Source organism: Oncorhynchus tshawytscha, linkage group LG12 (genome assembly GCF_018296145.1).
Source record: "Oncorhynchus tshawytscha isolate Ot180627B linkage group LG12, Otsh_v2.0, whole genome shotgun sequence".
NCBI classification, from domain to species: domain Eukaryota; kingdom Metazoa; phylum Chordata; class Actinopteri; order Salmoniformes; family Salmonidae; genus Oncorhynchus; species Oncorhynchus tshawytscha.
Genome location: NC_056440.1, coordinates 47,440,973 through 47,555,587, shown reverse-complemented (window position 1 = coordinate 47,555,587; position 114,615 = coordinate 47,440,973). Strand labels below are relative to the sequence as shown.

The 114,615-nt window shown below is 41.8% G+C and overlaps 2 protein-coding genes across 15 annotated transcripts; one reads left to right on the top strand and one right to left on the bottom strand.

Moving 5' to 3' along the window:
• Positions 1-20,652: 20,652 nt before the first annotated feature.
• LOC112263422 (ataxin-2-like) lies at positions 20,653-53,772 on the top strand. 13 transcript variants are annotated; one of them, XM_042330720.1, is made up of 26 exons: positions 25,304-25,506; positions 26,347-26,380; positions 26,514-26,531; positions 26,659-26,718; positions 31,505-31,576; positions 32,727-32,877; positions 34,085-34,099; positions 34,811-34,944; positions 35,087-35,178; positions 35,354-35,560; positions 37,222-37,388; positions 40,490-40,693; positions 42,181-42,360; positions 42,565-42,738; positions 42,957-43,064; positions 43,185-43,255; positions 46,752-47,059; positions 47,289-47,355; positions 47,505-47,651; positions 48,511-48,528; positions 49,108-49,180; positions 51,157-51,350; positions 51,492-51,618; positions 51,887-52,278; positions 52,390-52,549; positions 53,179-53,772. In XM_042330720.1, the coding sequence occupies exons 4-26, from the start codon at positions 26,686-26,688 to the stop codon at positions 53,196-53,198; spliced, it is 3,114 nt and encodes a 1,037-aa protein (XP_042186654.1). In that variant the 5' UTR covers positions 25,304-25,506; positions 26,347-26,380; positions 26,514-26,531; positions 26,659-26,685; the 3' UTR covers positions 53,199-53,772. The 13 variants fall into 13 exon arrangements, with proteins under 13 accessions (XP_042186645.1, XP_042186644.1, XP_042186646.1 ...); XM_042330711.1 differs by lacking the exons at positions 25,304-25,506; positions 26,514-26,531 and adding an exon at positions 20,653-21,143 and having other exon boundaries at positions 49,108-49,174; XM_042330710.1 differs by lacking the exons at positions 25,304-25,506; positions 26,514-26,531 and adding an exon at positions 20,653-21,143.
• A 1,772-nt stretch (positions 53,773-55,544) lies between these two features.
• LOC112263423 (SH2B adapter protein 3) lies at positions 55,545-108,436 on the bottom strand. 2 transcript variants are annotated; one of them, XM_024439609.2, is made up of 8 exons: positions 108,329-108,436; positions 90,987-91,964; positions 64,191-64,292; positions 63,859-63,950; positions 58,329-58,420; positions 57,618-57,832; positions 57,308-57,473; positions 55,545-57,041 (listed from the first exon to the last, which is right to left on the bottom strand). In XM_024439609.2, exons 2-8 carry the CDS (start codon positions 91,935-91,937, stop codon positions 56,701-56,703), a joined length of 1,959 nt encoding a protein of 652 aa, XP_024295377.1. In that variant the 5' UTR covers positions 91,938-91,964; positions 108,329-108,436; the 3' UTR covers positions 55,545-56,700. The 2 variants fall into 2 exon arrangements, with proteins under 2 accessions (XP_024295377.1, XP_024295378.1); XM_024439610.2 differs by having other exon boundaries at positions 108,186-108,401.
• Between the last annotated feature and the right edge of the window lie 6,179 nt (positions 108,437-114,615).

Here is a 114,615-nt window from a genome sequence, read left to right as displayed (position 1 = left end):
ACAGTGTGTTGGCAGTAGCCACTCAATGTTAGTGGTGGCTGTTTAACAGTCTGATGGCCTTGAGATAGAAGCTGTTTTTCAGTCTCTCGGTCCCAGCTTTGATGCACCTGTACTGACCTCGCCTTCTGGATGGCAGCGGGGTGAACAGGCAGTGGCTCGGGTGGTTGATGTCCTTGATGATCTTTATGGCCTTCCTGTAGCATCGGGTGGTGTAGGTGTCCTGGAGGGCAGGTAGTTTGCCCCCGGTGATGCGTTGTGCAGACCTCACTACCCTCTGGAGAGCCTTACGGTTGAGGGCGGTGCAGTTGCCATACCAGGCGGTGATACAGCCCGCCAGGATGCTCTCGATTGTGCATCTGTAGAAGTTTGTGAGTGCTTTTGGTGACAAGCCGAATTTCTTCAGCCTCCTGAGGTTGAAGAGGCGCTGCTGCGCCTTCCTCACGATGCTGTCTGTGTGAGTGGACCAATTCAGTTTGTCTGTGATGTGTATGCCGAGGAACTTAAAACTTGCTACCCTCTCCACTACTGTTCCATCGATGTGGATGGGGGGTGTTCCCTCTGCTGTTTCCTGAAGTCCACAATCATCTCCTTAGTTTTGTTGACGTTGAGTGTGAGGTTATTTTCCTGACACCACACTCCGAGGGCCCTCACCTCCTCCCTGTAGGCCGTCTCGTCGTTGTTGGTAATCAAGCCTACCACTGTTGTGTCGTCCGCAAACTTGATGATTGAGTTGGAGGCGTGCATGGCCACGCAGTCGTGGGTGAACAGGGAGTACAGGAGAGGGCTCAGAACGCACCCTTGTGGGGCCCCAGTGTTGAGGATCAGCGGGGAGGAGATGTTGTTGCCTACCCTCACCACCTGGGGGCGGCCGTCAGGAAGTCCAGTACCCAGTTGCACAGGGCGGGGTCGAGACCCAGGGTCTCGAGCTTGATGACGAGCTTGGAGGGTACTATGGTGTTGAATGCCGAGCTGTAGTCGATGAACAGCATTCTCACATAGGTATTCCTCTTGTCCAGATGGGTTAGGGCAGTGTGCAGTGTGGTTGAGATTGCATCGTCTGTGGACCTATTTGGGCGGTAAGCAAATTGGAGTGGGTCAAGGGTGTCAGGTAGGGTGGAGGTGATATGGTCCTTGACTAGTCTCTCAAAGCACTTCATGATGACGGATGTGAGTGCTACGGGGCGGTAGTCGTTTAGCTCAGTTACCTTAGCTTTCTTGGGAACAGGAACAATGGTGGCCCTCTTGAAGCATGTGGGAACAGCAGACTGGTATAGGGATTGATTGAATATGTCCGTAAACACACCGGCCAGCTGGTCTGCGCATGCTCTGAGGGCGCGGCTGGGGATGCCGTCTGGGCCTGCAGCCTTGCGAGGGTTAACACGTTTAAATGTCTTACTCACTTCGGCTGCAGTGAAGGAGAGACTGCATGTTTCCGTTGCAGGCCGTGTCAGTGGCACTGTATTGTCCTCAAAGCGGGCAAAAAGTTATTTAGTCTGCCTGGGAGCAAGACATCCTGGTCCGTGACTGGGCTGGGTTTCTTCCTGTAGTCCGTGATTGACTGTAGACCCTGCCACATACCTCTTGTGTCTGAGCCGTTGAATTGAGATTCTACTTTGTCTCTGTACTGGCGCTTAGCTTGTTTGATAGCCTTGCGGAGGGAATAGCTGCACTGTTTGTATTCAGTCATGTTACCAGACACCTTGCCCTGATTAAAAGCAGTGGTTCGTGCCTTCAGTTTCACACGAATGCTGCCATCAATCCACGGTTTCTGGTTAGGGAATGTTTTAATCGTTGCTATGGGAATGACATCTTCAACGCACGTTCTAATGAACTCGCACACCGTATCAGCGTATTCGTCAATGTTGTTGTCTGACGCAATACGAAACATCTCCCAGTCCACGTGATGGAAGCAGTCTTGCAGTGTGGAGTCAGCTTGGTCGGACCAGCGTTGGACAGACCTCAGCGTGGGAGCTTCTTGTTTTAGTTTCTGTCTGTAGGCAGGGATCAACAAAATGGAGTCGTGGTCAGCTTTTCCGAAAGGGGGCGGGGCAGGGCCTTATATGCGTCGCGGAAGTTAGAGTAACAATGATCCAGGGTCTTTCCACCCCTGGTTGCGCAATCGATATGCTGATAAAATTTAGGGAGTCTTGTTTTCAGATTAGCCTTGTTAACATCCCCAGCTACAATGAATGCAGCCTCCGGATAAATCGTTTCCAGTTTGCAGAGAGTTAAATAAAGTTCGTTCAGAGCCATCGATGTGTCTGCTTGGGGGATATATACGGCTGTGATTATAATCGAAGAGAATTCTCTTGGTAGATAATGCGGTCTACATTTGATTGTGAGGAATTCTAAATCAGGTGAACAGAAGGATTTGAGTTCCTGTATGTTTCTTTCATCACACCATGTCACGTTGGCCATAAGACATACGCCCCCGCCCGTCTTCTTACCAGAAAGATGTTTGTTTCTGTCAGCGCGATGCGTGGAGAAACCCGCTGGCTGCACCGCTTCGGATTGCGTCTCTCCAGTTAGCCATGTTTCCGTGAAGCAAAGAACGTTACAGTCTCTGATGTCCCTCTGGAATGCTACCCTTGCTCGGATTTCATCAACCTTGTTGTCAAGAGACTGGACATTGGCAAGAAGAATGCTAGGGAGTGGTGCACGATGTGCCCGTCTCCGGAGTCTGACCAGAAGACCGCTTCGTTTCCCTCTTTTTCTGAGTCTTTTTTTTTTTTTTTTTTGGTCGCTGCATGTGATCCACTCGGTTACACTGGTTGTAAGGCAGAACACAGGATCCGCATCGCGAAAAACATATTCTTGGTCGTACTGATGGTGAGTTGACGCTGATCTTATATTCAGTAGTTCTTCTCGGCTGTATGTAAAGAAACCTAAGATGACCTGGGGTACTAGTGTAAGAAATAACACGTAAAAAAACAAAAAACTGCATAGTTTCCTAGGAACGCGAAGCGAGGCGGCCATCTCTGTCGGCGCCGGAAGTTAACTGGAACAACCATCTCAGTAGCGGGTGCAATAAATCCAACCCCTTACAGATTGGATTAGTTTAAAATGTAAGTTCTTTATCATAGTATAATATAAGATCAATTAATCAATCAATGTGCATGAGGAAACATAGATATTAAAACAAAGTATTCAACACAAATCTACCTACAACAAAGCATGCTGAGAGATATGATAAGCTCCCTAAAAAGGCAGGAACCTAGGAAGAAACCCAGAGAGGAACCAGGGTCCTCTTCTGAGGTGGCCAGTCCTCTTCTGGCTGTACCTGGTGGAGATTATAAGAGTACATGGCCATTAACGCTATATCATAGACAGAACAATCAGCCAGATATTTCCCCAGATATATAAATGTGAAGCATCCGGTTGGCGTTTTCACTCACTACCAAATATGGTGATGAGAGGAAGCCCAGAGGCTGGCAGTGGGAGAAGATGGAGCGAGTGTCACGCCCTGACCATAGAGAGCCTTTTTATTCTCTATTTTGGTTAGGTTGGGGTGGGGTGTGACTAGGGTGGGTGATCTAGTGCATGTATTTCTATGTTGGCTTGGTATGGTTCCCAATCAGAGGCAGCTGTTTATTGTTGTCTCTGATTGGGGATCATATTTAGGCAGCCATTTCACCACTGTGTTTTGTGGGATCTTGTTTTTGTGTTAGTGCCTGTGGGCACTGCATTTGCGTCACGTTACGCTTTATTGTTTGTGTGTTTCATTTAATAAACATGTGGAACTCTACGTACGCTGCGCCTTGGTCCAACATTCATTATAACGATCGTGAAAGCGAGATGGATTTTGGCCGACATTCTGCAATTTTTCTCCCTGATGAAACATTTGATTTCAATAGAGCTTTCTGTTTCCAATACTAGAATCTGTAACAAAAAGAGTAACTATGTTTTGAAGACGATACCCTTGTCAAGACCCGGTTATGAACTCGGGTCTCCGGTGTGAGAACCAGTCACTTAGCAAACTGAGCCACTAATAGTCTGCAGAACCCAGAAGATGAGGCAGACACAGCAGTACTTTAGACTGTGTTTTAATAAAGTAAAAAGGAAAGTTCTTCAGGCAAAAATATAAATCCACAAGGTCTCAAGTACCAAAGAAAAGGCCTCAAACGATAATCAAAAATAAATAAACGGGAACAAAAACAGAGTACCACAAGAGAGTCCAACTGGAGCAACAAACGTTCACAGCATCGCTGGGTGCTGACATTCAAACACAGAGCAAAGAACTGAGGAAAACTAAGGGTTTAAATACATTCAAGGGAAACGAGGCATAGGTGCAAATAATAACTGGGAACAAGCGAAAACAAAAGGGTCAAAAAGCACAATGGGGGCATGTAGTGGTAAAAACCAGAACAACCCTGGCCAAATCCTGACAACCCTTTGCCAAAGTTTTTTTTAAATTGCGTTGTTTATAAGAAGTGCAAGGGCGAATTTAGTTATTGGACATGCACACTTCACAGTGTAGGCATTCCGTAATGCCAATAGGATCTTGCTAGATCGTGCTTGGCTCTGCCCACCTCCTTGCTTGTTCTGCCCACTATGATTAATTTGCTCCCATTGGAAACGACAGGCTCTGGTCTATCTTGGGTTAGTTATGAAAATCTTTGGCTAGATCGTTCTTCAAGATGTTCAAAGGTTCATAGACGACCAGCAGGGTCAAATAATAAGCACAATGGTTATAGAAGGAGCAACAGGTCAGCAGTGTGAGAGTGTGAGTGAAACAGCAGGTCTGGATAAGGTAGCACATCCGTTGAAGTGAATTCAGTCAAGTAACAATAACACCATGCGATTGAATAGATTTTTAAAATTAAATATTCTGTTCTGTTCAGTTGTGCTGAAATATAGGTAAGGTGACAGACATTCCTAACACTTATCTGAATGAAAGGCATGGAAAGTCACATCTATTTCTAATGACTAAATGCACTATGAAAAGGATGATGGGAAAGTAAACACTAGTGTTAAATTAACCCCCTAGAGTTGATGTCCATGAGGAAATCTAATTAGCATAATAAAAACATCCCCCCCAAAAATCTGTTTATTTAAGATAGAGATATGTTTTTCTTTGCATGGGCTGCATCTAAATGCACTCCATCCGCCCATAGCAGTGAAGCCAAATTGTATGTTTCTTCAAGTGTTTCACTCAAATCAAATGTATATTTCACATGCTACGTAAACAACAGGTGTAGGCTAACAGTGAAATGCTTACTTAGGGGCCATTCTCAACAATGTAGAGAAAGAGAAAATAGAGAAAGAGAAAGTAATAAAACTTAATTAAAGCAACAATAAATACAAAGCTCAGTTAGGCCGGGTGGCCAACTCTAGGAAGAGTCTTAGTGGTTCCAAGCTTCTTCCATTTAAGAATGATGGAAACCACTGTGTTCTTGGGGACCTTCAACTCTGCAGAACTTTTTTGGGACCCTTTCCCAGATCTGTGCCTTGACACAATCCTGTCTCTGCGCTCTACAGGCAATTCCTTCAATGTCATGGCTTGTTTTTTTTTTTGCACTGACATGCATGGTCAACTGTGGGACCTTATACAGACCGGTATGTGCCTTTCCAAATCATGTCCAATCAATTGAATTTACCACAGGTGGACTCCAATCAAGTTGTAGAAACATCTCAAAGATGATCAATGGGAACAGGATGCACTTGAATTCAATTTTGAGTCTCATAGCAAAGGGTTGAATACTTATGTAAATAAGTTATTTCTATTTTTTATTTTTAATAAATTAGCAAAAATGTCTTAACCTGTTTTTGCTTTGTCATTATGGGGTATTGTGTCACGTTCTGACCCTAGTTCTTGTGTTATTTGTTTGTTTTAGTTGGTCAGGACATGAGTTGGGTGGGCATTCTATGTTTTGTGTTTCTAGGTTGGTTTTCTGTGTTCGGCCTAGTATGGTTCTCAATCAGAGGCAGGTGTCGTTAGTTGTCTCTGATTGAGAATCATACTTAGGTAGCCTGGGTTTCACTGTTGTTTTGTGGGTGATTGTTTCCGTGTCAGTTCGCCACACGGTACTGTTTCGGTTTTGTTCACGTTTATTGTTTTGTATTTATGTTCATGTTGAGGTTTCATATTAAAAACCATGGACACTTACCACGCCGCATCTTGATCCGATCCTTGCTACACCTCTTCAGAGGAAGATTTTATCAATTTATTTTATCAATTTTAGAAAGAGGATGTAACGTAACTAAATGTGAAATAGTACTTGAGTAAAAGTAAAGATAATGTAACAAAAAATGACTCCGGTAAAAGTGAAAGTCACCCAGTAAAATACTACTTCAGTAAAAGTATTTAGTTTTAAATATACTTCAGTATCAAAAGTAAATGTAATTGCTAAGAAATACTTAAGAAGGACCTGATAGTTCGTGTTGAGAACCATATTTGAATGGTTTCACCAGCCATAATAGCCATAAATGCCTTGGGGTTTACAGTGTATAGTTACAGCACATGATCTCCTGCTGGTCGTTATTGGTAACTGTTTAATGAGAACGGAAAAAAAGGTTTTAAGACATTTTTGCTAATTTATTAAAAATAAAAAACAGAAATACCTTATTTACATAAGTATTCAACCCTTTGCTATGAGACTCAAAATTGAGTTCAAGTGCCTCCTGTTTCCATTGATCATCTTTGAGATGTCCAACTTGATTGGAGTCCACCTGTGGTAAATTCAATTGATTGGACATGATTTGGAATGGCACATACCTGTATAAGGTCCCACAGTTGTATGCCAGAGCAAAAACCAAGCCACGTGGTCGAAAGAATTGTCTGTAGCGCTCCGAAATAGGATTGTGTTGAGGCACAGATCTGGGGAAGGGTCCCAAAACATTTATGCAGTATTGAAGTTCCCCAAGATCACAGGGGCCTCTATCATTCTTAAATGGAAGATGTTTGGAACCACCAAGACTCTTCCTAGAGCTGGTTTCCCGGGATGAGATGACCCAATGGTCACTCTGACAGAGCTCCAGAGTTCCTCTGTGGAGATGGGAGAACCTTCCAGAAAGACAACCATCTCTGCAGCACCCCACCAATCAGGCCATTGTGGTAGAGTGGCCAGACGGAAGCCACTCCTCAGTAAAAGGCACATGACAGCCCACTTGGAGTTTGCCAAAAGTCAGCTAAAGACTCAGACCATGAGAAACACGATTCTCTGGTCTGATGAAACCAAGATTGAACTCTTTGGCCTGAATGCCAAGCATCACGTTTGGAGGAAACCTGACACCATCCCTACGGTGAAGCATGGTGGTGGCGGCCACATCATGCTGTGGGGATGTTTTTCAGAGGCAGGGACTGGAAGACTAGTCAGGACAGAGGCAAAGATGAAAGGTGCAAAGTACAGAGAGATCCTTTATGAAAACCTTCTCCAGAGCGACCAGGAACTCAAACTAGGGTGAAGGTTCACCTTCCAACAGGACAACAACCCTAAGCACACAGCCAATACAATACAGGAGCCTCTGAATGTCCTTGAGTGGCCCAGCCAGAGCCTGGACTTGAACCCGATCGAACATCTCTGGAGAGACCTGAAAATAGCTGTGCAGCAACACTCCCAAACCAACCTGACAGAGTTTGAGAGGATCTGCAGAGAAGAATGAGAGAAACTCCCCAAATACAGGTGTTCCAAGCTTGTAGCGTCATACCCAAGAAGACCTGATGCTGTAATCACTGCAAAAGTTGCTTCAACAAAGTACTGAATAAAGGGTCTGAATACTTATGTAAATGTGATATTTCCAGTTTTTATTTGTAATAAATTAGCAAAAGTGTATAAAAAAGTTTTTGCTTCATCATTATGGGATATTGTGTGTAGATTCAATCAATTTTAGAATAAGGCTGTAACGTAGCAAAATGTGGAAAAAGTCAAGGGGTCTGAATACTTTCCGAAGGCGAGTAGAATTGCGTTGGTAGCAAGAATTTTGTATGATTTCAATAGAAAGTGATTTGTTGAATCAATCAATGTTTGTTTATCAGTTCATAAACCACGTGACATGGCATCAGAACGTCAAAGATGTTTTCCCTGCTTTTTTGTAACCTGTATGGCGCAGCGGCAAGCATTTTTGTCCTTAAGTGTAACTGGTACACTTAAAAAAAAAATTATGCCAATTTTATGCCAAAACTAACGTAAGTAATTTTGAGCCTACCCCCAAAAAAGGGTGAGATATGTACAGTTGAAGTCAGAAGTTTATACACACTTAGGTTGGAGTCATTAAAACTTGTTTTTCAACCACTCAACACATTTCTTGTTAACAAACTACAGTTTTGGCATGTCAGTTAGGATATCTACTTTGTGTATGACACAAGTCATATTTCCAACAATTGTTTACAGACAGATTACTTCACTTATAAAATTCCAGAAAATTATGTCATGGCTTTAGAAGCTTCTGATAGGCTAATTGACATAATTTGAGTCAATTGGAGGTGTACCTGTGGATGTATTTCAAGGCCTACCTTCAAACTCAGTGCCTCTTTGCTCGACTTCATGGGAAAATCTAAAGAAATCAGCCTAGACCTCAGAAAAAAAATTGCAGACTGCCACAAATCGTATACCCTGTATATACCATACCATGTACTATACCCTGTACAAAACACTGTATATACTATATATGTATACTGCATATACTCATCCTTGGGAGAAATTTCCAAACACCTGAAGGTACCACGTTCATCTGTACAAACAATAGTAGGCAAGTATAAACACCATGGGACCACGCAGCCATCATACCGCTCAGGAAGGAGACGCTTTCTGTCTCCTAGAGATTAACTTACTTTGGTGCGAAAAGTGCAAATCAATTCCAGAACAACAGCAAAGAACCTTGTGAAGATGCTGGAGGAAACAAGTACAACAGTATCTATATCCACAGTAAAATGAGTCCTATATCTACATAACCTAAAAGGCTCCTCAGCAAGGAAGAAGCCACTGCTCCAAAACCGCCATAAAAAAGCCAGACTACGGTTTGCAACTTCACATGGGGACAAAGATCGTACTTTTTTGAGAAATGTCCTCTGGTCTGATGAAATAAAACTAAAACTGTTTGGCCATAATGACCATCGTTATGTTTGGAGGACAAGGGGGAGGCTTGCAAGCCGAATAACACCATCCCAACCGTGAAGCACAGGGGTGGAAGCATCATGTTGTGGGGGTGCTTTGCTGCAGGAGGGACTAGTGCATTTCACAAAATAGATGGCGTCATGAGGAAGGAAAATGATGTGAATATATTGAAGCAACATCTCAAGACAACAGTCAGGAAGTTAAAGCTTGCTCGCAAATGGGTCTTCCAAATGGACAATGACCCCAAGCATACTTCCAACGTTGTGGCAATAATGGCTTAAGGACAATAAAGTCAAGGTATTGGAGTGGCCATCACAAAACCCTTACCTCAATCCTGTAGAAAATTTGTGGGCAGACCAGAAAAAGCATGTGTGAGCAAGGAGGCCTACAAACCTGACTCAGTTACACCAGCTCTGTCAGGAGAAATGGGCCAAAATTCACCCAACTTATTGTGGGAAGCTTGTAGAAGGCTATCCAAAACATTTGACCCTAGTTACACAATTTAAAGTCAATGCTACTGTTGGTTAGTTTCCTTGTTCCTTGTCAATATCTTTAATTAAATAAAAATAAAAAACTTTATTAATGCAATTGCAGACAGAAGTTGACACCAGGAACATAGCACGCATGTTTCCGAGTAAGTTCTGCAAAAAAAGGTCCCAAGTTATTTTATTAAACCCGATATCCAACCCTTGTGATGTCACTGCATACGTCATTACCTTCTACTCTCCAGACCAAGCCCATGCATACACAGCTATATAAACATGCAAGAGATATACAATAGCTCCAGTGTTTTCTAAGGCCTAGGCAATACATGTCCACTCCCAAAAGTTGATTTATTGTGGAATGTCTGACTAGTCTCTTATCCCCTACACTCCCCTGCAGAGTTCTGTCTCAGTCACACATTTCTCAGAGGGGTCCATTTATAAGAGGCAGAGAGACCAGAAAACAACTGTGGAACAATACAAAACCTCTATAATGAAAACATATATATTATTAATCTGTAGTCTAGGAGCCTATAAATGTAAGGAGGGTGGGGTCTTATAACCCCTCCCCTTCAATTAATACAACATAAGCATAATCAATTATTATAATACATCAAACATTTTGTACAGCCCCTATCATCACCCCTAGGTGAACTCCTGACACTACCAAATACTAATTGCGTTTATGTAAACTTCTGACCCACTGGGAATGTGACGAAAGAAATAAAAGATTAAATAAATCATTCACTCAAATTATTCTTACATTTCACATTCTTAAAATAAAGAAGTGATCCTAACTGACCTAATACAGGGAATGTTTACTAAGATTAAATGTCAGGAATTGTGAAAAACTGAGTTTAAATATATTTGGCTAAGGTGTATGTAAACTTCCAACTTCAACTGGAAGTCACTCACCGTGGAAGTAGAAGAAAGCTTCCTCTGGTAACGGGGGTCTCCATGGAGATGTTGAGCCCTGATCTGACACAGACCAGAAACAGCTTTGGATCCAGAGGTTCCAGCGCCATCATCCTTGGGGGCTTCCAATTCAAGATGGGATCCGGAGGTACCTGCATCTTCGTCCTTGGTTCTGTCTCCCTCTCCGGTGGTTTCTACCTCGGGTTCAGATCCTCGGAGCTCCCACCCTCATCAGACCATGAGGCTGCCTGAGAGACCGGCCCATTCAATATCACCAGCTGTCATCATAGGCAGCTCTATGGTGAGAAACATCTCAGTTCCCAAGGCAAAAACCCTGTGCTACGCAGGAGCACGAGTACAGGACATCACAAGCCTGCTTCCGACTGTTCTATGACAGATGCCAGGAGCTGACACTGTCGTAATACATGTGGGGGGGTCAAACGACATCAGGAGGGCTAACTTGAAACATTTCAAAATTGGTTTTAAAGAACTGATTTCAGCAGTAAAAGACTACAAACAACGGTCAATCATTATAGGTCCAGTACCATCGTTGGGCCGCAGTTGTGAAAGATTAATCAGACTGCTGGCATTACACATCTGGCTAAAGGACTACTGTAGCTCAACTAGAGTCACTTTTGTAGATCATTTTGACACCTTCTGGAAAGAGAAGATACTCTACAGGAATGACGGAGTCCATCCAAATCATCTTGGCTCCTGGACTCTGTCCACACATTTCAAGGCTGCATTGAAACAATGACTGTTCAATGATCTAAGACCAGCTCAGTTAATCCCTACAACTGTGACAATGAGTCATCATAATGTTGCATCAAATGTACATGATCCTAGGGGCATTGGCAAACACAATGTAAATAACTAAATTTATGTACCCCTAATTGCACCAAATACTTCTGTTTATCATACAGTTATTGTATGCAGTAATCATGAGCCTATGATCCAGAGTTACACTGTTAGCACTGAGGCGGTGTGCCCTAGTAGGAAGATCACTTTGTGCAGCTCACCCTGCACTATCAGCTCCAATATAAATAACATGAGTAAGTCTACTTCTGATAATCTCCCCAGCAAAGCATTAAAAACAACCAAGCATCCCATAAAAGTTTTAAAATAGCACATATGCAGCCTGCGAAACAAGGTCCATGAAGTCAATAACTTGCTTGTGTCACGTGTGCTCCCTCTTCGGCCTCTAGGTCACCAGGCTGCTCATTATGGCACACACCTGTCACCATCGTTATGCCCACCTGCGCATCTTCTGACTCACCTGGACTCCATCACTTCCTTGATTACCTGCCCTATATATGTCACTCCTTTTGGTTACTTTCCCTTCCTCATTGTTTCTGCTCCAGTGTCATGTCTGTGCGTTGTTTGTGTTTCTTGTTTTGTATTTAGTTGAGTTTATTAATAAAACACACACTCCCTGAACTTGCTTCCAGACTCTCAACGCACTCGTTACAGCTTGTAACAGATGACATTCATATTCTGATTCTCTGAAACTCAATTAGATAATACCTTTGATGATACAGTGGTAGCACTACATGGTTATAACATCTACCAAAAAGACAGAAATGCCAACAGGGGCGTTGTTGCGGTCTATATCCAGAACCACAGGTTCATCTGCCTCACCTAAAGCCCATTCTTGTGGGAAGCTGCTATAGACCACCAAGTGCTAACAGTCAGTATCTGGATAATATGTGTGAAATGCTTGATCATGTATGTGATATAGACAGAGAATTATATTTTCTGTGTGATTTAAATATTGACTGTCTATCATCAAGGTGCGCACTCAAGAAAAAAACAATGCCTGCAACCTGGTTCAGGTTGTCAGTCAACCTACCAAGTTAGTTACAAACAGCACAGGAATTAAATCATCAACATGTATTGATCACATCTTTACTAATACTGCAGAATTTTGCTTTAAAGCAGGATCCACATCCACAGGATGTAGTGATCACAATATAATAGCCATATCTAGGAAAACCAAAGTTCCAAAGACTGGGCCTAATATAGTGTATAAGAGGTCATACAAAAATAAGTTTTGTAGTGATTCATATGTTGATGATGTGAAGAATATTTGCTGGTCTATGGTGTGTAATGAGGAGCAACCAGACGCTGCACTTGACACCTTTATGAAATTGCTTTTTCCAGTTACTAATAAGCACACAACAATGAAGAAAATGACTGTAGAAACTGTTAAATCCCCTTGGATTGATGAGGAATTGAAAAATTTTATGGTTGAGAGATTAAATAAATTAAATAAAAATAAACTATACTATGAAACAAAGATAAATTATATAAAGAAATGTTGGGGGAAAAAGCCATCATTCATTGAATCAGATGGATCATTCTTCACAAAGCCCACTGATATTGCCAAGTACTTTAATGACTTTTTCATTGGCAAGATAAGTAAACTTAGGGATGACATGCCAGCAACAAACGTTGACACTACACATCCAAGTATATTGGACCAAATTATGAAAGACAAGAATTGTACTTTTGAATTCCGTAAAGTCAGTGTGGAAGAGGTGAAAAAATGATTGTCTATCAACAATGACAAGCCACCAGGGTCTGACAATCTGGATGGAAAATTTTTGAGGATAATAGCAGATGATGTTGCCACTCCTATTTGCCATGTCTTCAATTTAAGTCTACTAGAAAGTGTGTTATCTCAGGCCTGGAGGGAAGCTAAAGTCATTCCCCTACCCAAGAATAGTAAAGCCCCCTTTACTGGCTCAAATAGCCGACCAACCAGCCTGTTACCAACCCTTATAAACTTCTGGAAAAAATGGTGTTTGACCAGATGCAATGCTATTTCACAGTAAACAAATTGACAACAGACTTTCAGTAAGCTTATAGGGAAGGACACTTAACAAGCACATCACTCACACAAATGACTGATGATTGGCTGAGAGAAATTGATGATAAAATTATTGTGGGTGCTGTCTTGTTAGACTTCAGTGCAGCTTTGACATTGTCGATCATAGTCTGCTGCTGGAAAAACATCTGTTTTATGGCTTTACACCCCTTGCTATAATGTGGATAAAGAATTACTTGTCTAACAGAACACAGATGGTGTTCTTTAATGGAAGCCTCTCAAACATAATCCAGGTAGAATCAGGAATTCCCAAAGGTAGCTGTTTCGGCCCCTTGTTTTTTTTTCAATTTTTTTACTAACGATATGCCACTAACTTTGAGTAAAGCTAGAGTGTCTATGTATGCGGATGACTCAACACTATACATGTTAGCTACTAAAGTGACTGAAATGACTGCAACACTTAATTGAAATTAGTTTCAGAGTGGATGGCAAGGAATAAGTTAGCCCTAAGTATTTCTAAAACTAAAAGCAGTGTATTTGGAACGAAACATTTACTAAACCCTAGACCTCAACTAAATCTTGTAACAAATAATATGGAAATTGAGCAAGTTGAGATGACTAAACTGCTTGGAGTATCCCTGGATTGTAAATAGTCCAGGCATTGTAAACTGTCATGGTCAAAACATACTGACACAATAGTAGCTAAGATGGGGAGAAGTATGTCCATAACAAAGTGCTGCTCTGCCTTCCTAAAAACACTATCAACAAGGCAGGTCCTAGTTTTGTCGCTATATTACATAAGGGTTGCGATACATAACTTTAACCCGTTATACAAGAAATTCCCCAAAATGGAAATAGTCCAGGCATGTATATATATCTCCAATGTATCATCCATGTAAAAAGGATGGTGCCCCATTAATTTTTTAAGTAGACTGTCATTAGTCCAAATACAAGATGCTGAGCAACACCTCCGGCAATCTAGGGACGGGCTTACATTGGGCCAACGAAAACAAGAGAAATGTAAAGCTAACATTAGAATATATTTCAACGGTATTGTTATATTACTCTGACATTAAGTAATGATAGAGATGATTTGTGTTTATGTAGCACTCACCTCAAACACAAAGCACTTGTGTTATAACTGCCCGCTATAAATCCATTGTGTAGTACCCACCTGCAGTGTTGCTGCTAACTGGCCTCCTATTCCACAGGAGGCAGTGTTCTGCTCTGGCAGAGCTTCGTCTCCTCCAGAGAGCACAAACTCTAGAGAGGTAACGGAGTGGACCCTCACCCCTGCAAGGTAACTCCCACCACCTCTCCCTCAAACGCTCACCTTTATTTTCAATGAGTCCCACCATAACGCTGGTATGTCTGAGCTACAGACTTCTGTACCATTGGCTTTGTCTATGTCTTCTGCATCTGTAGATACCAATCAGTAGTCTGTTTGATTAATGGGAGCTGAGCTAGACCTGCGTTTGTGAGACAAGGGTGGATGGATCCTGAAAGGGCCCGGGGCTTAAAAAAACAAACATCTGTAGTCCGAATGGTTTGAGCTAAAACTATTAAAAGCTATCTATGAAAAGCTGGACATGCACATGTAACATGTTTTGATCTATGACGCCCACAAACTACACAAGAGTAGTTCGAAGGCAAGGGGTTCTTCTACATAGATAATAGGAATTCCCAGGACGTAAATGAAAAGCCCATTTTTGCTTGGGTCTCGGGACTGATAGGTTTAATGAGTAGAACGTGACAGTTGTGATGGAGACGGTGTTCCTCTGCTTCCCTCTCATCCTCTCTGTGACTCACTGTTTGAACAGGTAACAGCCAGGGTATCAAATCGACCTAAGCTGATTAAAGGAGATATTTCATTTATTATGTCTGAGCATTCACTTATCTGTTCTGCTTGTGTCAGAAAGACCTTTTAATTCGGGAATGAGCTGCAGCTGTGGCTTAAGCCTGAGTCAGTGTGTCACCATGCATTTACAGTACACTGTACAGTACTGCAGAGTGAGATTGGATGTAATACAGTAGAGTCTTGGCAGGAGTCTACTGGATGAGCTGGAATGGACTTCATGAATATTGGCATTGGTTCATTATGTTGTCAAGAGGATTATCATACAGTCTGTCATCATGGTTTTGGATTAGCTGTATGTGTTACACAAATATGAATTTTGTTCCAGCAATTAGAAGTTTGAAGGGAAAACGTTCTATGTCATTGGAATTCAGAAAGAGGTACATTTTCAACAGGAGATTTTCTCAAACATAATTCCCAGCTCTCTGTTGAGACTGTGTTGTCCTATCTGTAGCAACCCTGTTGTTGGGTTTCTGTAAGTATAGTTCATGCTTCATTACCTGCAGTGTTCTGTGTTAATCAAATTGTTCCTCTGACTCACCTCAGGGTCATTCCATAGGACTTGTGTTGTGGCAGTGTTGTGCCTCAACCGATGGCACAAGCCACTTTCTGACCACTTCCACCATGGGCAAACATGCATTTAAGGTTTTGTTTAAATCAAAAGGGTTGCAGTCAGAAAGTGATTGAAATCATATGGAACAAACGCTCAAGCTAATTTTCTATTACACTGTCAGTCTTTCCTTTGACTAGTATAATATTAGTCACTTCCTGTGTCTCAATGTTCTACTCTGTGTGTATGTGTATGTATGTGTGGGTCCGTGCGTGCATGTGTATCCATGTCCGTGCAGTCGTCTGTTTCTGTATCAATGCTATGGGAGACATGAGTATGAGAGTAATTGTGCTGCACTGTTTGGGATTTCTCTCACGGGTAGGATGCACTGTAACACTATAGTGGGTGTGTAACGTCTAGCCCCGCACCCCTTACATCTCTCATCCAGGTAGCCTAGTGGTTAGAGCGTTGGGCCAGTAACCAAAAGGTTGCTAGATCAAATCCCTGAGCTGACAAGGTAAAGAACTGTTGTTTGTCCCCTGAATAAGGCAGTTAACCCACTGTTCCTAGACTGTCATTGAAAATAAGAATTTGATCTTATTTTATGCCCTGAAAAATCTATTCAGTTCCTCCACATTGAAATGGATGGGGGCCAACTTGAAAATAGGCTGTTGTGACAGATTTTACATTAAATCTATAATGACTCTATGAAACTTTTCCAATGGGTCTCTGTGTTCTGTGGGAAGTTTGGTGTAGATATCATCTTTGGTACGACGTGATAATAAAGCACATCCCAATGCTGCCCATTCTGTCTCATCAATATACCCCAAAATGCACACAGGTATGACCTTTGATCCCCCAAGATGGACCCATGGAGATGTCATTAACATTCCAATTATGTTATACATTATTTCATACCTCAAGTTAATAACATATCAATTGCCTTATTTTGCTATGCTCAGTTATGTTGGTCCAAATAACCAATGCCAGTGATAAACACTTTAGGTAGCTAAATGTGGTTATCAGACCAAAACATAACCCACAGACATGGGCCTTAATGAAAATTGTCATTAGATTTTGCCACGCTAAAATGGGAAAATGTGTGAAATCTGGCCCTCTGGGCCATGGACTCATTTGGGATGCATGTTGTGTCTTTAATCATTGTGTAATCCATATATTTTTTTTGTTTTGTTTGTTTTTTGTTGCCTTTACCTCCCTTATCTCACCTCATTTGCTCACATCGTATATAGACTTGTTTATACTGTATTATTGACTGTATGTTTGTTTTACTCCATGTGTAACTCTGTGTCGTTGTATGTGTCGAACTGCTTTGCTTTATCTTGGCCAGGTCGCATATTGTAAATGAGAACTTGTTCTCAACTTGCCTACCTGGTTAAATAAAGGTGAAATAAAAAAATATATATAAAGAAAATTGGCTCTTTTTGTGTTTTTTTTAATGCTATTTTTATTTTGTTAATCCAGAATGTATTATTATTATTTTTTATTGTGAGTAATAAAACCAAATTCTGTTGTCATTGACATCAGAAAAGGGTCCAACTGACAAACTGCGCTACAGGCTCCCTTTGATGACAAGTAAATGCCATTCTAGAGTTCAACACCACGAATACAGTTGATCTTTTTTAATTTTTATACTTCAACAATTTTGCCTCTGAAGTTACAAGCTATAAGGCCATGTGAAAACAAATCCCTTCCATCGTTTATTCATTATTTTATAGAAACAATATGTTCCTCCAGCTTGAATAGTGATTTCCTACTCATTCTAATGACACTATACATCCACTAGATGGAGTTGTTTTGACTAAAGTACCTACTTTTACAAAACCACATCTGTTTCATTATATTAATGTTTTAATAGTCACTACCCTTTCCAAGACACAAAGCCTGGATGAAAATATTGTTTTTACAAAGGAATTAATAAACTGTTGAGGAAGCTGCAGTGGAGGAAGAACCTGAACCAAAGGCCATTTATTCTGGAACAAAGTAATAAATCAAATCAGACTTTATTTATAGAGCACATTTCAGACATGAATGCAACACAATGCACATACTTCACAGGAAAGAAATATGAAACTAAAAACAGAAATATTTACTACAAAAGAAACATAATAGGATAAAAACAACAAAAAAATAACAATTTCAAACTAAAAGACTAAAAAAAACAACTTAAGGTAAATGCACACCTGTTCAGTGTGCATTTACATGTGATTAGAGCGCTTATTATGGGCATTTTTTACACACGTTCATTACACCTGTTCAGTGTTCATTTACAGGTGATTAGAACGTGTGTTATGGGCATATTTTTACATGCGTTCATTACACCTGTTCAGCTTATTGTTTTTGGATAATTGCCGAGAACAACTTATTTGGTCGCTAACGTCACATTTTATGATTTAAAAAAAATATATATATATGTATTGAAAAAAGGCATATAAAGGCTTCATAATTCATAAAGGTATTTTCTTATTTTAATTAGCTATCCATCATTTTTCATTGTCTGAAGTATCAAGCTCTAAGTCCATGTGTGGAAAAAAATTACACTTTACATCCACCAGATAGGATTGTTTTGAGAAAAATACCTACTTTTCCAAAACCCCGTTTGTTTGATAAATAAATCAAAGCAATAATAGTCGCTACACTTTCCAAACCACAAAGGCTGGATTAAAAGGTTTTATAAACATGTATAAACTGTTGAGGCAGCAGAGGAAGGATGCAACACTTGAGATAAAAACATTTTTTTGTGGATATGGAAATGTCTGGCATCTTTTACTTTGTTTAACTAGGCAAGTCAGTTATGAACAAATTCTTATTTTCAATGACAGTTTAGGAACAGTGGGTTGACTGTCTTGTTCAGGAATAGAACAACAGATTTTTACCTTGTCAGCTCAGGGATTTGATCTTCCAATCTTTCAGTTACTAGTCCAACAGTCTAACCACTAGGCTACTTGCCTCAGATAAAGAAACCAATACTTTACGTGATGCATTTATATTTTTGTTCAGTCTATATACATCCATGTGAAAATGTGCTGCAAACTGAGACTTCACCGCTCAAATTGGTAATCCAATATTTTGAGAATAGCTGGCTAGCCGTCTGTCCGGTACGTAACATGCATATACCTTATGTTATTTCAAGGCTACCTCTGCACCGTTTCTTTTGTCATTTATAGGCTGTGAACCATTACATATACAAATCACAGCATCAGGACCACACAGTCCAGAAACTGGTCAATGGCTGTACCCCCGCACATTGACTCGGTACCGGTGTTGATTCTGTCAGGGGTAGATTTTCGGCACAACACCTGTACTCGCTGTCAGTATATAGCCTCGTTATTATTATTTTCTTTTCTTAACTCTTTATTGAACTGCGCTGTTGGTTAAGGGCTTGTAAGTAAGCATTCCAAGGTAAGGCCCACACTTGTTGTATTCAGCGCATGTGACAAGTTAATAAAATAAAAACCTGATTTAATTATGTCAGTGAGTGGGCATCGGTACGAAGGTTCGCTCTATATCTACAGGCGTCCGTCACTGACAGACAGAAAACGCTGAAGCAACATCCTGGCGGAAAACAGAGAACACTGCAGCACCATCTCAAAGAATCCCCCCCGTTCTTCATTGCTGCGACTTGCTTGCTAGTTGAGATTTCTGCTCTTCACTCCGTTGTCAGATTAGCCTACATTTCACTGATCTTACTAGCAGAAAGCATTTTTGTCTGCAGTTTTCGTTTTGGCTATTTGTTTCAAGTGTATGTGGCGGTTCTAGCTTGTCTGGCGCCCTGGGCGAACACCACCTCTTCAGCGCTCTCCCGCACCCGGGGTCACCCGGTGCCGTCCCCGGCAAAGTGCCGCCCTACTCCCTCCACTATGTTTAATATAACACACATACATTTATAAAGTATTTGACTCTGATGTGTGCCACACAAAGTATTTGAATAGCCACAACATTAAGGAAATTAGAAGGTGGGTTCTGTCAAGGGGAGCTTTTCGGCACAACACCCAAACGGCTGAAGCAAGGCAGCAGAAGTAGTAGCAGATATTTCAACCAATGCACAATCCAGGGGAATGTACAGATACATGCGACACAATAAGTAGTTATAGCTACGTCAGCTGTTGGTGGATAACAACGCGAATGTATGGTTTAATTGATTAAAATCAGCTCAAATGAACGCCATGGATTGTCTTTCTTTTGTCTGAACTGTGTCCTGACAAGAGAGCACTTTTTTTTTCTGCCAGACAAAGTCGCACATCATAAACTCATTGTTATGGATGTTTCCAACTAAACCTTAACTCGAAAACAGCTTAAACAAATGCAAATGCGCCTACTTTGCTGTTATTCTGGCTGAACTTTTTGACATGATTGTAAATTAGCCGTAGTTGGCTAGTTAGCAAGCAAGGGATAAGAACGTTGCCAGTCAGTATGGCAACGGAACAGTTAGAACGAACGACTGGGTCGCGTCTATAGATACAGAACAAAAATAACGAACGACTGCGTCGCGTCTCTTTTTATTTATCGAACCTTTATTTTTTTTAAACTAGGCAAGCCAGTTAAGAACAAATTCTTATTTACAATGACGGCCTACGTCCCTAGATTTGTGTCGGGACTATATATTGTGGAAAGATGAACTAGTGCGAATAAATTGAGAAAAATAACGTTTAATGAAAATATGTCGATCATCATTTGAATATGTTGGTAACCCGTTGTATAAAAGTGATAATGCCCTTGAAGCCAGTGTTAGTTGGATATATTGTCACGGTTTGCCCCGTAACAATATATCCAACAAACACCTGCATCGAGGGCATGATCAGTTTAATCATGACATGCGCAAGCAGATTGCGTACGTTGTGTTTGATTTAACAGGTTGTGCCAGGAAAGTAGGTGTATGACATCTTTTGTTTTTGGGGATATTTTACAACCCCGTACAGTAGGTGGCGACAATACACTGAGCGGAGGTCTGCCAACAAACCTCAAAGAAGAAGAAGCCGGCGTACGTTATACCTGCTCCTTTCGCTGTTAGCAACGAAGAGAGAATCGGAGAAAATCCCGTTTGAGCAAATCGAAAAATAAATTGACCGGAGGTTCAAGTCATTTATTTTTAAAGAGGATAGCTAACTGTTCTATTTTAATAGGCATTACACATACCTTAGCTAGCCTGCTATTTGCTAAATAAGCTAATAGCTAGCAAGGTTCTCTAAGGTTTTGAATCACATGCGCGAGTAGCTAAACTAGCAAGTTGACGTTAGCGGTCATTAAAAAAAGCTATCTAGCTCGCTAACTCAGCCTAACATTATCTTTTCATCATTTGGTTACAGTGTATAGTGTTTTTGAGATATTAGGAACACACCGCAAACGTTGTCGTTTATGGGATAATGTCAATGAAGCAGGCCGGTGGTAATCGCAAACCCGGCGGTGGTGCTGCCGCTGGGGCCGGACGACAGAATTTGGGCAGGTCGGTGATTTATTCAGTCGACATTTTAGTTAGCAAATATAATGCCAACGTTTGAAAATGAACATAAGCTAATTATGCTATTAGTTACAGGAGCTGACATTTCCGCGATAAACGTCAAAACGTGTGTTATGTGAATGCACATTTCAGTGGGGCCTGACTGCTTACTACGTCGTTGGTGGTGGTCAAGTTTTTAGCCAGCCAGCTAGCAAGTTAGGCCTACGAATCATGCTGACACACAATCCAGCAGTATTGCGGTACTTAGTTATTTTGGTAGCTCCATCTGTTTGTTAGTAGCTAACGAGTATTGAGAACATTTAGTAAACTAGCAGTGGTTGCTGGTTTGTGTCCTGTGTCAATTGCTTCACAGAATAACCCTGTGACAAGAGGTTGTATATACAGCAACTAATCAAACGTATATACTACATAACTAACTTCTTCACTAGATTTAGGCTACGTTAGCAGACTACCATTAATTTATGCCATTGTATCAGCATCAAATGGTATTATTGGATAAGTCGGCTATTTCAAGCTACCAATTTGTAAGCCAGGGGTGTAATTCATTACGGAAACCGTTTACCATTTCAGAACCATAAATAAAAGGAGCAAACGAAACTGGGAGGGACCTACCTGATTTTGTCCAATAGAAACTCTTCGAGTTTCCGTTTTGAGTAAATGGTTTGTTGCAAAACGTTTTGCAACAATCAGCAATGTGATAATTATACAGAACAAAAATATTTAAAAAATGCACATGTAGTGTTGGTCCCACGTGTCATGAGCTGAAATAAAGGGTCCCAGAAATGTTACATCTGTACAAAATATTTTCTAAAATTGTGCACACTAATTGGTTTACATCCTTATTAGTGACATTTAATTGCCAAGATAATCCATCCACCTGGCATTATACGCAATAAAAGGCCACTAAAATGTACAGTTTTGTCACAGCACAATGCCACAGATGTCTCAAGTTTGTCCACCAGAGCTGTTAGCAGATTGAATGTTCATTTCTCTACCATAAGCTGCCTCCAACATTGTTTTAGAAAATTTGGCAGTACGTCCAACCTGCCTCACAACTAAAGACCACGTGTAACCAGCCTAGGACCTCCACATCTGGCTTCTTCACTTGTGGGATCGTTTGAGACCAGCCACCTGGTCAGCTGATGGAACAGGACTATTTCTCTCTGTAATTTTTGGGGGGAAAACTCATTCCGATTGGCCTTGCCTGGCACCCAAGTGGTTGGGCCCTTGCCCAATCATGTGAAATCCATAGATTAGGGCATAGTTTTTTAAATTTAAATTGACTGATTACCTTATTTTAACTAACTCAGTAAAATGGTTGCATATTGGGTTTATATTTTTGTTCAGTATATGTTTTCATACTGGGTGTTACAAGAAAGCCCTATACATACGCTGCCATAGATTTGAAAACTAACCTGTTCTTGGTGATGCCGCTTGTTCTCGATTTGGCAAAAAAATTATCTTTGAAATGTCCTTGGTTCAACAAAAACACAAAGATATGAAATCCATGTTTTGTACAGAGTGAGATATGCTTCTTGCATGTGGGTAGATATGTTTTGTTTGCACTGTGTAACGTGCTGTCATCTACAGTGCCTTTGTAAAGTATTCAGACCCCTTGACTTTTTCAACATTTTGTTAGGTTACAGCCTTATTCTAAAATAAATACAAATCCTCAGCAATCTACACACAATACCCCATAATGACAAAGTGAAAACAGGTTTTTAGAAATGTTGGCAAATTTATAAAAACATTTAAACAGATACTTAAATAAGGTTCAGACCCTTTGCTATGAGAATCGAATTTCAGGAGGCCAAATAATTGTCCGTAGAGCTCTGAGACAGGATTGTGTCAAGGCACAGATCTGGGGAAGGGTACCAAACAATGTCTGCAGCATTGAAGGTCCCCAAGAACACAGTGGCCTCCATCATTCTTAAATGGAAGAAGTTGGAACCACCAAGACTCTTTCTAGAGCTGGCCAAACTGAGCAGTCGGGGGAGAAGGGCCTTGGTCAGGGAGGTGACCAAGAACCCGATGGTCACTGACAAAGTTCCTCAGTGGAGATGGGAGAACCTTCCAGAAAGACAACCATCTCTGCAGCACCACCAAATCAGGCCTTTATGGTAGAGTGGCCAGACAGAAGCCACTCCTCAGTAAAAGGCACATGACAGCCTGCTTGGAGTTTGCCAAAAGTCACTTAAAGACTCAGACCATGAGAAACAAGATTCTCTGGTCTGATGAAACCAAGCGTCACATCTGGAGGAAACCTGGCACCATTCCTACGGTGAACCATGGTGGTGGCAACATCATGCTGGGGGATGTTTTTCAGCGGCAGGGACGGGGAGACTAGTCAGGATCAAGGGAAAGATGAATGGATTAAAGTACAGAGAGATCCTTGATGAAAACCTGCTCCAGAGCGCTCAGAACTTCAGACTTGGGCGAAGGTTCACCTTCCAACAGGACAATGACCCTAAGCACTCAGTCAAAACAAGCAGGAGTGGCTTCAGGATAAGTCTCAGAATTTTTAAAATATTTTTTACCTTTATTTTACTAGGCAAGTCAGTTAAGAACAAATTCTTATTTTCAATGACGGCCTAGGAACAGTGGGTTAACTGCCTGTTCAGGGGCAGAACGACAGATTTGTACCTTGATTAGCCCAGCCAGAGCCTGGACTTAAACCTGATCGAACATCGCTGGAGAGACCTGAAAATAGCTGTGCAGCAAAGCTCCCCATCCAACCTGATAGAGCTTGAAAGGATCTGCAGAGAGGAATAGGAGAAACTCCCCAAATACAGGTGTACCATGCTTGTAGCGTCATACCTAAGAAGACTCAAGGTTGCAACTGCTGCCAAAGGTGCTTCAAAGTACTAAGGGTCTAAATACTTATATAAATGTGTTTCAGTTTAAGTAGGCCAGATCTAGCTGCTATCACAGACTGGGCTGGCTTAGATGGTTGCCAACATGTAAACTATATTTCTCCAATGTTTATTGAAAACATAAATACATTTTCACAATGAGAACGTCTCTCATACATTGTTAGCTAGCGATTTTAGCCATATTAGCATTGACATGAAATCAGTCAAAAACAAGATGAATCTAGCTGAAATGAGTCACTTACAATTTACCACGTGGCAGTTTGTCAATGTTGGTAGTTATCTGGCCATCCAGAATAACATAAACTCATGGACTAATGCCCCATTGAAGCTTGCGCATAATTTATGACGTCATCTAACCCATCTATGGAATAGCCAACGTTAAGCAGACAGTAAATTACAATTTTTCATTTATCCACCAGCTTTGGCGCAACATCGCAATACTTCCAGGGACATGTCACGAGAAGCGCACTCAACAGACCAGACGGGTTTGGAAAGTAAATGGGAGAAGTAAAAATTAGTCTCTAGTTCATATTTTCTCTAATTCAAATAGGCAAAACCTAGATTCGAGTAAATGTCTTAAGTAACTGAACCTGTCAGTACAACAACCTTGTGAAAGTGACAAACGCATGTTTTCATTTTTTGTCAAACGAATTTATATTGAAAGAGTGCCTTTCATTTGATGGCCTGCACATGCGCAGCTCAGCACGAAATGACCGCAAGGCCGGTTGATGTGTTTTTGCCTATGGGCTATGCTTGCTAACGTTGCCATGACATCGCTTCTATTGAAGAAGCAGTTTCGTGATGTCTTCATACTGTACTGCAGGAATCATCAACTAGATTCAGCCGCTGGCCGATTTAAAAAAATCTTATTTTTCCTGGAGAGGATAGTCAGGGGGTCCGGAACATGACTACAAATAATATGTAGACTGCAAATGGAACGCCAAAATTTCCAAACAAAAAACAATAATTTCAAACCTTGCTTACATTTGTATACAAGCACATATGTCTCTATTATGCATGGGAATACGTTGGAACAGATTTCCAAAATTCTTATCACTTCGAGTTGATTTGCTGGTGTTTTTACACTCTTATGTCCAATAGAAAACTTGAGGGGCCTAATAAAATGTGGCCCGCCAGTTGGGGGACCCTGCTGTATCGTATTTGATGTGGCCACATCATCTGGAAATGACTAGTTCCTGCAAATATGTTGGGAAATGCAAGTTGTCTGGCAGCTAAAATGGTGAGGGAACTTCACTCTGTGCAAAATGTAGATTTAATATCTTGCTGAGTTTTCACTGGATTTTGTAAAACCAACTGCAACTGGTCACCGAATCGGGAACGAAGAAAGTATCGCCAATAACAGTTGAAAACAGTTGCGAGGCTTTTCATTAGCGAACCTCTAACACGGGTGTCAATCTTGTCCCACGGAGGGCTTACTGTTTGTGGGATTTTGTTTTTAAGACCTTGACAACCAGGTGAGGGGAGTTCCTTTACGAATTAGTGACCTTAATTCATCAAGTACAAGGTTGGAGCAAAAAGCAGTGGACACTCGCCCTCTGTGAAATGAGTTTGACACGTGCTCTAACGGGTATGGAGAATCACAAGTCCCGTTACCAATTATGTAGCAAGGCTATGTCTGGATACCACCACCTTTCTAAGCAATGTTTTTCTTTTACATCTTGTTGCAAGATGGAGGCTTTGGCACCGACAATTGCAGGAAAAAAATTGCCTAGCTACCTTCAATAGCTTGCTACCTTTTTTGTTGAAGCCACAATCACACTTTTTTTTTGAAGCCACAATCACAGCAATAGTGTTGCAAACATTTTGAAGTTGTAATATAAGTGGGTGCGTGCGAGTGAGATAAGGGGGTTTTGGGTCAAAGATAATTTAGAGACCGACGACGGGCTTTTCAACCTTGGCGTTGTCGCTGCTGCTTATGTAAAATTGTGCCCTTGAAAGATGACATTTGTAAGAACTACCGTTAACCCGATGGGCTTGATTTCAGCAGCATTTCAGTCTATTTTGACAGTAAACTATTGGCAGGACCACAGTACGTCCCAGCGATGCTTGTGTTTTTGGTCATGTTTCACTTTGGAGTCCAGACCCATGCATATAATATACAATGAAGCTCTCATCATATGCGGGGGTCTAGTATGAATGTAATTCAAGTCACATATTTCCTAATCCAAAAGGAAATGATTGTGTGTTTGTTGTAAAGTGAAGTAACCACAGCACACCTAGTGAGCAGGCCATATTTCTAGTAAAACTTGCCCTAATGACAAATTATATTGACCATTATTTTTGTCTTTATTCAGGGGACGGCATAGTACCAAAGGTACTTCGGCAGCAGTAAGTTAAGTTTAATAATTTATTACATTTTTCAATCCCATTTATTTGTATTGAGCAGGTGAAGTTGGGAGATAGCCTAGATTGTGAAATTGAACGGTATCTTATTTACTATTGTTTTCTTTCCTAATGAGAGAAATAAAACAGCACAGTGGTACGTACTCAGTTGCTTGGTTTGTCACAGGCTTTGTCCACAATGAGTGCAGATGTTTTCTTTGGAGTTATTTTGTTTTGGGCTCTCCGGTTTGAATTCTATGATACATTTTTTTTTTGTCTTTCAGGTTGTCTTCAACGGTGTATATGCAAACATGAGGATGGTCCATGTCTTGACATCAGTAGTGGTATGTACCCTCCTGTTCTTATTATTCTTAGCTACCCCCCATCACTTTATACATGATCAAGGCTGGCAAAACCAAACTGAGGACATATTTCCATAGACAGAGGTAGCAGAGCAAGCTATATATGGAAGTTGTCCCCACTCCTCAGCGCAGGGGAAATACTGGACATAGTTTTAGTTAATGGTCGCTGGAATCCTGATGACAGCACGCTACAAGAGCTGTCGGGTCACATGGAGTCAAAAATGCATTGTATTGCATATCAAGCAAGCAATAGTCACATGTTTGTCCACCAAATCTGCACTTGCGATAATTACGCCATGTGTGATTACTCATTGTTTTAAAATGATTCTCTGGTACTTTTGTATACTTTTTAGTCAGTAGTTCTGAAAGTAAACGCTCATGAAACAAAAGGGTCCCCGAAAATTGCGTACTACATCACATACAGTTGAAGTCGGAAGTTTACATACACCTTAGCCAAATACATTAACTCAGTTTCACAATTCCTGGCAATTAATCCTAGTAAAACCCCCTGTCTTAGGTCAGTTAGGATCACCACTTTATTTTCAGAATGTACTATTATTCTGACATTTCAGTGATTTCAGCTTTTTTATCTTTCATCACATTCCCAGTGGGTCAGAAGTTTACATACACTCAATTAGTATTTGGTAGCATTGCCTTTAAATTGTTTAACTTGGGTCACACGTTTTGGATAGACTTCCACAAGCTTCCCACAATACGTTTGGTGAATTTTGGCCCATTCCTCCTGAAAGAGCTGGTGTAACTGAGTCAGGTTTTGTATGCCTCCTTGTTTGCACACACCTTTAGTTCTTCCCACAAATGTTCTATAGGATTGAGGTCAGGGCTTTGTGATGGCCACTCTAGAACCTTTACTTTGTTGTCCTTAAGCCATTTTGCCACAACTTTGGAAGTATGCTTGGGGTCATTGTCCATTTGGAAGACCCATTGAGATGCTTGAGATGTCTTGAGATGCTGCTTCAATATATCCACATTATATCATGATGCCATCTATTTTGTGAAATGCACCAGTCCCTCCTGCAGCAAAGCACCCACACAACATGATGCTGCCACCCCGTGCTTCACTGTTGGGATGGTGTCCTTCGGCTTGCAAGCCTCCCCCTTTTCCCTCCAAACATAACGATGGTCATTATGGCCAAAACAGTTCTATTTTTATTTCATCAGACCAGAGGACATTTCTACAAAAAGTACAATCTTTGTCCCCATGTGCAGTTGCAAACCGTAGTCTGGCTTTTTTTATGGCGGTTTTGGAGCAGTGGCTTCTTCCTTGCTGAGCGGCCTTTCAGGTTATGTCGACATAGGACTTGTTTTACTATGGCTATAGATACTTTAGTACCCGTTTCTTCCAGCATCTTCACAAGGTCCTTTGCTGTTGTTCTGGGATTGATTTGTACTTTTCGCACCAAAGTACGTTCATCTCTAGGAGACAGAACGCGTCTCCTTCCTGAGCGGTATGATGGCTGTGTGGTCCCATGGTGTTTATACTTGCGTACTAATGTTTGTACAGATGAATGTGGTACCTTCAGGCGTTTGGAAATTTCTTTCTAGGATGAACCAGACTTGGAGAGTTTTTAAAATTTGATTTGCAAATTATGGTGGAAAATAAGTATTTGGTCAATAACAAAAGTTTCTCAATACTTTGTTATATACCCTTTGTTGGCAATGACAGAGGTCAAACGTTTTCTGTAAGTCTTCACAAGGTTTTCACACACTGTTGCTGGTATTTTGGCCCATTCTTACATGCAGATCTCCTCTAGAGCAGTGATGTTTTGGCGCTGTTGCTTGGCAACACAGACTTTCAACTCCCTCCAAAGATTTTCTATGGGTTTGAGATCTGGAGACTGGCTAGGCCGCTCCAGGACCTTGAAATGCTTCTTACGAAGCCACTCCTTCGTTCCCCGGGCGGTGTGTTTGGGATCATTGTCATGCTGAAAGACCCAGCCACGTTTCATCTTCAATGCCCTTGCTGATGGAAGGAGGTTTTCACTCAAAATCTCACGATACATGGTCCCATTCATTCTTTCCTTTACACGGATCAGTCGTCCTGGTCCCTTTGCAGAAAAACAGCCCTGAAGAAGCATGATGTTTCCACCCCCATGCAGTAGGTATGGTGGTCTTTGGATGCAACTCAGCATTCTTAGTCCTCCAAACACGACAAGTTGAGTTTTTACCAAAAAGTTATATTTTGGTTTCATCTGACCATATGACATTCTCCCAATTTTCTTCTGGATCATCCAAATGCTCTCTAGCAAACTTCAGACGGGCCTGGACATGTACTGGCTTAAGCAGGGGGACACGTCTGGCACTGCAGGATTTGAGTCCCTGGCGGCGTAGTGTGTTACTAATGGTAGGCTTTGTTACTTTGGTCCCAGCTCTCTGCAGGTCATTCACTAGGTCCCCCTGTGTGGTTCTGGGATTTTTTTCTCACCATTCTTGTGATCTTTTTGACCACACGGGGTGAGATCTTGCGTGGAGCCCCAGATCGATCAGTGGTCTTGTATGTCTTCCATTTCCTAATAATTGCTCCCACAGTTGATTTCTTCAAACCAAGCTGCTTACCTATTGCAGATTCAGTCTTCCCAGCCTGGTGCAGGTCTACAATTTTGTTTCTGGTGTCCTTTGACAGCTCTTTGGTCTTGGCCATAGTGGAGTTTGGAGTGTGACTGTTTGAGGTTGTGGACAGGTGTCTTTTATACTGATAAGTTCATACAGGTGCCATTAATACAGGTAACGAGTGGAGGTCAGAGGAGCCTCTTAAAGAAGTTACAGGCCTGTGAGAGCCAGAAATCCTGCTTGTTTGTAGGTGACAATACTAATTTCCACCATAATTTTCAAATAAATTCATATAAAATCCTACATTGTGATTTTCTGGATTTTTTTTCTAATTTTGTCTGTCATATTTGAAGTGTACCTATGATGAAAATAACAGGCCTCACCTTTTTAAGTGGGAGAACTTGTACAATTGGTGGCTGACTAAACTTTTTTGCCCCACTGTATATATAAACCCAGGATTGTTGATGCTATGTTTTGGCCAATGAGGCTTTGAAGCCACCGGTTGGCCATATTGGCTCTCCTCAGAAAAACAATATGGAATTCTACAGTATTTCAAGGACAAAATTAAATGTTTCCCTAAGTATTTTTTTGTGGTAGTGGTGACAGTAACTTCTAAAAAAAATATGTTTGTTGCTCACATAATGTAATTAAAAGTATGCTTTAATGTGTCTAATGTAATAGACATGGGAAAAAAACAAGTGGACATGAGTAAATTCATTTCAATAGCTTCCAAAATATTTTTTACAAGGGTGGGGGTGTGCCAAGATGGAGGTGCGGCGGCTTCAAAATAGTACCCCCCTTCAGTAGGGTAGCCTAGTGGTTAGAGCGTTGGACTAGTAACCGGAAGGTTGCAAGTTCAAATCCCCGAGCGGACAAGGTACAAATCTGTCGTTCTGCCCCTGAATAGGCAGTTAACCCACTGTTCCTAGGCCGTCATTGAAAATAAGAATTTGTTCTTAAGTGACTTGCCTAGTAAAATAAAAAATTGTATATATAAATCATTGGTGGCAACAAATACAGTCAAAGGGTTTTTAATTAGGCTTTTTCCATTCTAATTGTTAAATACTGTTCAATGAAACTTTAACCAAAATTTGGAATATAGTGGACACTGAATATAGTGTTTGACATGACATAAAATGAAAAAGCCAAGGAGGGGCTATTGTGACAGGGTAGGAACCAAAGTGTTGGTCAGTGTTTCCCAGTGGACACTAATGTTACATTAAATGTTTCATATTGTTGCTAAAATATTAATGCTTTGCCTATTCCTCTTCGATTTAGAATGTACAGTTTCACAAACTGATCTAGGCATACACCAGTACTGGTATCGGGATGTATTAGCTAGCTAGCCAGCTAAATAGCGATTAGCATTAGTGGCTAACAATATTTATTTTAGACAATTCGCTAAGAAAAGACAAACTAGCTGTTCACAGACAGTAACAAACAAATATTGTGCTTACAGAACGCTTGTGGATTTATATTAAGACGCAAAGTGGAAAGCAGCATTTTGTCACCATCTGCAGCATTGCATCTTCACTGCATTCATTGACCATGCAGACTCACTGTGTGTGGTTGTTGTGACTCGGTGTGGTAGCAAAGATGGTGGACAAATGAAGATAATTCACTCAGGTTGTTTACCATTGAGAGCAAAAGGTCAGTTCCGGTCTACTTAACGGGTTGGGTCTCCCATAGACACCAATGCAATAGCAGCTGGTCTACTTACTTCATTTACTTTCATTGAACCAGAAAAAAACAGCGAGTGGGATGTCTTGCTTTCTCTTCCATCTCTGGTGGTAGCGCAATAAACAGCTCTCCTTGAGTGACATGCGGCTGGGCTTGGTGTTTGGAAGGAGAGAGGGAAACGGACATTATTGCACAGGACGGAGTGGCATAAGACATTTAACAAACCAAACATTGAAATACCATTATACAAGGTCAAGTAAAAACCCAATCCAGCCCGTGCATCAATACCGGTATATGGTATACTGCCCAGCCCTAGTATGAACTACACATTGGCACATCCAGCCCAAAGCGGGAAGTTTAAAAACATACTTAGTAGTCAAAGTTATGGAGCATGTCTTTAAAATGTGTTGTTCAGACTGCCAATGGAGTTATTCATAATATCATGGCAAAGGTCATAGTTGAGTTAAACAAAACAGTATAACTCATGTGTATGAAAATAAAATGTTTTTCTAATTTTCAGGGATCCAAATGCGAACTGAAGGTTAAAAATGGATTGGTTTATGACGGAGTGTTCAAAACATATGGCCCAGAGGTAAGGAGGAGGATCACATAAAACAATGGCAACTCTTCAACATTCACCACAGTGGAATACATACTGCTCCGTCCTTTTCCCTATTAGGTGTCAATTCATTGTTGTGGCTGGAGCAGTGTTCTATAACCTGAGGTCCAGCATATTCAATATTTCTTGGTAATAAAAAAGGAGGCTTACACACAAAAATAACTGGACCTTAAGCCCTATTCGGATGGGATAAGTTTTACTGGGGGAGCTCAGGTAATGTAATTATGTGCACGAGCACAAATCACCACAACTGTCATTTTTGTCCTGTTCGAATCTGCCATGTCAGTAATTTTTACTTGGCAGGAAGGTTATCACAGCCCTAAACCTACTGTTTTTCAGCAAACTCCAGAGTTCTCTGATAACACGTACAGTATCCTATGCGAATTGTCATACCTGTGTTTTGAGGGATATTTAGAGTTTAACAAGTGCGGCACCCAGTTTGGGTAAGAACATGGGAACAAATTGATGCTTAAAACAAATTGCTATGCACATAGCCTACAGATAAATTATCTGTTTTGTCATTAACATTCCTAGTGCTCTTTTATTCCTAGTTATTTTATTCCTAGTTCTCTTTTAAAAGATGAAGGGTACGATATTGTGCCAATTAATTAATAAATTGCCAAATACATCAGGTAATATCTGCATAGGTTACAGTTCATGGTTCTTATTGATATACATTATTATTTAGACTTTCTGAAAGTCATTAATATCTTCACGCCTAGAAGAGCCTCCAGGCTTCTGTCAAAATGGTCAATTGTGAATGAGGGGGAGGGGGGGCAGAATTACAGGGGTAGTTTGGTTAAAACAAATCCTGTCTGAATCATCCACTGGAGAAACTGATATGCTGGGGTAATTATTACATAACCAACGTTCTATAGTAATTAGTCCCGTGCGAATAGTGCTTTAGCCTACATTAGGTTCAAGTTTAACAGCATTGTCGTTAATTCATTCAGGGTAAATGCATTGCATGGCTCAGTTACGGACAGTGGTCATAATCTCACGTCAAGCACACAAAACCAAAATAAAATGTAAAACATAACCATGCATTTGCTCCAGGAAGTAGGCGAACGCAAGCGTTTACATCCATAAGTGATTTAGCTCTCACCACTCTTTGTCCACCCAGTGTGACCTGGTCCTAGATGCAGCCCACAGGAAGATCCCTAAACCCAGCGAGGGCCCGCGACAGGAAGACATTGTGGAAAGCATCATCTTCAAGGCTTCTGACGTGGTGGTGGTGCACTTCAGAGACGTGGACCTCAATTTTGCCAGTAAAAGTAAGGCCTACTGTCAAGACCTATACACTCCAGGTTGTCACTGTCCCTTAAAGTTGACTGGATGCACAAATAGATGTTTATTTGTTGGCCAATACAAAGATTGTGCTTAGGGTTGTTGTCCTGTTGGAAGGTGAACCTTCACCCCAGTCTGAGGTCCTGAGCTCTCTGGAGTAGGTTTTCAACAAGGATCATCTCGCTCTACTTTGCTCCGGTCATCTTTCCCTTGATCCTGACTAGTCTTCCAGTCCCTGCCTCTGAAAAACATTCCCACAGCATGATGTTGCTTCGACACAATCCTTTCTCTGAGCTCTACGGACAATTCCTTCAATCTCATGCCTTCTTTTTGTTGTTGTTTTTTTTGCTCTGTGTGGGACCTTAAATAGACAGGTGTGTCCCTTTACAAATCATGTCCAATCAATTGAATTTACCAAAGGTGGACTCCAATCAAGTTGTAGAAACATCTCATGGATGATCAATGGAAAAAGCATGCGCCTAAGCTCAATTTTGAGTCTCATAGCAAAGGGCCTGAATATTTCAGTTTTATTTTTAATAAATTAACCAACATTTCTAAAATCCTGTTTTCACTTTGTCATAATGGGGCTATTGTGTGTAGATTGATGAGGAAGAAAATAATTTTACCTTTTTACTTTTTCTAAAATGGATTGTCTGAATACTTTCTGACTACATCATAAATCACCTCTAAACCTGTCAGGGCCCATACACTTCACAGTGAACTATGATACTCTTTCTGGGAGTTAGCATTGTAATCAACTAGTGACATGGCACTGTGTGAAGTAGAGATGGGTTAGATCAGGGCTTCCCCACTTCCAATTCTGAAGCATTCCTGAGTGTCTAGGGATCTGATCTTGAATCAGTGTTCTTGTTCTAGCTGACCCAGTTTCCAGCTGACAAACGGCAAATGCCACATGTTAAGGCTTGCACACGTCTGCCAATCATTGTAGATGCATACAATATCTCCAAAACGTGATGGCCATGTGCCATATTGAACAGCTAACCCGTAACCTTATCAGTAACCTATTTGGTTTGAAAAGGAAAGAAACATAACTAAGTGGTTGGAATGGAAACCTCAACATACGGTGGTGCTTTAGGAAAAATGTTGGGAACCCTAGGGGTAGGCTAGGTTTAGGCTACCTGTCTTCTCTCCACTGACCTTCTCTTCCATGTCTCTCTTTTCAAATGGGTGTAGTCTCTACCGACACAGGTAATATGTCTGTTTTCTGCTCTTGCACTTTTGTTTGTTGACACATTATCATTTTGAAAGGGACTAAGCTGTCATATCTAAAGCGTTGCGGAAATGCAAACTCTGCTAATGGACAATCCTCATATTGAACTTGTTTCAGTCAGACTGTATTTCAATGGAGGACCCCACCCGAGTCTCGTTATTCTCAAAAGAGCTTTATTCTTCGAAGTAAAGCCAGAGGGGTGATTTTAGAAAAACAAAGCGTGATTTGGACGAATCTAATGAATAAATGCAACTGAAACATCAAAGAATTTACACAGGTGTACAACGCAAAGATTTGTGCTGAAATATGGCACTTTTCTCTTCTGATCTCAATTATAAGAGTCTGGCTTGTGCATTCTAACATTTAATTTTGCTTAGTCATTCAATTCTGCCTTATCCCATTTCCAGGCAGGCCATAAGTCAAATATTTCATCCTACATGACTGCAATCTAAGTGCATGCTTTTTGTTGTTGCTTACCCTCATTGATTTCTGTACTCATTCTCCCTAATGTCAACCCTTTGATTTTGCTATCTCTGGGTTGTGACTGGCTAGCCTGACATGGTCACTGCCAAAGCAGAGAGTGCACTTGCGCTGTGCGTGTATGTGGTTCCCCTCCGCTGTTTGGCCCCTCTGTTTGCATGCGTGTCTGTCTACTGTATATAAATGTGAATGTGTGATGTAACATGTAGACAACTTCACGGATACGGCGGTGAGCGGCAGAATCAACGGGGAGCACAAGGAGAAGGACCTGGAGCCGTGGGATGGAGGGGAGCAGCAGCAGCACGTTGTCTCAGGCAGCCTGGAGTCCCTGGACACAGACGTGGTATTGCTTTCCATTTAGTGCTCTGCATGTACCGGGGTGTGTTCATTAGTGCACACCGTAGCAAAACGCTGTTACTCCCTACCCACCATCAGTTTACGCCATCTGACCAAAAACCTCTGCTCTCTTTTTCTTCTCTCTCCAGTCTAATGGATGGGACCCGAATGACATGTTCAAGTACAACGAAGAGCAGTATGGCATCATGTCGACCTACGACAGCAGCCTGTCTAGCTACACGTAAGCAGCACTTGCTTCTCTCATTCCACTCACGCCTCATACAGGCACAGTCAAGTGTATCAAGGAGGAACTCGCCTCATCCACTACCAGTGTGTAGCACCCACCTAGCTTTGTTTGTGTGTTTGGGGACGGGTGTGTGTCTATGGTTTGCCCTGTGCTGTGTTGCCCCATGCAGTGTTGCCCTGGAGCGGGATAACTCAGAGGAGTTCCTGAAGCGGGAGGCACGGGCAGCCCAGCTGGCGCAGGAGATTGAGGCCAGCGCCACCTACAAGGCCCGCGTGGCCCTGGAGAACGACGAGCGCACAGAGGAGGAGAAGTACTCAGCCGTGGTGCGCGGAGAGAAGGGAGAGCGTGGAGAGCGGGAGCCACACACACTCAACAGGTGGGTCTCTCTGAGGGGGGGAGTTCAACATAATTATACTGAACAAAAATATAAACGCAACAATTTTACTGAGTTACAGTTCATATATTTTATTTTATTTCACCTTTATTTAACCAGGTAGGCTAGTTGAGAACAAGTTCTCATTTACAACTGCGACCTGGCCAATTTAAAGCAAAGCAGTGTGACACAGACAACACAGAGTTACAAATGGAATAAACAATAAACAAGCCAATAACACAATAAACAAGTCAATGACCCAGTAGACAAAAAAGAAAGTCCATATACAGTGTTTGCAAAAGGCATGAGGTAGGCAATAAATAGGCCATAGAAGTGAAGAATTACAATTTAGCAGATTAACACTGGAGTGATAAATGAGCAGATGATGATGTGCAAGTAGGATATAAGGAAATAAATAAATTAAGCCCTAATCTATGGATTTCACATGAGTGGGAATACATGTTGGTCACAGATACCTTAAAAAAAGGTAGGTGTATGGATCAGAAACCAGTCCGTGCAGCGCAACACATCTCCTTTGCATAATTGATCAGGCTGATTGTGTAATGTTGTCCCACTCCTCTTCAATGGCTGTGTGAAGTTGCTGGATATTGGCGGGAACTGGAACACGCATGGTACATGTCGATCCAGAGCATCCAAGACATGCTCAATCGGTGACATGTAAGTATGCAAGCCAGAACCTGGACATTTTCAGCTTCCAGGAATTGTGTACAGATCTTTGCGATGGGCCGTGCATTGTCATGCTCAAACATGAGGTAATGACGGCGGATGAATGGCAGGGCAATGGGCCTCAAGGGTCTCGTCACTCTCTGTGCATTCAAATTGCCATCGATAAAATGCAATTGTGTTGTCCGTAGCTTATGCCTGCCCATACCATCGCCACCATAAGAACACTTTATTCACAACGTTGACATCAGTAAACCGCTCGCCCACACAACGCCATACACGTCTGCGGTTGTGAGGCCGGTTGGACGTACTGCCAAATCCTCCAACAAAGTTGTAAGCGGCTTATGGTAGAGAAAGGAACATTCAATTCTCTGCATTGTATACACATTTGTGAACCAAATTTGAGAGAAATAGCTTTTTGTGGATATGGAAAATTTCTGGGACATTTTATTTCAGCTCATGAAATATGAAACCAACACTTTAGGGAAAGGGGGAAACCTAGTTAATTGTACAACTGAATGCATTCAACTGAAATCTGTTTTCCGCATTTAACCCAACCCCTCTGAATCAGAGAGGTGCGGGGGGCTGCCATAATTGACATCCACGTCTTCGGCGCACCGGGAACAGTGGGTTAAATACCTTGCTCGGGCAGAACAACAGATTTTTACCTTGTCAGCTCGATGATTCAATCCAGTAACATTTCAGTTACTGGCCCAACACTCTAACCACTAGGATAAATGCCGGTTGTAAGGGTTTCTACAGCCATGTTCAGACAGTCACTCGTAACTCGTCCCTTTAGTCATGAAGGGTTAGCATACTGGCATACTGCAGTGTCTTCAAGCTCTTGTTCCATTGTGGACATTTCAGAAGAGAGCTTGTAGGTTTATTGCAGGATTCCACCAATTCACAACTATGCTTTGACATTGTGGCAGTTGCATTAGTTTGTAACTTGTCCACCTGGGTCTCTGATCTCTCCATAGAGAAAACAAGTACATTCCCCCGGGCCAGAGGAACAGAGAGGGGATGTCATGGGGAGTGGGTCGTCAGAACTCCCCCAAGTTGGTCCAGAGCAGCAGCGGACCTCCGCGGCCAGGTCTCCATGACTACAGCCCCAGTTCTGGAGCCGACCAGCGGGTTGTCAACGGAGGTAAGGACCCCCTGTACCCTAGAGCACAGAACAATAATGATACCACAATGACTGAGAATGAGATGGCACTATTGTCAAAGCTAGAGGAAGTATGCGTGTCGGGTCAACCTGGGAGAACCACAATTGCATTTTTATTTATTTTTGCCATTTACTAGAAAAGTCAGTTAAGAACAAATTCTTATTTACAATGACGGCCAAACCCGGACGACGCTGGGCCAATTGTGCGCCGCCCTATGGGACTCCCAATTACGGCCGGATGTGATGCAGCCTGGATTCGAACCAGGGACTACAGTGACGCACGCCTCTTGCACTGAGATGCAGTGCCTTAGACCGCTGCACCACTCGGGAGCCATTTCTCTGATTCCTTGTCATCTCGCCTCCTTCTCATTAGATGAGGTCAGAGGGGAGGGACCTCTGACCTTCTCATTCAACTGAAAGGGAGAACCACTGATTTTAACCAGGGCAAGGTGACCCGGAAACATGACCGAATACAAACAGTGTAGCTATTCACTCCGCAAGGCAATCAAACAAGCTAAGCGTCAGTATAGAGACAAAGTAGAGTCACAAGTCAACGGCTCAGACACACGAGGTATTTGGCAGGGTCTACAGTTAATCACGGATTACAAAAAGAAAACCAGCCCTGTTGCGGACCAGGATGTCTTGCTCTCAGACAGACTAAATTACTTTTTTGCCCGCTTTGAGGATAATACAGTGCCACTGACATGGCCCACTACCAAAACCTGCGGACTCTCCTTCACTGCAGCCGACGTGAGTAAAACATTTAAACGTGTTAACCCTCGCAAGGCTGCAGGCCCAGACGGCATCCCCAGCCGCATCCTCAGAGCATGCGCAGACCTGCTGGCTGGTGTGTTTACCAATCCTTATCCCAGTCTGCTTACCGCCCAAATAGGTCCACAGACGACGCAATCGCAACCACACTGCACACTGCCCTAACCCATCTGGACAAGAGGAATACCTATGTAAGAATGCTGTTCATCGACTACAGCTCAGCATTTAACACCATAGTACCCCCCCAAACTCGTCATCAAGCTTGAGACCCTGGGTCTCGACCCTGCCCTGTGCAACTGGGTACTGGCCTTCCTGACGGGCCGCCCCCAGGTGGTGAGGGTAGGTAACAACATCTCCACCCCCCTGATCCTCAACACTGGGGCCCCATAAGGGTGCGTTCTGAGTCCTCTCCTGTACTCCCTGTTCACCCACGACTGCGGGGCCATGCACGCCTCCAACTAAATCATCAAGTTTGCGGACGACACTACAGTGGTAGGCTTGATTACCAACAACGACGAGACGGCCTACAGGGAGGAGGTGAGGGCCCTCGGAGTGTGGTGTCAGGAAAATAACCTCACACTCAACGTCAACAAAACAAAGGAGATGATTGTGGACTTCAGAAAATAGCAGAGGGAGCACCCCCCTATCCACATCGACGGGACAGTAGTGGAGAGGGTAGTAAGTTTTAAGTTCCTCGGCGTACACATCACGGACAAACTGAATTGGTCCACCCACACAGACAGCTTCGTGAAGAAGGCAGTGCCTCTTCAACCTCCAGGAGGCTGAACAAATTTGGCTTGTCACCAAAAGCACTCCCAAACTTCTACAGATGCACAATCGAGAGCATCCTGTCGGGCTGTATCACCGCCTGGTACGGCAACTGCTCCTCCCACAACCATAAGGCTCTCCAGAGGGTAGTGAGGTCTGCACAACGCATCACCGGGGGGCAAACTACACCATCCGATGTCACAAAGGCCATAAAGATCATCAAGGACAACAACCACCCGAGCCACTGCCTATTCACCCCGCTATCATCCAGAAGGTGAGGTCAGTACAGGTGCATCAAAGCAGGGACCGAGAGACTGAAAAACAGCTTTTATCTCAAGGCCATCAGACTGTTAAACGGCCACCACTAACATTGAGTGGCTGCTGCCAACACACTGATTCAACTCCAGCCACTTTAATAATGGAAATTGATGTAAAAATATATCACTAGCTACTTTAAACAATGATACTTAATATAATGTTTACATACCCTACATTACTCATCTCATATGTATATATGTTCTGTACATATTCTTTATCCCTTTACACTTGTGCGTGTATAAGGTAGTAGTTTTGGAATTGTTAGGTTAGATTACTCGTTGGTTATTACTGCATTGTCGGAACTAGAAGCACAAGCATTTCGCTACACTCGCATTAACGTCTGCGTTAATGTGTATGTGACCAATAAAATTTGATTTGATTTGAGAAGGAGGTGAGGAGAGAGAACATGAAGAATCAAGGAAATGCAATTGAGATTCTCACCCTGAGTGGGTTGTTATAGGCATCCTATAGCTAGAGGGCAGTTGTGTGGACATCGCTTTGGCTGTCCCTGCATGGGTCCATCTCAGACTCTTGAATCTACCCAATCGCTAGTTTTCAGCATTCCTTGTTTTCAGTTCACCGGTATGCTTACCAGTCTTCAGAACAGTTTTTCTTGAATATAAATCCTTTCCTTTTCCCGAAATGCAACATTTTAGTTAAGACTTTCACCTGTAGGATTCAGGTTATGCTGACACAGAATAAGCACTGTGCAAAGTGCAAAAAAACACTTGTAATCCTCATTTAATCCTGCAGTGTGATTTGTTTAAAAATGTGAAACCTTTCTTTGACAATGAATATCTCCATGGAACGTGCTTGTTAGTCCAGGCCTATGTTTAATCTGTGTCTGCAAAACTGGCCCATATGGGTTTGGCCTCGCGTTTCAGGGACAAGGGTCATCCTCTTGTCAAAAAGACCTTCATTACATGCATCTCGTCCCACATTAACAATTTGAATGTCAATTGAGTTTCGCTTCCTGAACCTTCTTTTTCTGCACCTGCTTAAGTTTCTTTGACCATTTAAGTTTATACCGTTTTCATCAGAAAATCAGGAGTTCTTTCTTCTTTGCTACGCTGTTTCTATCTCTACCTAAACCATTCTCCGCCTTTCCTTGAATCACCCTCCTTTTCCTCATAGACCTCATCCCTCCTATTTACCACTTCACCCTATTATTTATCATTATTTAATATTTTGTCTTCTTTCTTTGCTTTCTCAATTGTCCCTATTAGGTACCACCTCGTGGCCATCTCCCTCCTTGCGTCCTCCTTTTTGCTACCAGTCAGGGCCCTCCTCTCTCCCAACCAGGGTGGCCACACCCACCCGGCCTCCCTCCAGACCTCCCTCGCGGGCTTCCCGGCCCTCGTCTCACCCCTCCGCTCACGGCGCTCCAGCTCTCGTCTCCACTATGCCCAATAGACGCATGTCCTCGGAAGGTAGCTACCTCCCTCCCAACAGAGTGGCGAACACAGAGCCACATGCACCGCTGGGCTCACTGAACTAAGTTGACACTGGGCTAGCTGTGCTACTCTCGTAGTGTTTCGCTCACTAATCTCCTGACACTGCTTTTGAGTCACAGCTTTGGACTTTGAGATTTTTTGTTGTTGTGTGTTTTTGTCTTCACCCTACCTCTACATGTCCTCCTCACTCGCTGTTTCTCTTTCTCGCTCTCTCCCTCTCCTCAACTCACACAGATTGCATTGTAGTGTAAATTGTGTGTGGTGTTGGTCACTCATGGCAGTCTCTCCAGGGGGCTGGGTCTCTGTGTGTCTCACTCACTGGTAATACTCCCCTGTGTGGCATTGAAACCGCCAGAAACTAGTGAAAGTCTTGCTGTCAGGCAGACTGGTGAGTGCTTATATCCACTGGGTGAATTGATGGCCATTGTATTGTTGAATGTAAATATGGTGTATGTATTCATGATCAGTGTTTCCCCTAGCACTTTTTTCCAGCAGTGGTGACAGTTATTGTTCGGTGGGGGGGGTGTTTGGGCATGGCCAATGGTGCGGTCTCCAACTGAAAAATTTGAGGCCCTCTTGTGTGCAGAGACGTATGTTTTAAAGCAAATTTCATGCAATTCTACACATTCTGTCTGGGGCTGAGAGGAGAAATTGTAGTTTAAAAGCAATTTTCCTGGAATTCTACACATTTTGCCATGGCTTATGCCTTGCTATCTGAGTGACTCAAATATTATAACAAAATCAATGGGGACCTGATTCCACAACATTTTGGGAATTTTAGATTCTCTTTGACTGTCTAGTTTTTATACTGGTGGTTGTTTGTTCTCAAAGATGATTTTATAGAAAATAAATAGGTTTACACTAAAGTTTACACTGAAAACGTTTTACCATCGTGAAAATGTTAGAAAATACATTTAATACTGTGCATTCGGAAAGTATTCAGACCCCTTCCCTTTTGCCCTTTTTTTATAGCCTTATTCTAAAAATAATTGTAAAAAATTCCTCATCAATCTACACACACTACCCCATTAATGACAAAGTGAAAACAGGTTTTTATACAATTTTGCAAATGTGTAAAAAGAAAAAAAAGTATTATTTTTTAATAGTATTTACATAAGTATTCAGACCCTTTGCTATGAGATTACTACAGCGCGATGGGAAAAGGACATCCCAGCCGGCCAAACCCCTAACCCGGATGAAGCTGGACCAATTGTGCACCGCCTCATTGTTCTCCCGGTCACGGCCGGCTGCGACACAGCCCGGGATCGAACCTGTGTCAGTAGTGACGTCTTTAACACTGCTAAGCAGTGCCTTAGACTGCTGCGCCACTTGGGAGGCCCACAGCTAATTTAATTTAACCTTTTCCTTTGGCAGGGGCGTCCCTGCTATCCCTGGTCCAACAGACGGAGCACTACTGGTACTAATGGATGATTGATGTCTCACGACAATCTCTCTCCCTCCAGGCCCTCCCAGGATGTCACCGAAGACACAGCGCACCCCACGCACCCACAGAGTTCCCCCTGGGGGTAGAGTCCCTCCGGGAGTAGACTTCATGCCCCACAATGCTCCAGGAGAGGTGCCTGTGCCCCCTCCAACCCGCAGCACCTCTTCCGGTGGCACCTGGTCTTCCGTGGTCAGCGGAGGTAAGAGACCACTCTGTCTCTCAGGATTGGGATGGGAATGGTACCCCCTGACAAAATAGCTTAGATTGTACCGAAATGTTACTCAAATAGCCACTGCATGGTCATAGTAGGTGCGTGTGTATTGTAGCTGTGAAGGATATGTAGTGCAAGGGATGTAGTTCTATATGACTTTCAGTTAACAGCGTTCGTTACTCTCTCCTAAAGCACACAGGCCTCGCTCCCCTCGGCAGAACAGCATGGGCGGGGCCTCCCCTGGCCCTTCCTCCCTCCCCTTGGCCCAGACTGGGACCACCCCCGTAGAACCTGCTACCACGCAGTCAGCCCCATCACCCACTGCTGCTAGCCCTGCCCGGGATATGGCCGCCACTCCCTCAGAGGGTAAGTCTGTTTTCCACATCCATGCAGATTGTGTTCTTAAACATTTTTATACGTAGAACATTTTGGGAAGAGTTGATACACAATGGTGAAATTGTGACTCCTTTTGCTGTGATTAAGTAGCTCAGGCTAAACCGTCCGAAACAAAGCAGCTTGCTAGGCTGCACTCGACGATAGAACTGAGGATGACTCTTTTCCTCTCTTTCTTCCCTCGATTTTAGCAAAAGAGTCTCGGGTCCAGGAGACGAGACAGAACTCCCCTACGGCCAACAAGGAGAACATGAAGCCCCTGGAGAGCCCCCCTAGTATCAGCAGACCCCTCTCTAAAGGTCTGCAGCGTGGACACAGCTCACTTTTTAGGAAGATTATATTTCAAAGTCTCAAATGAAACTGTAGTGGGGAAATGATCGATGTCTCCTCTCTCTCTTTATTTCTCTCTTTCGCTGCAGGACCCCCCTCCATGGCACCAGACCACAGAAAACAAATAGACAACTTAAAGAAATTTAGTGTTGATTTTAGGGTAAGTTAAGTGTCCTCACTATCAGGCATTTATTGTAGTGTCACTTTCCTTCATTAAGAAGTATTGACAGTAAAATACAGAAGTTGTCACAAAGAATCTTACGGTGTTTCTCAAATATACATACCACTGTCTCCCCTCATGTTCTGAGTGCATTCTCAGCAGACGTTCTCTTGAGAATGTTCTTATGTGGAGAATGCATCAAATATTACATTTATGATAGGGTGTCCAATCAAAAGCATCTATTTTTAGCAATGGGTAAAATAATGTTAATTGTGTAGATAATCCTCTAAGAAAACAAATGGTCCAAACCTCATGTCTCTTTTTATAATCTGTTCAAAAGTTTTTACCCTTGTAGGATGGCAAGAGTTTGGGTGACTAAATCAATGGAGGCCAGAGAATAAGTGGTTAAAAATATCAGCTAGGCTGCATTCTGTGCAAGAATTAATGCTACTGACTACCTGACAGGCTTTCCTGTTGAACTCGTCATCTTCTCCGCAGGACATAAAACAATATAGCGGTAAGATGGATATCAATTTTGAGAGACGATGTAGTATTTTAGTATATGCTTTTCATATTTTAAAATTCCATTTAAAAAAAAATATATTTCTCAGAAAAACAAGCGTATCTCTGTGAGATGTCAACTGAATGCTGAGCATACAACAAGCTTTTTATTTTCAAAGCCTTTTCTATTGAATTCAGCTCGTGTCATGCTAATTTTTATTTTTGTAACCTGTTGAAACAACTTTTTAAAAACGACAACCACACAACATGTAAAATTCTCAAGTTGTTTGCCCGAAACCTGCACAGCTATGGCAACAGAGCTCGGTGCTTATTATCGGATATATTAGGTTACGAAATACGTTTTTTCTGATATACAATAGTTTGGGTCACTTAGAAATGTCCTTGTTTTTGAAAGAAAAGCACATATTTTGTTCATTAAAATAACATCAAATTGATCAGAAATACAGTGTAGACATTGTTAATGTTGTAAATGACTATTGTAGCTGGAAACGGAAGATTTTTGTTATGGAATATCTACATAGGTGTACAGAGGCCCATTATCAGCAACCATCACTCCTGTGTTCCAATGGCACATTGTGTTAGCTAATCAAAGTTTATCATTTTAAAAGGCTAATTGATCGTTAGAAAATCCTTGTGCAATTATGTTAGCACCGCTGAAAACTGTTGCGCTCATTAAAGAAGCAATAAAACTGGCCTTTAGACTAGTTGTGTATCTGGAACATCAGCATTTGTGGGTTCGATTACAGGCTCAAAATTGCCAGAAACAGAACTTTCTTCTGAAACTCTGTCAGTCTATTCTTGTTCTGAGAAATGAAGGCTATTCCATGCGAGAAATTGCCAAGAAACTGAAGATCTCGTACAACGCTGTGTACTACTCCCTTCACAGAACAGCGCAAACTGGCTCTTAATGAAAGACCCCACTGAACGATTCAGAACATGGCTGATCATATTTGTCTTGTTAAAATGTATTTTAGAACATAAGGATGTGAAATTTAATCACCATAGTGCATTTTCAGAGTGGGCAGAGTGGGTGGACAACCTACATTTGAGAGGCACTCGCACTCCTCCCTGCTGTATTACCTCTCGCTGGCTGCACCTCACCATTTACTGAACCTTTTTCCTGCCAGGACAATGGCAATAAAAACTTTACAAGATACAGTGGGGCAAAAAAGTATTGTCAGCCACCAATTGTGCAAGTTCTCCCACTTAAAAAGATGAGAGGCCTGTAATTTTCACCATAGGTACACTTTAACTATGACAGACAAAATTAGAAAAATAATCCAGAAAACCACATTGTAGGATTTTTTTATGAATTTATTTGCATATTATGGAGGAAAATAAGTATTTGGTCACCTACAAACAAGTAAGATTTCTGGCTCTCACAGACCTGTAACTTCTTCTTTAAGAGGCTCCTCTGTCCTCCACTCGTTACCTGTATTAATGGCATCTCTTTGAACTTGTTATCAGTATAAAATACAGCTGTCCACAACCTCAAACAGTCACACTCCAAACTCCACTATGGCCAAGACCAAAGAGCTGTCAAAGGACACCAGAAACAAAATTGTAGACCTGCACCAGGCTGGGAAGACTGAATCTGCAATAGGTAAGCAGCTTGGTTTGAAGAAATCAACTGTGGGAGCAATTATTAGGAAATGGAAGACATACAAGACCACTGATAATCTCCCTCGATCTGGGGCTCCACGCAAGATCTCACCCCGTGTGGTCAAAATGATCACAAGAACGATGAGAAAAAATCCCAGAACCACACGGGGGGACCTAGTGAATGACCTGCAGAGAGCTGGGACCAAAGTAGCAAAGCCTACCATCAGTAACACACTACACCGCCAGGGACTCAAATCCTGCAGTGCCAGACGTGTCCCCCTGCTTAACCCAGTACATGTCCAGGCCCGTCTGAAGTTTGCTAGAGAGCATTTGGATGATCCAGAAGAAGATTGGGAGAATGTCATATGGTCAGATGAAACCAAAATATAACTTTTTGGTAAAAACTCAACTCGTCGTTTTTGGAGGACAAAGAATGCTGAGTTGCATCCAAAGAACACCATACCTACTGTGAAGCATGGGGGTGGAAACATCATGCTTTGGGGCTGTTTTTCTGCAAAGGGACCAGGACGACTGATCCGTGTAAAGGAAAGAATGAATGGGGCCATGTATCGTGAGATTTTGAGTGAAAACCTCCTTCCATCAGCAAGGGCATTGAAGATGAAACGTGGCTGGGTCTTTCAGCATGACAATGATCCCAAACACACCGCCCGGGCAACGAAGGATGGTTTCGTAAGAAGCATTTCAAGGTCCTGGAGTGGCCTAGCCAGTCTCCAGATCTCAAACCCATAGAAAATATTTGGAGGGAGTTGAAAGTCCGTGTTGCCCAGCAACAGCCCCAAAACATCACTGCTCTAGAGGAGATCTGCATGGAGGAATGGGCCAAAATACCAGCAACAGTGTGTGAAAACCTTGTGAAGACTTACAGAAAACGTTTGACCTCTGTCATTACCAACAAAGGGTATATAACAAAGTATTGAGAAACTTTTGCTATTGACCAAATACTTATTTTCCACCATAATTTGCAAATAAATTCATTAAAAATCCTACAATGTGATTTTCTGGAGAAAAAAAATCTCATTTTGTCTGTCATAGTTGAAGTGTACCTATGATGAAAATTACAGGCCTCATCTTTTTAAGTCGGAGAACTTGCACAATTGGTGGCTGACTAAATACTTGTTTGCCCCACTGTATATACACAAAGAAAATGCTTTACTTCATAATTATCTGCTGGCTGTTTGTGAATCGTAATGATATATCTAGCCAGCTAATTGGGGGGGACCCAACCTAAAACTAATATTATGCTGTCAATTCTTCGTGGATAGCTAACTACCAATTCTTCATTGCTAGTCGTATTGACTTACTATCGGCTTGCGATCAAAACGCTCTTTCTCTCTTTCTTTCTCTCGCTCAGTTGCAGTCCAGCTCGAACCCAGATCCACAGTTTGAGCAGATGACCAAGCCTCCACCAGATGCCACGGGAGAGAAGCCCAAGGAGCTTCCCCTGGACAAGGGTTTGGAGGGGTCTGAGGAGGGCAACGTGGCCCACACCGGGAGCAGCAAGGCAGGCAGCCCTGGAGCACCATCCTCCTCTACCCTCTGTCCTGCCCCGGAGCAGAAGAGGGGGCCTGACGTGACCTCGCAGGGTGTCCAGACGTCTGCACCCACCTTCAGCGGAGGGGCCAAGCCTGAGGACAAAGAAGAAAAGGAGCCAGTCAAAGAGTGAGTGTCATGGCCACGTATTTGCTCCCATTATTTCTATTTGAGTTGGTGTTTTAGAATGGGCCTCTTTGAGGGTAAGTATAATAATGGAACGTGGTTCAAATAATGGAACGTGGCTCAAAAAGACAACTGACCAGCGAAAAATGTATCATCCTGGAACTCAAGGGATTGCTCACGTTGAGGGAAAAAATGATTCTGTCTTAACTGTTCTTTTTTTCCCGGTCCGCAGTCAAATCATAAAGTCGACTCTCAATCCTAATGCCCATGAGTTCAAACCCAGGGTGTTCAATACTCAGGTTAGTTGTCTGACTGCCCGAGTAACTATTCTCATCCTGCTTTTTGACTTTGCCACTTGACAGACATTCCTTTTTAAGCTGTAGTGACTTTTATAGAGTTTCCCTGTCGTGTGTGTGTGTGTGTGTGTGTGTGTGTGCGTGGCCTGTAGCACAAACCGGCCACCACTCCAACCCCCCCGCGGCCACAGGGCCAGCCCAGCCCCTCCATCGTGGTGCAGCAGCCCCAACAAGTCTACAGCCAGACGGTCTGCTTCCCCCAGATGTACCCTCTGACCCCAGTCAGCCCTGGAGTTCAGGTGAGACACATGCACACACTCTCCATCCCACCTGCATGCCTCTGCAGCTCAGAAGAGTACTTGTGGAAGCTCAGACATACCCTTGAATGATAATTGGTTCATGATTGGCATGCAGAGTTCCTAAGCAGCAAGGAAGATGTATGAGTGTTCTAAAATATTTAGTTGGCCTCCTTTCCCGTCATATCTCTCACTGTTGTCCTCTCCTCTCTGTTGTATCTCTCTCCTTGCAAGGAATGTATCATGCAACAGGAAGACATGAGGGGTGTATTTGTGTGGTCCAGCTGAATTTGGATATGCAGTTGTGGCATGCACTTGTTAGAGGCCCTCTCCTCTCACTTTGGCCTGTCTGGTCACCGTTTCACCATTGCCCACTTTGACAGGTCTTCACCATTCCACAGCCATAAACTCATCGTGTGTGAAGTCATATACAGTAGCCTATTGCTTGTTTATATTGGTTTGTGACATTTCCAGAGTCTTTAGGTTGGTTCAAGTCGAGGTTGAATTAATGTTTTCTCTGACTTGAATCTCTCATTTTTAAACTTTTGTGTAGCCTTGAAGATGTGTTTTGTTATAGGGTAGTTGGAAGTAATGTAGAACTCTGAGTGAATGTAGTTTGTGAGACAAGTTAATCTGTTGTGAAATATATAATGGTGTGATTGTGATTTCTCTGGAGTCGCTGTCGCTAAGTGATTTATTGTTCAAAAATATATTTTGGTTTTGAATTTGCTATAAGAAATTGTTGGTAATCCAACATCGGTCATTTGAGTTCAGAGAATCATTTCTGGTTAAAGAAAAAAAAACGAGCAACTAAAGAATGGTTCTTTTTTTTTCTTTTCTCCCTTTCCTCTCTCTCCATTAGAAAAGCATTATCTGGAAGGTTCGTGCATTTCTTAAGCTATCTACTTGTTTCTTACCTTTTTTGCCAAAATCCGTATGAGATGTCTTGCTTGCTTGAAAATGTCTCATCAGATGTTGGTTTGCCAATTTGTTATTGCAATTGGCTACAGTTGTTATCAAGAACTTAAACTCATTCTTGTTTTAACAGCTTTCTTAAGTGACATTCTTACTCTTTCTCCCAGGCCTAGAATAATATGACTAGTATTATGCCATTCTTTCTCAGAGTTTACAAACACTGACGCAATGCAGAGCAATTCTCACATCTTTATTTGATAAGCCTGCATTAATGTTTGCAGATAGATATAGAATAAGAAGTGCATGGTCATCCAGGTTAGTAAATGGGCTATGTTGGAACCCATTGGTGGACAGCTCCACTGTATCCATGTGGCCTAAGGTAATTGCCCAGCCAACCTTTCTTCTCACTTCAAGTCCACACGGCATGCTGGGAACAAGGAGTGAGGGTGGATGAGAAGGGAGTCAAAAGTTGAAAGGGTGGGGGGCGGAGAATCAATGGAAGGTTTCAGTTGGCTAAACGTTTGCTTCTGATCTCATCTCTCAGTCTCCAGCCATGTACCATGTCCAGATGCCTCATATGACGGTGAGCCAGTCCAAGCCCTACAGACCAGGTAAAGGTGAGAATGCTCACTGCCAATGCTGTCTGTCCCTGTCTTCACTAATTGCACAGTTCAGCATCTGGGTATGTCCGACACACAAATACGTATGGAGTCGAATGGATGGCGTCAAAAGAGAATAAGATCACGTGTGCAGGTACATTTTTAGTTTAACACCTGGCCTGCATGGGGTCGTAGCGGTGTTAGATATTGCTGTCTAGTCTGCTGGGGAGCAAACTGCTGGGGAGCTGCTCTGATTAACAGTGCTTTTGGAGACCATGTCATAGGGTAAATTCAGTACTGTAGACTAATATTGAATTTAAGAAGGCTGTGCCCCCCCCGCACATACAGTTGAAGTCGGAAGTTTACATACACCTTAGCCAAATGCATTTAAACTCATTTTTTTCACAATTCCTGACATTTAATCCTCGTAAAAATTCCCCGTCTTAGGTCAGTTAGGTCACCACTTTATTTTAAGATTATGAAATATCAGAATAATAGTAGAGTGATTTATTTCAGATTTATTTCACATTCCCAGTGGGTCAGAAGTTTACATACACTCAATTAGTATTTGGTAGCATTGCCTTCTAAATTGTTTAACTTGGGTCAAACATTTCCGGTAGCCTTTCACAAGCTTCCCACAGTGCGTTTGTCCCATTCCTCCTGACATAGCTGGTGTAACTGAGTCAGGTTTGTAGGCCTCCTTGCTCATACATGCTTTTTCAGTTCTGCCCACAAATTCTCTATGGGATTGAGGTTAGGGCTTTGTAATGGCCACTCCAATACCTTGACTTTGTTGTCCTTAAGCCATTTTGCCACAACTTTGGAAGTATGCTTGGGGTCATTGTCCATTTGGAAGAGGCATTTGCGAGCAAGCTGTAACTTCCTAACTGATGTCTTGAGCTGTTGCTTCAATATATCCACATAATATTCCCTCCTCATGAAGCCATCTATTTTGTGAAGTGCACTAGTCCCTCCTGCAGCAAAGCGCCCCCACAACATGATGCTTCCACCCCTGTGCTTCACGGTTGGGATGGTGTTCTTCGGCTTGCAAGCGTCCCCCTTTTTCCTCCTAACATAACAATGGTCGTTATGGCCAAACAGTTCTATTTCTGTTTCATCAGACCAGAGGACATTTCTCCAAAAAGTACGATCCTTGTCCTCATGTGCAGTTGTAAACCATAGTCTGGATTTTTTTTATGGCGGTTTTGGAGCAGTGGCTTCTTCCTTGCTGAGCGGCCTTTCAGGTTATGTGGATATAGGACTAGTTTTACTGTGGCTATAGATAGTTTTGTACCTGTTTCCTCCAGCATCTTCACATCGTCCTTTGCTGTTCTTCTGGGATTGATTTTAACTTTTTGCACCAAAGTACGTTAATCTCTAGTAGACAGAACACGTCTCCTTCCAAAGCAGTATGACGGCTGCGTGGTTCCATGGTGTTTATACTTGCGTACTATTGTTTGTACAGATGAATGTGGTACCTTCAGGCATTTGGAAGTTTCTCCCAAGGATGAACCAGACGTGTGGAGGTCTATAGATGTTTTTTTCTGAGGTCTTGGCTGATTTCTTTTGATTTTCCCATGATGTCGAGCAAAGAGGCACTGAGTTTGAAGGTAGGCCTTGAAATACATCCACAGGTACACCTCCAATTGACTAAAATAATGTGAATTAGCCTATCAGAAGCTTCTAAAGCCACGACATCATGTTCTGGAATTTTCCAAGCTGTTTCAAGGCACAGTCAACTTCGTGTATGTAAACCCCTGACTCACTGGAATTGTGATACAATGAAATAATCTGTCTGTAAACAATTGTTGGAAAAATGACTTGTGTCATGCACAAAGTAGATGTCCTAACCGACTTGCCAAGACTATAGTTTGTTAACAAGACATTTGTGGAATGGTTGAAAAGAGTGTTAATGACTCCAACCTAAGTGTATGTAAACTTTCAACTTCAACTTTCCTGTAATCCTGGATGTTGTGTTCCACTGGCTGCTGCAGTAGCCAACATGCCCCAGCAGAGGTCAGACCAGCACCACCCCCAGGGCACACCCACAATGATGCACCCAGCCCAAGCCGCGGGGCCGCCCATTGTGGCCCAAAGCCCCACCTATTCAGCCCAGTACTTCACCTGCAGCCCACAGCAGTTTACCAGCCAGCAACTGATGCAGCAGATGCCCCACTACCAGTCACAGGTAACAATCTGCCAAAATTACAACTCGACTCACAGCTTTCCACGGTCCATAAAGGTATCACAAAAGATTGGCATATATGCCTTTAAGTCATTAGCAGTGTATTGTGAATAGGGCACAAGCAATGTGTGCAACCCCCCCCAGGCCCAGCATGTGTTCAGCCCAGTGATGCAGAGTCAGGCCAGGATGATGGCCCCTCCCAACCACGGCCAGCCCGGTCAGCTGGTCTCCTCTACCACCCAGTATGGCGAGCAGACTCACACCATGTATGGTAAGCAACGCCCCCCCACTCCCCTCTGTGTGTCACTCTATTGTCACTTTGTTTAGTCTTCTGTCTTTGTGTACTTTATCTTGGCACCCAGAACAAAATTAGCTACATAATTTATGTTCTGGGACTGGAAGTTGAGAGATTTGTAATAGCGTTGCATACTCACCCCAGTTTTTAAAAAAGTGTTTAGATAACTTTCTTGTGGTAAAGCAAACACTCTACATTCAATCTGGTCCATGCCAATAACCCAGTCTTTGTTTTGTGCTTCCAGTGTCACAAGGCCCCATGCCGCAGCAGTACCAGCACCCCCAACCCTCGGCCACGCCCACAGGCCAGGCCCAGCAGGGCGGGCAGCATGGGGGAAACCACCCGGCTCCCAGCCCCGTCCAACAGCACCAGGCTGCAGCCGCCCAGGCCCTGCACATGGGCAACCAGCCCCAGCAGCAGATGTACCAGGCCCTGGCCCCCACCCCGCCCTCCATGACCCCGGGGACCAACCCCCAGTCCCCCCAGGGCAGCTTCCCCTCGGCCCAGCAGGCCGTCTACCTCCACCCCCAGCAGATGCAGCACGGCTACAACCCCTCCCACATGGCCCACATGCAGCAGGTGAGCTCCAACTTCAGAAGCCCTTCACTTCACTCTGAGTACATACTATATGAACAGGTTAGTGGTCCCAGGAACAAAAACACAAAACCTTTTTATGGAGTCAGTAACAGTTGTATGTATCTCTTTCTACTAATGTTCTCTCTCTTTCTCGCTTTCTCTTCCTTCAAGGCCCATATGCAGTCTGGGATGGTTCCCTCCCACCCTGGCCACCCTCAGATGATGCTGATGGCCACCCAGCAGCCAGGCGGCCCCCAACTCCCCCAGAATGCCCTCAACCCCATCCCAGTGTCCTCCACTACACACTTCTCTTACTTGGCACACCCCCAAGGTACATCTCTACATCACCCCATCCCTATATGCCTCGGGGGCGGGACTCTTCTAATCACCTGACAGATGTCTCTGTACTGCTTGTTCAACTAAACACACTTCCAAGTATTAAATTGGGGCAAATATGTTTGATCTAATTTTCCCCAGCCTTATCGTTAATGATACATTTAGCTGAAATTCTTGTAATAAGTGCTATGGACCAAGAGGCTCCTTAACAGCTTCTACCCCCAAGCCATAAGACTGCTGAACAACTGATGAAATGGCCATCCGGACTATTTACATTGACCCCCCCCTTTGTTTGTACACTGCTGCTACTCGCTGTTTATTATCTATGCATAGTCACTTTACAAATTACCTCGACTAAACTGTACCCCCGGTATATTGTCTCGTTATTGTTATGTACATTGTGTTACTTTTTGATTGATTAGAATTTTTTACTTTATTTAGTAAATATTTTAACGCTCTTTCTTGAACTGCATTGTTGGTTAAGGGCTTGTAAGTAAGCATTTCACGGTGAGGTCTACACCTGTTGTATTCGGTGCATGTGACAAATCAAATTTGATTTGATGATAAATATTCTAACCACGACTGGCCAATTTCACTGATTTCCTCCGTTTTGTGTCCCTCCAGTGCAACAGCACCATCAGTAGCAGCTGTGGAGGGTGCTACTGAGAACATGGACCCCTTGTCCAGCCCTCGCTCTCTTCAAGGGTCTTGACACAGATCTCTCGTCATGCTACTACACATATGCTTTCCTCTCCCAGTCATAAAGAATGTTCCACAGGTTGTTGCATTGGGGAGGTTTTATTGATAACAAAAGGATACCCTCTCTCTTCCCCACACACACCTTTTAAGAAACCTGCAGAGGGTCCCTAATGAAACTTGATTCAGCTTGCCAATTGAGAGAAAGATAAAATGATCTGCACCTTGATATGGAAATTCTTTCTACTTAAACAGTGTTACTGTTTAACAGCTGCTGCATTCAAGACTTCAGAACAGGTTTTAACCAAACTAAAACTAATTAAAATCTTCCTGTAATTAATAACAAGTTTGGCCTAAAGGACAAACATTATTAATTATGATGGCTAAAGTGATCCCACTTCTCACCTGACCATTATGTAACTTTTACTTTGTAGATAATATAAATAATTTAAAACATTTGGGGGAAAAATAAACTTTTTAAAAAAACAAACAGCTGTATTGGCAGTCTTTTGTTTTTTTGCGTTCTATGTATAATCAGGTGTTAATTTTGTAATGCCATTCATTGATGTCTAAAAAAAAAATAGGGATAGGTTTGTCAGTGGCCTTGACAGATACGAATTACAATTTAATTTGCAGTAAATATGCATTGTAGTTAAATTGGTCCAAAGTCAGTTGCAAATGGCCAAGCAAGGTTCACACGTAAGAACGGGTATCGGCAAGAATGTGACTTTCTGGTCCCTATCCCGTTGATTTTAGAGGGTGGTATAATGTGACCATCCTTAAAAAATATATATATCATCTGCGAGATTAGAACCTGTGACCTAGCCTAGTACACTGCACCAGCATAGATAAGGCTGCTCAGTACGGTAAGTCATTTAGAATAATTACTCGCCCTCCAACCTACCCTCCTTAAAGGCCTTTATTTGACGCTCACCTGTAAACTCCACCCCCGGACCTGTCACTAAGCTCTGCCCACTGCTTTCATTCAACAAATCAATGTATCCCTGACTACTTCTGGAGGTGTGTCTATACTGGTCTTTAATGTCAGCAGAATGAGATCAGGATGCAGGTTGCCACCAGGTATAAACTACGCTCATGTTTCACACGTCTCTTGGTTCACTCACTTTCACATCCCAGTTCTATTTGAACCCCAGCCCCGAAAGGACTAGACCGGTGAAAGCATTATAGGGCTATGTGCAGGAGCCATACAATGCTGTTTTATACCTATGTCAGAGACTTGTCAAAGTAATATTTGCAGAAAAAATAGCTTTTTCAGTCACAAAAATGCTGTTGTAGGTACATTTTTTTGGGGTTAGCTTTATATTACAAAAGTCAAGTATACAGTTGATATAATTTAGAATGCTTATAACTTAGGGAAATGTAACAATTGATCAAAGATTGACAGATGGAAAGCTTTGGTTTAATGGAATGTTTAGTGCTAATTACATAACATAACAGTATTGAGAAGACACATTAAATCAGTTGAACTTGAACAATGTCAGATGGCTTGACTGACCGGGCAAAATAAATGCATGTCAGCAAATGTTCTAATACATGGGCCTGAGGTACGTTGGGGCCATTTGAGTATAAAACTAACCTGATATGTGCAGACACTCTTCAACACCTGTCTACAGTAGTGGAATGCACTAAGCTTGCCAGAACTCTTGGTGTGATTTGTTTTCCCAATATGATTGAGTGCAAAGACAATGTACAGGTTAAGCTATAATATAAAGCGTTCAATGTGCCATAGGCTAAATTATTGGAAATACCTAATTTATTGCACTAAGTTCAAACACATCACGCCCTGAGGTTCAAAGCAACAGCAGTTTTCAGGCAAGGCACAGTCTTTCTGGCTACAGGTCAAAAGGGACTGATAAGTCAATGATACCGTTGCTTTCCTTACGCATTTGCAGAACAGATTGGGGTTTGGGATTAGTTTCAATTTAAGCACAGGAAACAAACTACTTGTCTGCAATTGTCTAACCTTTGACAAAGTCAGTTTCAATATCGGAAGGTACCTGATTAAAAACTATTGTAAAATTCCTTGATAGATTTTTAGCTAGGTCATGCAATGAAAAAGACATCTCCTTTCATGGCAAGTCAATGTCCTGGTCATTTAAAAAGGAAATAAACATGCCTTTGTGCATTTCTTAAAAACAGAAAGCCCTTCTATGATAAGAAATAAACGTGACCATAAATACTGTAGGACTTCTAGGGGGTAAGCTGTACAACTCAATGATTAAGGTTTCACTGCTAAGTTAGTGTTGGGAAAGAAGATGTCCATACAGGAAAAGTGATGGGTACTGGTATGTTAAAGAAAGTTTAATTAATAAACAAAAATGTACACCAGAACGGTTGCTTACATAAAATGTGTTAAGGGGCCATGCACACGAGGGTTCTTAGTAAAAGCAAGGGAGTGCAGTCTTTTCCTCACATTTTCTTTGGTGACGTTTGTCTCTTTCAAGAGCTCGCTGATTAAGAAACCATAGAAGGAAAACATTTAACTAGCAAAAAACAAATGCCTTCAGAAAGGTCCAGCTTTGTCCTTGAGGCGTAGAGCTGGAGAGAACAATGTTAAGATGAAAGAAGTTAATGCTATGAAGGTAAGGACTTTAATGCTAACAGGAAATTAACATGCTAATATTTTGCCCCATACACATTCAAGTTGTACAATGCTTGTGATACAACAGAGTTTTGCACAATGGTTGTGTAAACATGTTTGGGCAGACAAAGTGTTGTATCACGAACATTGTGTGAAATGTGTTATATAAGAGTTGTGCACAGGGGCTTGAGAGTCGAGGCTGTGGAGGGGAACAGGGATTCTAGAATAGGGTGTGTCCCCTCCCGACCGCTTTCTTTATGGGGTTAACTCCCTTGTTCAGTCCCGTCTCGGGAGGTTTAACGTCAATACATACCCCAACAGTGAGACTGAACCAAACCTACGTGGAAGGCTCCACACAGTTTGTTAGGTTCCTTTTTCAACACCTTCTGTTTTCCAGCGAATTAAAATACACAATGTACAGAATGTGTGCATTTCAAATACACAGGGTATCACTAGAATACACTATAAAATGGGAGTGTGTGTGTGGAGGGGAGGGAGTGTTGCCCAACGCTTCAGGGCCCTTAAACAGACCCCTATTAAAGGGGAGGGAGAGGCAGTGAGGGTGCCCCGCTCCCCTGCCTGAGGGAAGACCTTCCACATCAGCGCCACTCACTCCCATGTAGCAACATCCCTTAAAACAACGACATTCGCTTTATAAAATGAGAATAATCATATAACAATATTAAACACTTTCCTAAAAATACATTCATAATGAACTCTGTCACCCCCACCATGAAACAGACCTCAACTTGGGCATACACGTTCACTCATGAGTCCATCTGGCACTTGCTTGGAGTTTTGCAGTGACCTCTGGGCCGGCTGTGACAGGGAGAAAGGGAGTCGGCCGGTCAGAGGAACATGTACTGGTTGTCGATGGCCCGCTTGCGGCCCCTGTCTGGCTCCAGTTCGTAGTCGGAGTCTCGCTGAGTAAAGGGTGGGTGGGGGTTGGGGTGACGCAGTAGGGGTCTGCGGCCCACCGACTCGCTCCGACGCAGTGGACCCGAGGTGGGGAGGTCTGAGAGGGGAGCGGTGTATAGATGAGGGTGTCCGGGCTGGGGCAGGGGGCCTGGAGAGGGGCCTGCTGAGGGGAGCAGGCTGGGGCAGGTGGCTGGGCTGCAGTGGGCCAGGCTGGGCTCGGAGCTCCAGCAGTTCAGGGAGAAGGGAACCAGAACAGCTGCTGAAATCTGACCTGAGAGAGAGGACACAATGACATAACATTATTTATGCTGACATAAAGGATTTCACTTGTAACATCCTGTGCGGATTCCCATATACTTTATATCCAAGTAGTTGTTTATGGCACATCTATAATAAAATTGTATTTTCTTTGTGTGCAATTATTTTTAAATACATTTATGTAAAGTTAAGTGTTAGCAGTAGCCCTAAGTTCAAAAGTATTGGTGGGGGTGGGTGTTTGTGTCCAGTGTAGGTTAGGGGTCAGTGACGAGGGCTCACCTTGGGAGTTAGCCACCACGAAGCTTGAGAGGGTGACGTCACAGGCAGTGCCACACTCCAGGGGTATGGGGTAGAGGCGAAAGTGACTGAGCATGTCCATGACGGATGGGAAGCGCAGGTGCTGCACCCTACACTGACCCCACTCTGTTAGAGACAGACGCAGGTGCTACAGAAAGAGAGAGGCGGAGGGAGATACATCGACATGAACAACAATGTCAATGAAGCTTTTATTCAGACATCTTCATGATATCAAAAACTAAGAAGGTATTCTTCTAGAACCTATGGTAGATCCAAGGTGCGTGCACCCCACCTTGGCCTTGCTCTGGTAGTTGAAGGTGAGGACGTAGTCTCCGCGGCGAGTCTCACTCTGCCTCACTAGGAACACTCCATGGCCCTCCAGGCCCAAGTTCTGGACCAGGTGGGCCGCCTTGACCCGCGAGATGGGCCCGTGGAACCAGGGGTATGAACACAGGAAGTGGTCAGTCTTATGGAACACCTGCTCCGAGAGGGCAAAGGTCGCAGTTCCTAGTGGGGGGACAACGAGGGAAGTGTAAGAATAGAATGTAACATGGTCATTTAGCAGACCCTTTGATCCACAAATAGCTCATCTTTTGGGGGGTACACCCACTGGATAGTTGCAGTGAAATTTGTTGTTTAACAGGGTCAGCCATAGTAGTATGGTGTAGTATAGTCGTATAGAGCAAATTTGGGTTAATTGCCTTGCTCAAGGGAAAATCGACAAAATACTGATTACCTCGTTGACTCGGGTATTCAAACCACCAACCTTTCTGTTACTGGTCCAACACTAACCCATAGGCTACCTGTCGCCCTGCGGGAATGTTCATAAGATATACATGCAGCCCATGCAGGAATCATACCCACAACTCCTCAAACCGTTACAAGTGACTGGGCCAACCACTACAGCATCATTTCAAACATAAAGATACAATATCATCCTGAGATATTAAATTGTTACACACTTCCAGGTTGGGGTCCGACCCTTCCTGTCCCTGACACCCACCCTGACTCCCTGACTCGGAGTTCCCTCTCCGTTTGGCCATCGCAGCATTGTCCACAGGGTAGGTTAGGAGCTCCAAATCCACGCTGCCAGACCTGTGTAATAAACAATGACTTCAGTTAGCAGCAGCCAATCCAGACTGGGCTAAAATGTTAGCCCATCCTTCTTGACATGACGCTGCCATCAACTGCACAAGGCTGAAATGTACTATGTAAATAAATAATTAGATTTTTCCATTGCGTTAATGATGGCGGACTGATTGATACATCTTTTCAAGATGAGTGACGAGAAGAGAATCGTCTAGCCCAGGGGTGGGCAATTCCAGTCCTCGAGTGCCTGATTGGTGTCACAGTTTTGCCTCAGCCAATAATCACCAAATCATGATCTTCAGTATAGAATGCAATTTGATTAATCACCTGTGTTTGCTAGGGATTTAGCCCATTGGGTATCTCACGACAACCCCATATGCCATGTCTTGAAATATGCAGACAGATGGATTAAAAGTAAGTGTACATTGTATACTGAACAAAAATATAAATGCAATATGTAAAGTGTTGGTTCCATGTTTCATGAGCTGAAATAAAAAGATCCCAGACATTTCTCATACTCACATAAAAAGCTTATTTCTCTCAAATGTTGTGCACAATTGTGGTTACATCTGTGTTAGTGTGCGATTCTCATTTGCCAAGATAATCCATCCACCTGAAAGGTGTGGCATATCAAGAAGTTGATTAACCTACAGGTGCATCTTGTACTGCGCAAAGTAAAAGGCCACTCTAAAATGTGCAGTTTTGTCACACAACACAATGCGACAGATGTCTCAAGTTTTGACGGAGTGTGCAATTGGCATGCTGACTGCAGGAATGTCCACCAGAGTAGTTGCCAGAGAATGTTAATTTCTCTATCATAAGCCGCCGCCAACATTGTTTTAGAGAATTTGGCAGTATGTCCAACCGGCCTCAAAACCACAGACCAAGTGTATGGCATCATGTGGGTAAGCGGTTTGCTGATGTCAACATTGTGAACAGAGTGACACATGGTGGCGGTGGGGTTATGGTATGGGCAGTTATAAGATACGGACAATGAACACAACTGCATTTTAATCGATGGCATTTTGAATGCACAAAAATACTGTGACAAGAACCTGAGGCCCATTGTGAGGCCCATTTTTTTTTTAAAGGGATCTGTTTTCCCAGTCATGTGAAATCCATAGATTAGGGTCTAATTAATTTATTTAAATTGACTGATTTCCTCATATGAACTGCAACTCTGTAAAAATTAAATTGTTGAATGTTGCAGTTACATTTTTGTTCAGCTAACTTTCTAGGTCCGACCATAACCTTTGGACTTCATACCATTCCCATTTATTCTCATTTATCAGGATGCGTACACCTCTACTGTTACTACAGTAGGTGGCAGCATGGGCCTCTCCAATCCAGCTCCTCTTTAAATAATACATTTCTCTCTTTAAAAAAAATTTAACTCTTGCAAGAAAAAGAGATCGTCAGCAGATGTGGTTAAGAGTTCGACAACCATATGCTTTTCCCCCCATCATGGAGCCCATGCATACAGAAGATAGCCCTATTTGATAAAAGACCAAAGTCCATATTATGGTAAGAACAGCTCAAATAAGCAGAAAGAAACAACAGTCCATCATTACTTTAAGACATGAAGAGTTACCTCTGCTGCAGAGGATAAGTTCATTAGAGTTACCAGCCTCAGAAATTGCAGACCAAATAAATGCTTCAGAGTTCAAGTAACAGACGCATCTCAACATCAACTGTTTAGAAGAGTGTGTGAATCAGGCCTTCATGGTCAAATTGCTGCAAAGAAACTACTACTAAAGGACACCAATAATAAGAAGAGACTTGTTTGGGCCAAGAAACACAAGCAATGGACATTAGACCAGTGGAAATGTGTCCTTTGGTCTGGAGTTCAAACCGGAGATTTTTGGTTCTAACTGCAGTGTCTTTGTCAGACGCATGTAGGTGAACGGATGATCTCCGCATGTGTATTTCCCACCGTAAAGCATGGAGGAGGAGCTGCTATGGTGTGGGGGTGCTTTGCTGGTGTCACTGTCTGTGATTTATTTAGAATTCAAGGCACACTTAACCAGCATGGCTACCACAGCATTCTGCAGCGATACACCATCCCATCTGGTTTGTTTTTCAACAGAACGAATTGCAAAAATCGCTGAAGTTGGAGACTTTTTATCTCCCTCACCAACTTCAAACATCTGCTATCTGAGCAGCTAACCGATCGCTGCAGCTGTACATAGTCTATCGGTAAATAGCCCACCCAATTTTACCTACCTCTTCCCCATACTGTTTATATTTATTTACTTTTCTGCTCTTTTGCACACCAATATCTCTACCTGTACATGACCATCTGATCATTTATCACTCCAGTGTTAATCTGCAAAATTGTAATTATTCGCCTACCTCCTCATGCCTTTTGCACACAATGTATATAGACTCTTTTTTTTCCTACTGTGTTATTGACTTGTTAATTGTTTACTCCATGTGTAACTGTGTTGTTGTCTGTTCACACTGCTATGCTTTATCTTGGCCAGGTCGCAGTTGCAAATGAGAACTTGTCCTCAACTAGCCTACCTGGTTAAATAAAGGTGAAATAAAAATAAAAAATATTTAAAAAACAGGACAATGACCCAACACACCTCCAGGCTGTATAAGGGGTATTTGACCAAGGAGAGTGATGGAGTGTTTCATCAGATGACCTGGCCTCCATAACCACCCGACCGCAACCCAATTGAGATGGTTAAGGATCAGTTGGACCGCAGAGTGAACGAAAAGCATCCAACAGTTGCTCAGCATGTGGGAACTCCTTCAAGACTGTTGGAAAATAATTCCAGGTTAAACTGGTTGAGAGAATGCCAAGAGTGTGCAAAGCTGTCATCAAGGCAAAGGGTGGCTACTTTGAAGAATCTCAAATGTAAAATATATTTTGATTTGTTTAACACCTTTTTAGTTACTACGTGATTCCATATGTCTTATTTCATAGTTTTGACGTCTTCACTATTATTCTACAATGTAGAAAATAGTAAAACATAAAGAAAAACCCTGGAATGAGTAGGTGTGCAGACTTTTGACTGGTACTGTACATGCTATATTTAAGCAATGAGGCCCGATGAGGTGTGGTATTTGGGTTGTTCTTATGCCCGGTCCAACGCGGAGTGCCTGGGTACATCCCTTAACCATGGTATATTGGCCATATACCACAAACACCAGAGGTGCCTTATTGCCATTATAAACTGGTTACTAGCGTAATTAGACCAGTAACACGATTTGCTTTGTCATACCCATAGTATAGGGTCTGATGTACCATGGTCTTTCAGCCAATCCAGATTCAGGGCTCGAAGCACCGGGTTTACAATTCCTTTTTTATATTGTCTTTTCATGTCTTTTCAATGACCATGTATCTCATTGGCATTGACTAATTATATTGTTACTTCCTAGATAAGAACAGTTACTTGGAGACAATGGAGTCTAGATTGTATGTGGGGGAGAGAGGGAAATAATATTTTCTCAACTTACGATAAGATGGTCGTGGGCATCATTGTTTGTAGCCTAGTGTGCTTATCACTTTTTTCTGCTTCTTCCTCCTCAGGGCATTGGGCTCTCTTTCAACTGGAAAGGCTTACTGCAGCCTGTTCAGGGCTTCATCAGCACTTGTGAACGCCATCCTCTGTGTTCCCATACCATGTGAAGATAGAGTTCTTCGGTTTCCAGAAGGACATTTTTGTTGTCCTATTCGTCCACGCTCCTCCTGCATATGCATATCTGACGATAGACTCTACTTTCCTTTTGAGTAAATCTACTTCTTTAACAACAGATTGTAAGAGTTTGCTTGTTTTGGGGAGCGTTGAGAGCATTTTAGCTATGTTTTCCTGGATATCCTTTAGCCGTTCGTTGCTCTCATTTGCATCTCCAAGTTGTTCTTAGTCTTTTCCTCTAACGGAAGCCGTGGCTTGTTGGCGTCGCTTAACACAGATTGGTTCGTGGCTGTATATAACTGACCGCTCACTCTCCTCCAGTTGCTTGGGCATATATTGATCTTTTGACTTTAGAGGCTTAATTTAAACGATACTGTCTAACTTCTACATAGAATCACAGTTTTGAGGGTACAAAACGGAGCTACTCACTCCCCATGCATCCTATCAGTATGTGCATTGGCCTCTCCTAAAGATACTGCATTACTCACAACAAAGTAAACATTTATATCACACTAGGTCAATATTAATCCAACAATCTGCTTATTCAATCATATAAACCACAAACGGGAGCTTTGGAGTTGTGGTTACACTAGGGGAGAAGTGAAAGAACGAAAGAAAGAAAGAAAGAAAGAAAGAGGAAGCGGGAGAGAGGGATGGGGGCCATCAAGTCTACAGGAAGCAGCAGGACGGAGGCATACAAAAGCGTCGGGGCTCGGTCAGGAAGGATGTCTTGTTACAGTAAATCTTGAAAATGCTAGTGTTATTGTACGTGATACCTCCACTCCACCCCCAATATCACACACACTGTGACACACACTGTCTGTCTGTGAAAGAGAGTAAGAGTGAGAGAGATAGAGTTTTTCCTCCTCATACATATTCACAGGTCCTCCACCCAGAAGGAGAAAGACGAAGCCTCTATATATTTCTCTAAGACACACACACACACACACACAAACACTAAAAATAGTGGCACACATGAGCAAACTCATGAATGTGCACACTCATACAATCTTGAGTACAATCTTGTGTACTGTGACTAACTGCCTGATTTGGAACAGCATGATAACATACATGTTGAAAGCGCAGCTATGCCATGGATAGAGAGCACGATCCTATCATCCGAAATAGGAAATGACAGCACTATCAGGGTCAATAGCTCACCATTCCCTGCACACATCAACCATTTTACAGGGTGTCCATTTTGATGACAAAAGTGTTACCATACTGTGTCAGTACTGCATAAGAGAAATGCATGAGACTGACATAAGTATTGTACCTCTGACGCATTCATTAGCCTTTGTCAGCCTTCCGACAGCTACAGTAGCTAGCTTGTGATAGTCTAGCAAATACAGCACTGCCTTCTGAGATAGAAGTTTAATGTTTGGCGCCTCAATAAAAGGGGGTCCAACCGTTGGCAAGAAGATTATCATTTTAAATCTGTGTGTGTGTGTGTGTTGAAGGCCTTGGGGCATGGGGGCTGCAGAGCTGAAGCCGTGCTGGACTGAAAACCAGAGTCTGGGGAGGGGAAGCGAGATGGAGAATTCCAGACATCTGCAGAAATGAGAAAGGTCCTGAGATTCCCCCACTGAGACTCAGACCTCCCCCACACTTCCTCTTTCACACGGCTGCGCCTGACACATAGCTCCACACACACACACACACACACACACACAGAGAAACACGCTCACACACACACACGGAATAAAGCTAGATGAAGAAAATACAAAATAGATGGGGAGGGAGAGTAGCATGTTAAATAACTAGTGTACTGATAACATTACAGTGTGCCGTGTCCCTCACCTGTTGATACATTCTTTAATTTCTGTTGTCCAGGAGCTGACTTGCTGGTTATTTTCCGTCTCAAATATGAGACTACCTGGATAGTGATTAACCTGGAGAGGAGACAAAACTAGTGGTAAAGGAGATTGTATGCACACACACACAGAAATATGAACACACCCTCAAGAACAGGAATGGAAAGAAACAGACAATTTGGCAGAGGTGGTGTGTGTGTGTGTGTGTGTGTGTGCGCTTGCTTGCTTGGCGTGTATACACTTTTCTTGTGGCGAGGGACACGACACAAGGCAGGAAGATGGATCAGCATCACTAGCAGGGGAGAGTCTCCGCCTCACCTTTAAAACAAACGTGTGCATGTTGTCGGGCATCTCCAGGCGGTTGCAGCGGCGGATCTCCAGGATGTCTGCACAATGAACTGTCAGTTTGGGACTAGAGCCCTGGAAGATGGACACACCCACAGAGATAGAGAGAGACAGAGAAGACATTGAAACAGCATGTCATGTTCTAGACCCCTCAAACAACACCCTGTTCCAGTAACACACCACATTGACGGAACTCCCTTTAAAACACCACATAAGTCATACCAGTATGTTTGTGCCACATTAAGAGGAGTTTCAAGCTAAAGTTTGCCTCTGCTTTACGTACATCTTCGTTCATCAGGACCATTTTAGTCAGTGTTTGTGGTGAGGAGGTTAAGTTTGTGTTGGTTTGGAGAGTAGAAATATTAGGTTGCATGAATTATATCTATCGCTGTTTTGATGTTTTCCTTTTGCTCTACAGATCTCTCTGACAAGAGCTCCAGAACTGGATGGAGAGGGGTACCAGATGGTGGAGGAACTAGTGGGAAACTCACATTCACTGGGACATGCAGGTTGTGTGTGCGTGCCTCTCCTTCTCAGTTTCAGTGTGTCTAAAGTATGTGTGCCGTATGTGTGCCTGTGTGTATGAGTCTTTGCTCTTGAAAATCCAGCTTGGCTCTTACCCTGGAGCGTCCCTCAGTGGAGGTCTCTGGGCTGAGCACCAGGCCCTGTTCAGACTAGAGAGACCCAGAGAGTGGGCTGGAGGAAGGCTACTGCTCACGAAACACACACTCTCCAGCCCAGCTCAGAAGGAGGAAAGGAGACGAGAGGAGGAGAGTTCACCATTTTCCAAATGGAATCTCGTCGCTTTCTTTCCAGCGCAAATGGGTGGAGGGAAAGAAAGCAGAAGGTGCTCATTGTGTGCTGATGATCGCTAGGCTTTTGTGTGTGTCATGTGTGAGCTGTTCCATGTGATATCAACCCCAGTCACCTCGTTATGAGGAATTCTTATGCTATGTGAAGGCAGGTGTACCTTGGAAAGAGTGAGTGGGTGGGTGGAAACAATATGTACTGGATTTGCATATGGTGTAGTCAGAACGGCATAACCCAAAATGTACATCTCCTCACTCTACAGCCAATTACTAAGCCTAGATCTCCATTATTTTTTGTAGATAATCCCTAAAATCCCTCCTTTACAATAAATCCTAGAAATGGGGATCAAACAGCAGAGCATAACAAAGCACAGTTGGCGCAACACTCAGGTCCTAAGAGGTGTATTCCAGAAGGCTGAGTCAGATGAGTGTGACCCTATGCAAATGTGACAGTGTGTGAGCGGGAGGAATGTCTATTGGATGCATCCCAAATGTCACCCTATCCACTATATAGTGAATTAATTTTAAGACGTGGCCTATGGGCCCTGGTCAAAAGTAGTGCACTACATATGGAATAGTGTGCCATTTGGAATAATCACAGACAGGTTGGGCACATCAAAAGGAGATTCCTTTCCCCCTCGTTTCCTTTCCTCATGAGTCTTAGTATAAATTAATAATACAGAGCCATTGTTCATCCAAACAGCTTTAGGGAGAAATTAAAAGTATTTGACTCATTGAAGGAATCTGAGAAGAAATGATTAACTGACCGACTAACTAGTGTGTACAAAAAAAGCAGACAAATGAGTGCGTGCCCACACACACACAGCTTTTCTTTCTGCCAACTCCATAGACCTACCTTCCACACACACTCCAAAAAGTCCAAAATATTTTGTCTAATTATTTTTAAAAACAGTCCAGTGGGCATGTAACCTGTCCCTTCCACCATGCTGAGTCTGAGGGAGGATGGAGATAATATATACCAAATGCTGAACACACACACACACGCGCTAAACATAGGCAAACACACACACCAGCCATGATAAATTGGCCTACACAAATATCCACGATACAGCACAACGCCGAGCCTTTGTACCGACACTCAAACTAAATGTACCCGAGGTTCAGTGCGCACTCTACAGCTTTGTCAAGTATCAACAATCCAAGTAACCATTAACCCCGAACTGGCAGTTCACACCACATGAACAAAAGTATGTGGACACCTGCTTGTCAAACATCTCATTCCAAAATCATGGGCATTAATATAAAGTTGGTCCTCACTTTGCTCTTATAACAGCATCCATTCTTCTGGGAAGGCTTTCCACTAGATGTTGGAACATTGCTGTTGGGACTCCTCCATTCAGCCATAAGAGCATTAGTGAGGTCGGGCACTGATGTTGGGCGATTAGACCTGGCTCGCAGTCAGCGTTCCAATTCATCCCAAAGGTGTTCGATGGGGTTGAGGTCAGGGCTCTGTGCAGGTCAGTAAGGTTCTTCAACACCAACCAACAAACGATTTCTATATGGACCTAACTTTGTGCATGGGGGCATTGTCATGCTGAAACAGGACCTTTCCCAAACTGTTGCCACAAAGTCAGAAGCATAGAATCTTCTAGAATGCTGTAGCGTTAAGATTTCCCTTCACTGGAACAAAGGGGCCTAGCGCGAACCATGAAAAACAGCTCCAGACCATTATTCCTCCTCCCATTAAACTTTACATTTGGCACTATGCATTGAGACAGGTAGCGATATCCTGGCATCTGCCAAACCCAGGTTTGTCCGTCGGACTGCCAGATGGTGAAGCGTAATTCATCACTCCAGAGAAAACGTTTCCACTGCACCAGAGTCTAGTGGCGGCGAGCTTCACACCACTCCAGCTGACACTTTGCATTGCGCATGGTGATCTTAGGCTTGTGTACGGTTGCTCGGTCATGGAAACCCATTTGAAGAAGCTCCCGACAAACAGTTATTGTGATGATGTTGTTTCCAGAGGCAGTTTGGAACTCGGTAGTGAGTGTTGCAACCGAGGACAGGCAATTTTGTACGCGCTGCACGCATTCAGCGGTCCCATTCTCTGAGCTTGTGTGCTTCGTGGCTGAGCCGTTGTTGCTCCTAGACGTTTCCACTTTACAATAACAGCACTTACAGGGTGCGGCTGAAATAGCCGAATGCACTCATTTGAAGGGGTGTCCAAATACTTATGTATACATAGTGTTTGTTGATTGATAAGAGCAAGAAAGATCAATAGCTATTGACACTGTCAAACAAGTGGAACAGACTGGCAAAAAAAAGGTAGGAATATCCAATCCTCACCATCTCAGATTGCGCTGAAATCTTTTATGTAGTTAGAAACATAAGAGAATTTAAGGTAAATGATTCCACAGGATTCAAAACATAATTCTTCCTAACAATGAGTAAGACCTCAGGAATCCAATAAAATGAATCAAAAGCCATCCACACACGGCTGCCTCACACCCCATGCCAATCCCACCCCGAAAACCAGTGTACTGTATGTCCTGTATGTCTATCAGTTCAGTATACTTTGTCTGACAACAAGTACAGGACTGCAGCTTCTTTTCTTCATCCTTTGTAATGTATTCCCTGTAAATCTGGTTAGGGCTGTTGCTGTGATCATATCACCACACCAGCAGTCATGAATGCAGTAAAATTCCACATGACTTGAGTCACAATCTCCTTTTATGCACTCTGGACATAGTTAGCAAGTTGAGTACTACCAAAGTATCATGCCCTGGTACTCAGGGCTCAATTCTCCCTCTAACTAATCTGACATCAATACAAATTTAATCGAAAATCACATCAAACACGTATCAAAACAGTAGGCCTATCATACCTGTAAAACTCACCTCACTGTGATCATCAATTTGAAGAAATAAGTTCAACAGCAGGTTGAAACAATGTAAAACATGGTTGTTGTGGATGTTGTTTCAAAGCCTAACACAATGAAATGGACAGTGCTTTCTAAGGTGATGATCAATTAAAAACACAAATAAGCATATGCATTAAACTTAAAATAAAAAACAACCTGAATAAAAATGATGATTGTGCAGTTACACAATACATAGCCTACCGCATATTACGCATGGCCAGTGGCGACCCGTCATTCAGGGCACACCTGTTTTGAGCTCCACATTTTTTGCCTGTTTTGCATATTATGTTGGCATTAGTACGTGTCACATTTCAGTTTGCAAACAATGTATAAAAAAATATAATTTGGTTAATAAAGCTGCATATAAACATGGTCTCTTTTTTGTTTCCTTGAGTAAGGAAGCTCCAAAATTAAGGTGTTTCAGCCTATTTCAGTGCTTTCTGTGGTGGTGGGGCAAGCCAGCAGAAAATATGGTGCGGCGTGATTGGCTCAGTGTTCTGTAACTCATGGGGACACTACATCCCTGCCAAGTCTAAGGATAGACCTCAAAAAATTCTAGCCCCTTGGGTTAGAAGTGCCCATCCAAGAAGGCTCAAAGTCATTGGCCACTGAAAAATGACATCACATCACGTTATATGTACAGTAGCTTTGATTGGACTGTTCATGTCAACATCATACTTTCAAAATCTTAGCTAGCAGTCATCGTCATGAATCAAGTTGACAATCTACTGGTAAATCCTTTTTAAATTGCAGATAAAACTTATTGGTGCTCATCGGCCATCAACATTACACAATAAGTTGGAAATTGCAAATTCAACAATAATTTTTAAAATGATAAACATTCAACATTGGCCATGCTGTCAATGAAGCATGATTTGTGCTGCGCTCAAAACAACTGTTAACTTGGAACTGCGAAAACTTGACTTCAGTGAGTTCAAGAAAACTGGAAAGTATGGAATAAACAAACTCTGACTGGGAAAATACATTTTGAACGGTCATCCAACTCGGAATTGTAAATCTGGCTACAACCTGAAGATCAATGACATCATCATGACTCAAACTTGTTTTTCCCCCCCCCAGAGTTCCCAGTTGTTTTGAAAGCGGCATAAATCCAGAGAATGCCAGACTGTCCCACCACGTAGCCCATATAGTTTGTTGATTTCTACGACATTCCAAGGTTGAAATCATTCACAACTAAAATTGCCAAATAACTAAATCTAGCATATAGGACCGGTTTCAAATGATCAATTTTACGTTCAATATGTGCACTTGCTACATAACGGGAAACACATAATTTATATTATATTCCTCTTTAAAATCATTAAAATAAAACAATTGCACAGGATTTATAAGCATACAGCCTATGGCATGGTGCATAGCCAGATTCCATAAGGCTACAGTAGGCCAACTCATATTCTATTCACCTGAAATACAATTTCTTGGCATCATGTTGTTACTTTAGACCCGACTAAAATAAAGGATTTATTGTGATGGTGTACATTAAATTGGTTGTAGATGTTCAAAAAAGCCACATCAGCAGCTTATGTGTGTGGAGGCCTAGTTATGCTAAAGGTGTTTGTTAATTAACGGTCAATTACCTACCGTGAGACCAGTGGACTTTTGCATGACAATAACCTGCTGGGAAGAAAAAAAATCACGACAGCCACAGCCCTAAATCTGGTGATGTTTTGTTTGTTTTGACCACTAGAGAGTGAATTGCTTTCATGGAGGACTGGCTTGACTTGTGAAGATCACCACACAATTGCTTTTCTTCATGAGCAAAAGCTATTGGTTTTCAATCCAAAATTGCAAAGAAAATATTGTGATCCATAATTTAATCAACACAAGAGACCAGCAAAATGTATAAAAGGATGTGGCAGTAGCAGGAACAGCGGCATCTAGTGTGAAAGTTCACAGTAATTCATGGTAAATAAAGCAAGCAACTTCAACAGCTCATTTCTCTCAACAGGGGGAAAAAAGCATCACCAGATTCACAGGGAATACATTACAAAGGATGAAGAAGCAATACTTCAATCCGCAGATCCATAACAAGGCCTTGTCAGACATACTGAACTGAATACTGTGTAGTGGTTGATGGGGTAGGATGTGTGGGTGGCTTTTTACTATTTTATTAGATTCCTTTTGTCTTATGCAAATCATATGTTTGGTACTAAATTTCTTGAATATTATGTTAATCCTATAAATTAAAAGGGCTAATTTGGGTGCAATCATGAAGCTTAATTTCTCAGATATCTAAATTAATGTTCAATAAAACAATTTAGCAGGAATGCTAATATTCTAGGTTTCTAAATACAGAAACAATTTCAGAACAAATCAGAGATGGTAGGGGCATGCTAGCGTAAAGAAAAACTCCAGAACTCTTCAACCTTTAATACAAACAGGAAAGAACACCAGAGAGGCTACATGTGACTGATGTATTAAGAGTACGTGACAGGAAGGCTTTGTGAGGGTGATGACATTAGAAGCCTGTGAGCACTTGAAAACTAATGTCTATGCACAAGGACTACTCTCAACAATTTCCACTGAACAGCATCACTCTGTTACCGTGGAATTGCCCTTACTGTAGCTGTCTACTTTGAAATGCCAGACACCATCTCCTCGATTTGTAAACACGACGCATCGAAACTGTTTGTCCGTTTCCAAGCTTGTTTAGTAAATTTTTGTGTACTTCATAAGGTATGCTCTGAGCCTGTGAAGCCACAAGTGATGAGGAAATAGAACATGGTGTAGGCAGTAAGAGATGTGACACAAATCAAGAGTTTGATGCGAAGCAGAAATTACTGGGTGACAACAGCGAACAGCACACATGCAGAACGGGGGTCTCATGCTACTCAAGTCAGCGCCCATCCCAACCACATTGCACATCTGAGATCAGCTGCGTACCAAAACAGTGGTGGGGTGCCTTTTATTGTTGTTTGAACTGCAGAAAGCCACTCAATATGACGCTGAGAGACAAGTGAGTGCACGCCGGCCTTTCACATCTGTCTTTCAGCTTCAGTCACACACAAACATAACATTTGATATTGTGGTTTGAGGAAATTGCCAATTTAACCCAGACACGTGGCAAAGCAAATACTCACACGATCACATTCACAAACCCAAACATGCGTGAGTTAGACTACATAATAAGCCTATGCCCATATAGGCCTACTTCATCTACACATTCAAACAAACTTAGGCTACACATACTGTATGTACAGGCTTCAACTTACAAGACAACACAAAAAAGTGTTGGTGTCAGCTGTAGACCTTAACATTGTGCACTTAAAGGGATAGTTCACCCAAATTACAAACTGACAAAAACTGCTTACGGGGTAAGGAAACCAATGTACAAGGTACGACAGTAATCCATGCTTTGGTTTAGTTTCCCTGGCGGTGGCTGGCACTGTTTCCAAACGCCAACATTTTAGCACAAATCCCATTCAAGTCATGGGACCAATATTTGAAATCTAAAAAATAAAAAAAATATTCAAATCATCTATAAAGTGACTTTGGTGAGCTTCACAATACATTTGAGATACTTTCTGATGATTTGGACATGCACAGAAAATGCTTATATTGGTCCCATGACTCGTATGGGATTTGTGTTACAAATGCTAAAACATTAGCATTTAGAAACAGTGGCAGCAGGGAAACTAAACTAAAGCACGTATTGCTGTCATCACACTTTGTCCATAGACTAAGATTCTTGTTTGTAATGAAAATCACTATATCAAATAAATGCAATGTAATAGACTAGGAAACCAAAATGTAATTTTGTAATTTGGGTGAACTATCCCTTTAAACAAAGACATATTGGTTGTTCAGACCCACCCCCACAGTCATACTGAACCAGAGAGGAGACACAGGAAGTTTGGGGTCCCCTAGCGCCTCCCAGGGTCCCATTCTCAGGCCGTCTCCATGACAACACCCCCTCACCCAAAATTCCGCTATCCCCTAAGAGGCTCAAGACCGCTGTCACTGTCCACCCAGGGCAGGACTCCAAGCCTGCTTTGCTCTAACATTCCGCTGACTCTGGGGTTGTCGTCATCATCAGAACTGTCTCTAGAGACTTTCCAAATGTTCCCCTCCGCTATTAGTACACACACAATACAAGGGGATTTGATTTTCATATGCCACATTTGATTTAGATTTAATTTGGTTGACAAACTCATTAGGTTAGGTTATTGAGAATTTGGTAGTTCACGTTTAGAATAGGTCCTTTACCACATCCACCCATGGCCTCCGGTACACTAGGCTATGTGCTTGCTAATCAGCTTCAGCATGGATGCTTTGCATTCTTCATGGTGAAGCAGGTTTTCAAACCCTACATCCTCAGAAGTGTCAGAAAAGAGTGCTGTTCTCTGGAGTCTCTAAAGGGAACAGCAGCAAATAGAATGGTGATAAAGCTCTCAATCAGATCTAGCGAGATATGACATCAGCAAGGATGTGGGGACAGCGGGGCCGAGGTAAAACTGAGAAATGACAGGTTTCTAGGAAACATTTCAGAGACACCGACTTTCAATGTGTGCCAGGGAAACAAAGTGACAGAGGTCAACAGAAATGAATAGACCCTAGTTTTCTATTAGAATTTGTGTCAAGTATCTTCAAATTAAATGGTAATAATAGATATTACAGCGCATTAAAGGTTCTACACATAGGATTTTCTAGAATTTTTGCATTGTAATTTCAGAAAATGTCCAGAATATATCTGCCGCTAATAGTGGAATGATAGTGTATCACCGTACTACTTACCCACCAGTGTTGTGATTGGCTATGATATTCGCCTATTGATTTCTCACGCAGGACCGGCATCTGTTGTCAAACTGGGAAACCTGTTGTGACTTTGTGGCTACGTATCTAGTGGAAAACGCTCTGTCATTTCCTGGTTGCTAAAATTCTACACTGCTCGCTCAATTTCAGTATGTGAGAAAACAAGCTCTTTATTATGTAGGAAATCATTGTGCCATCTAAATTGCTATGAAATATTGTTTAATAAGATGAAATACAATTTCTACACCAGTTTCAAACAGCGGTTTTGGTCCACCAGCTTCAAACAGTTGTAAAAACTATATTTTTTGTTGTGTTACTGTGTAGAAAGAAGAACATTTATGAATTCAGTGTATTGCTAGTAGTTTTGAATATTGTCCAGGTCTAGGTTTATATGATCAGGACTATTTTCTAAGAGAACATAAAAAAATTGAACCTGTCTTCTCTTGAGATTAAAGCCTTATTTATAGTTATACTGCAAGATATGAAGTGCCACAATGATGTTTGTTTTTCAAATTATGTATTTTATTGAAACAGAAGTATGAAGTAAATAGCCCACATTATTATGAAAAATAAGTACCTTTTTTGTGATTTTATAACAGAACATTGCATTTGGTTGTTTTTTAAAGTCCACAACAATGCTTAAACCCCATCAGGAGAACACTGGGAGAAAAAAATTTAGCAGTGTTTTTGTAGCACCCTTGATCGTAGAGTTTGCAAAACAAGTACCCACTGGATTGCTGAAAATAATCATAATATTCTGCCAGGTAACCATAGGCTACTTTGTAGTTAACATTTCATTGAGAAGGTTTTTGTGAAAGCCTTTCCATCTACCAGAAGACTGTTTGACTTAGCATCATCGCTACACAAATTGATAGACGCTCGCACCGCACACAGACGGGCATTCTCGTTGTCTCTTCAGAAAGTTGCAGGAAATATCTATCTTGGGCAAATTAAATTATTTTCAATACATTTAGTTGTTCCTAGTGATTATTCACCATCCTCATTAGGTGTTTTCATAATTTATCTACAGATAATCACCAAAAAGTCGAGGCCTAACAGTAGCCTATACAATTTAAGGAGACAAATGAATGGCTTTCTCACCGATGCGATAGTCTACGCTGACTGACGAGAAGTGTCACTCACTTTAGCGTCACGGTCTGGCAAGCCCCAACATCCTAGGAAAGGAAACCTGGGAAATCCTTTGTGGATTTCGACTCATCGTTACCACTTACATTACTTACATGGGGCGAGCAAATTCACGAGGATCATGCTCTCTCCATCAGTGTAAAGAAATTTGACTGCACAGTATAGCTACACAGTATAATGACGAGATACTCATGTCGCTGCCCTAACAATAGGAGTTGTTGTCCCAAAGGTGGGAAGGCAGGTGAGAAATTTAGGTCCAAAATAAGCCCATAGAAACGCTTGGGCTTATTTTGGACAGATTTTGGCGAGAGTGAAACCTTCCTCTCTGCAGTGTTTCCCTGTCATTGCTCGCTTTAATAGATCACCAGAAGATGCATTTCGTTCATTCTAGTGGGAGAGGACTCGACGTACTAGTGAATTTAAACTTTTAAATGAAAAGTAGCCTGAAGTGGTAAATGAAGCCGGCTGAAAATGAGTCTGTAACCGATGGATTTGAAAAACAGTGCGTGTGTGTATATCAAGGTTATTATTAGTAAACAAAAACTTAAAATAAAATCTAAGATTGGAAAAACAATTTAGTAAACTGAAATAAAAACTATAGGCTACTGAAACTGACTGCAAAAATAATTTTAGTTTTTTTATTTTCTATGTGGCAAAAATCAAATGGGTTTAATCAAGCTTTTTTTCAAATGGGCTTTTCTAGCTTCTGAATCTGGCATGTAAAATGCTGCCAGTAGACGGCAATGTTTCAAATAGGCCTATCTTGTGCAATATTATCATTAGCTATCAGAAGCTAACAGGGAATAAGCCTTATATGGGATTATTTTGAGTGATACAGCTATAAATTTTATTTTTACAATTCGGTCAGGATTCACCTCCTGGTATCATATGAACACACAAGACTTGGAACATTTTTAGAATTACAGGAAATGTGCTTTGAAAATGCAAATTTTTCTCTCTGCCAACAAGAATGGTGTTTAGAATCTCATGGGTTGCCAGGTGGGCGTTTGTTACTATGCCGATACATAACAATGCATCCGGACTTTTGTCACATAGGAAATTTGTATTACAGGACCATCTGAAATTGTATATGAGTACCCCTGCTATAGGCCTAGAACACATAAATAGCTCCTAGCCTCCCATGCATAAGGCTACTTTCTGCTGTCAGACTCTGCATGCTCATAGTGCTGACATCGCTGGTCCAAATGGAAGCTAATAGCAGTAGCTCATGGATGTGCATTTCAACAATACTGTGTAACTCCGGTAATGGATTTTGCCTTTGAGTTGTCTCGCTGAAATTGTCTTACTCTTTCAAATGACTGCTTGACTTGTTGTCTTGTTGCTCGGTCCACACAGCAGACATTGTGGGCTAGGTTAGGAATGCTGTGTTGCACGCGTAGAGCTATATTTTTTGTGGCGTCATTACTACATCTACCTACGTTATGTAGGTATGCACGTCAGCTTTGACATCGGTTTTGCACGTCGGCTTTAAACTAGACAGACATCGGGCCGATGCTAATGTTGGCATTTTTAGCTAATCTCGTCCGATTCCGATATGCTTACTGATATATTGTGCATCCCTAATTACCATGGGCTGCTCATTTCTATTTCTCAATGGTACCCGTATCCAGGGTAGATAAAGCACAGTTCTATTGGGCCTCTCGAGTGGCGCAGCGGTCTAAGGCATTTACTACAGACCCGGGTTCATTCCCGGGCTGTGCCACAACCGGTCGTGGCCAGGAAGTCCAACAGGACGGCGCACAATTGGCCCAGCGCCGTCCAGGTTAGGGGAGGGTTTAAAATACAATTTAAAAAAGCACTAAGTATTTCTTTAAAGACGTTGCTGCTAGTGATGCGATTTATAAAATGTTTTATACTTGCTTTTAAAACAGCCTTTGGGTTGTAAAATAACTCTTATTTATTATGTGCAACTTGTTTAAAATCCTTCACTATTTCAGCAGGGTTCTCCACTCGTTAGGTTTAGTGTTCTCCACTACAAGCCCGTCATGTGTGGATATCTTTGCGTGGGGATTAGCAGTTTCCTTGTTCTATAAAGAGACCAGGGTGGGTTTCTTTTTCATACCAGGCTTCAGAGTATTGCTTTGTTTTTGTTTTTAATTCTTCAACTTGTTTTTTTTTCTTTGCTATTTTTGGAAACATTTTTATTGGATCAGTTATTCTTGTAATATGGCATCTATCCTTTCCTCACCTGACTCTACATGACCTAACCTCATGAGGGACAACTGGAGGGACACTTTTGCTAGCTGGAATGTTAAATCTTTAAAATCACATAGTGAAACGTAAAAGGGTTCTTTCTCAATCATATCACCTTAAAAGTAGATATCATCTTTCTTCAGGAGACATCTCTGCACTTTCGACCACTCTCTTTTAAAAGGAGGGTGGATCGGTCAATCATATCATTCCAATTTTCATTCTAAAACTAGAGGAGTAATCATTTTAATTAGTAAAAACATACCATTCGTAATGTCAAGTGTAGAGGCAGACTCAGCAGGCTGTCTCATTATTGTAGTAGGAAGACTGTATAATACACCTGTTATCTTAGCTAACATTTATGCACCAAATTAGGATAACAGTTAATTCGGCACAAATGCATTTTCTCGATTACCAAATATGGACACACACTAATACTAGGTGGTGATATGAATTGTCGCCCAATCTGGATCATAGCTCTCCTAAGGTATCATCTTCATCAAACACAGTATCCACAAATTAGCTATTTCTTAAGACATGGCATATCTGATGCTTAGCGTTTCCACAATCCCATAGCAAGGGAGTATTATTTTTTCTCACCAGTTCATAAAGACCTTTCATGTATAGACTACTTTTTCCAAGACAATAGATTTCTGCCACTTATCACTGAGTGTGATTACCAAGCTATAGTCATTTCGGGTTCATTCTCCCCTTACTATGAAACTACTTCTACTTAACTCACTCCTGCAATCAGAAGAAACCTTGGTTGCTTTTATTTCATCTTAAATTGAGCTATTTCTTAAGCTTAATCAAACCCATGGAATGTCTCCTACAACAGTATGGGAAGCATTGAAGGCTTATCTAAGGGGACAAATTATTTTGTACAGTGTGATTAAGGAAGTGCAATATTCAACGCCTAGGAGAATTTACAAAAAAATCTTGGATTTGGATATGGCATATTCCCACTCTCCATCTGCAGATTTACTAAAACAATGTTTGACAGAGTTGGATCTTCTTTCAACTCGACAAGCTGAAAATCAAATGAGTAAAATCTCAATACAAAACTTATGAACATGGAGAGAAATCAGGGAAAATGCTCGCACACCAGCTGCAAATCAAACCATACCTGAGATAACTGACAAGCTGGGTAACAAATGTATTGATCATTTAGAGGTCAATTCATGCTTTCATAAATTTTACTCATAATTATACACGTCGGAATCAGCTGGTAATGCCACCTTACTCGACACCTTTGAGAACTTAGATATTCCTACAGTTGAACCTAAGATAACTGTTCTTCTAATTCAGCAGCTATCTGTAGAAGAGATTGTGTTGGTAATTAAATCTATGCAGTGTGGTAAATCCCCTGGATCCGACAGATTTCCGAGTGAATGTTTTTTTTTTCTCAGATCAACTCTCCTCTTGCTTTCCGTACTTGAGGAATCGTTCTCCTCAAACTCTTTACCCTCAACAATGAGAAGCATGTATTTCACTTATTCTGAAAAAGGGAAAAAACTATTGAGTGTGGTTCATTTAGGTCAACTTCTTCACTGCATTGTGATGTAAAGATACTTTCTAAGATGATTACCTCCCGTTTTGAGTCAGTACTTACCTCCATTATAGATTTCATTTAAAAAAAAATCATCATTATTTTTTTCAACATCAGACATCTTTACAATACTTCATAATCCCTCTTCATCTGACACTCCGGAGATGTTATCACTTGATGCCTTCAAATACCTTTGATAAAGTGGAGTGGGATTATCGATTATATACTCTCAAACAATTTGGATTCGGTCCCAATTTTATGTCCTGGATCAAAATTCTTTACACTTTATACTCACAGACATAATTTTAACAGTTTTAGAAACTTTAGAGTGGTTTCTACCATACATGCATGTCCTAGCTTCTGGGCCTGAGTAACAGGCAGTTTACTTTGTGCACGCTTTTCATCCGGACGTGAAAATACTGACCCCTACCCAAGAGAGGTTAAACAGTTCTATGGGCAACATGCTGGCATTTACTACTCTTCTAGCTAGACATCTTATACTATTTAAGTGGAAGGATGGTTTCTTCCTACTTTTAACCATTGGAAAAGTAAGCTATGCAACATCTCAAGCTAGAGAAAATACACTACTCCATCCTATCCTTTGTAGAAGACATGAACCCAGCTAATTTCACAACTCCATAAACCAACCCAAATTAGAATGTATCATTTTTAAACTTTTTGAATAATATTATTTTTACTATTTGATAATATTGCTCATTGTATATCATGCCTCATTTAAGTCTGATTTTGGGTTGGTGCTCTGTTAGAGCATGGGAGGGGGTTGGGGTGGGTTTGATTTGGTAGAAAATCAGTGTGTTTTGATTTAATATTCACTCAAATAGCGAATGGAGACCACTTTAGCGCATGTTAATTTTTCACTCATGTTGGGTAGGCTACTCCGGTTATTTCGCTACGTGACATTCCTCCCAACCAACTGGGGAAGGCTATGGAAGAGGTTCTTAACAATCCGCTCAGGTCTCTCCAACCCTGTTCCTGCAGCCACAAGTGTTTGGGCAAGTGAAATCTGTTCGGGAACATCAAAAGTAACATGTTTTCACAACTAAACATATTTCAATTGTTGAAAGCCCCCCTCTCTGCGCACTGGAAAAAGGAAAGGAGAGAGGGGAGAAGATGGAAATGCATGGTGGTAAGATATTCTGTAGCTAAAGCTAATATGTCAGCCTATTAACTATGTTACTATTCTATTCAAAAAGCAAATACAAATTCACTATAATTATAGGCTAACTGTACCAAAAAAATATCAATTTAAAAAAAATGTTTCTGCCATGTGTAATATGCGGTAGGCTGTGCTTTGTATAATGGGACAATCATTTTAATTACGTTTTTTGGGGCTTGGACTTATATAGGCCTATGCATATACAATGCATTCAAACAAAGTACTGAGTAAAGAGTCTGAATACATATGTAAATATGATTTCAGTTTTTTACTTTTAATACATTTGCTAAAATAAAAACTGTTTTTGCTTTGTTATTATGGGATATTGTGTGTAGATTGATGAGGGGAAAAAAACAATTTAATCAATAAAATAAAATAAGGCTGTAACGTAACAAAATCTGGAAAAAGTAAAAGGGGTCTGAATACTTTCCGAATGCACTTTAGCGTATGCATAAGCTCTAATATGCATATGTGTTAGGTTTTGAAACAACATCCAAAATGACCATGTTGAACATCTTTCTTCAAATTGATCAATCACAGTGATATGAGTTTTAACCGTTTTGATGTGATTTTCAACTGCATTTGGATTTATGAAAGAGTGGTTAGAGGGATAATAAAGCCCTGAGTACCAGGCCATTAGAGAACTGATGATCGTTAGAGGTGGGTACTACTAACATGTCCAGAGTGCACAAGAGTAGATTATCGTGACTCAACACGTAGAACATGATGGGAGCTAACATGATGCAGCCCGACTCCCAGTGCAGGCTAGCTTGCTTCACCAGCCATTGTTTACAGATGGCTCGTTGCGGAAGCTTCTGTAGCCTGGCGTCCTTGATCAATGAAATCTAAACTATTCGGTTTCACCAAAATAAAGTTTCCAGTACTACGGAGGCATAATCAGTATCTTTTAGGAAAAATACTTACGATTCTACGTGTTGAATGTGTCCTTCACTGTTAAATAAGCATTTAAAACCCATTTTCTGTCTGTAGAAGTGGGAGATTACCTTGTACCTTACTCTCGCATGACTGGGTGGTCTAGAATGGACTACAAAGGCAACCCACAGGCATAAAATGGGAGACCCTGGATAAAAACATGTTTTAAAATGCTTGTTTGATAGTGAAGGACACATTCAACATGTCAAATCGTTCCTAGAGATATGGGATATGCCTCTTGACTGGAAACTATATTTTGGTGAAAGCGAATAGTTTTGATTTTGTTAATCAAGGACACCAGCCTACGGAAGCTTCCGCAACGAGCCGTCTAAACAATGGCGCAACAGGCTAGCATGTGTAAGTGGAGCAGGCACAGTGCGCGTTATAACAAGGAACAAGGGTTCAGCTGCACTGATATAGACTGTCTGGATCCATGAGACACATTTGACAGAAGTAAAGAAATTAACACAAATTCTAGTACCAGACCATTTATGTTCTAGTATCGAAAAAATACAGACGTTTTGGTATACCGTGCAACACTAGTTCGCTGATGTGTGTGTGTTGTGGGCAACAATGCTCATCGCTCTGTGATGGACCTGTAACCACAGTGCTAGTGCACGTGATCTTGCAGAGTTGCCTGTGGAAAGCCCCTAAGGGGAGCTTTGTCTCTCATCTAGCCTACCTCTGACTCTGCAACCCCTTTCCTCTGCTCACTCAGTCTCTGGTCATTTTCTCTCTTTTAAATCACCTTTCCCCTTTCACTCTGTCTATGCCTCCCCTCTCTTTGGCTGTGTGCCCCTACCCCCCTGTGTGTGTGAGACATGGTACTGTGTGTGGTTTACAGTCTTTAGCCTGTACACAAGATGAGTGGACCCGTGTGATTGACTGATCTGCCTGAATAGCTTTTTACAGAGCCGGGGCCAGTGTACACAGACCAACTGACAGACAGAGCCAGACACACCACCACTAAGCCCCTGAGCCACGAAGGCAGCTTTATCGGTGCTGCACCTCTGGGCCTGTTTTGCCGGGGCCAGTCCCTGTTATTTTAGGAGCCCCGGTCAGAGGCCAAAACTGCAGAGCTGTACATGTTTCATTCGGTGCCCAGCAGTGGACAAAGACAAGGGAGAGCAAATGTCTGGAGTGTACACTCAGTCTCCCACTTTTACCAGTCCTCCTTATCTCTGATTGTTTGCTTCTGTGCTCGCATGTGCACGCACACATGCACAAACTTAAACGTATGCACGTGCATACACAAAATGTTGAAAAAGTCAAGGGATCTGAATACTTTCCGAATGTACTGTATAGACCTATAGTAAGATTATTGGTAAGCGAGCAGCGTTTTGGTCCTGAGGTCAGCGCATGGAGAATGGACTGATTTGACCATTTTGGGAAATGGTTTAGCCTGAAAGTGAGACTAACTAAACAAAACGAAAACCTCCACTCACAGTAAGTGTTAAAATGTAATGTATTTTTTAAAGGAGCAGAGGTCAATCAAATACACACTGTTTTGACATCCAGCATCAGCATTGCCTGTTTACTTGACCGCTGCTGCTTAAAGACATTTAAATACTATTTCAGTGACAGCAGGTTTTCCTAGTTTAAAATCACAAAACATACATTATCAAAATGGCAGCCTGGGTGTTATGTGCAAAATGATCAGGATCATTTTACTGCGCTACAATTCTGATAGAAACATGGCACATTACATTCAGATCTATTTCCACCGGAGGACACTTGCCAGTCTACACTTAGAGGCCACTGACACATTTTAAATGGCGGAAAGCCATACATCTCAATAAGCACATTTAAAAGCAACATTAATTAACCACACATTGCCCTTTGCACACAGTCACTGTCGGTGTGTGAACTGTTTCTCTCTCACATGTGGACATACACATTCATATGAGTAGTGTCAACTCCCATACAATGGCTAGCCATGATTCCTTACTAAGCTTGAACAAAAAATATGTAATTATAGCACATACAATGAAAATGGTGGCATTTTAATGAATTCAGGTCTAGTAGGCATATTACTTAGCAGATAATACACTGGCAATGCCTTTATGCCTGCCTGGAACAAGCAAACTAAATGTATAGATTATTTTTGCCTACATAATTCTACCATTTCAAGGTTGCCAAATTGCTTAGGGTTTTCGAGAAACAGGACCCTGGTAAGAGAAAGACAGTTGGTTTGATATTGAGACCCAAGTGATGAAAACTGAAACTGCAGTGTCTAGTCACCTCTTTGGATGATTATGAACTCTGTACTAGAGCCAGTTTAGTTGGTTTTCATTTGTCTGTGTGCGGTAGGCTAGTAGCAGGTGTTCTGATTTATACATTCCAGAAAATATGGTGTTTGGTTTAGGGATGTTAATGGTTAACAATTAATCAGTTAGCCGCTGAAAATACATTGGACCGGTCATGCTTATCGGTCTATAGGTTAATTTGCATAATTTAGTGGAATTAAATTGGCGCATGTGTATTTTCGTTCGTCGCCGTATCTTAATCACATGGTGCACAGCACACAGAGTCTAGTTTGAGGAGCGGAATGGCCTATCACCTATCAGACAGCGCAAGAGCTGCTCCTCAAAAAGCTGGTACTGGAGTGAAACCTGCTTTTATAAACCCAGTCATTGCGCAACAAATAACAATTCTAAACGCAATTGCGTGTTCAAACTGTTTTGATGGATACGATTAAAAATACATTTTTATTTCGCCATCTCAACACGTAAATAAAAGTGCGCCTCCCATTCGAGTGCATAGGCTATAGTCAACAGTAAACAGGCAATCAGCGCGTCAACATACAATGTGAGCTTGAGGCAGTATACTTGTTTGAAATCTGAACATTTTACTTTACCTCAAATAACGAGGAATATCTTACCTTGCTTGAAATTAGCCGTGCCAAAATCCAACCGTAGAAATGTTGCGGCAATTATTTTATAGACTTCCTCATGCCGTTAACCTCTCTAGGGTACGTGAGACGCTCGTCAACAGCCAGTGAAACCGCAGGGTGCCAAATTCAAAACAACAGAAATCCCATAATTAAAATTCCTCAAACATACCAGTATTTTACACCCTTTTAAAGATACACTTGTTGTGAATGCAGCCACAGGGTCCGATTTCAAAAAGGCTTTACGACGAAAGCACACCAAACGATTATGTTAGGTCAGAACCAAGTCACAGAAAAACACATCCATTTTTCCAGCCAAAGAGAGGAGTCACAAAAAGCAGAAATAGAGATAAAATTAATCACTAACCTTTGATGATCTTCATCAGATGACACTCATAGGACTTCATGTTACACAATACATGTATGTTTTGTTCCGTAAAGTTCATATTTATATCCAAAAATCTGAGTTTACATTGGCGCGTTATGTTCAGTAGTTCCAAAACATTCGGTGATTTTGCAGAGAGCCACATCAATTTACAGAAATAATCATAATAAACATTGCTGAAAGATACAACTGTTATGCATGGAATTTTAGATCCACTTCTCCTTAATGCAACCACTGTGTCAGATTATTTTTTTAACTTCACGGAAAAAGCACATCATGCAATAATCTGAGTACAGCGCTCAGAGACCAAAACAACCCAAACAGATATCCGCCATGTTGTGGAGTCAACATTAGTCAGAAATAGCATTATAAATATTCACTTACCTTTGATGATCTTCATCAGAATGCACTCCCAGGAATCCCAGTTCCACAATAAATGTTTGTTTTGTTTGATAATGTCCATCATATGTCCATCATACCTCCTTTTTGTTCGCGCGTTTAGCCCAGTAATCCAAATTCATGACGCGCTAGGTGCAGACAAAAAGTCAAAAAGTTCCGTTACAGTCCGTAGAAACATGTCAAACGATGTATAGAATCAATCTTTAGGATGTTATTAACATAGATCTTCAATAATGTTCCAACTGGAGAATTCTGGTCTTCAGAAATGCAATGGAACTCAAACTAACTATCGCATGAACGCGCGTGGCTCTCTGGCAGACCTCTGACTCATTCCCTTCTCAATCGCCCCACTTCACAGTAGAACCATCAAACAAGGTTCATTCAAACATTTTTAGAAACTTCAGAGTGTTTTCTATCCAAATCTACAAATTATACACATATTTTAGCTTTTATGGCTGAGTAGCAGGCAGTTTAATTTGGGCATGCTTTTCATCCAAAATTCCCAATGCTGCCCCCTACCCTAGAAGTTAACCAGCATTTCTCCCTTGTTCTATTGGTTTTCATATCAACTTTCTTTCGTTGTCCAAAAGCCAAAAGGCACAATCCTAATCATATTGGCAACCCATCCTGGTTGTTGCTATTAGATTCCCCCTCTAAATTTCTAACTGCAATTTTTGCAATTTCTCTGTCACATATGGAACCGCTCGCATGAGGGGTGCTGTTTAGAAAGGTGTTTTCCCGCAAATTGCATTTTGGCTTGAAAATTGCTTGAAAATGACATTTTATTAGCTACTTCATTAAATCAAATCTGATTTGGCACATGCGCCAAATACAACAGCTGTATGTATACTTTTCTTACCACCCCTTAACCAACAATTCAGTTAAGAAAAATACCCCCCCAAAAAACATAATAATAAAGTCAGTGTGCGGGGCACCAGTTAGTCGAGGTAATTATTAAGGTAATATGTACACTACCGTTCAAAAGTTTGGGGTCACTTAGAAATGTCCTTGTTTTTGAAAGAAAAATAAAATTTGAATGGAAAAAAAAATGCTTAACTAGGCAGAACAAATTCTTATTTACAATGACGGCCTAGGACCTGTGGGTTAATGGCCTTGTTCAAGGGCAGAATGACAGATTTTTACCTTGTTGGTGAATGGAATCTCTGAGCTGACCTTTCGGTTACTGGCACAACGCTCTAACTACTAGGCTACCTGCCACCCCAAAATAACATCACATTGATCAAAAATACAGTGTAGACATTGTTAATGTTGTAAATGACTATTGTAGCTGGAAACGGCTGATTTTTAATGGAATATCTACCTAGGCGTATAGAGGCCCATTATCAGAAACCATCACTCCTGTGTTCCAATGGCACGTTGTGTTAGCTAATCTAAGTTTATAATTGTAAAAATGCTAATTGTTCATTAGAACACCCTTTTGCAATTATGTTATTACAGCTGAAAACTGTTGTACTGATTAAAGAAGCAATAAAACTGGCCTTCTTTAGACTAGTTGTGTATCTGGAACATCAGCATTTGTGGGTTCGATTACAGGCTCAAAATGGCCAGAAACAAAGTACTTTCTTCTGAAACTCGTCAGTCTATTCTTGTTCTGAGAAATGAAGGCTATACCATGTGAGAAACTGTCAAGAAACTGAAGATCTTGTACAACACTGTACTACTCCCTTCACGAAACAGAGCAAACTGGCTCTAATTAGAATAGAAAGATGAGTGGGAGGCCCCGGTGCACAACTGAGCAAGATGACAAGTACATTGGAATGTCTGGTTTGAGAAACAGACGCCTCACAAGTCCTCAACTGGCAGCTTCATTAAATAGTACCAGCAAAAAAGCCATATTTCAGACTGGCCAATAAAAAGAAAAGATTAAGATGGGCAAAAGAACACTGACACTGGACAGAGGAAGAGTGGAAAGAAGTGTTATGGACAGACAGTTAAGTTTGAGGTGTTCGGATCACAAAGAACAACATTTGTGAGACGCAGAAAAAAATGAAGATGCTGGAGGAGTGCTTGACGCCATCTGTCAAGCATGGTCGAGGCAATGGGGTGCTTTGGTGGTGATAAAGTGGAAGATTTGTACAGGGTAAAAGGGATCTTGAAAAAGGAAGGCCATCACTCACAGGCATACCCTGTGGACAGTGCTTAATTGGAGCCAATTTCCTCCTACAACAGGACCCAAAGCACAGCTCCAAACTATGCAATAACTATTTAGGGAAGAAGCAGTCAGCTGGTATTCTGTCTATAATGGAGTGGCCATCGCAGTCACTGGATCTCAACCCTATTGAGCTGTTGTGGGAGCAGCTAGACAGTATGGTACGTAAGAAGTGCTCATCAAGCCAATCCAACAAGCATGGGGTGAAATCTTCAGATTACCTCAACAAATTGACAACTAGAATGACAAAGGTCTGCAAGGCTGTAATTGCTGCAAATGGAGGATACTTTGACAAAAGCAAAGTTTGAAGAACACAATTATAATTTCAATAAAAACATTTATAACCTTGTTAATATCGTGACTATATTTCCTATTCATTTTGCAACTCATTTTATGTATGTTTTCATGGAAAACAAGGACATTTCTAAGTGACCCCAAAGTTTTGAACAGAAGTGTACATGTAGGTAGAGTTATTAAAGTGACTATGCATAGATAATAACAGAGTAGCAGCAGCAGCTTAAAGGGTGGGGGGGGGGGACAATGCAAATAGTCTGGGTAGCCATTTGATTAGATGTTCAGGAGTCATGGCTTGGGGGTAGAATCTGTTTGGAAGCCTCTTGGACCTAGACTTGGTGCTCCGAGAACCGCAAGCCTTGCGGTAGCAGAGAGAACAGTCTATGACTAGGGTGTGGAGTCTGACAATTTTTAGGGCCTTCCTCTGACACCGCCTGGTATAGAGGTCCTGGATGGCAGGAAGTTTGGCCACAGTGATGTACTGGAGCCGCATGCACTACCCTCTGTAGTGTCTTGAGATCGGAGGCAGAATAGTTACCATACCAGGCATTGATGCAACCCGTCAGGATGCTCTCGATGGTGCAGCTGTAGAACTTTTTGAGGATCTGAGGACCCACGCCAAGTCTCCTGAGGGGGAATAGATTTTGCCGTGCCCTCTTCACGACTTTCTTGGTGTGCTTGGACCATGTTAGTTTGTTGGTGATGTGGACACCAAGGAACTTTAAGCTTTCAACCTGCTCCACTACAGCCCCGTCGATGAGATTTCATTACAGCATTTGCATGTTCAATAATAGGCTATAGCCTTTAAGACAATAGGCTGAGATTGCAATATAATTTCATATAATATCATAAGGACATAAGCATATGGAAATAGGCCTATATTACATCCCAATAATGGATCATTGTAACATTATATAACTACTATATTAAAAAGCAGAAAAACATTTCCCCAATAGCAAATTGTGGAACAATTCCCACAATTTCATGCAAAGTTGGAGTCATTTCACATTCCTGGTTCCATAACGATGTAGTGACTAGGCCTAAACAAGAAACTCACTGGTGTGCATACTGATAGCCTAAGAGAAGACAGTACAAATTTGCGTCACTTTAACTTTGATTAAAAAGAACAAGAAGGCAGAGAGGGTTATTCTGAGTACTAAAGCATGTCTTTTTCATCACATTACGTTTCCTGTAACTCTTGAGGGCGTCTAATTGAGTAACTGTTTTCACTGGCTTAGGCTACATTTTCAGATGCTTAGTTGTGGTATGCAGTGTGACTGAAATTAACGCTGCATGTTGCTTTGTGAGTTTGAAGTATAGACCCTAACAAAAAACAGATGGCCGATGAGGTTTGGTAGTATAAAAAGTATTTTCCATTGTGGCAATTCCGTGGGAAAGTCAACCTGAGCATCCACAAATAAAGTTAGTCATTTTCGAATGAAACCATGGTCAAATGTATCTTTAAAAAAAAATGTATTTTTGTTAGAGTTCAGACTTTATTTGAAATGTTCAGTTGGGAAATTGTATGAATTTATACCATTACAGAGTAGGATGTCAAGTCTCAAAAAAGTATTTTCAGTCAATCACATTTCATGGCTTTTAGAAAGGGCTCACAGAACTTGTTTTTCCACACTGTCCCCCAGTGTTAGTTATGAAGATGAGATGTTATTGAAACAACTGGGACAAGCAATGTAACATTCATAAAGTATTTTTAGGAAAAGGTTTTGTCAAAAATGCACCTTACATCAGATCATCTTGAAACTTTCTCTGTAAAGCTAACCTATCAAGGTTTCCTTTTTTAGCGTATTGATATCCGTAACATCCATAAAATCTGGATGTGATGGTTATAGATGCACTGTATATTCGCTTCAGAAGATAGTGAATTCACCACATTGTGTGATTGTTCTGAGATGTATTCTTCAGACTTTCACTGAAGCAATTGTTGACATCTTGAAAATGATGTGTTGTAGCGAAGATTCTCTTGTAAACTATATACTGAAATGCGTTTCTCATACATGGCAGTAATATTTCTTTTGATTTTCCCATGATGTCAATTGAAGAGGCGCCGAGTTTGAAGGTAGGCCTTGAAATACATCCGCAGGTATACCTCCAATTGACTCAAATGATGTCAATTAGCCTATCAGAAGCTTGTAAGGCCATGACATCATGTTCTGGAATTTTCCAAGCTGTTTAAAGGCAAAGTCAACTTCGTGTATGTAAACTTCTGACCCAATGGAATAGTGATACAGTGAATTAAAAGTGAAATAATCTGTCCGTAAACAATTGTTGGAAAAATTACTTGTGTCATGCAAAGTAGATGTCCTAACCGACTTGCCAAAACAATAGTTTATTAACAAGAAATTTGTGGAGTGGTTGAAAAACGACTTTTAATGAGTCCAACCTAAGTGTATGTAAACTTCCAACTTCGACTGTATATAGACAGGTGTGTGCCTTTCCAAATCATGTCCAATCAGTTGAATTTACCACAGGTGGACTACAAACATCTCAAGGATGATCAATGGAAACAGCATGCACCTGAGCTCAATTTCGAGTCTCATATAGCAAAGGGTCTAAATTCTTATGTAAATAAGGTATCCGTTTATTTTTTTAAATAATTCATCAAAAATGTATAAAACCTGTTTTTGCTTCATAATTCTGGGGTATTTGTATAGATTGATGAGGAAAAATATTTAAATCAATTTAAGAATAAGGCTGTAACACAAAATGTGGAAAAAGTCCAGAGATCTGAATACTTTCGAAGCACTGTATGTCAATCTACTATCCCCCATAGTACAAAAAAGTTCTATTCTATTCTAAATATTCCAAACATAGTCTGGGACAGTTGTGGGATGCGATAGATCCATAGATCCCAAATTAATACAACCACTAGCATCAAAAAAACTTTTTTAAGCAATGTGGCTGACGCAACAGATCAGAACGTTTAGCTTAAAATGTTTATAAACTATTAGGCTATTTATTCACATTATAAATCGCAGCAATGCACACATGGTAGTAGGCTATGTATGCCACTTAGGCTCTACACCCCTTGTAAACTCATTAATCCGCTTTACATTTCAATCAGTTATTTGGACCCCTTTTGTTGAAATAATATTTGTATCAAAAGCTACATAGGGTGTGCGACTATGATTAGAAAAAGGTCGCAGAAAAAGGCTGTTTCTTATGCTGGGCATCATTCACAAGTGATAATATGTATTTCACAACTGATAGGCTAATATTGTCACCCATTAGACTATTCGTGATTTAATCTTGTCTTTACATATACTAAATAATATAAACTCAGCAAAAAAAAAGAAACGTCCCTCTCAAAGATAATACGTAAATATCCAAATAACTTCTCAGATCTTCATTGTATTAATGAACATGCACCTGTGGAACGGTCGTTAAGACACTAAGGTCACAGTTATGAAAACTTAGGACACTACCGAGGCCTTTCTACTGACTCTGACAAACACCAAAAGAAAGATGCCCAGGGTCCCTGCTCATCTGCGTGAACGTGCTTTAGGCATGCTGCAAGGAAGCATACATGGCCAGGGCAATAAATTGCAATGTCCGTACTGTGAGACACCTAAGACAGCGCTACAGGGAGACAGGACGGACAGCTGATCGTCCTCGCAGTGGCAGACCACATGTAACAACACCTACACAGGATCAGTACATCCGAACATCACACATGCGGGCAGGATGGCAACAACAACTGCCCGAGTTACACCAGGAACGCACACTTTCTCTATCAGTGTTCAGCCTGTCCACAATTGGCTGAGAGAGGCTGGACTGAGGGCTTGTAGGCCTGTTGTAAGGCAGGTCCTCACCAGACATCACCGGCAACAACGTCGCCTACGAGCGCAAACCCACCGTCGCAAACTCACCGTCAGTGTTCTTCACTGACAAGTCACGGTTTTGTCTCACCAGGGGTGATGGTTGGATTTGCGTTTATCGTCGAAGGAATGAGCGTTACACCGAGGTCTGTACTCTGAAGCAGGATCGATTTGGAGGTGGAGGGTCCGTCATGGTCTGGGGCGGTGTGTCACAGCATCATCGGACTGAGCTTGCTGTCATTGCAGGCAATCTCAACGCTGTGCGTTACAGGGAAGACATCCCCCTCCCACATATGGTACCCTTCCTGCAGGCTCATCCTGACATGACCCTCCAGCATGACAATGCCACCAGCCATACTACTCGTTCTGTGCGTAAATGTCAGTGCTCTACCACGGCCAGCGAAGAGCCCGGATCTCAATCCCATAGAGCACGTCTGGGACCTGTTGGATCGGAGGGGTGAGGGCTAGAGCCATTCCCCCCAGAAATTTCCGGAACCTTGCAGGTAACTTGGTGGAAGAGTGGGGTAACATCTCACAGCAAGAACTGGCAAATCTGGTACAGTCCATGAGGAGGAGATGCACTGCAGTACTTAATGCAGCTGGTGACCATACCAGATACTGACTGTTACTTTTGATTTTGACCCTTTGTTCAGGGACACATTATTCAATTTCAGTTAGTCACGTGTCTGTGGAACTTGTTCAGTTTATGCATCTTGTTATGTTCATACAAATATTTACACGTTAAGTTTGCTGAAAATAAACGCAGTTGACAGTGAAGGCGCTTCTTTTTTTTGCTGAGTTTATGTGTGAAAGTTGTTTTGATTTAGAATGGACCATTATCATGCACCTGTATCGAAACCGGGTCAGCGGGATGTCATCTATGCACTTAAATAGCGAATGGAGGACACTTTTCCCCGCGGTTTATTTTCATGCCAGCTAGGTAGGCTATACTGCTATTGTAAATATAAGCAATATGCTTAATGTGTGTGTCTATAGTACCCCTTAGGGTACTACATCTATTGTAGTTACAAAGTTAACACTCGATGAGAGCCCAATATGGTTACTGCTCAGAGAAGGACCATGCCAGCTGAACTGAAATGTTTATGTCAAGCTTTAGATCACCTGTATTTGACAGCCAGTTTAGGTAGAGCAACCTAAACGTCACTTCCAAATTATCAGTGCTCTTGCAGCAGCAATTGCCAATAATAGGTGAAGCCCAGTTTATTGAAATAAAATCCCATCAGAAAGAGCCAGATTAATGTGATAGTAGAAGGGGAGAGCCCAGTTCAGCAACTGGGACCAGGGGTCTTTACCTTGGGGGGGTCATAGAGCTCCAGCTGGAACCTCTCTCCTGCTAGGCCGTCTCTGATCTTCCTCACCAGTAGGCGGCAGCGCTCCCAGCGATGCTGCGTGTCCGAGATAGTGTCGTCAACCACCAGGTACCTCAGCTGCCCCTCTTTGCAGCTGCCCGCAGCCTGCGGCCCGCGCTTCACACTCCTACTGCCAAACCTGCTGGCCAGACGGTCTAGGAGGTGGACCGCCATGGACGAGGCAGAGGCAGTGGTCTCGGGGGAGGGGTTCACAGTCAATGCTGACAACGATAAGGCCGCCACTTCATCCAGAGTCCCCCCTATTCCCCTGTCCCCCGGCCCTCTCGACAGCATGTCTTGAGGTGGGGGCAGGGGCTCCTTAAGAAGACAGCGCACGCTCTGCCTGATCTGGCTGACAGAGAAGTGTGTGACATCAGCAGCAGCGGAGGAGGGTGAGGTGGGGGTGTACCATTCAGACACAGGCCGCCGCTCCGACACAGACACCTCCTCCTCACTGTGGCTCCGGACGGGAGCTCGAGCTCGCACCCCTGGGTTGGCTGATGAGCACTGGAGGGGCTGCTCCACCACCCCGTGCTTCGGCTTTGAGTCCAGCACGGTGAACAGGGCCGGGGCGCCAGGCTGGCCCGCCTCCCGGTAGTCTTGCACCCCGGAGGAGGTGATGCGGAGCTGGCCCATCATGGGTGAAGGGGCCAATGTAGGGATCTTTCCGGCCACCTCGCTGTGGAAGTGCTGCTGGAACAGCTCGCTGAACTGCTTGGAGAAGCTGTCCGGTGGGATGACATCATGCTCTGGCCGCTCCCTGGCAAAGTTAAGGTAGTGGTTGGCTAGTTTCCGGGCCGTGGCTATGGCATGCAACTCGCAGAATTCCCTCCAGCCACACGGTGCTGCAATGGAAGCTGTGGTTGTCGCCTGATGGATAGTGTCACCATTCATTGCAGTAACCAGCACAGCTGAGAATCACTACAAATTAAAAAGGTGTTGGGGGGACAGGGGAGGGAAGAGATGTATTATTAATAGGGGCCATTTTAATACATTCACTTACATTTGAAAAAAATCTATTGATATAGATCCAAGGCCTATTCAAATCAAACTTAAAACCTTCAACTATCATTAAGGACCTCTGTGCACCCAAAATCCAAGACCTTTGGAAGTCTAAGGGAAGAGTATGATACACAACACGTAGTCGGACATTTGGAAAAGGAGAGCAGATTTCTGATTTTATATACCATAAAACTAATTCAATTTATTTACAGATTAAATATCTGCTGCACCCAAAAATGTCATTGATTCATTGGGAAAACACACACACACAGACACACACACACTTTCATAAAGAAGATTCTGATAAATCTGAAGAGCAACCAGAGGAAAAAGTTACTGGATGATTATAGTAGCCTCAGTCAAACTATTAAAGCATATATCCTTAAAAGAATAAAAAAAGTGTGTGCTTGCTAGTCTTGAAGTAATTGTTGTAGCAAAGTAAGTCTATTTACTTCTATGACCATTGAAATGCAAATAATAAAGAGGGTCTAGTGTCTAGTCTAGTGTTCTAGTGTAGTGTCTAGTCTAGTCTAGTGTTCTAGGGTCTAGTCTAGTGTTGCTTTCAGCAAGCATAATAAGGACAAATATCCTGCTAGCCTACCTTGAGAACAACTTCATTACACCTCAACTCCCGAGTGGCGCAGCGGTCTAAGGCACTGCATCTCAGTGTTAGAGGGGTCACTACAGACACCCTGGTTCGATTCCAGGCTGTATCACAACCGGCTGTGATTGAGAGTCCCATAGGGCGGTGCACAATTGGCCCAGCGTCGTCCGGGTTTGGCCGGTGTAGGCCGTCATTTTAAATAAGAATTTGTGCTTAACTGGCTTGCCTAGTTAAATAAAAGGTTCAATAAAAAAAATAACCCTGAGTTACTAAAAAGGCGGGACAATAAAACCTGATTAGATTAAGTCCAAATCAGTTTCATATGCTTTACAGAGGAAGAAGGCCACAAGAATGGAGCCAATACAGTAATGTGACAGTGAATGAAGTGCAGATAGAGGAAGTTGGCTTTAGCATTTCTCAATGGATGCTGCAAACAGCTGAGGCTTCTCCTTTTTCAAGACAGAGCCCATGTTGTGGACTACTGTTGCCAATACACACACACTAGGCAGTCATCTGTGGCCTCTCCCTCCCTCGAGACAGAAGACCAAGGCCTATGAAACGTCAACATTCTGAGCTTAATTGTGATATTGTATAAACCTTACGGTTTTAGCCAGAATTCATTGCTTTTGTGGAAAAAAGTCTAATGTCTAAGTCTCCAACTGCCTTCAATAACCGAAAGGTCACATGCTGTGGCATTTTTTCAATCAAATGAGATAACGTACCAGTTGCCTTACCAATGGGTGCAGTGATCAAACCTCAGCGTTCTACTCTCATACACATTTTAACCGGAATAAGGAAATTAAACAAATCATTGGACGCTTCCTTTAAGTAATGGGTCAATGGACTGATGCATCCATCTCACCAAAATAGAGACATTCAATGACCCTTCTGAGAATGGAATTTTTTTTCAAAATACAATCTCTGACTAGGGTTTGTTTTTCAACATGGCTCCCAACATCAACAAGCAACACAACCCAATGCTGGAGTTACGCACTTTCATGGTGTATTAAACAATAATTTCCTTGTTACATACCTTCGCAGCAGAGTAAGGTCTAGAGGAAGTGGGGGCGAACCTTTCTCAACAGATCACAGAAACCACAGAATCAGGGGGAGTGGCCCAGCCATGCATGGAGGGGGGGGGAAAAAACAGTGCGGTCTCTTGGACTGAAATCTCTAACCTAAATTTGACTGAGTGCCCCACTTTTTTCTGTTTTGGCTTACTATATATAATGTACAGGAGTCTGAGGCGTCACTTCAATGTGTGTCAGAGGCATAGGTAGCATCCAGATATATTGTGTCACCAACCATCAATGCCCCACTACCCTTCCTCCCCACCCAAAACCCCTGTACGCATGCTCCCGCTGGCACTCCCACCCCTGTCGCTGGCCCCTAGATCACTGTTTCTATCAGCGTAGCCAGCTCAGTCATGACTCAGCAGCCTCCAGCACTGCAACAAACACTGCCCTGGCCTAGGCGGTCTCAGTCCCCCACATTCTCTTTGGGCTCAGCCGTGTGCCCAGTGACACTACCCAAACCCTCCTGCCTGGGTCACCAACAGTCCATACTCACTGTGCCATCATGTTTTACTAGAGGCAGAGCAGAGACAACCCTACACATACACAGCAGTGTCATCATGTGATATTATCAGCCCTAGTGGATGCCCTCTTGCAGCGTGGACCTATTTAGATATCTGAGGTCATATCTGTGCTCACACACACACACTACACAGTGTTTCTTGTTAGCCCCGGTGGGAACAGCGGTTACTTTAGGGCATGGAGAAGACAAAAGAGCCCTCACTGACTTGTTTACATCCTCAAGCCTGCTGCAGTGGGCCCAGTAAAGAGTTTATCCCAGGCAGATGACAAACACTCACCTTGAACATACCATGACACAGAGATAAAGTTGACTGTTTTACTAAGGCTGTTTTTAGCAAGAGAAACCCCCCTCTATTCTTTGGCTACATAAGTAACTGTTAAAGTAGTCAATCCCCTGTTATCACATGATAACTTGAATCCAATCCAAAATTCTGTTGTTGATTCTCCATATTGCGCTAGTTTGGTGTTTGAATACAAGGAGTTTTCAGGGAAGATGAAAACACTGACAAACTGGGCACACAGAGAAGTATGTAAAAGCCACAAAATGGCCTGGGTCTCTGAGGGAGGGAGGGAACCCAGGTGGCAGACTCACTGAGACAAAAGATAACTCTAGCGGCCAGTTCTGCTTGGGCAGCAATCTCAGGAACAGGAAACCCTGCCCTGCCCAGGCCTGGCAACCAGCTCCAACAGAAACCCTACCCCTAGACTAGCCTGGAAACTGTGGGAGCCAGCTCCCATACAGTTCAATACCCTGAGCCAGAGAGGAAGCTGAAGTGCACACCAGCCAGCTTGAAGTCCACATACAGCAACGACATCATATTGGTGTAGGCTATGTGGGAAAGGGATGGGATACGTAGGCTGTGTTCAGTTCTCTGTGTCAACTCTTTGTCCATACAAAGCAATAATCTAAAGTGGTCGTAAACTATAGTATAGGCTACTAGTGGAGTATATTGTATTGGCAACTGGAGCATTTCTTTACCTCTCTAGTAGCTTCTGGGTACGTTACCAGTATAGTTGATTCCTCTTTGGCAGAGGAGCCATAAAGTCTACTCTTTGTTTTAATCCCCAGTCCTTCAACATGCTTTACGCACAACAATGCAAGCTCAGCCCAACACAATGTAGCTATACTTTAGACACACAGAAGGAACTCAAACAATTTCCTGGATTTACACTGAAATATAAACGCAAACAAAATAAAAACGCAACATGGAACAATTTCAAAGATTTTACCGAGTTACAGTTCATAAGGAAATCAGTCAATTGAAATAAATAAATTAAGCCCTAATCTATGGATTTCACATTACAAGGAATACAGATATGCACCTGTTGGTCACAGATAGCTTTTAAAAAAGTAGGGGCGTGGATAAGAAAACCAGTCAGTATCTGGTGTGACCACCATTTGTCTCATGCAGCGCGACACATCTCCTTCGCATATAGTTGATCTGGCTGTTGATTGTGGCCTGTGGAATGTTATCCCACTCCTCTTCAATCGATGTGCAAAGTTGCTGAATATTGTCGGGAACTGGAACATGCTGTAGAGCATCCAAAACATGCTTAAATGGGTGACATGTCTGGTGAGTGTGCAGACCATGGAAGAACTGGGACATTTTCAGCTTCCAGGAATTGTGTACAGATCCATGCGAGAGGGGCCGTGCATTATCTTTGTGAAACATGAGGTGATGGTGGCGGATGAATGGCACAACAATGGGCCTCATGATCTCATCACAGTATCTCTCTGCATTCAAATTGCCATCGATAAAATGCAATTTGTTCATTGTCTATAGCTTATGCCTGCCCATAACCACAGCGCAACTATGGGGCACTCTGTTCACAACATTGACATCAGCAAATCGCTGGCCCACACGACGGCATACAAGCTGTCAGCCATCTGCCCAGTGCAGATGAAACCGGGATCAATCCCTGAAGAGCACATTTCTCCACATTGGCCATCACAGGTGAGCAATTGCCCACTGAAATCGAATATGACGCCAAACTGCAGTCAGGTCAAGACCCTGGTGAGGACGACAAGCAGCCAAATTAGCTTCCCTGAGACGGTTTCTGTCAATTTGTGCAGAAATTATTTGGTTGTGCAAACCCACAGTTTTATCAGCTGTCAGGGTGGCTGGTCTCAGATGATCCTGCAGGTGAAGAAGCCGGATGTAGAGGTCCTGGGCTGGCGTGGTAACACTTGGTCTGCGGTTGTGAGAACAGTGAGACGTACTGACAAATTCTCCAAAATTAGGAATTAACATTCAATTATCTGACAACAGCTCTGGTGGACATTCCAACAGTCAACAACCAACTGCACACTCACTTAAAACTTGACATCTGTGGCATTGTGTTTCATGACAAAACTGCATATTTTAAGAGTGGTCTTTTATTGTCCCCAGCTCAATGTTTACCTGTGTAATGATCCTGCTGTTTAATCAGCTTCTTGATATGCCACACCTGTCAGGTGGATGGATTATCTTGATATAACCATTGATATTTAAATGTACATTTTTACTTCTAATTACTACCACAAAGATGACTGCCAGTCCACCTACCATTGAATGTCAAGTTAAATTGTCATGTATATTCTATTATCTATATTTCCATAGGTTTTGCCTATGGAGGATGGACAGTATAATTTAAAAACAGATATTCCATTCAATAAAACATTATCCTAAGTGTGGCCCTCCAACCATCTTGAATGTTGACATTTTTTACATTTATTAAACATGAGCATGTTGTCTCAGCTGATGGCGGGTACAACACAAAAACCTTAGATGATGTAAAATAGGCACTAATTGACGTTAAAAGGTTAAACAAATGACATACTTTTATTAAAAACATTTTTATGTGGAAAATTATACAATAGTTTGACAAGCCTGTTTCTAAGCTTTTAAATGATATCAACTCTCAACCGTTTATCTTTTCCATTGATGAATATATGGATGTCTCATAGTACAGTGGGGTATGTAAAATGGGTCAACATTGAGGACCGCGAATGTTCTGGCATTCAGGTCCAAAAAGTCACTTCCTGAGCACTTCTACAACAGGCAAATAGGTACGGATGGTTTTGTTCAAATCAAAAGTGATAGAACTAAAATGGATTTACCCATAGCAGCGTGAAGTAGGGGTCCTGGGGACAATGATAAATTAAAATAATTTGGGCAAAATTAGACCAAAAAAATATTTCCCGCAAAATTATATTACTCGTGTCTAAACAGAAATAAATAACATAATTCAAATTACTACACCAGAGAGCATAATTTAGCAACAGAGGATCAATAGCTTCTCAAAAACTGGCTGTGGATTAAGTTTTATAACAAGCACTTAAAAGGGAAGGCCGCAATTTGGGAAGCACTCGCACCTAATATAGGACAGCTTGATGCATTGTGGCCATAGAATACAGTTGAAGTCGGAAGTTTACATACCCTTAGGTTGGAGTCATTAAAACTCGTTTTTCAACCACTCCACAAATGTATGGTTAACAAACTATAGTTTTGGCAAGTCGGTTAGGACATTACTTTGTGCATGACACAAGTCATTTTTCCACATGACATCATAGGAAAATCAAAAGAAATCAGCAAAGACCTCAGAAAAAAAATCTGGTTCATCCTTGGGAGCAATTTCCAAACGCCTGAAGGTACCACGTTATTCTGTATAAACAATAGTACGCAAGTATAAATACCATGGGACCACGCAGCCGTCATACCACTCAGGAAGGAGATGCAGTCTGTCTCCTAGAGATGAACGTACTTTGGTGGGAAAAGTGCAAATCAATCCCAGAACAACAGTTAAGGACCTTGTGAAGATGCTGGAGGAAACAGGTACAAAAGTATCTGTATCCACAGTAAAAACAAGTCCTATATCCACATAACCTGAAAGGCCGCTCAGCAAGGAAGAAGCCACTGCTCCAAAACCACCATAAAAAAGCCAGACTACGGTTTGCAACTGCAACATGGGGACAAAGATCGTACTTTTTGGAGAAATGTCCTCTGGTCTGATGAAACAAAACTAGAACTGTTTGGCCATCAGGACAACAAAGTCAAGGTATTGGAGTAGCCATCACAAAGCCCTGACCTCAATCCCATAGAAAATGTGTGGGCAGAACTGAAAAAGTGTGTGCGAGCAAGGTCAACAAACCTGACTCAGTGACACCAGCTCTGTCAGGAGGAATGGGCCAAAATTCACACAACTTATTGTGGGAAGCTTGTGGAAGGCTACCCGAAACGTTTGACCCAAGTTAAACAATTTGAAGGCAATGCTACCAAATACTAATTGAGCGTATGTAAACTTCTAACCCACTGGGAATGTGATGAAATAAAAGCTGCCCTCTACTATTATTCTGACATTTCACATTCTTAAAATAAAAAGTGGTGACCCTAACTGACCTAAAAAAATGAATTTTTATGAGGATTAAAATGTCAGGAATTGTGAAAAACTGAGTTTAAATATACTTGGCTAAGGTGTATGTAAACTTCCAAATTCAACTGTATAATCCATAGAAGGATTTTGGAACCTCTAACCCTGACACGGACTGTTAAACTCATGGGTACACTAGCAATGGCTGCCAGGCCTGATTTGAATGGGAACTGCCATCTAGGGATTATATTTTTATGGTTGATTGCAACTGTCAGTTTGCCTTTCCCAAATTTCTAAATACAGTCGCAAGAAAAATATAGGCTACCATTTGGAAAGCAAATGCCTACTGCTGAAAAGAGAAGATTAATCAAAAACAAACATTTTAAGCACTGTTTTTCAAAGTAACTTATCTTGAGATATTGGCACAAGCACATCGGCCATCACCGGTGAGTAGCCTATGCTTCATCTTCATCATTGGGCGAGTCCCACGGAAACCAAACCGGCAGCGCGCATGCACCATCGTGAATACATTTATTTTGTCCCCCTACGCCAAATGCGATCACGACATGCAGGTTAAAATATCAAAACAAACTCTGAACCAATGTCATTAATTTGGGGACAGGTCGAAAAGCATTAAACATTTATGGCAATTTAGCTAGTTAGCTTGCACTTGCTAGCTAATTTGTCCTATTTAGCTAGCTTGCTGTTGCTAGCTAATTTGTCCTGGGATATAAACATTGAGTTGTTATCTTACCTGAAATGCACAAGGTCCTCTACTCCGACAATTAATCCACACATAAAACGGTCAACCAAATAATTTCTAGTCATCTCTCCTCCAAGGCTTTTTCATCTTTGAACTTATATGGTAATTGGCATCCAAACTTTCATAGTATTACTACACCGACCGGCAACACAGTTCATCTTTCAATCATCCACGTGGGTATAACCAATGAGGAGATGGCACGTGGGTACCTGCTTCTATAAAAACCAATGAGGAGATGGGAGAGGCAGGACTTAGAGCGATCTGCGTCAGAAATAGGAATAACTTCTATTTTAGCCCTTGGCAACGCAGACGCGCGCGAGCAGTGTGGGTGCAATAATTGAATAACATAGATTCCTAAATTTATTTTGCAACGCTAGCAGTGTGGTCAGCCTGTTTGCTGGAATGTTTATTTTGTAGCCTATACTATATCTTCAGTGCCTTCAGAAAGTATTCACACCCCTTAACTTTTTCCACATTTTGCTGTGTTACAGACAGAATTCATAGTGGATTAAACTGATGTTTTGTCACTGGCCTACACACAATACCCCATAATGTCAAAGAGGAACGTTTTTCAAATTTTGTACAAATTAAAAATGAAAAGCTGAAATGTCCTGAGTCAATAAGTATTCAACCCCTTTGTTATGGCAAGTCTAAATAAATTCAGGAGTAAAAATGTGCTTATGTCACATGTTGCATTATTTTTAATGACTGCCTCATCTCTGCACCCCACAAACACAATTATCTAGAAGATCCCTCAGTCGAGCAGTGAATTTCAAACACAGGTTCAACAGCAAAGACCAGGGAGGTTTTCCAATACCTCGCAAAGAAGGACACCCATTGGTAGATGGGTAAAAGTAGAAAAAGCAGACTTTTAATCTCCCTTTGAGCATTTTGAAGTTATTAATTACACATTAGATGGTGTATCAATACACCCAGTCATTACAAAGGGTACAGATGTCCTTCCTAAATCAGTTGTCAGAGAGGAAGGAAACCATTCAGGGATTTCACGATACAGATACAGAGTTTAATGGCTGTGATAGGAGAAAACTGAGGATGGATTAACAACATTGTAGTTACTCAACAATACTAACCTAATTGACAGAGTGAAAAGAATGAAACATACAGAATACAAATATTCCAAAACATGCATCCTGTTTGCAACAAGGCACTAAAGTAATGAAGGAAAAAAATGTGGTAAAGCAATTAACTTTTTGTCCTGATACAAAATGCTAGTTTGGGGCATATTCAATACAACACATTACGGAGTACCACTCCTCATATTTTCAAGCATAGTGGTTGCTGCATCATGTTATAGGTATGCTTGTAATTGTTTTGGACAGGAGAGTTTTCCCAGGATAAAAAAATAAATGGAATGGCGCTAAGCACAGGCAAAATCCTAGAGGGAAAATTTGCTTCACTAGACACGGAAGATTAGTTTACCTTTCAGCAGGACAATAACCCGAAAACACAATGCCAAATCTGTACTGGAGTTGACTTAAAGTCTGCTTGAAATCTATGGCAATACTTGAAAAGGGTTGTCTAGTAATGATCAACATCCAATTTGACAAGGCTAGAAGAAGTTAAAGAATAATTGGCAAACAGTACACAATCCAGGTGTGCAATCTTAGACTTACGCAAAAAGTAACATACACTACAAGAACAAAAGTATGTGGACACCTGCTTGTCAAACATCAATTCCAAAATCATGAGAAATTCATATGGAATTGGTTCCCCCTTTGCTGCTATAACCTCCACTCTGCTGGGAAGGCTTTTCAGTAGATTTTGAAACATTGCTGTGGGGGACTTGCTTCCATTCAGCCACAAGAGCATTTTTTGAGGTTGGGCACGGTTGTTGGGCGATTAGGCCTGGCTCACAGTCGGCGGTCCAATTCATCCCAAAGGTGTTTGATGGGGTTGGGGTCAGTGCTCAGTCAAGTTCTTCCATACAGATCTCAACAAACCATTTCTATTTGTGCACATGGGCATTGTCATGAGGAAACAGGAAAGGACCTTCCCAGCACAGAATTGTCTAGAATGTCTTTGTTTGCTGTAGCGTTAAGATTTCCCCTCTTTGAAACTAAGGGTCCAAGCCCAAACCATGAAAAACAGCCCCAGGCCATTATTCCTCCTCCACCAAACTTTAAAGTTGGCACTATGGATTCGGGCAGGTAGCGTTCCCCTGGCATCCGCCAAACCCAAATGAGTCCATTGGACTGCCAATTGGTGTAGGGCGCTTCATCACTCCAGAGAACGCATTTCCACTGCTCCAGAGTCCAATGGCAGCGAGCTTTACATCACTCCAGCTGATGCTTGGCATTGCACATGGTGATATAAGGCTTGTGTGCAGCTGCCGGGCTATTTCATGAAGCAAACAGTTTTTGTGCTTACATTGCTTCCAAAGGCAGTTTGGAACTCGGTATTGAGTGTTGCAACCAAGGACAGACGATTTTTACGCGCTTACACGCTTTACAGAAAAGGACCGCCGAGTGCTGAGCTTGTGTGGCCTACCACTTCGCGGCTGAGCCGTTGTTGCACCTAGTCGTTTCCACTTCACAATAACAGCACTTACAGTTGACCGGGGAAGCTCTCGCAGGGACAAAATTTGACGAACTGACTTGTTGGAAAGGTGGTATCCTATGGCGGTGCCACGTTTAAAGTCACAGCTCTTCAGTAAGACCATTCTACTGCCAATGTTTGTCTATGGAGATTGCATGGTTGTGTGCTCAAATGTATACACCTGCCAGCAACAGGTGTGGCTGAAATAGCCAAATCCACAAATTTGAAGGGGTGTCCGCCTACTTTTGTATATATAGTGTAGCGGTGATTGCTGCCAAAAGGTTATTCGAACATGTATGGACTCGGGTGTGAATACTTATGTATACTTAACGAAAATATAAAACGCAACATGTAAAGTGTTGGTCCCATGTTTCATGAGCTATAATAAAATGATCCCAGAAATAAGCACAAAAAAGCTTATTTTTCAGATTTTCCTTTCTAAGTGACCCCAAACTTTTGAATGTTAGTGTATGTAAATAAAGTATTTTAGTTTTTTATTTGTAATAAATTGGCAAAGATGTGTGTTTGCTTTGTCATTATGGGGTATTATGTGTAAATTGAGGAATAAAATAATGTATTACATTTTAGAACAAGGCTGTAACGTAACAAAATGTGGAAAAATGAGTCTGAATACTTTCTTTTTTTGAATGCACTGTACCTCGAAGGAAGTTTAACGGTGTACACCTGCCAAGTGGCGCAGTGGTCTAAGGCACTGCATCGTAGTGCTAGCTGTGCCACTATAGAGTCTGGGTTCGAGCCGGCCGTGCCTGGGAGACCCATGGGGCGGCGCCCAGTGTCATCCGGGTTAGGGGAGGGTTTGGCCGGCAGGTATGTCCTAGTCCAATCGCGCACTAGCGACTCCTGTGGCAGGCCGGGCGCAGTGCACGCGGTTGCCAGGTGTAATTAAAATATAGACAACAACAAAAAATGAACAAACAAAAAAAATATATATCAATAATGGTGTGCACAGTTTTAGGAGACATGACACCTGTAATATTTGTGTTGTGGAGAAATGACCAGGCAGGAGACGGGAGTACAGTTATTTTTCGTTTAGTCAAAACCCCTCGTGCTCTACAGTTCCCGGCATTCCAGTGCGCATGTGCATTTCCTATTAGGTGTAGTAACGTAACACTGCCGTAATGCATTACTGCTTAGTAACAGCACAGTAACTAATATAAACAGATGTAGATCCCAGATACTACAACACCAATACCTTCACATTTGTTTAACTGACTGATTAGCGCAACTGTTTTCTTTTAGTTGTAATTCCATGACAGACTCCAAACAAAATCCATCAAAATCCCTGATCAGAAATGTCATAATTATGAATGTCATTCTCTTCATGGTGTCCTGAATAGGTACAATATCCTCCTTTGCATGTTTGGGTGTTATTCTAGACATTATTATTATTTTACCCCCTTTTCTACCCAATTTCGTGGTATCCAATTGTTAGTAGTTAGTAGTCTACTATCTTGTCTCATCACCCGTACGGGCTCGGGAGGGACGAAGGTCGAAAGCCATGCGTCCTCCGAAACACAACCCAACCAAGCCGCACTGCTTCTTTAACACACCGCGCATCCAACCCGGAAGCCAGCCGCACGCACCAATGTGTCAGAGGAAACACCGTGCACCTGGCGACCTGGTTAGCGTGCACTGTGCCCGGCCCGACGAGACAATGATATCCCTATTGTGCATCGCCCCACGGACCTCCCGGTCGCGGCCGGCTGCGACAGAGCCTGGGTCTCTGGTGGCACAGCTAGCACTGCAATGCAGTGCCACTGCACCACCCGGGAGGCCACTAGACCACTGCGCCACCACGGAGGCCCTTACACATTATTTTTACGATGCATCGTTAATAGTCAATGTCTGACGATGTCACACCCATTTCCCAAAACACCACACAGTGTACTTGTTACAAAGTGCAACTTAACTGTCGTTACAGGAGCTGTCCCGTGCTGAAAATTATTACAGAAAATAAGCTAAAAAGAGTTCACTGTAGCTAAAATCTATTGTAATCTTTTTTTTTTTTTAAATACAGATTTCCCATCAAGAGAAGAAATGCGCTGTAGCCTATTATGTATTTAAGTGTTTGTATTATGTTTGCCATGTGTTAATTGTTTTCTTGTTATTTTGTATGAAACGTTTGTCAGTTCTGCATTTCTTCAGTTTGCGTAAACTGTGAGCAAGAATGAATAAAGCTATTATAGAAAATATCAACTTGACCTAAAAATAGGATATGATGATATTGCTTTTTGTAATTGCTCAACAAGCCTAAAAGGTAGGCAGAAATTGTGCTTCAAGTAGGCCTGCCTTCAAGTAGGCCTACAGATATTCTATAATTAAACATGAAGCAGCCCGGCCTAGGCTACAAGTTAAGCAACATTGCCATATAAGAAATTTGTTGACCTTTAGGTTATTGGTTAGGCTACAGTGAAATGTGTGAGCTTTCAGATGAGTAGCCTATAGGCCTAATAGATACAAATACTGCTCTGCTTGGAGAAGAGGGGGAGGGGAGGAGCAGACACGGAAGAAAAAAACACAAGGAAATCAAGATAGCAGTGGCAGCTGAACAGACCTCATCCAAAGGACATTGACTTCTCAAACACTGCAGAAAGCTAACCCAATACGATGCCCTGTCCACCATACTAATATGATGCCCTGTCCAACTTATTAATTCAGCCACTTACTTAGATAACTAGCAAGATCAAATTAGGAGTCGCGCTAACATAGAATTCAGAAAGAAAATTGTCACTTAGCCTAATGCAGCATTCACATCATGTCAGTTCACCTTCAACCAATCAGATGACCAAATGTAATCCAAAGGGTAGCATTTGACACCTTGAGTTTTCTAGCTAAGATTGGGGTTCCTATGCTTAAATGTTGCTGATGCCAAACAGCTCTTACAACACCTAAATAGGTATTTTAAGTATCAGCTAACTGCATAATATGTTATAGAAATGTGTCAGTCGATGATGTGGCATGCAACCATTGGTAGCCTAGTGGTGTTGGGCCAGTAACCTGAAAGTTCCCCGTTTCGAATTCCTGAGCCGACAAAGGTAAAAAACCTGTCGATGAGCAAGGCATTTAACCCGCATTTGCTCAAGGGGAACCGTACTTTTTGCTGACCCTGTAAAACAACACTTTCCACTTTTCTTAGGCCTACAAATTCTGCCATGCATTGAAATCTCCATGTGGAGCCCTCTGTGCAGTGTGTGGTGAATTCACAAAGAGGTTGTGGAGCCTATACAGAGTAGTCTACTTTTAGTGGAGTGCAAATCCAGCCTTAGACCATCCATAGTTTGAGAGAACACTGATTAGCCAGTCCAAGCCAACCCAAGGGATATTCAGATTAGATACCAAGTGTGGAGGGGTGTGACCACTGATCTTTAATTTTAGAGGCCCACCTCTTCAAATCAAATCACATTTTTTATTTGTCACATGAGCCAAATGTTATGTTATTTAACTAGGCAAGTCAGAAGGCCTTCTGCGGGGATCGGGACAATTTATATTAGGACAAAACACACATCACGACAAGAGAGACAACACTACATAAAGAGAGACCTAAGACAACACAGCATGTCAGCAACACATGAAAACACAGCATGGTAGCAACAACATGACAACATGGTAGAAACGGAACATGGTAGCACCATAAAACATGGTACAAACATTACTGGGCACAGACAACAGCACAACGGGCAACAAGGTAGAGACAACAATACATCACGCAAAGCAGCCACAACTGTCAGTAAGAGAGAGTCCGTGATTGGGTCTGAATAAAGAGATTGAGATAAAACTGTCCAGTTGTTTTTTGCAGCTCCATCCAGCCGCTAGCTGCAGCGAACTGAAAATGGAGCGACCCAGGGATGTGTGTGCTTTGGGAACCTTTAACAGAGTGTGACTGGCAGAACAGTGTTGTATGTGGAGGATGAGGGCTGCAGTAGATATCTCAGATAGGGGGAGTGAGACTAAGAGGGTTTTATAAATAAGCATCAACCAGTGGGTCTTGCGACAGGTATACAGAGATGACCAGTTTACAACAGGTGTACTGTAGACCTTATAGTGAAATGCTTACTTACACGCCCTTAATTAACCAACAATGCAGTTCTAAGAAAAATAAGTGTGAAGTAAAAAATAGTAAGTAATAAATAAGAAACAAAAGGAACAAAAAATGTCAAAGCAGCAGTAAAAGAACAATAGCAAGGTTATATACAGAGGGTACCGATACAGAGTCAATGTGCAGGGGCACCGATTAGTCGAGGTAATATGTACATATTAGGTAGAGTTAAAGTGACTATGCATAGATAATAAACAGAGAGTAGCAGCAGCTTAAAAGGTGCGTCAACAAAGTATTGAGTAGTGTCTGAATATTTATGTAAATGTTATCTTTTTTTGTTGCTAAAATTTCTAAAAAACTGTTTTTGCTTTGTTGTTAATGGGATATTGTGAGTAGATGGAGGAGGTAAAAAACAATTTAATGCATTTTAGAATAAGGCTGTAACATAACAAAATGTGAAAAAAGTCAAGGGGTCTAAATACTTTCCAAATGCACTGTATATTTGCTCATGTTTGGTGGGTCTGGCATAGCCTGGTATCCAAACTGATTATCGCTCAGATTTTTTACAAAAATAGTCAGTTAGTTTAATGTCGCGTTCACGTCATGTCAGTTCACCTTCAACCAATCAGAAGACCAAATGTAATCCAAAGTGTAGCATTTGCCAACTTGAGTTCTCTAGCTAAGACTGGGGTTCCTATGCTTAAACGTTGCTGACGCCAGACAGATCTTACAACACCTAAATAGGTATTTTAAGTACCAACTAACTACATAATGTTATAGAAATGTGTCAGTCGATGATGTGGCATGCAACCATTGATAGCCTAGTGGTGTTGGGCTAGTATCCCGAAACGTTGCGGTTTCGAATTCCCGAGCCGACAAAGGTGAAAAACCTGTCGATGAGCAAGCATTTAACCCCCATTTGCTCAAGGGGCACCGTACCTCTATGGCTGACCCTGTAAAACAACATATTCCACTGTACTTATCCAGTGTATGTGACAAAAACAAACAAAAAATGGGGGGGGGGTTGCACTCCACCAAGCGTTCTCCTTAGTGAAATATCACTGTTGCTTGCATAATTAGGCCTAGAAATTCCGCATTTCATCAACATCTCCATGTGGAGCCCTCTGCGCAGTGTGTGGTGAATTCACAGAGGCTGTGGAGCCTCTACGGAGTAGTCTACTTCTAGTGGAGAGAAAATCCAGCCTTCGCCCACCCATAGTTTTTGGGAGGACGCTGATTAGCCAGTCCAAGCCAACCCAAGGGATATTAAGTTTGGATCAGATACCAAGTGTGATCTTTGTGTGTCACTGATCTTTGTATGTAACCCCAAGCAGCAAGTGACCCATTTTAAGAAATTGACAGGCTTGTGCAGTAGCACAGTATACAACCACCCTCTGAGCAACCGGAGGATGGGTGTAGGCTATTTTGTGCTGCTTGGTTATCTTCAGTAGGTTTCACCGTTGCAAAATTTTGTTCATCAGGGCAACATTTTGTAGAGCGTTCAGATAAACATAATGTAGAAGAAAATGCATGTCTAGCAAGCAAATGTATGCCTGACAAGTAAGAATTGTGCCAGCTGAGTTTTTTTAAATGCCATGTCTATCTGCATAGTTCACTACATTGCGCCCTTCTGAATGCGACCCTGGAGTTCAGACAGCACCATTTCCATTTACCCAAATGACATGTTCATTTGGCAAATGTTACAAATAGACATGATTCCTTATTCAACATGTCAGAGGGATGTGAGTTCTACATAACTATAACGTTACAGAACTGCACTGAACGTGCCCTGGTGTAATGTTTCTGGTGTTGTGTTTCAGTAAAAACAGTATTACATCACCATTCAGCAAGGTTGGCTGTTTTACTAACTAAATAAATCCAGTTCGTGGTCTAACGTGGTAGTCTTTCTGAGAACAAGTATGCTAGTTAGCTATCAAAATGCTTTGCAAGAAACTACCCAAAGTAGTGGCAACCAGTCCTCGCCTCAGTGATGGAGAGGACAGGTCTTTAAATTTCATCCAGAAAAGTACACTAGATAGCTATCAACAGTAAAACACATTTGGAGTTCGTTATCAACCATTTCCCGAAAATACTTTCTGAACAACTAACTACAAGCAAGCCACCATATTCTTTATGACACTTATTCTAACGATTGATGTTTTGAGCACTACAGAAACAAGACCAAATTTGACACGGCTCTTGACAACATACTTACGTTCTCTGTTATTTTGTTGGATGAGCACACGTAGCACGACGACGTACCAAAAATGTGACGTAGCATAACCCATATGCGTTGAGAAACATTTATAACTAAAACCAACCTCGATAAATAATAATAAATATGTATTTAAAATGTACCTGCATGCCCAAAAGCCCGTTGCTTTCTCTCTCATTTTGAATGCGTGCAACAGGCTACAAACTTTCAGGAAGGAAATTGACTGATGTGACAAAAGCAATATTAGTAATATCGTGGTGATCAGTTCCGGGTGACGTTCCAGCAACGCCTTCAAAATAAAAGTACGGACCTAAATCAAATCAAAATCAAATCAAATGTATTTATATAGCCCTTCGTACATCAGCTGGGTATCAGACAGAAAAAAAGAAAAAAGAAAGAAAAAGTACAAACGGCAGTGAAATTAATTGTGAATTCTTAACGATTCATTAATGACATTTCAGCCATTATTATAAATTGTTGGTGAAATAATTGCTAGTGAAATAGTTATTTTATTTACTATTGCATAATCAGTATCTAACTCAGATGAGGCTGGTGGCTGAAATGGAATAAATGGAAAGGATTCAAAAATATTGTCAAACAAATCCATATGTTTGATGTGTTTGATAACATTCAATTTATTCCATTCCAGCCAATACAATGATCCCGCCTTCCTATAGCTACTACCGCTACTACCACCAGCCTCCACTGAAAACTCAATAGAGAACAAAAATGATATCTGTGTCAAACCCATGGAAAAATCCAGGGCCGGATAATCTGGGGCCATTTCAGAGGCCCCCCCCCCCCTCTTCAAATCAAATCCAGCCGGGGGCTGGGATTAAAAATATACTTTTTAATAAAATATAGGACAAAACACACATCACGAAAAGAAAGTCAACACTACATAAAGAGAGACCTAAGACAAGAACATAGCATGGCAGCAACACATGAAAACACAGCATGGTAGCATCACAACATGACAACAACATGGAAGAAACACAACATGGTAGCAGCACAAAACATGGTACAAACATTATTGGGCAGAGACAACAGCACAAAGGGCATGAAGGTAGAAACAACAATACATCACGCAAAGCAGCCACAACTGTCAGCATTTTGACATGTCCCTCCAGTTTTTCCAACTTCTAGGTAGATTTTAAACCACTTAACCAAAAAATGGCCCCAAGCTTTCACTATAATTGTAAAGCCCTAGTTAGTTACTTTGTTGCTTTGACATTACTGAAGATTATTTGTTTCACATGATTAGTGATTAATTTAGGTTTGTCGCTCATTTTAAAGTCAACCCTCATTTTAATATGGTGGGGAAAAAAAATCATAATTCGTTTTTTTCAAAAGAAACATTGAACATTAATTAATGAGTAGTCAAATCATAGTGTGAAAGCAGGTGAGCTGGTTCTACTCCTTTTGGCCATTTTCGTGTGTTTTGTGGTGGAAAACTGAGCAGGTCGGGCATAAACATGTCAAACCTGATACCCATAGATAGATAGGCTAGACATGTTTTAACAATTCCACATTTTTTTGTGAAGCTTGCATTCAAATAGCCCATTATGTTGAAGAAGCGTCCATTCCACCTGTCAGAAGGGGAGTTATGGCTTATTTAAGATGAAAACTTCAATCCTGTTACTTTAATTGACAATTACTATAGTAATTGTTCTTAATTTGAAACCTCTTGAGGATGGGAAGAAATGCTTTTTTATGAATTTGAACATGTGCTCTTTATGACAATGCTGTGACATTGGCTGATGTAAAAAGGGCTTAATAAATACATTTGATTGATTGACAATATTAAAATTAGGTCAAATAAAATGTTTTGACCAAATTACACTACCCAAAAGGCATCTTGTTGGTGAAATGACCCAAGCCTATATATAATCATGTTTAATGAGAATGTAACATAAAATACTCCAATACTATGACGTTTGTATGCCGTTTATTCGCAGGACTTTTATTTTGCATATCACAGAGATAAGGGCATGTTTGTAGGCAGCTGTTGGTTGGCTTTTCTGGCTTCACATAGATGAAACTCTACATGGAAAAAAGTTGGCCTCATTTCCGCTGTCAAAATTGCTGTGGTCGAGTGCATGTTTTCAGGTTTCACCAGTGCTTGACTTGGGCAGGAGGACACTGGAGCTGAGTACCGGCACCTAAAATGTTCTACTACTTGAGCTCCTGTCCAACTTACAGAATATTATCTCAAAAGTATTGTGGCTCTCCTGCACCTTAGTATAAACAGTGCTGGCACCCAAAATTAGTACCAGCACCCAGGGGCACAACTTTCACTGGGGACGTGGGATCCCCTCTCACTTCTAAAACCAAAGTTGTGCCCCTGCCAGCACTTATTTCAGACCAAGTCAAGCACTGGGTTTCACCCCCAGTAGAAGATTAGGCTAGCTTATGCATTTAATATAAATGTAATTATTTAAAGTAGCTCATAAAACAAGTTAATTTCGTATTGATATGTTGGGGAAACAGAACAAGTGAAATGTGCAAGAATAAAGTTAAAGAAATTATTCAATTCTGTATGTTAAGTTTATTATTTAGACTATCATGTTAGACTTAAAGTTTAGTGTTAAAAAACAACACATTACATCCTTATAACACTAATAAATAAAAACACGAATTGTCTTGTTGTAGATTTGGCCATACAATTTATAATATTCACCCATTCCATACAGCTTTCATACCCCAATTTGAGAATTCACCTAGGCATTTCTTTGAAGCGACATCTGGTGGAGTAAAATGTTTTGATTTCCTATTGTCCCCTCTGGACTCGTCACCTGATCTTGATTCAAGCCGTGCATTTATGTTTCCTAACTCACATTAATTTAACTTGCTAGGGTCCTTTATTCTCAATTTCCACCTGACTGATGTGCCCAAAGTAAACTGGCTGTTGCGCAAGCCCTGAAGCCAGGATATGCATATAATTGGTACCATTGGAAAGAAGACACTTTGAAGTTTGTAGAAATGTTAAAATAATGTAGGAGACTATAACCCAATTTATATGGTAGGAGAAGAACCAAACGGACATTTTTATTTTGAGAGCCCATGCTCTTACAATGGAAAGTAAAGGGACATTCTGAAATCTAGCTCTCAGGATGCAATTCCTATGGCTTCCACTGTGTTTCAGCACTCAATGTTCAAGGTTTCAGGCTTGTTTCTTCCAAAATGAGAAAGAATAATATGTTTTACCACAGGGATACAGACTTGGAAATTCGCACACGCGAGGAAGAGGACCTGCTAATATCATTTTCCTATTGAACATACTTCTTTCCGTATGAAATATTATAGTTTAATTACATTTTAGGGTATCTGAGGATTAAATAGAAACGTATTTTGACTTGTTGAAACAAAGTTTAGGGTAAGATTTTTGCATTCCTATCTTGGCATGTTGAACGAGTGGATTACTCAAATCAACGACGCCAACTAAACAGACTTTTTGGGATATTAAGAATGATTTTACATAACAAAACGACACTACATGTTATATATAGCTGGGACCCTTTGGACAAATCAGAGGATTTTTTTCAAAGAGTAAGTGAATATTTAATCGCTATTTGTGAATTCATGAAACCTGTGCTGGTGGAAAAAAAATACTTTGATGTGGGGCGCCATCCTCAAACAATCACATGGCATGCTTTCGCTGTAAAGCCTATTGTAAATCGGACAGTGCAGTTAGATTAACAAGAATTTAAGCTTTTAACCGATATAAGACACTTGACTGTTCCTAAATGTTTAATATCCATAATTTTTATGATTATTCATTTGAATTGCGTGCCCTCCAGATTCACAGGAAGTTGTCCCGCTAGCGGGACACCCATCTTTATTCACAAACATTCTACAGACATGCCAATGCCAACACAGATAAACTGGCATCAGTTTACCCTCAAAAAGGTATTCCAGCCAACAGAGAATCTGTCCAACATAAATGTATTGATTTAAACACTGAAATCGAGGACAAACAATTGGATAAAATAAGGTATTTTTAAAATTTGTTTAAGTGACTTATAGGTTCCTCCGTATCTCCTGCTCATATCATGTTAGCTAATTTATTGAAAATGAAATACAGAAATTTCTCATTTACGTAAGTATTAACAGTATGAGTCAAGACAGCCATTTTGAAGTCTTTCCATAGATTTTCAAGTTGATTTGAGTCAGAACTGTAACTAGGCCATTCGGGAACATTCAATGTCGTCTTGGTAAGCAACTCCAATGTAGATTTGGCCTTGTGTTTTAGGTTAATGTCCTGCTGAAATGTAAATTTGTCTCCCAGTGTATATCTGCATATCCTTGCTCCATTTTATGCAGTATTACCTAAGTGCCTGGTAACAAACAGGATTTTGGAATATATGTATTCTATACAGGCTTCCTTCTTTTCACTCTGTTGGTTGGTTTTGTGGAGTAACTACAATACTGTTGATCCATCCTCAGTTCTCATATCACAACCATAAAACTATTTAACTGTTTTAAAATCATGATTGGCTTCATTGTGAAGTCCCTGAGCAGTTTCAGTAACTGAGTTAGGAAGGATGCCTGTATCTTTGTAGTGACTGGGTGTAATTAATAACTTCTCCATACTCAAATGGACATTCAGCATCTGCTTTATTTTTTATTTTTTTTTACAATTCTTTGCGAGTCATTGAAAAACCTCCCTGGTCTTTGTGGTTGAATTTGTGCTTGAAATGTACTACTCGATTGAGGGACCTTAACAGATATTTGCAATGTCTCATCCTATAATTTGACATACTCCAAATATCATGTCATTAAAAAGGGAAATGTAACTAGGTATATAATCAGTAAGTACAAAAATGATCTCCTATTGCCAGAGAAATTGATGTAATAATAATAGAAAAATGAGTAAATTACAACTGATCATCTTTCACCCAGCAACAATGAGGGTTAGTCATAATCACATCTGTATCACCACCTTCAGCCTCACAGTCCATCCTTCTCTAGAATAAATCAATACAAGAGTGTTGTTTAGCCAGGTCACTGATCTTTTTGTTGTTCCTTGTACTACATGACAAATATATATATATATTTAGTCAGCCACCAATTGTGCAAGTTCTCCCACTTAAAAAGATGAGAGAGGCCTGTAATTTTCATCACAGGTACACTTCAACTATGACAGACAAAATTAGAAAAAAAATCCAGAAAATCACATTGTAGGATTTTTAATGAATTTATTTGCAAATTATGGTGGAAAATAGGTATTTGGTCACCTACAAACAAGCAAGATTTCTGGCTCTCACAGACCTAACTTCTTCTTTAAGAGGCTCCTCTGTCCTCCACTCGTTACCTGTATTAATGGCACCTCTTTGAACTTGTTATCAGTATAAAAGACAGCTGTCCACAACCTCAAACAGTCACACTCCAAACTCCACTATGGCCAAGACCAAAGAGCTGTCAAAGGACACCAGAAACAAAATTGTAGACCTGCACCAGGCTGGGAAGACTGAATCTGCAATAGGTAAGCAGCTTGGTTTGAAGAAATCAACTGTGGGAGCAATTATTAGGAAATGGAAGACATACAAGACCACTGATAATCTCCCTTGATCTGGGGATTCACGCAAGATCTCACCCGTGGGGTCAAAATGATCACAAGAACGGTGAGCAAAAATCCCAGAACCACACGGGGGGGACCTAGTGAATGACCTGCAGAGAGTGCAGGGACCAAAGTAATAAAGCCTACCATCAGTAACACACTACGCCGCCAGGGACTCAAATCCTGCAGTGCCAGACGTGTCCCCCTGCTTAAGCCAGTACATGTCCAGGCCCGTCTGAAGTTTACTAGAGAGCATTTGGATGATCCAGAAGAAGATTGGGAGAATGTCATATGGTCAGATGAAACCAAAATATAACTTTTTGGTAGAAACTCAACTCGTCGTGTTTGGAGGACAAAGAATGCTGAGTTGCATCCAAATAACACCATACCTACTGTGAAGCATGGGGGTGGAAACATCATGCTTTGGGGCTGTTTTTCTGCAAAGGGACCAGGACGACTGATCCGTGTAAAGGAAAGAATGAATGGGGCCATGTATCGTGAGATTTTGAGTGAAAACCTCCTTCCATCAGCAAGGGCATTGAAGATGAAACGTGGCTGGGTCTTTCAGCATGACAATGATCCCAAACACACCACCCAGGCAACAAGGAGTGGCTTCGTAAGAAGCATTTCAAGGTCCTGGAGAAGCCTAGTCTCGAGATCTCAACCCCATAGAAAATCTTTGGAGGGAGTTAAAAGTCCGTGTTGCCCAGCAACAGCCCAAAACATCACTGCTCTAGAGGAGGTCTGCATGGGGGAATGGGCAAAAATACCAGCAGCAGTGTATGAAAACCTTGTGAAGACTTACAGAAAACGTTTGACCTCTGTCATTGCCAACAAAGGGTATATAACAAAGAATTGAGAAACTTTTGT

Coding starts and splice junctions, on each gene's coding strand:
- LOC112263422 (XM_042330710.1), top strand. CDS start 21,064: ATGTCAATGAAGCAGGCCGGTGGTAATCGCAAACCCGGCGGTGGTGCT. Junction 40,694..42,180: donor TAGACGCATGTCCTCGGAAG/GTAGCTACCTCC, acceptor CTCTCCCTCCAG/GCCCTCCCAGGATGTCACCG. Junction 49,181..51,156: donor GCCCTACAGACCAGGTAAAG/GTGAGAATGCTC, acceptor TGGCTGCTGCAG/TAGCCAACATGCCCCAGCAG.
- LOC112263423 (XM_024439609.2), bottom strand. CDS start 91,937: ATGAATGGTGACACTATCCATCAGGCGACAACCACAGCTTCCATTGCA. Junction 57,833..58,328: donor CTCCGAGTCAGGGAGTCAGG/GTGGGTGTCAGG, acceptor TCCCCCCACTAG/GAACTGCGACCTTTGCCCTC. Junction 57,042..57,307: donor CGTGGTGGCTAACTCCCAAG/GTGAGCCCTCGT, acceptor CCTCTCTCTCAG/GTCAGATTTCAGCAGCTGTT.